The sequence below is a fragment of the Oncorhynchus gorbuscha genome, unplaced genomic scaffold (assembly GCF_021184085.1).
Source record: "Oncorhynchus gorbuscha isolate QuinsamMale2020 ecotype Even-year unplaced genomic scaffold, OgorEven_v1.0 Un_scaffold_764, whole genome shotgun sequence".
NCBI classification, from domain to species: domain Eukaryota; kingdom Metazoa; phylum Chordata; class Actinopteri; order Salmoniformes; family Salmonidae; genus Oncorhynchus; species Oncorhynchus gorbuscha.
The window spans coordinates 187253-331431 of NW_025745557.1; the positions used below are offsets into that span (position 1 = coordinate 187253).

The 144179-nt window shown below is 45.0% G+C and overlaps 1 pseudogene; it reads left to right on the plus strand.

Annotated features, from left to right (window-relative positions):
* Positions 1 to 40627: 40627 nt before the first annotated feature.
* On the plus strand, positions 40628 to 112168 carry LOC124019201 (annotated as a pseudogene).
* The last annotated feature ends 32011 nt before the right edge of the window (positions 112169 to 144179 follow it).

Genomic DNA, 144179 nt, shown 5'->3' on the forward strand with positions numbered 1-144179 from the left:
ACTGTGTGTGGTGCTGGATTAGTTGTAGACTGTGTGGTGCTGGGTTAGTTGTAGACTGTGTGTGGTGCTGGATTAGTTGTAGACTGTGTGGTGCTGGGTTAGTTGTAGACTGTGTGGTGCTGGGTTAGGGTTTGTTGTAGACTGTGTGGTGCTGGGTTAGTTGTAGACTGTGTGTGGTGCTGGGTTAGGGTTAGTTGTAGACTGTGGTGCTGGGTTAGGGTTAGTTGTAGACTGTGTGTGGTGCTGGGTTAGTTGTAGACTGTGTGTGGTGCTGGGTTAGTTGTAGACTGTGTGTGGTGCTGGGTTAGTTGTAGACTGTATGTGGTGCTGGGTTAGTTGTAGTTGTAGACTGTGTGGTGCTGGGTTAGGGTTAGTTGTAGACTGTATGGTGCTGGGCTGGGTTAGTTGTAGACTGTGTGGTGCTGGGTTAGGGTTAGTTGTAGACTGTGTGTGTTGCTGGGTTAGGGTTAGTTGTAGGCTGTGTGGTGCTGGGTTAGTTGTAGACTGTGTGGTACTGGGTTAGTTGTAGACTGTGTGGTGCTGGGTTAGTTGTAGACTGTGTGTGGTGCTGGGTTAGTTCTAGACTGTGTGGTGCTGGGTTAGTTGTAGACTGTGTGTGGTGCTGGTTGTAGACTGTGTGTGGTTAGTTGTAGACTGTTTGTGGTGCTGGGTTAGGGTTAGTTGTAGACTGTGGTGCTGGGTTAGGGTTAGTTGTAGACTGTGTGTGGTGCTGGGTTAGTTGTAGACTGTGTGTGGTGCTGGGTTAGTTGTAGACTGTGTGTGGTGCTGGGTTAGTTGTAGACTGTATGTGGTGCTGGGTTAGTTGTAGACTGTGTGGTGGTGGGTTAGTGGTAGACTGTGTGGTGCTGGGTTAGTTGTAGACTGTGTGTGGTGCTGGGTTAGGGTTAGTTGTAGACTGTGGTGCTGGGTTAGGGTTAGTTGTAGACTGTGTGTGGTGCTGGGTTAGTTGTAGACTGTGTGTGGTGCTGGGTTAGTTGTAGACTGTGTGTGGTGCTGGGTTAGTTGTAGTTGTAGACTGTGTGGTGCTGGGTTAGGGTTAGTTGTAGACTGTGCTGGTGCTGGTTAGGGTTAGTTGTAGACTGTGTGGTGCTGGGTTAGGGTTAGTTGTAGACTGTGTGTGTTGCTGGGTTAGGGTTAGTTGTAGACTGTGTGGTGCTGGGTTAGTTGTAGACTGTGTGGTGCTGGGTTAGTTGTAGACTGTGTGTGGTGCTGGGTTAGTTGTAGACTGTGTGGTGCTGGGTTAGTTGTTGTAGACTGTTGTGGTGCTGGTGCTGGGTTAGGGTTAGTTGTAGACTGTGTGGTGCTGGGTTAGGGTTAGTTGTAGACTGTATGGTGCTGGGTTAGGGTTAGTTGTAGACTGTGTGGTGCTGGTTTAGGGTTAGTTGTAGACTGTGTGTGGTGCTGGGTTAGTTGTAGACTGTGTGTGGTGCTGGGTTAGTTGTAGACTGTGTGTGGTGCTGGGTTAGTTGTAGACTGTGTGTGGTGCTGGGTTAGTTGTAGACTGTGTGGTGCTGGGTTAGTTGTAGACTGTGTGTGGTGCTGGGTTAGTTCTAGACTGTGTGGTGCTGTGTTAGTTGTAGACTGTGTGTGGTGCTGGGTTAGTTGTAGACTGTTTGTGGTGCTGGGTTAGGGTTAGTTGTAGACTGTGGTGCTGGGTTAGGGTTAGTTGTAGACTGTGTGTGGTGCTGGGTTAGTTGTAGACTGTGTGTGGTGCTGGGTTAGTTGTAGACTGTGTGTGGTGCTGGGTTAGTTGTAGACTGTATGTGGTGCTGGGTTAGTTGTAGACTGTGTGGTGGTGGGTTAGTGGTAGACTGTGTGGTGCTGGGTTAGTTGTAGACTGTGTGTGGTGCTGGGTTAGGGTTAGTTGTAGACTGTGGTGCTGGGTTAGGGTTAGTTGTAGACTGTGTGTGGTGCTGGGTTAGTTGTAGACTGTGTGTGGTGCTGGGTTAGTTGTAGACTGTGTGTGGTGCTGGGTTAGTTGTAGACTGTGTGGTGCTGGGTTAGTTGTAGTTGTAGACTGTGTGGTGCTGGGTTAGGGTTAGTTGTAGACTGTATGGTGCTGGGTTAGGGTTAGTTGTAGACTGTGTGGTGCTGGGTTAGGGTTAGTTGTAGACTGTGTGGTGCTGGGTTAGGGTTAGTTGTAGACTGTGTGGTGCTGGGTTAGTTGTAGACTGTGTGGTGCTGGGTTAGTTGTAGACTGTGTGTGGTGCTGGGTTAGTTGTAGACTGTGTGGTGCTGGGTTAGTTGTAGTTGTAGACTGTGTGGTGCTGGGTTAGGGTTAGTTGTAGACTGTATGGTGCTGGGTTAGGGTTAGTTGTAGACTGTATGGTGCTGGGTTAGGGTTAGTTGTAGACTGTGTGGTGCTGGTTTAGGGTTAGTTGTAGACTGTGTGTGGTGCTGGGTTAGTTGTAGACTGTGTGTGGTGCTGGGTTAGTTGTAGACTGTGTGTGGTGCTGGGTTAGTTGTAGACTGTGTGTGGTGCTGGGTTAGTGGTAGACTGTGTGGTGCTGGGTTAGTTGTAGACTGTGTGTGGTGCTGGGTTAGTTGTAGACTGTGTGTGGTGCTGGGTTAGTTGTAGACTGTGTGTGGTGCTGGGTTAGTAGTAGACTGTGTGTGGTGCTGGGTTAGTTGTAGACTGTGTGGTGCTGGTTGTTAGTTGTATACTGTGTGTGGTGCTGGGTTAGTTGTAGACTGTGTGTGGTGCTGGGTTAGTGGTAGACTGTGTGATGCTGGGTTAGTTGTAGACATTAACATTACATTTAAGTCATTTAGCAGACACTCTTATCCAGAGTGACTTACAAATTGGTGCATTCACCTTATGACATCCAGTGGAACAGTCACTTTACAATAGTGCATCTAAATCTTAAAGGGGGGGTGAGAAGGATTACTTATCCTATCCTAGGTATTCCTTAAAGAGGTGGGGTTTCGGGTGTCTCCGGAAGGTGGTGATTGACTCCGCTGTCCTGGCGTCGTGAGGGAGTTTGTTCCACCATTGGGGGGCCAGAGCAGCGAACAGTTTAAACTGGGCTGAGCGGGAACTGTACTTCCTCAGTGGTAGGGAGGCGAGCAGGCCAGAGGTGGATGAACGCAGTGCCCTTGTTTGGGTGTAGGGCCTGATCAGAGCCTGGAGGTACTGAGGTGCCGTTCCCCTCACAGCTCCGTAGGCAAGCACCATGGTCTTGTAGCGGATGCGAGCTTCAACTGGAAGCCAGTGGAGAGAGCAGAGGAGCGGGGTGACGTGAGAGAACTTGGGAAGGTTGAACACCAGACGGGCTGCGGCGTTCTGGATGTGTGGTGCTGGGTTAGTTGTAGACTGTGTGGTGCTGGGTTAGTTGTAGACTGTGTGTGGTGCTGGGTTAGTTGTAGACTGTGTGTGGTGCTGGATTAGTTGTAGACTGTGTGGTGCTGGGTTAGTTGTAGACTGTGTGTGGTGCTGGATTAGTTGTAGACTGTGTGGTGCTGGGTTAGTTGTAGACTGTGTGGTGCTGGGTTAGGGTTTGTTGTAGACTGTGTGGTGCTGGGTTAGTTGTAGACTGTGTGTGGTGCTGGGTTAGTTGTAGACTATGTGTGGTGCTGGGTTAGGGTTAGTTGTAGACTGTGTGGTGCTGGGTTAGTTGTAGACTGTGTGGTGCTGGGTTAGTTGTAGACTGTGTGTGGTGCTGGGTTAGTTGTAGACTGTGTGTGGTGCTGGGTTAGTTGTAGATTGTGTGTGGTGCTGGGTTAGTTGTAGACTGTGTGTGGTGCTGGGTTAGTTGTAGACTGTGTGTGGTGCTGGGTTAGTTGTAGACTGTGTGTGGTGCTGGGTTAGTTGTAGAAATGTGTGGTGCTGGGTTAGTTGTAGACTGTGTGTGGTGCTGGGTTAGTTGTAGACTGTGGTTGGGTTGTTAGTTGTAGACTGTGGTGCTGGGTTAGGGTTAGTTGTAGACTGTGTGTGGTGCTGGGTTAGTTGTAGACTGTGTGTGGTGCTGGGTTAGTTGTAGACTGTGTGTGGTGCTGGGTTAGTTGTAGACTGTATGTGGTGCTGGGTTAGTTGTAGTTGTAGACTGTGTGGTGCTGGGTTAGGGTTAGTTGTAGACTGTATGGTGCTGGGCTGGGTTAGTTGTAGACTGTGTGGTGCTGGGTTAGGGTTAGTTGTAGACTGTGTGTGTTGCTGGGTTAGGGTTAGTTGTAGGCTGTGTGGTGCTGGGTTAGTTGTAGACTGTGTGGTACTGGGTTAGTTGTAGACTGTGTGGTGCTGGTTGTTGTAGACTGTGTGTGGTGCTGGGTTAGTTGTAGACTGTGTGTGGTGCTGGGTTAGTTCTAGACTGTGTGGTGCTGTGTTAGTTGTAGACTGTGTGGTACTGGGTTAGTTGTAGACTGTGTGTGGTGCTGGGTTAGTTGTAGACTGTGTGTGGTGCTGGGTTAGTTGTAGACTGTATGTGGTGCTGGGTTAGTTGTAGACTGTGTGGTGGTGGGTTAGTGGTAGACTGTGTGGTGCTGGGTTAGTTGTAGACTGTGTGTGGTGCTGGGTTAGTTGTAGACTGTGTGTGGTGCTGGGTTAGGGTTAGTTGTAGACTGTGTGGTGCTGGGTTAGTTGTAGACTGTGTGGTGCTGGGTTAGTTGTAGACTGTGTGTGGTGCTGGGTTAGTTGTAGACTGTGTGTGGTGCTGGGTTAGTTGTAGATTGTGTGTGGTGCTGGGTTAGTTGTAGACTGTGTGTGGTGCTGGGTTAGTTGTAGACTGTGTGTGGTGCTGGGTTAGTTGTAGACTGTGTGTGGTGCTGGGTTAGTTGTAGACTGTATGTGGTGCTGGGTTAGTTGTAGACTGTGTGGTGGTGGGTTAGTGGTAGACTGTGTGGTGCTGGGTTAGTTGTAGACTGTGTGTGGTGCTGGGTTAGGGTTAGTTGTAGACTGTGGTGCTGGGTTAGGGTTAGTTGTAGACTGTGTGTGGTGCTGGGTTAGTTGTAGACTGTGTGTGGTGCTGGGTTAGTTGTAGACTGTGTGTGGTGCTGGGTTAGTTGTAGACTGTATGTGGTGCTGGGTTAGTTAGTTGTAGACTGTGTGGTGCTGGGTTAGGGTTAGTTGTAGACTGTGTGGTGCTGGGTTAGGGTTAGTTGTAGGTTGTGTTGGTGCTGGTTAGGGTTTGTAGACTGTGTGGTGCTGGGTTAGTTGTAGACTGTGTGTGTTGCTGGGTTAGGGTTAGTTGTAGGCTGTGTGGTGCTGGGTTAGTTGTAGACTGTGTGGTACTGGGTTAGTTGTAGACTGTGTGTGGTGCTGGGTTAGTTGTAGACTGTGTGTGGTGCTGGGTTAGTTCTAGACTGTGTGGTGCTGTGTTAGTTGTAGACTGTGTGTGGTGCTGGGTTAGTTGTAGACTGTGTGTGGTGCTGGGTTAGTTGTAGACTGTGGTGCTGGGTTAGGGTTAGTTGTAGACTGTGTGTGGTGCTGGGTTAGTTGTAGACTGTGTGTGGTGCTGGGTTAGTTGTAGACTGTGTGTGGTGCTGGGTTAGTTGTAGAAATGTGTGGTGCTGGGTTAGTTGTAGACTGTGTGTGGTGCTGGGTTAGGGTTAGTTGTAGACTGTGGTGCTGGGTTAGGGTTAGTTGTAGACTGTGTGTGGTGCTGGGTTAGTTGTAGACTATGTGTGGTGCTGGGTTAGTTGTAGACTGTGTGTGGTGCTGGGTTAGTTGTAGACTTTGTGTGGTGCTGGGTTAGTTGTAGACTGTGTGGTGGTGGGTTAGTGGTAGACTGTGTGGTGCTGGGTTAGTTGTAGACTGTGTGTGGTGCTGGGTTAGTTGTAGACTGTGTGGTGCTGGGTTAGTTGTAGTTGTAGACTGTGTGGTGCTGGGTTAGGGTTAGTTGTAGACTGTGTGGTGCTGGGTTAGTTGTAGTTGTAGACTGTGTGGTGCTGGGTTAGGGTTAGTTGTAGACTGTGTGGTGCTGGGTTAGGGTTAGTTGTAGACTGTGTGGTGCTGGGTTAGGGTTAGTTGTAGACTGTGTGTGTTGCTGGGTTAGGGTTAGTTGTAGGCTGTGTGGTGCTGGGTTAGTTGTAGACTGTGTGGTGCTGGGTTAGTTGTAGACTGTGTGTGGTGCTGGGTTAGTTGTAGACTGTGTGTGGTGCTGGGTTAGTTGTAGACTGTGTGTGGTGCTGGGTTAGTTGTAGACTGTGTGTGGTGCTGGGTTAGTTGTAGACTGTGTGTGGTGCTGGGTTAGTTGTAGACTGTGTGTGGTGCTGGGTTAGTTGTAGACTGTGTGTGGTGCTGGGTTAGTTGTAGACTGTGTGTGGTGCTGGGTTAGTTGTAGACTGTGTGTGGTGCTGGGTTAGTTGTAGACTGAGTGTGGTGCTGGGTTAGGGTTAGTTGCAGACTGTCACCTTGTTTGACCAGCCTGACGTCTCCAGGAGGACTCTTCTCCCAGAGTCCGAAGCAGTGAGATCCTTTAGAGCAGTGGATGGTGGTGTTCTCGGGGGAAACCCGTCCCTCCCCCACCGCCACGCGCTCCATCTCCTACTGCTGCTGCCGCTCAGTGAAGGCACACTGCCTCTCCTTCTGCTGGTCAGCTGGGGGGGGGAGAGGAGGAGCGGGATTCATTCGTCATTCAGCAAACAGAGATGGCTCTCAAGAGGTCTCAAGAAACACTCATGAAACACATGAGACAGTACACAATCAGACCACTACAGCCTCCACCCGACCGCCAACCCATCTCTAATCAGACCACTACAGCCTCCCCCCGACCGCCAACCCATCTCTAATCAGACCACTACAGCCTCCCCCCGACCTCCCCCGACCGCCAACCCGTCTCTAATCAGACCACTACAGCCTCCCCCTGACCTCCCCCCACCACCAACCCATCTCTAATCAGACCACTACAGCCTCCCCCCGACCTCCCCCAACCACCAACCCATCTCTAATCAGACCACTAAAGCCTCCCCCCGACCACCAACCCATCTCTTCTCTAATCAGACAACTACAGCCTCCCCCAGACCTCCCCCGACCGCCAACCCATCTCTAATCAGACCACTACAGCCTCCCCCGACCTCCCCCTACCACCAACCCATCTCTTCTCTAATCAGACCACTACAACCTCCCCCGACCTCCACCCACCACCAACACATCTCTTCTCTAATCAGACCACTACAGCTTCCCCCGACCTCCCCCTACCACCAACCCATCTCATCTCTAATCAGACCACTACAGCCTCCCCCGACCTCCTCCCACCACTATCTCTTCTCTAATCAGACCACTACAGCCTCCCCTGACCTCCCCTACCACCAACCCATCTCTAATCAGACCACTACAGCCTCCCCCGACCTCCTCCCACCACTATCTCTTCTCTAATCAGACCACTACAGCCTCCCCTGACCTCCCCACCACCAACCCATCTCTAATCAGACCACTACAGCCTCCCCCGACCTCCTCCCACCACTATCTCTTCTCTAATCAGACCACTACAGACTCCCCCTGACCTCCCCACCACCAACCCATCTCTAATCAGACCACTACAGCCTCCCCCGACCTCCCCTACCACCAACCCATCTCTTCTCTAATCAGACCACTACAACCTCCCCCGACCTCCTCCCACCACTATCTCTTCTCTAATCAGACCACTACAACCTCCTCCCGACCTCCACCCACCACCAACCCATCTCTTCTCTAATCAGACCACTACAGCCTCCCCCGACCTCCACCCACCACCAACCCATCTCTTCTCTAATCAGACCACTACAGCCTCCCCCGACCTCCCCTACCACCAACCCATCTCATCTCTAATCAGACCACTACAGCCTCCCCCGACCTCCTTCCACCACTATCTCTTCTTCTAATCAGACCACTACAACCTCCCCCAGACCTCCCCCACCACCAACCCATCTCTTCTCTAATCAGACCACTACAGCCTCCCCCTGACCTCCCCCTACCACCAACCCATCAATAATCAGACCACTACAGCCTCCCCCGACCTCCCCTACCACCAACCCATCTCTTCTCTAATCAGACCACTACAGCCTCCCCCCGACCTCCTCCCACCACTATCTCTTCTCTAATCAGACCACTACAGCCTCCCCTGACCTCCCCCACCACCAACCCATCTCTAATCAGACCACTACAGCCTCCCCCGACCTCCTCCCACCACTATCTCTTCTTGAATCAGACCACTACAGCCTCCCCCGATCTCCCCCAACCACCAACCCATCTTTAATCAGACCACTACAGCCTCCCCCGACCACCAACCCATCTCTTCTCTAATCAGACCACTACAGCCTCCCCCGACCACCAACCCCCGATCCCCCCAACCACCAACCCATCTTTAATCAGACCACTACAGCCTCCCCCGACCACCAACCCATCTCTTCTCTAATCAGACCACTACAGCCTCCCCCGACCGCCAACCCATCCTAATCAGACCACTACAGCCTCCCCCCGACCTCCCCCCGACCTCCCCACCACCAACCCAACCCATCTCTAATCAGACCACTACAGCCTCCCCCGACCTCCCCCTACCACCAACCCATCTCTTCTCTAATCAGACCACTACAACCTCCCCCGACCTCCACCCACCACCCCATCTCTTCTCTAATCAGACCACTACAGCCTCCCCCGACCTCCCCTACCACCAACCCATCTCTTCTCTAATCAGACCACTACAGCCTCCCCCGACCTCCTCCCACCACTATCTCTTCTCTAATCAGACCACTACAGCCTCCCCTGACCTCCCCTACCACCAACCCATCTCTAATCAGACCACTACAGCCCCCCGACCTCCTCCCACCACTATCTCTTCTCTAATCAGACCACTACAGCCTCCCCCTGACCTCCCCCACCACCAACCCATCTCTAATCAGACCACTACAGCCTCCCCCGACCTCCTCCCACCACTATCTCTTCTCTAATCAGACCACTACAGACCTCCCCCTGACCTCCCCCACCACCAACCCATCTCTAATCAGACCACTACAGCCTCCCCCGACCTCCCCCTACCACCAACCCATCTCTTCTCTAATCAGACCACTACAACCTCCCCCGACCTCCTCACCACCACTATCTCTTCTCTAATCAGACCACTACAACCTCCCCCGACCTCCACCCACCACCAACCCATCTCTTCTCTAATCAGACCACTACAGCCTCCCCCGACCTCCACCCACCACCAACCCATCTCTTCTCTAATCAGACCACTACAGCCTCCCCCGACCTCCCCTACCACCAACCCATCTCATCTTCTAATCAGACCACTACAGCCTCCCCCCCCGTCCTCCTTCCACCACTATCTCTTCTCTAATCAGACCACTACAACCTCCCCCAGACCTCCCCCACCACCAACCCATCTCTTCTCTAATCAGACCACTACAGCCTCCCCCTGACCTCCCCCTACCACCAACCCATCAATAATCAGACCACTACAGCCTCCCCGACCTCCCCTACCACCAACCCATCTCTTCTCTAATCAGACCACTACAGCCTCCCCCGACCTCCTCCCACCACTATCTCTTCTCTAATCAGACCACTACAGCCTCCCCCTGACCTCCCCCACCACCAACCCATCTCTAATCAGACCACTACAGCCTCCCCCGACCTCCTCCCACCACTATCTCTTCTCTAATCAGACCACTACAGCCTCCCCCGACCTCCCCCAACCACCAACCCATCTTTAATCAGACCACTACAGCCTCCCCCGACCACCAACCCATCTCTTCTCTAATCAGACCACTACAGCCTACAGCCCCCCGATCTCCCCCAACCACCAACCCATCTTTAATCAGACCACTACAGCCTCCCCCGACCACCAACCCATCTCTTCTCTAATCAGACCACTACAGCCTCCCCCCGACCGCCAACCCATCTCTAATCAGACCACTACAGCCTCCCCCGACCTCCCCCTACCACCAACCCATCTCTTCTCTAATCAGACCACTACAGCCTCCCCCGACCTCCACCCACCACCAACCCATCTCTTCTCTAATCAGACCACTACAGCCTCCCCCGACCTCCCCTACCACCAACCCATCTCATCTCTAATCAGACCACTACAGCCTCCCCCCGTCCTCCTTCCACCACTATCTCTTCTCTAATCAGACCACTACAACCTCCCCCAGACCTCCCCCCACCACCAACCCATCTCTTCTCTAATCAGACCACTACAGCCTCCCCCTGACCTCCCCTACCACCAACCCATCAATAATCAGACCACTACAGCCTCCCCCGACCTCCCCTACCACCAACCCATCTCTTCTCTAATCAGACCACTACAGCCTCCCCCGACCTCCTCCCACCACTATCTCTTCTCTAATCAGACCACTACAGCCTCCCCTGACCTCCCCCACCACCAACCCATCTCTAATCAGACCACTACAGCCTCCCCCCGACCTCCTCCCACCACTATCTCTTCTTGAATCAGACCACTACAGCCTCCCCCGACCTCCCCCAACCACCAACCCATCTTTAATCAGACCACTACAGCCTCCCCCGACCACCAACCCATCTCTTCTCTAATCAGACCACTACAGCCTCCCCCGACCGCCAACCCATCTCTAATCAGACCACTACAGCCTCCCCCGACCTCCCCCTACCACCAACCCATCTCTTCTCTAATCAGACCACTACAACCTCCCCCGACCTCCACCCACCACCAACCCATCTCTTCTCTAATCAGACCACTACAGCCTCCCCTGACCTCTCCCCTACCACAAACCCATCACCTCTCTAATCAGACCACTACAGCCTCCCCCGACCTCCTCCCACCACTATCTCTTCACTAATCAGACCACTACAGCCTCCCCCGACCTCCCCTACCACCAACCCATCTCTTCTCTAATCAGACCACTACACCCTCCCCCTGAACTCCACCCACCACCAACCCATCTCTTCTCTAATCAGACCACTACAGCCTCCCCCCGACCTCCCCCTACCACCAACCCATCTCATCTCTAATCAGACCACTACAGCCTCCCCCCGACCTCCTCCCACCACTATCTCTTCTCTAATCAGACCACTACAACCTCCCCCAGACCTCCCCCCACCACCAACCCATCTCTTCTCTAATCAGACCACTACAGCCTCCCCCTGACCTCCCCCTACCACCAACCCATCTCTAATAAGACCACTACAGCCTCCCCCGACCTCCTCCCACCACTATCTCTTCTCTAATCAGACCACTACAACCTCCCCCAGACCTCCCCCACCACCAACCCATCTCTTCTCTAATCAGACCAGTACAGCCTCCCCCCGACCTCCTCCCACCACTATCTCTTCTCTAATCAGACCACTACAGCCTCCCCTGACCTCCCCCACCACCAACCCATCTCTAATCAGACCACTACAGCCTCCCCCCGACCTCCTCCCACCACTATCTCTTCTTGAATCAGACCACTACAGCCTCCCACCGACCTCCCCCAACCACCAACCCATCTCTAATCAGACCACTACAGCCTCCCCCGACCACCAACCCATCTCTTCTCTAATCAGACCACTACAGCCTCCCCCCGACCGCCAAACCATCTCTAATCAGACCACTATAGCCTCCCCCGACCTCCCCCTACCACCAACCCATCTCTTCTCTAATCAGACCACTACAACCTCCCCCGACCTCCACCCACCACCAACCCATCTCTTCTCTAATCAGACCACTACAGCCTCCCCCCGACCTCCTCCCACCACTATCTCTTCTCTAATCAGACCACTACAGACCTCCCCTACCACCAACCCATCTCTTCTCTAATCAGACCACTACAACCTCCCCCGACCTCCACCCACCACCAACCCATCTCTTCTCTAATCAGACCACTACAGCCTCCCCCTGACCTCACCCTACCACCAACCCATCTCTAATCAGACCACTACAACCTCCCCCAGACCTCCCCCACCACCAACCCATCTCTTCTCTAATCAGACCACTTCAGCCCTCCCCGACCTCCTCCCACGACTATCTCTTCTCTAATCAGACCACTACAGCCTCCCCCCGACCTCCCCCAACCACCAACCCATCTCTAATCAGACCACTAAAGCCTCCCCCCGACCACCAACCCATCTCTTCTCTAATCAGACCACTACAGCCTCCCCCGACCTCCCCCAACCACCAACCCATCTCTAATCAGACCACTTCTGCCTCCCCCGACCTCCTCCCACGACTATCTCTTCTCTAATCAGACCACTACAACCTCCCCCAGACCTCCCCCCACCACCAACCCATCTCTTCTCTAATCAGACCACTACAGCCTCCCCTGACCTCCCCTACCACCAACCCATCAATAATCAGACCACTACAGCCTCCCCCGACCTCCCCCTACCACCAACCCATCTCTTCTCTAATCAGACCACTACAGCCTCCCCCGACCTCCTCCCACCACTATCTCTTCTCTAATCAGACCACTACAGCCTCCCCTGACCTCCCCCACCACCAACCCATCTCTAATCAGACCACTACAGCCTCCCCCGACCTCCTCCCACCACTATCTCTTCTTGAATCAGACCACTACAGCCTCCCCCGATCTCCCCCAACCACCAACCCATCTTTAATCAGACCACTACAGCCTCCCCCCCGACCACCAACCCATCTCTTCTCTAATCAGACCACTACAGCCTCCCCCGACCGCCAACCCATCTCTAATCAGACCACTACAGCCTCCCCCGACCTCCCCCTACCACCAACCCATCTCTTCTCTAATCAGACCACTACAACCTCCCCCCGACCTCCACCCACCACCAACCCATCTCTTCTCTAATCAGACCACTACAGCCTCCCCCTGACCTCCCCCTACCACAAACCCATCACCTCTCTAATCAGACCACTACAGCCTCCCCCGACCCTCCTCCCACCACTATCTCTTCACTAATCAGACCACTACAGCCTCCCCCGACCTCCCCCTACCACCAACCCATCTCTTCTCTAATCAGACCACTACACCCTCCCCCTGAACTCCACCCACCACCAACCCATCTCTTCTCTAATCAGACCACTACAGCCTCCCCCGACCTCCCCCTACCACCAACCCATCTCATCTCTAATCAGACCACTACAGCCTCCCCCGACCTCCTCCCACCACTATCTCTTCTCTAATCAGACCACTACAACCTCCCCCAGACCTCCCCCACCACCAACCCATCTCTTCTCTAATCAGACCACTACAGCCTCCCCCTGACCTCCCCCTACCACCAACCCATCTCTAATCAGACCACTACAGCCTCCCCCGACCTCCTCCCACCACTATCTCTTCTCTAATCAGACCAGTACAGCCTCCCCCGACCTCCTCCCACCACTATCTCTTCTCTAATCAGACCACTACAGCCTCCCCCTGACCTCCCCCACCACCAACCCATCTCTAATCAGACCACTACAGCCTCCCCCGACCTCCTCCCACCACTATCTCTTCTTGAATCAGACCACTACAGCCTCCCACCGACCTCCCCCAACCACCAACCCATCTCTAATCAGACCACTACAGCCTCCCCCCGACCACCAACCCATCTCTTCTCTAATCAGACCACTACAGCCTCCCCCACCGCCAAACCATCTCTAATCAGACCACTATAGCCTCCCCCCGACCTCCCCCTACCACCAACCCATCTCTTCTCTAATCAGACCACTACAACCTCCCCCGACCTCCACCCACCACCAACCCATCTCTTCTCTAATCAGACCACTACAGCCTCCCCCGACCTCCTCCCACCACTATCTCTTCTCTAATCAGACCACTACAGCCTCCCCCTGACCTCCCCTACCACCAACCCATCTCTTCTCTAATCAGACCACTACAGCCTCCCCCGACCTCCACCCACCACCAACCCATCTCTTCTCTAATCAGACCACTACAGCCTCCCCCGACCTCCTCCCACCACTATCTCTTCTCTAATCAGACCACTACAGCCTCCCCCTGACCTCCCCCCCTACCACCAACCCATCTCTTCTCTAATCAGACCACTACAACCTCCCCCCGACCTCCACCCACCACCAACCCATCTCTTCTCTAATCAGACCACTACAGCCCCCCCGACCTCCCCCTACCACAAACCCATCACCTCTCTAATCAGACCACTACAGCCTCCCCCGACCTCCTCCCACCACTATCTCTTCTCTAATCAGACCACTACAGCCTCCCCCTGACCTCCCCTTACCACCAACCCATCTCTAATCAGACCACTACAACCTCCCCCAGACCTCCCCCCCCACCACCAACCCATCTCTTCTCTAATCAGACCACTTCTGCCTCCCCCGACCTCCTCCCACGACTATCTCTTCTCTAATCAGACCACTACAGCCTCCCCCGACCTCCCCCAACCACCAACCCATCTCTAATCAGACCACTAAAGCCTCCCCCGACCACCAACCCATCTCTTCTCTAATCAGACCACTACAGCCTCCCCCGACCTCCCCCAACCACCAACCCATCTCTAATCAGACCACTTCTGCCTCCCCCGACCTCCTCCCACGACTATCTCTTCTCTAATCAGACAACTACAGCCCCCCCCGACCGCCAACCCATCTCTAATCAGACCACTACAGCCTCCCCCGACCTCCCACTACCACCAACCCATCTCTAATCAGACCACTACAGCCTCCCCCGACCTCCCCCCCACCACCAACCCATCTCTAATCAGACCACTACAGCCTCCCCCACCACCAACCCATCTCTAATCAGACCACTACAGCCTCCCCCGACCTCCCCCTACCACCAACCCATCTCTAATCAGACCACTACAGCCTCCCCCCGACCTCCCCCACCACCAAAACATATCTAATCAGACCACTACAGCCTCCCCCCCCCCGACCACCCCCTACCACCAACCCATCTCTTCTCTAATCAGACCACTACAGCCTCCCCCGACCTCCCCCACCACCAACCCATCTCTAATCAGACCACTACAGCCTCCCCCGACCTCTACCCACCACCAACCCATCTCTTCTCTAATCAGACCACTACAGCCTCCCCCCGACCTCCCTACCACCAACCCATCTCATCTCTAATCAGACCACTACAGCCTCCCCCGACCTCCTCCCACCACTATCTCTTCTCTAATCAGACCACTACAACCTCCCCCAGACCTCCCCCACCACCAACCCATCTCTTCTCTAATCAGACCACTACAGCCTCCCCCTGACCTCCCCTACCACCAACCCATCCCTAATCAGACCACTACAGCCTCCCCCCGACCTCCCCCTACCACCAACCCATCTCTTCTCTAATCAGACCACTACAGCCTCCCCCCGACCTCCTCCCACCACTATCTCTTCTCTAATCAGACCACTACAGCCTCCCCCTGACCTCCCCCACCACCAACCCATCTCTAATCAGACCACTACAGCCTCCCCCCGACCTCCTCCCACCACTATCTCTTCTTGAATCAGACCACTACAGCCTCCCCCGACCTCCCCCAACCACCAACCCATCTCTAATCAGACCACTACAGCCTCCCCCCCCGACCACCAACCCATCTCTTATCTAATCAGACCACTACAGCCTCCCCCCGACCGCCAACCCATCTCTAATCAGACCACTACAGCATCCCCCCAACCTCCCCTACCACCAACCCATCTCTTCTCTAATCAGACCACTACAACCTCCCCCCGACCTCCACCCACCACCAACCCATCTCTTCTCTAATCAGACCACTACAGCCTCCCCCCGACCTCCTCCCACCACTATCTCTTCTCTAATCAGACCACTACAGCCTCCCCCTGACCTCCCCTACCACCAACCCATCTCTTCTCTAATCAGACCACTACAACCTCCCCCCGACCTCCACCCACCACCAACCCATCTCTTCTCTAATCAGACCACTACAGCCCCCCCCCGACCTCCCCCTACCACAAACCCATCACCTCTCTAATCAGACCACTACAGCCTCCCCCCGACCTCCTCCCACCACTATCTCTTCTCTAATCAGACCACTACAGCCTCCCCTGACCTCCCCCTACCACCAACCCATCTCTTCTCTAATCAGACCACTACAACCTCCCCCGACCTCCACCCACCACCAACCCATCTCTTCTCTAATCAGACCACTACAGCCTCCCCCGACCTCCTCCCACCACTATCTCTTCTCTAATCAGACCACTACAGCCTCCCCCTGACCTCCCCTACCACCAACCCATCACCTCTCTAATCAGACCACTACAGCCTCCCCCGACCTCCTCCCACCACTATCTCTTCTCTAATCAGACCACTACAGCCCCCCCGACCTCCCCCTACCACAAACCCATCACTTCTCTAATCAGACCACTACAGCCTCCCCCGACCTCCTCCTTCCACCACTATCTCTTCTCTAATCAGACCACTACAACCTCCCCCAACCTCCACCCACCACCAACCCATCTCTTCTCTAATCAGACCACTACAGCCTCCCCCGACCTCCACCTACCACAAACCCATCACCTCTCTAATCAGACCACTACAGCCTCCCCCGACCTCCTCCCACCACTATCTCTTCTCTAATCAGACCACTACAGCCTCCCCCGACCTCCCCCTACCACCAACCCATCTCTAATCAGACCACTAAAGCCTCCCCCCGACCACCAACCCATCTCTTCTCTAATCAGACCACTACAGCCTCCCCCCGACCTCCACCTACCACAAACCCATCACCTCTCTAATCAGACCACTACAGCCTCCCCCCGACCTCCTCCCACCACTATCTCTTCTCTAATCAGACCACTACAGCCTCCCCCTGACCTCCCCCTACCACCAACCCATCTCTTCTCTAATCAGACCACTACAACCTCCCCCCGACCTCCACCCACCACCAACCCATCTCTTCTCTAATCAGACCACTACAGCCTCCCCCCCCCCGACCTCCCCCTACCACAAACCCATCACCCATCTCTAATCAGACCACTACAGCCTCCCCCCGACCTCCTCCCACCACTATCTCTTCTCTAATCAGACCACTACAGCCTCCCCTGACCTCCCCCTACCACCAACCCATCTCTTCTCTAATCAGACCACTACAACCTCCCCCGACCTCCACCCACCCACCACCAACCCATCTCTTCTCTAATCAGACCACTACAGCCTCCCCCCGACCTCCTCCCACCACTATCTCTTCTCTAATCAGACCACTACAGCCTCCCCCTGACCTCCCCCTACCACCAACCCATCACCTCTCTAATCAGACCACTACAGCCTCCCCTGACCTCCTCCCACCACTATCTCTTCTCTAATCAGACCACTACAGCCCCCCCCCGACCTCCCCCTACCACAAACCCATCACTTCTCTAATCAGACCACTACAGCCTCCCCCCGACCTCCTCCTTCCACCACTATCTCTTCTCTAATCAGACCACTACAACCTCCCCCAACCTCCACCCACCACCAACCCATCTCTTCTCTAATCAGACCACTACAGCCTCCCCCCGACCTCCACCTACCACAAACCCATCACCTCTCTAATCAGACCACTACAGCCTCCCCCCGACCTCCTCCCACCACTATCTCTTCTCTAATCAGACCACTACAGCCTCCCCCCGACCTCCCCCTACCACCAACCCATCTCTTCTCTAATCAGACCACTACAACCTCCCCCCTGAACTCCACCCACCACCAACCCATCTCTTCTCTAATCAGACCACTACAGCCTCCCCCCGACCTCCTCCCACCACTATCTCTTCTCTAATCAGACCACTACAGCCTCCCCTGACCTCCCCCCCTACCACCAACCCATCTCTTCTCTTATCAGACCACTACAGCCTCCCCCGACCTCCACCCACCACCAACCCATCTCTTCTCTAATCAGACCACTACAGCCTCCCCCCGACCTCCCCTTCCACCAACCCATCTCATCTCTAATCAGACCACTACAGCCTCCCCCGAACTCCTCCCACCACTATCTCTTCTCTAATCAGACCACTACAACCTCCCCCAGACCTCCCCCACCACCAACCCATCTCTTCTCTAATCAGACCACTACAGCCTCCCCTGACCTCCCCCTACCACCAACCCATCTCTAATAAGACCACTACAGTCTCCCCCTACCTCCTCCCACCACTATCTCTTCTCTAATCAGACCACTACAACCTCCCCCAGACCTCCCCCCACCACCAACCCATCTCTAATAAGACCACTACAGCCTCCCCCGACCTCCTCCCACCACTATCTCTTCTCTAATCAGACCACTACAACCTCCCCCAGACCTCCCCCACCACCAACCCATCTCTTCTCTAATCAGACCAGTACATCCTCCCCCGACCTCCCCCTACCACCAACCCATCTCTTCTCTAATCAGACCACTACAGCCTCCTCCCGACCTCCACCTACCACAAACCCATCACCTCTCTAATCAGACCACTACAGCCTCCCCCGACCTCCTCCCACCACTATCTCTTCTCTAATCAGACCACTACAGCCTCCCCCGACCTCCCCCTACCACCAACCCATCTCTTCTCTAATCAGACCACTACAACCTCCCCCTGAACTCCACCCACCACCAACCCATCTCTTCTCTAATCAGACCACTACAGCCTCCCCCGACCTCCTCCCACCACTATCTCTTCTCTAATCAGACCACTACAGCCTCCCCCTGACCTCCCCTACCACCAACCCATCTCTTCTCTAATCAGACCACTACAGCCTCCCCCGACCTCCACCCACCACCAACCCATCTCTTCTCTAATCAGACCACTACAGCCTCCCCCGACCTCCCCCTTCCACCAACCCATCTCATCTCTAATCAGACCACTACAGCCTCCCCCTGACCTCCTCCCACCACTATCTCTTCTCTAATCAGACCACTACAACCTCCCCCAGACCTCCCCCACCACCAACCCATCTCTTCTCTAATCAGACCACTACAGCCTCCCCCTGACCTCCCCTACCACCAACCCATCTCTAATAAGACCACTACAGTCTCCCCCTACCTCCTCCCACCACTATCTCTTCTCTAATCAGACCACTACAACCTCCCCCAGACCTCCCCCACCACCAACCCATCTCTTCTCTAATCAGACCAGTACATCCTCCCCCGACCTCCTCCCACCACTATCTCTTCTCTAATCAGACCACTACAGCCTCCCCCTGACCTCCCCCACCACCAACCCATCTCTAATCAGACCACTACAGCCTCCCCCGACCTCCTCCCACCACTATCTCTTCTTGAATCAGACCACTACAGCTTCCCCCGACCTCCCCCAACCACCAACCCATCTCTAATCAGACCACTACAGCCTCCCCCTGACCACCAACCCATCTCTTCTCTAATCAGACCACTACAGCCTCCCCCAGACCTCCCCCGACCACCAACCCATCTCTAATCAGACCACTACAACCTCCCCCGACCTCCACCCACCACCAACCCATCTCTTCTCTAATCAGACCACTACAGCCTCCCCCCCCGACCTCCTCCCACCACTATCTCTTCTCTAATCAGACCACTACAGCCTCCCCCTGACCTCCCCCTACCTCCAACCCATCTCTTCTCTAATCAGACCACTACAGCCTCCCCCGACCTCCACCCACCACCAACCCATCTCTTCTCTAATCAGACCACTACAGCCTCCCCCGACCCCCCCGACCTCCCCTTCCACCAACCCATCTCATCTCTAATCAGACCACTACAGCCTCCCCCGACCTCCTCCCACCACTATCTCTTCTCTAATCAGACCACTACAACCTCCCCCAGACCTCCCCCACCACCAACCCATCTATTCTCTAATCAGACCACTACAGCCTCCCCCTGACCTCCCCCTACCACCAACCCATCTCTAATAAGACCACTACAGCCTCCCCCGACCTCCTCCCACCACTATCTCTTCTCTAATCAGACCACTACAACCTCCCCCAGACCTCCCCCCACCACCAACCCATCTCTTCTCTAATCAGACCAGTACATCCTCCCCCCGACCTCCCCCTACCACCAACCCATCTCTTCTCTAATCAGACCACTACAGCCTCCTCCCGACCTCCACCTACCACAAACCCATCACCTCTCTAATCAGACCACTACAGCCTCCCCCCGACCTCCTCCCACCACTATCTCTTCTCTAATCAGACCACTACAGCCTCCCCCCGACCTCCCCCTACCACCAACCCATCTCTTCTCTAATCAGACCACTACAACCTCCCCCCTGAACTCCACCCACCACCAACCCATCTCTTCTCTAATCAGACCACTACAGCCTCCCCCGACCTCCTCCCACCACTATCTCTTCTCTAATCAGACCACTACAGCCTCCCCTGACCTCCCCTACCACCAACCCATCTCTTCTCTAATCAGACCACTACAGCCTCCCCCCGACCTCCACCCACCACCAACCCATCTCTTCTCTAATCAGACCACTACAGCCTCCCCCGACCTCCCCTTCCACCAACCCATCTCATCTCTAATCAGACCACTACAGCCTACAGCCCCCCGACCTCCTCCCACCACTATCTCTTCTCTAATCAGACCACTACAACCTCCCCCAGACCTCCCCCCACCACCAACCCATCTCTTCTCTAATCAGACCACTACAGCCTCCCCCTGACCTCCCCCTACCACCAACCCATCTCTAATAAGACCACTACAGCCTCCCCCCGACCTCCTCCCACCACTATCTCTTCTCTAATCAGACCACTACAACCTCCCCCAGACCTCCCCCACCACCAACCCATCTCTTCTCTAATCAGACCAGTACATCCTCCCCCCCCGACCTCCTCCCACCACTATCTCTTCTCTAATCAGACCACTACAGCCTCCCCCTGACCTCCCCCACCACCAACCCATCTCTAATCAGACCACTACAGCCTCCCCCGACCTCCTCCCACCACTATCTCTTCTTGAATCAGACCACTACAGCTTCCCCGACCTCCCCCAACCACCAACCCATCTCTAATCAGACCACTACAGCCTCCCCCTGACCACCAACCCATCTCTTCTCTAATCAGACCACTACAGCCTCCCCCAGACCTCCCCCGACCGCCAACCCATCTCTAATCAGACCACTACAACCTCCCCCGACCTCCACCCACCACCAACCCATCTCTTCTCTAATCAGACCACTACAGCCTCCCCCGACCTCCTCCCACCACTATCTCTTCTCTAATCAGACCACTACAGCCTCCCCCTGACCTCCCCTACCTCCAACCCATCTCTTCTCTAATCAGACCACTACAACCTCCCCCTGAACTCCACCCACCACCGACCCATCTCTTCTCTAATCAGACCACTACAGCCTCCCCCGACCTCCCCTACCACAAACCCATCACCTCTCTAATCAGACCACTACAGCCTCCCCCGACCTCCTCCCACCACTATCTCTTCTCTAATCAGACCACTACAGCCTCCCCCTGACCTCCCCCTACCACAAACCCATCACCTCTCTAATCAGACCACTACAGCCTCCCCCGACCTCCTCCCACCACTATCTCTTCTCGAATCAGACCACTACAGCCTCCCCCGACCACCCCCTACCACCAACCCATCTCTTCTCTAATCAGACCACTACAGCCTCCCCGACCTCCCCCCACCACCAACCCATCTCTAATCAGACCACTACAGCCTCCCCCCACCACCAACCCATCTCCAATCAGACCACTACAGCCTCCCCCGACCTCCCCTACCACCAACCCATCTCTTCTCTAATCAGACCACTATAGCCTCCCCCCGACCTCCTCCCACCACTATCTCTTCTCTAATCAGACCACTACAGCCTCCCCCTGACCACCCCCACCACCAACCCATCTCTAATCAGACCACTACAGCCTCCCGCCGACCTCCTCCCACCACTATCTCTTCTTGAATTAGACCACTACAGCCTCCCCCGACCTCCCCCAACCACCAACCCATCTCTAATCAGACCACTACAGCCTCCCCCGACCACCGACCCATCTCTTCTCTAATCAGACCACTACAGCCTCCCCCGACCGCCAACCCATCTCTAATCAGACCACTACAGCCTCCCCCCGACCTCCCCTACCACCAACCCATCTCTTCTCTAATCAGACCACTAAAACCTCCCCCCGACCTCCACCCACCACCAACCCATCTCTTCTCTAATCAGACCACTACAGCCTCCCCCGACCTCCTCCCACCACTATCTCTTCTCTAATCAGACCACTACAGCCTCCCCTGACCTCCCCTACCACCAACCCATCTCTTCTCTAATCAGACCACTACAACCTCCCCCCGACCTCCACCCACCACCAACCCATCTCTTCTCTAATCAGACCACTACAGCCTCCCCATGACCTCCCCCTACCACAAACCCATCACCTCTCTAATCAGACCACTACAGCCTCCCCCCGACCTCCTCCCACCACTATCTCTTCTCTAATCAGACCACTACAGCCTCCCCTGACCTCCCCTACCACCAACCCATCTCTAATCAGACCACTACAACCTCCCCCAGACGTCCCCCCACCACCAACCCATCTCTTCTCTAATCAGACCACTTCTGCCTCCCCCGACCTCCTCCCACGACTATCTCTTCTCTAATCAGACCACTACAGCCTCCCCCGACCTCCCCCAACCACCAACCCATCTCTAATCAGACCACTAAAGCCTCCCCCGACCACCAACCCATCTCTTCTCTAATCAGACAACTACAGCCTCCCCCAGACCTCCCCCGACCGCCAACCCATCTCTAATCAGACCACTACAGCCTCCCCCGACCTCCCCCTACCACCAACCCATCTCTAATCAGACCACTACAGCCTCCCCCCCGACCTCCCCCCACCACCAACCCATCTCTAATCAGACCACTACAGCCTCCCCCCACCACCAACCCATCTCTAATCAGACCACTACAGCCTCCCCCGACCTCCCCCTACCACCAACCCATCTCTAATCAGACCACTACAGCCTCCACCCACCACCAACCCATCTCTAATCAGACCACTACAGCCTCCCCCACCACCAACCCATCTCTAATCAGACCACTACAGCCTCCCCCCGACCTCCCCCCACCACCAAAACATATCTAATCAGACCACTACAGCCTCCCCCCGACCACCCCTACCACCAACCCATCTCTTCTCTAATCAGACCACTACAGCCTCCCCGACCTCCCCCACCACCAACCCATCTCTAATCAGACCACTACAGCCTCCCCCCCCACCACCAACCCATCTCTAATCAGACCACTACAGCCTCCCCCCGACCTCCCCCTATTTGTCTAAATTGTCTGGGGATCTATGAAAAGCTTCAAAAGGCTCCAATCTTTACGAAAATAGTCTCAAATTGTAGATCTAGATCAACAGAAACAGGGCATGTAAAGTACATCACTGTGACTATCCTAGTTATGGCTCTATGCACCCTCAAACCTGGCTAGTTTTGGCTGTACGTTCAATTCAGGACTATTTGTTGACAGCTTTGCACACTCTTTGGCATTTTATCAACCAGCTTCTTGAGGTAGTCCCCTGGACTGCATTTCAATTAAAAGTTCATTAAAAGTTCATTTGTGTAATTTCCTTCCTTCTTTAATGCATTTGAGCCAATCCGTTGTGTTGTTAAAAGATAGGGGTGCTATATAGAAGATAGCCCTATTTGGTAAAAGACCAAGTCCATATTATGGCAAGAAAAGCTTAAGTAAGCAAAGAGAAATGACAGGCCATCATTACTTTAAGACATGAAGGTCAGTCAATCCGTAAAATGTCAAGAACCTTGAAAGCTTCTTCAAGTGCAGTCGCAGAAACCATCAAGCGCTATGATGAAACTGGCTCTCATGTGGATCGCCACAGGAAAGGAAGACCCAGAGTTACCTCTGCTGCAGAGGATAAGTTCATTAGAGTTTACTGCGCCTCCGTTTGCAGCCCAAAAAATACTTCAATGAGTTCAAGTACAAGCAGCACAGTAATGAAATCATCAACATGTGTTGATCACATCTTTACTAATGCTGCAGAAATTTGCTTTAAAGCAGTATCCAAATCCATAGGATGTAGTGATCACAATATAATAGCCACATCTAGAAAAACCAAAGTACCAAAGGCTGGGCCGAATATACTGTGGTGTATAAGATATACAATAACATACAATAAGTTTTGTAGTGATTCATATGTTGATGATGTAAAGAATATTTGCTGGTCTGTGGTGTGTAATGAGGAACAACGAGGTGCTGCACTTGACAATCACCCATTAAGAAAATTACTGTGAAATCTGTTAAATCCCCTTGGATTGATGAGGAATTGAAAATTGTATGGTTGAGAGTAGAGGTTGACTGATTATGATTTTTCAATGCTGATATCAATACCGATTTATTGGAGGACCAAAACAAAACCTATGCCGATTAATTGGGTGATTTAAAAAAAAAAAAAAATATATATATATATATATATATATATATATATATATATATATATATATATATATATTTGTAATAATGACAATTATAACAATACTGAATTAACACTTTTATTTTACCTTAATATAATTCATAAATAAAATCAATTTAGTCTCAAATAAATACATACTAATGAAACATGTTCAATTTGGTTTAAATAATTCAAAAACACAGTGTTGGAGAAGAAATGAAAAGTAAAGTATGTGCTATGTAATACAGCTGGCATTTAAGTTCCTTGCTGAGAACATATGAAAGCTGGTGGTTCCTTTTAACATGAGTCTTCAATATTTCCAGTTAAGAAGTTTTAGGTTGTAGTTAATATAGTATTTATAGGACTATCTCTCTCTATACCATTTGTATTTCATATACCTTTGAGTATTGGATATTCTTATAGGCACTATAGTATTGCCAGCCTAATCTCGGGAGTTGATAGGCTTGAAGTCATATACAGCGTTGTGCTTCAAGCAACAAGCACATGCACCGCATTAATTATATGCAATGCAGGACAAGCTAGTTAAACTAGTGATATCATCAACCATGTGTAGTTAACTAGTGATTATGTTAAGATTGATTGATTATTTTTTATAAGATAAGTTTAATGCTAGCTAGAAACTTACCTTGGCTCTATGCTGCACTTGTGTAACAGGTGGTCAGCCTGCCATGCAGTCTCCTCGTGGATTGCAATGTTACCGAAAATGAAAACTTGAGACCGGCCCTAATTAATTGTCCATGCCGATTAATCGGTCAGGCAAAAGGTGTGGTAAATAAGTCTGGTAGCCCAACTGATTGGAAAACGTACTGCAAATTAAGAAATCATGTGACTAAACTAAATAAAATAAAATTAAACTATACTATGAAACAAAGATAAATGATATAAATAATGATTGTAAAACACTTTGGAGCACCTTAAATTACATTCGGGGAAAAAAAGCCAACTTGGCTCCATAATTCAGTGAATAGGATGATTCATTCATCACAAAACTCACTGATATTGCCAAATACTTAATTGACTTTTTCATTGGCTAGATAAGCAAACTAAGGGAAGACATGCCACCAACAAACACTGTCACTACAAATCCAGGAATATCTGACCAAATTTTGAAATTACAAGTATTGTATATTTTAAATTCTGTAAAGTGAGTGTGGAAGAGGTGAACAAATGATTGTTGTCTATCAACAAATGACAAGCCACCGGGGTCTGACAATCTGGATGGAAATTACTGAGGATGATAGCGGACGATATTGCCACATCTGTCACGAGTCTGACCGAGGGTGGCTTCCCTTCCCGGTCGGGTGGTGCTCGGTGGTCGTCGTCACCGGCCTATTAGCTGCCACTGATTGTCTTTCCTCCCCCTCCTTGTATGTTTATTGGTAGCACCTGTTTGTAATGATTAGTTGGGCTTCTTTAGACAGCCGGCCCGCCTGTTTGTTGTGCGGGATTCATCATTGTAACCTTCCGCTCTGTAGTAGAGGAACGTGTTTGTTCCTGGTCGTGCATCTTCAGTTGTACATTTTTCATTCCCCGTGTTTGGGGCCGTTATTATTGTGAGCACCCTGTGGTGCGTTGGTGCATTAAAGAGCACAGCATTGCACTCTCTGTCACCTGCGTTTGACTCCACACCCACGACACCCGGAGCATTACAACATCTTCAATTTAAGCCTACTAGAAGGTGTGTGCCCTCAGGCCTGGAGGGAAGTAAAAGTCATTCCGCTTCCCAAGAATAGTAAAGCCCCCTTTACTGTCTCAAATAGCTGACCAATCGGCCTGTTACGAACCCTTAGTAAACTTCTGGTAAAAATTGTGTTTGACCAGATACAATGCTATTTCACAGTAAACAAATTGATGACAGACTTAAAGCATGCTTATAGGGAAGGACACTCAACAAGCACAGCACTTAGAGAAATGACTGATGATTGGCTGAGAGAAATTGATGATACAAAAAGATTGTAAGGGCTGTCTTGCTACACTGGGGTCTTTGACAATTTTCAGGGCCTTCCTCTGACACCGCCTATTGTAGAGGTCCTGGATGGTAGTCAGATTAGCCTCAGTGATATACTGGGCCGTACGCACTACCCTCTGTAGTGCCTTGCGGTCGGAGGCTGAGCAATTGCCGTACCAGGCAGTGATTCAACCAATCAGGATGCTCTCGATGTTGCAGCTGTAGAAACGTTTGAGGATCTCAGGACCCATGCCAAATCTTTTCAGTTTCCTGAGGGGGAATAGGCTTTGTTGTGCCCTCTTCACGACTGTCTTGGTGTGTTTGGACCATTATAGTTGTGTTGGTGATGGACTGCTTTTCTCCACTACATCACCCGATTCCTGCCACAAGCTCTACCATTACACCAGATCATCGCAGCTAGTTACCGGGTGGCTATTGTGGCTAACGCCCCTGTCTAGAAGCAAGCACCAGTTAGCCTTGAGCTAGGCCCATCTCCCGGCAAGCCAACGAAGTACACCAACAACAATTCCTCTCTTGCCAACTGGCCTCGACCCTTTGTCGACACGGCGCCCCGCCGATCCTTCACGACCCCGTCTGCTGACATTCTGCTGAGGTGCTCTCAACCGGAATCTCTGTGTCATGGATGTCAGTGAAGACCCATCTGCTTGCTCCAGCCCGCTAGCTTTCTGAATGCTGTGTCTCCCGCTTGCCTAGTGTAGTAACGACTACTGAACAGCTCCCTGTTTCATCTATTGCTGCTCATTGGACCCTATGATCACTTGGCTACACAGCTGATGCCTGCTGGACTGTTCATTAACACGGTACTTCATTTTATTTATCTGTCGGCCCCAGCCTCGAACTCAGGCCCTGTGTGTAGCTAACTGACCCTCTCTGCCCATTCATCACATTGCTGTTGTCTTAGCTGTTTATCCTTTGTTGTCTTAGCACTTTCTGTCTTAGCTCTCCCTGTCTTAGCTCTCCCTATCAACACCTGTGATTGCTTTATGCCTCTCTCTAATGTCTGCTAAATGACTTAAATGTAAATGTAATGTCAATATGCCTTGTATACTGTTGTTTCGGGTAGCTCTCATTGTTTTATTTTACTGCGGAGCCCATAGTCCCGCTCAACATGCCTTAGATAGCTCTTTTGTCCCACCCCCCACACACGTGGAGACCTCACCTAGCTTAACTGGTGCTTCCAGAAATGCAACCTCTCTCATCTTCACTCAATGCCTAGGTTTACCTCCACTGTATTCACACCCTACCATACACTTGTCTTTACATTATGCCCTGAATCTATCCTACCACTCCCAGAAATCTGCACCTTTTATTCTCTGTTCCCAACACACTAGACGACCAGTTCTTATAGCCTTTAACCGTACCCTCATCCTACTCCTCCTCTGTTCCTCTGGTAATGTAGAGTTTAACCCAGGCCCTGTGTGTCCCCAGGCACTCTCATTTGTTGACTTCTCTAACTGTAAAATCCTTGGGTTACTGCATGTTAACATAGGAAGCCTCTTCCCCAAGTTTGCTTTATTCACTACTTTAGCACATTCCGCCAACCCTGATGTCCTAGCCGTGTCTGAATCCTGTCTTAGGAAGGCCACCAAAAATGTAGAGATTTCCATCCCCAACTACAACATTTTCCGTCAACATAGAACTGCTGAAGGGGGCGGAGTTGCAATTTACTGCAGAGATAGCCTGCAGAGTTCTGTCCTACTATCCAGGTCTATGCCCAAACAGTTTGAGCTTCTACTTTTAAAAATCCATCTCTCCAGAAATAAGTCTCTCACTGTTGTCGCTTGTTATATACCCCCCTCAACTCCCAGCTGTGCCCTGTACACCATATGGAAATTGATTGCCCCCCATCTATCTTCAGAGTTCGTGCTATTATGTGACCTAAACTGTGATATATTTAACACCCCGGCAGTCCTACAATCTAATCTAGATGCCCTCAATCTCACAGAAATGATCAAGGAAGCTACCAGGTACAACCCTAAATCTGTAAACATGGGCACTCTCACAGATATCATCCTGACCAACTTGCCGTCTAAATACACCTCTGCTGATTTCAACCAGGATCTCAGCGATCACTGCCTCATTCCCTGCGTCCGGTATGGGTCCATGGTCAAACGACCACCCCTCATCACTGTCAAACACTCCCTAAAACTCCTCTTGAGCAGGCCTTTCTAATCGACCTGGCCTGGGTATCCTGGAAGGATATTGACCTCATCCCATCAGTAGAGGATGCCTGGCTGTTCTTTAAAAGTGCTTTCCTCACCATCTTAAATAAGCATGCCCTTTTTAAAAAATGTAGAACTAAGAACAGATATAGCCCTTGGTTCATCCCAGACTTGACTGCCCTTGACCAGCACAAAAACATCCTGTGGCATATTGCACCAGCATCGAATAGTCCCCGTGATATGCAACTTTTCAGGGAAGTCAGGAACCAATATACACAGTCAGTTAAGAAAGCAAAGGCTAGCCTTTTCAAACAGAGATTTGCACCCTGCAGCACTAATTCCAAAAGGTTTTGTGACACTGTAAAGTCCATGGAGAATAAGAGCATTTCCTCCCAGCTGCCGACTGCACTGAGGCTAGGAAACACTATCACCACCGATTAATCCACGATAATCGAGAATTTCAATAAGCATTTCTCTACAGCTGGCCATGCTTTCCACCTGCCTACCCAAACTCGGCCAACAGCTCTGCACCCCCCGCAGCAACTGGCGCAATCCCCACCCACTCCTCCTTCACCCAAATCCAGACAGCTGATGTTCTGAAATAGCTGCAAAATTTGGATTACCAAATAGCCTCCATCACTCTACTCAGCAAATTGGATGCAGTCTATCACAGTGCCATCCGTTTTTTTAGCATAGCCCCATATACTACCCATCACTGCGACCTGTATGCTCTCGTTGGCTGGTCCTCGCTACATTTTCGTCGCCAAACCCACTGGCTCCAGGTCATCTATAAGTCTTTGCTAGGTAATGCTCTACCTTATCTCAGCTCACTGGTCTTCATAGCAACACCCACCCGTAGCATGCGCTCCAGCAGGTATATTTCACTGGTCATCCCCAAAGCCAAAATCTGCTTTGGCTGCATTTCCTTCCAGTTCTCTGCTGCCACTGACTGGAACAAATTGCAAAAATCACTGAAGTTGGAGACTTATATCTCCCTCACTAACTTTAAGCATCAGCTGTCAGAGCAGTTTACTGATCCCTGCAAGTACACAGCCCATCTGTAAACAGCCCATCCCACCAAATACTTACCTCATCCCCATATTTGGGTTTGTTTTTCTGCTCTTTTGCACACCTGTATTTCTACTTGCACATCCTCATCTGCACATCTATCACTCTAGTGTTCATTGCTAAATTGTAATTACTTCGCCACTTTTGTCTATTTATTGCCTTACATCCTTACTTCATTTGCACACACTGTATACAAATTCCTCTATTGTGATATTGACTGTACTTTTGTCTATCCCATGTGTAACTCTGTGTTGTTGGTTTTGTCGCACTGCCTTGCTTTATCTTGGCCAGGTCGCAGTTGTAAACGAGAACTTGTTCTCAACTAGCCTACCTGGTTAAATAAAGGTGAAAAAATACCTGATCTGGTCGAGCCTCACTAGCCAGTTGAAGCTAGCTAGCTGCTTATAAAATTAGCTTTGGGCAACAGGGTAGCTGGCTAGCTATATATTTTCATGAATAGGAGAATAACAAGTGGCTACCTAGTTAATACTTAGTCACATGGATTCCTAAATCATTGTTGAGAATATTGAAAATAACTGCAGTTTCTACTGGTCTTTGTTTTCAGGCTGGTTGCATTTGTGCTAGCTAGGATGGCTACCAAGCTCAAGCTAACTAGCTACCCCAGACATTTCTAATAACATCTGTATCAAATATATTTGCAAACATATTTGATACTGCTCGTTTGATCTTGCTCTTATTTCAATTGCTCACTCATACGTTTTCCCATTCGGGTCATGTGAAAGAAATGCTATAACCCCCAACCAAATCTTGCCAAGTGGATGGGTCTCTACAGAAGGTGTAAACAGAACAGCCAAATGGTTACTTGCATAGTAGCAATATCAGAAATAAATAGTGTCAATAAAATAAAATAATATTCATTATTTATAAGAACAATAACAATATCAGTGATAGATCAGGTAGTTATATGCATACAATCAGGGGTAAAGTGGCTGAGCAGCAGGATAAAAATATTATGCAGAAACGTATGGCGTGTGTGTTAGGAGAGAGTCATTTGAATAGAGGCACTGCAGATAGTGCTGATGACTGGTCCGTCCGAACCACACAGGGAATCTTTATTTGGAGAGCTTGTTTCTGTCCTGTTTAGGCGCAGGGCATGTGTTGTCCATAGGCTCTTCGTCAGCAAAACTCTCTGATCTTCTCAAAAATATAAGTTTGTCTAGTTGTGTCCAGTCCAGGTGGTGCTTTTACAGGCAGACCATCTTTGGGAGGAAGGATGTCAGTGTTGCACAGCAACTGAAACCTGGTCCCGACTGAGTCCGAACGCTCCTTGGCGACAACAACACCAGGCTCCAGAGCATCAAAGCTCTAAAACAGGAAATAATAAAACAAATGTAGAAGACATTACATCCTTGCACAACATCAAATCAATCACATCAATTCACCTCCTAAGTTTAGATAAGAAGAATAACCTCATACAATGCAATGAAAATGATATTCACCTGAAGTGCTGGTACTGCTTGATCTGTGGCCACGGCCTGAAGTACGGTGTCAGGTGTTGTTGCTAGCAGATAGCTTTCCACCAACACCGTACCATCCTCCAGTCCAACCAGCTGTGGGATGTTGACCCCTGTCACAGTGCTGTCCTTCACAACACCAGCAATCTCAGACAAAGTGTTCACTCTGGTCTTTCTGAAGCGCTACTTGATGTGGCCTGTGATCAGGAAGTAAAGGTCCAGACTGTGATGTAGCATTTGCATGGTCCACCAGGCACAATACCAGAGCACAGACTTGTTCTTGTTTGGCCACTTTAGTTGTGAGGAGTTAAAAAGTAGATGGGACCTGGCTGCATCGGGTCAGAAGGATAGTGCACCTGCAAACAACAAAAGAACATTAAGATAAGTTAATGAACAGAAAAAATAATGTAAATCGTATCAATATCATTTTTTGAATCATCATTGTCAGGTAAGTTTTACTTATCTACAAATGTGTGGAGCAGCAGCACTGCACACAGAAACATAATCTTGGAAACTGGAAGTTAAAATGATAACACACAGCCTGACTACACGTAACTCTGTAAAATACTCTGTAAAATACAGAAATAATGTGAGATGAATAAAAGTAGTGCCAATCATGTTGGAGGTCAATTAAATAATCAAAACGTGTTGTTTATGTTTTACATCGATTCTTTGTAGAGATGCCACACTGCTGCTTTTGTCACATGGGATGGCATCAGTTTTCCACCAAAGTGTTTGTGTCCTATTTTGGCATTATTATACAATAGATAGCCATAATCACCTTCAGACATACCTGGCTAACTTAATGGGTCATGTAATCATCTGGCGAAGTGAAGTGTTTTGTTTAGACATGCTAGCTAAACAATTAACCATAATCCTAATCCATGGAGTACTGGCAATACAAACCGATTGTCATAGCTAGCTAAAGTTAACCAAATAGGTTCAATGTTAGCTCATTAGCTAGCTAACATTAGGCTAAAACTAGCAATGCAAATGGATTTCTGAGATAATATTACGACACACAGATCATAAATGTAATGTTAGCTAGCAAGCCAGCCATCTAACGTCAGCTAGCTAGCTAACAGTAAGCTTTAATTTAGGGTCTTTTGTTTATACATGGAGCTAGCTAGCTAGTTAAACAAGGAATCATAATCCCAATTCATAGAGTACTAGCAATACAAACCGATTGTCATAGCTAGCTAAAGTTAACAAAAAATAGGTTCAATGTTAGCTAGCTAACATTATGCTATAACTATCAATGCGAAATGGTATTCTGAGATAGTATTACTACACACAGATCATAAACGTAATGTTTGTTAGCGAGCCAACAGTCTAACGTCAGCTAGCTAGCTAACAGTAAGCTTTAACTTGCAATGAAATAACTTTCTGGTTTGAAACTTCTATCTTAAACTGTAGCCAGACTCTTTTCCGTATACATGGATGAATGCTTCACGTCCGAATACAACCCCTTTCATTAAAAGTTTTGCATGTACAGCTTGCTTGGCCTGTTGTTGTGTCAAGACACTCTGGTTCACACTGACCGTGTGCAATGCCATAAGAATCATCTTAAACTTCAGCCCACACCCAAACTCTGACCATTTTACTCGCCGTACCAGAGCTGGTTAGGCTGTTTTCATGTTATCCTGAGCGTTGGTGACTGTAACTGTGCTCCTGGCAACAACTGAATTATGCTTTTTTTGCTGACGTTTACTGACACCAGCCATATTCAACCAGTGTTGAGCGTTTGTAAATTCATCAGTTATTCTCTGCTACACTCAGACGAGAGTGTTCTGAAAAAGGTGTTGCAGCGATGTTCTATTGAAATGGATACTTGCATATGGGAGTATTTTGTTAAGTTTTAATACTCAATTTAAAAAAATGAAGCCGCATTAGACAGGATTACCCTACGCATACTGACCAGCTCAAATAGACAGAAGCAGGCTATATGGCAGACCAATCCAAACTCCTCTCTCGCCGTGTCCAGGCGACTCATTATCTCAGCCAATCATGGCTAGCGGAAGGTTGCTGACTTTTTCTGTGGCTTAATCAACTAGGCTCGTAATTTAACAATTGTATTCGTATTTACATATGGCATACAAGTGTGTTATTATGAAAGTTCACATGTTCGAGAAGGCAAATCTGCCCAAAACCTTTTTTTTTAAAGTTTACATTCAAACGGCTCTCCTGTGTAGTGACTCGCGACATACGCCTAGTTTCCTGAAACGGGTCACAAATGTTAGTAGATGAAGAAGATTGCATTCTTCATTTCACCTGTCACATAATTTGTCATTATGAAGCTCACTGGCAGTCCCCAGTCACGTGGTGTATGTTTACAAGCACTCAACGACCAGAGACCGGAGCCTTGTGAGTCACTCACTGTTGTGTTGCACGTGCCAGATTATCTAGTTACAGTACTAAATTCACAAATAAATGTTTACCAGCTAGATATCTTATAACTATTACGTTAGCTGTCTAAAATGTGCTAAATGCTCTCCAGTTGTGCATTTAATAGCTAGTTAGCTATCTAGTTAAGTGGTTAGCTTCTTCCTTGCTGTATGTTTGTTTTGTGCATGCAGAAAACTGTGAGTAGCATTTTTCAGGTACTTGTACACTTGTATAGTTTAGGCCAGAGACTGTATAAAATAGTTTGCAATATGCTCGTTATCATTTAGTTAGCATTCTCTATGGGATTTTACATGTACTTGTTAGCATTGCTAACCTTCGGATCACATGTGTTTTGAAAACAGCGGCCCTTGTTTTCAAATCCAGTATTGCCGAATATCCTGGTATGGCACAAGGTCGGTATGAAAATCTGGATACCGCCCAAGCCTAAATTTAATGGCAATCTTTAACTACGTTTTTATCTGATAACCTTTCCAAAGGTCATGCGTTGTTGAAAGAGCGAAGCCTGGTAGTCGGCCTGTTTCTGTAGCTCAACGCTAAGAGCTGGAGGCCGCCAACAAAAGGCCTGGATATTTCCATCCCCATTAGGCGTGTTGGCAGGCCTAGGGTCGCCCCTCCCAGATTCTGTTTAGTTAGCAGCAGGACGAGGCAAGCTGGAGAGTACATGTAAAAAGTAAGCACATGGGTTCCTGCCTAAACAGGGTCAGATTACCAGTTAAAACAACGGGTCTCTTGCAGGCCCTCAGTAGACGCATTCAACGCAGCCCACATACACACAGATGTGTATACACACACACACACACACTTTCACGTGACGACATGTTCTGAAAATAGGCCTCCTAAAATCATATGGCACTGACACTACACACTCCTTCAAATCTGAAGCAGCAAGTAAGGAAATAAGAACAAAGCGTATGAAATATTATGTGAGTGTTCTGGAGGCTTGTGGAGGTGAGAGAGGCTAGAGTCATTTGCTGAATATACAGTGCCTTTGGAAAGTATTCAGACCCCTTGACTTTTTCCACATTTTGTTACGTTACAGGCGTATTATAAAATGGATTACATTTTTTAAAATCCTCAACAATCTACACACAATACCCCATTACGCCAAAAACAAGTTTTTAGAATTTGTTGCAGGTGCATCCTGTTTCCATTGTTCATCCTTGAGATGTTTCTACAACTTGGAGTCCACCTGTGGTAAATTGTGAGAGAGAAAAAAACAAGTTGTGCCAACTCTGTTCTATCCAAAGGAGTTGAGTGGCTTAACTAGCTGGCCATTTATGGGGACCTTGCTTTGAATTGTCTGAAATAAAATATACACTGCTCAAAAAATAAAGGGAACACTAAAATAACACATCCTAGATCTGAATTAATGAAATATTTGTATTAAATACTTTTTTCTTTACATAGTTGAATGTGCTGACAACAAAATCAAACAAAAATTATCAATGGAAATTAAATTTATCAACCCATGGAGGTCTGGATTTGGAGTCACACTCAAAATTAAAGTGGAAAACCACACTACTGGCTGATCCAACTTGGCCTCCACGTGCCTGTATGACCTCCCTACAATGCCTGGGCATGCTCTTGATGAGGTGGCGGATGGTCTCCTGAGGGATCTCCTCCCAGACCTGGACTAAAGCATCCGCCAACTCCTGGACTGTCTGTGGTGCAACGTGGCATTGGTGGATGGAGTGACATGATGTCCCAGATGTGCTCAACTGGATTCAGGTCTGGGGAATGGGCGGGCCAGTCCATAGCATCAATGCCTTCCTCTTGCAGGAACTGCTGACACACTCCAGTCACATGAGGTCTAGCATTGTCTTGCATTATGAGGAACCCAGGGCCAACCGCACCAACATATGGTGCTCTGGCAGTGCTCCTCCTTGCACAAAGGTGGAGGTAGTGGTCCTGCTGCTGGGTTGTTGCCCTCCTACGGCCTCCTCCACGTTTCTTGATGTACTGGCCTATCTCCTGGTAGCACCTCCATGCTCTGGATACTACGTTGACAGACACAGCAAACCTTCTTGCCACAGCTCGCATTGATGTGCCATCCTGGATGAGCTGCACTACCTGAGCCACTTGTGTGGGTTGTAGACTCCGTCTCGTGCTACCACTAGAGTGAAAGCACCACCAGCATTCAAAAGTGACCAAAACATCAGCCAGGAAGCATAGGAACTGAGAAGTGGTCAGTGGTCCCCACCTGCAGAACCACTCCTTTATTGGGGGTGTCTTGCTAATTGCCTATAATTTCCACCTGTTGTCTATTCCATTTGCACAACAGAATGTGACATTTATTGTCAATCAGTGTTGCTTCCTAAGTGGACAGTTTGATTTCACAGAAGTGTGATTGACTTGGAGTTACATTGTGTTGTATAAGTGTTCCCTTTATGTTTTTCAGCAGTGTACATGACTATATGATGTATTCATACCAAGTAACACATCTATTACCTTAATAAGGGATTAATTAGGGCCTAAAAGTAGCTCTATTAAGAATCATTCACTTATTGAACACGATGAGGCTGTAAGGAGGGTGACGGAGTAGGAATTGTGAACCCCAAGTCAAAAACAGCGTCAGGGCAGTCAGGGGCAGCAGGTAGCCTAGTGGTTAGAGCGTTGGACTAGTAATCAAAAGGTTGCAAGATCAAATCCCTTAGCTGACAAGGTAAAAAATCTGTCATTTTGAACAAGACAGGTAACCTACTGTTCCTAGGCCATCATTGAAAATAGGAATTTGTTCTTTAACTGACTTGCCTGGTTAAATAAAGGTAAAAATAAAATAAAATTCAAATGACTGTCGTGTGAGATCCAAAAAGTGATCAGTGGAGGCATACATAATTGGGAGAAATTTAAGGGCTCAAAGCTACTGTAACCTCAGTGGGAAATCGTGTAATATCAGAAAAATTGGATAAATAGCTCTTGTGTTTCATCGCAGAGGCTGTTCTGGCCCAGATTGACAAGTATAATTTTACAACCACATTACGAGTTGATAAACTGAAAGTTGTAATAGTAGCTTGGGTGATAGATTGTTATTTTCACTCCCAATCCCCTCTGGGTTTTGCCATGGGCGATCAGCTTGTAAACAAGACGGTGTCAGAACCAATTAATTGGTCCTCTCCCAGACACATGCTCCATGTATGTCCATAGGGGGGTAGCTGGCAGATCAACAATGGACAAAGGCATACATTGTGGGGCCCTCTCTTCTGATTCCAAGCCCCTCTTGTCACGTAACGAGGAGGGTCCCTTGACTCTACTTTACCCCTCATTAGTTACAGCCTAAGCTGTTTATAGAAGGGCTTGGAAATGCTTTCTTAGCCACGCCTTTCTTCCACATTGTGTTCATCTGGGCAGCTACCTTGGCCTCCTCACACTCCCCCAGATCAAGTTGTTTTGTTTCAAGCCACGTTTCCTCAAGCAGATTGCTGAAAACGCTGGCTTGTGCCTGGCTGAATGCTGCTGCGTTATTCATCTTTTCACCCTCATTTGAGTGTCCCTGCCTTTGACGACAGCGAGGGAAGCACTTTTTTCAGCTATCCACGAGCCAGTTTGAGTCTTGGAAGAGATTACACATGTTGTTAGAGGCTCTGAGTTTCTTAGCGAGATACTATCTTGTCTTACGATAGAGCTGTTACCTGGTAGCCTAGTCAAAAACAACTTCTGATAGCCGCTGACCATCAGCCTCACTTATCTACCGCTCCACAGAGAAGAGAACTTTGCAGTTCTACTGCAGTGCCAACCTTGCATATTGCTCTCCCTCCAGCACTCTCTCTTTCTCTCCTTCTCTCCCTTCTCTCTTCCTCCCTGTCAGTAGTGCTAGAGGAGAGGCCATGCATGTAATTCTCTGGGTAGATTTGGCCCAGATTCTCCCATGAATCGAGTCGCTCTCACATGTGACTGGGGAGGGCCTGCTGAAATCCTGTGAAATGTGCTGCTGCTGTTGCCTCTGCTCACTGTGAGGACGGGTGAGTGGAGCGAGCGAGGGAGAATGAAAGAAAGATGGATAGTTAGAGGATAGGGGGGTGTCAACCACTGCCCCATGTAGTATCTACCCTTGCCCTGAGGGGCTCCCATGGGGTTCTGGGTGTTTGTGTTTGGACATTTGTTAAAGTGTTTTGTGCTTTGCGTTTAATGCATGTACCCCTATGGGCCCTGTGCGAGCTCCATTGTTTTCCCCCTGTTAGCTTTCCTCTCCCGTGAGGATCCTGATGTGCACAAGGACAGCAGCTCCAAACATGATCTCAGAGAGATAATGACTGCAGCAGCCAGTATCTCATCCAATATAAATGAGGAAAGGTCATGGGCAGTTCATGAACTATATCTACAGACTCCCATACTAGCTTCTCTGCTATATGCACAGTTATCCAGCTTCAGAATAAAGGTTACTACAGGCTCCATTCCGCTGATCTATGTGTGCATGCAGGCACGTGGGTGGAGTGGGATTTTGGAGTAGCGGGGACACCTTTTGGTAACATGATATCCTTGACGGTCCCACTCCCATTCACCAGGGGGCAATGGCAACGTATTTTATTTTTGTCTTGATTTTGTGAAAACAAGAAAGGGTCGCCTTTCCTTGCTTGTAGTAGCTACAGTGGTTCCTCCTTTAAAAGTTGCGAGCTTACACCGTGGGACTTAGAGGTACCCAGCGTCACGGCTTCATTGCTCCAGACCACCACAAGGGGGAGGTAGAGCACTCATTAGGCATTTGGGTCCCACGGTTTTTATATGACCAATCATATCGAGTGGTTCCAATGATGAATTTGATGCGAGCCACCCCTCCCTGGTGACTTTCTTCAGCAAAGATGGCTGACAAAACATTATGGGGGAAGCAGATGTAAGTAGTTATCATAACGAGTCAAGCTAAAAACGTACAATTGAGAGGAATATGTTAGTTCATGTAGAGACAAACGATTGTGCATATTTTTTTGTCATAATGTTAATTTACGAAAATTGCGTCTTTGCAAGTTAACTGACTAGCTAACATTAGCCAGCTAGCTAGCTGGTGTAATGACATGAGTACAGTATGACTTGTAATTCCTGTTGTTTAATGTTTTAGGGAGAAAACTAGCAAACCAGGCTGCCATCTTGGGAAACAGTGGATGTAAAGAATCGAGCTAGCTAACGTAAACTCACCCCATTCCATATAAATGTGCGCAACCGCAACATTCAAACAAGGCTACAAAGAAAACTAAATGGGACTGTAGCGACTGGGTTGACTTCAAAATCTGGGTTGTGAACTACGCTTCCATTCAAGCGTTGATCAACATGGTAATGGCTCTATAGTATTGGAGAAAAGTTTAAAAAACTGACCCTCTGTTACATCTAGACGTGTCAAGTCGTAACGTACAGCACGCAAAAAGCAACTATTTCTGTCTTTCAATCTCTCACCACCAGATGTAGCACTTCTCTCATCCTTTAAAAACAAGAAATGGACAGTGATGGGGGTAAGGGGGGATACCTAGTCATTTTTTTGCATCATCATTGCATACGATTATCATTCTCAAAGCCGCTGTTTACTTCTAAGATCACTTTAACACCACCCTAAAAACCAGATTCAAATTTGACACAAACCTTCAAATAGGTATGTAATGACACATTATATAAACTCTTTATAGTGTTTTATTTATATTTTAGAGGCTATATGGTGATAAGTTGGACAGTTTTCCCACACAACATCTCTCCTTCTCACTATCACGCATTAGGTTCGCTTCCCCACCCGCCATTTTTAAAAAGACCCGACAGGGCTCTTTGCCTACTTGAATCATGCAGAAACGGGCAGCGTGGGGGTCATGTAATTGATTCTGTTGGAAAGGGGAGAAAATGTGCTTTACGATGGTATTGACATTACAGTTGATCTGGAAGTATTACGTTTTTGTGGTGCTAAAATAAGGTCAATTGTACGGCCCAAGGCGATGTACAAAAGTGAGTAAGTTTACATTAAAGCATTTACTGCAAATTGAATGTACAATTGTGAAAGCTTGCCTTGCCGTGTAATGCAGCTTAAGTAACATAGCTAACGTTAGCTAACTATTTACTTGCTTAATGTGTAGTGGAGAATAAAAACAACTGTATGCTTATGGATGTATAGCTAGCTACAGTATGTAGCCAATCTGTTTGCCTATGGATCTGTAGCTAGCTACAGTATATAGCCAATCTGTTTGCCTATGGATGTGTAGCTAGCTACACTATGTAGCCGATCTGTGTATGGACAAACAATAGAAGATAATGTCATTATTAGACATAAATACCAATTGAAGCTTGATGATGACTTGATCATTTGAATCAGCTGTGTAGTGCCAAGGCAAAAACAAGAATGTGCACAGGTGTTTGGAGCATTCCGATATGCCACAGCTGGTGAGGCGTCAGGTTTGCCTCTGTACTTAAAGGGGGATTATTCCAACTCCCTGTGAAATGCTGCAGATCTGCCCGCAGACGAGGTAGGAACACATATCCCACACAGAAGAGGTGGATAGAATTCGACAGGTCAAGGTATTCTTCTTCTTCCAAACTGTGCATGTGAGACCGGATCCATGTACAACATTTTCCTTGAAAATCCATGTATACCGCTAAAGATGACAATGTTGTATCTTGAAAATAAGTATTGGAATTAAAAGTGACTGTTTAACCTATTAACCTGTATCATTATTTATGTATTACCAGTTGATGAAGAACAACTCCCATTTCATACATCATTGAAAATATGTCTACTGTCACGCCCTGACCTGAGTATTCTTTGTTTTCTTTATATGTTTTGGTTAGGTCAGGGTGTGACATGGGTGATGTTTTTGTACTGTCTAGGTTTTTTTTGTAGGTTTATGGGGTTGTTTACCATCTAGGTGTTTATCTATGTCTATGGTTGCCTAGATTGGTTCTCAATTAGAGGCAGCTGTTTATAGTTGTTTCTGATTGGGAACCATATTTAGGCAGCCATCCTCTTTGGGTATTTGGTGGGTTATTGTCTATGTGATGTTGCATGTTAGCACTCAGTTTCTTTAGCGGTCACGGTCGTCTTGTTAGTTTGTTTTAGTGTACTTCGTGTTTTTTCGTCCAATCATTAAAATCATGCATTCACACCACGCTGCTCTTTGGTCTACTCAATACGACGATCGTGACATCTACAAATAAGTAAGAATAAAAAAGTTAAAATAACTTCTTAGATTTGATGCAGACATTATACATCTTAGTACCTTATCAATTTATGATTTGTATCAATGTGGACGAGACACAGGGGAGCAGGATCAGAGTATTTTTGCCGAGCAATGCAATGGATCATTCTGGCAATGATACCTGCGCCATCTACACGCTGCAAAGCCTCTTCGCCATTGTACACGATGGCCCACTGCTCTGAGACTTCCTTTGACCATTCTAAAGCCACCATCTACACGCTGCAGACACTCCCTAACTCTTCTCCATTGTACACGATGGCCCACTGCTCTGAGACTTCCTTTGACCATTCTAATGCCCTCATGGGACATCTTTGCCTTAATGGTCCTGGCTTTCTGGTCTAACTATTCATCTGACCTATCAGAATAGCATTCCCCGACAGACATATTGTGTTCTTTCATCCCTCTGTAAAAACATCTAACCGTTACACTGTCATGAAATATGATTATATATCAACTATGAAACAAATAGGACATGGCCTGCTTATGAGTTGCCATGAAATACAGTTAGATTAATTCAACTGAAAACGGCGAGAACAGGCGTTCGTAGCTGAATGCTTTGGCTAGCTTGAGAATAATAATTGCATGATTTATCATTCTACGGTATGCATGCATGTATGTAATATAGTAGAATGTTATGAACCGACACTGAATCGTAGGAGCTAACTTCTAGCTATGAAAAAGTTAGACGGAAGAACGCCCAGCGCTGCTTACCTGAGATGCCATCACCACACAGTCCTTCGTAGGTGTCCGCTATGACTTCCTTTGTGTCGGAAAGAAAGGCTGAACAGTATTGGTTGTAGTCAAATTGACACTCAGAAAATGGCCAAAATGGAGGGTGGTTGATAGCGAAATGACATTGGAGTTTTGTTTTCAAGTACATTTTTGGTTTTGAAAATATTTTGGGGAATAAAATGCATAAAGTTTTGCACTCTATTACGAAATATTTGATTGAAAACATGTTTGTTTTTTACTTTTTATTTTTGACTTGAAAATAAAAAAAGCTTTGCTCTCAACAAAAAGACATCCATTTGTTGCAAGTTTGGGAGGGTGCTAATAGCTGAACAATAGACTATTCAACCTTTACTAAAGAATAGTCTAATAGCCGAGCTAGGCGTGAAAAGACAGGGGTTTATCACAGACCAGATTTTCCTTAACGACCAAGGGGGAGTTCGAGCACTGATTGTGCTTTTGGGTCCCAATCCACTACCGTCTCTAACTGACAATGAATGGGCAATATAAACCAAATAATATAGACTAGAGCGAAACTGTCTGAATTTATCCAGTGTGTTTTTCTTTTTTCATGGAATAGAAAAACCATAATATTAATCAAATTAATTAAGCAAGTACCAGTCAAAAGTTTGGATACACCTACTCATTCCAGGATTTTTCTTTATTTTTACTATTTTCTACATTGTAGAATAATATTGAAGACACAACTATGAAATAAACACATATGGAATCAGTTAAGAACAAGGACAACCTACTCCTTCCTCCCCGTTGGGGGATTGAACCCCGGTCTCCCGCGTCTCTGCAATAAGGAAGACTACCAAATACTTGTCAAAGATGCCCTCTGGTGGTCAAACTAGCAATAACTTTCAGTAACATAAAAAATGACTGAGAATTAAATGACGTGCCACAGAATGATGAGGCAGCACACAGTCTCCGCAGTATGACACAAATTTTAGAGGAACCACTGTATCTGGCTTTAGCTAGGCTAAAAACATAGCAAGCTAGATAGCCTTTTAGCTCCCCACAGCTCTGTGGGAAATAATCACATTCATAATTAAATAATATGCCCTGGCAAATATTTGTATTCTTGCCAGTGTAACCTGTAACATTATCCCAGTTTAAAATGCTGCTTGAGTGTATTCACTCCCATATTAACTAAAAATAGAATGCTGTCATGTTTTGGTCGTGGAGAAAAAGCACATTTTTCGCAGCTGTATTTACTAGTAGCCTGAACTCTCTAGTTATTACTTTTAAACAAAATACATTTTTTGGATGGATTCTAACAAATCTACAATGTTATTTGGTTTATTGTTTGAACAGTCGCTGAGATTATATTTGTTTATCAATGCAAAATTGGCTACTTTGATGCATAGCCTATAGATTAGATCAAGGAACCAAGAAATCTTCATTGTCTACACAAGACTTCCCCAACGGCTACAGAAGGGATGACACAGCGTGATAATATTTTCATGTGGCACAGGAGTACGTCAAATGTTGGAGCGCACTACAAGGAGCCACCCCTTTTCGTGGCGAAAAACGACATTGCAACACTGCGCTACGCTCCGTTTGCTTATTCTGTGTAGACAGACCCCTTAAGAGTGCTTTAACACACAGACCCCTTAAGAGTGCTTTAACACACAGACCCCTTAAGAGTGCTTTAACACACAGACCCCTTAAGAGTGCTTTAACACACAGACTCCTTAAGAGTGCTTTAACACACAGACCCCTTAAGAGTGCTTTAACACACAGACCCCTTAAAAGTGCTTTAACACACAGACCCCTTAAGAGTGCTTTAACACACAGACCCCTTAAGAGTGCTTTAACACACAGACCCCTTAAGAGTGCTTTAACACACAGACCCCTTAAGAGTGCTTTAACACACAGACCCCTTAAGAGTGCTTTAACACACAGACCCCTTAAGAGTGCTTTAACACACAGACCCCTTAAGAGTGCTTTAACACACAGACCCCTTAAGAGTGCTTTAACACACAGACCCCTTAAGAATGCTTTAACACACAGACCCCTTAAGAGTGCTTTAACACACAGACCCCTTAAGAGTGCTTTAACACACAGACCCCTTAAGAGTGCTTTAACACACAGACCCCTTAAGAGTGCTTTAACACACAGACCCCTTAAGAGTGCTTTAACACACAGACCCCTTAAAAGTGCTTTAACACACAGACCCCTTAAGAGTGCTTTAACACACAGACCCCTTTAAGAATGCTTTAACACACAGACCCCTTAAGAGTGCTTTAACACACAGACCCCTTAAGAGTGCTTTAACACACAGACCCCTTAAGAGTGCTTTAACACACAGACCCCTTAAGAGTGCTTTAACACACAGACCCCTTAAGAGTGCTTTAACACACAGACCCCTTAAGAGTGCTTTAACACACAGACCCCTTAAGAGTGCTTTAACACACAGACCCCTTAAGAGTGCTTTAACACACAGACCCCTTAAGAATGCTTTAACACACAGACCCCTTAAGAGTGCTTTAACACACAGACCCCTTAAGAGTGCTTTAACACACAGACCCCTTAAGAGTGCTTTAACACACAGACCCCTTAAGAGTGCTTTAACACACAGACCCCTTAAAAGTGCTTTAACACACAGACCCCTTAAGAGTGCTTTAACACACTTGGGACACACTTGGATGTTAAGATTGTAAATGGTGGATGTGTGGGCTGTCTTGCGGTATGAACAACGTATAATGAGTTATATCGGGATTACACAGTTTGCTGAAGACAATTTCCATTCTGTCTGTCCAATAGCTTTCCAGTCGGTTGAAGAATTACGGTCAAGGCCGGCCCATTAATTGTGACAGTCTAATAAGCAAACGTCAATTAACTGAAACGCCTTTGAAATCCACAGAACACGTGGTTTTAGGAACTTTGTACTATTTATGTATCCACTGAAAGTATTTATTCACTTGGGGAAATGACCTATGCCTGCTAGGTTTGCACTTTTGTGGCCACTGTACTTCTGAGGCAGCAAAGTGACACTTACCAGGTTTGCAGGTCAGATAGATAAGATACGCGCTCTCACCACTGGTGTCCCCCAGGGCTCTGTCTAGGCCCTCTCCTATTCTCGCTATACACCAAGTCACTTGGCTCTGTCATAACCTCACATGGTCTCTCCTATCATTGCTATGCAGACGACACACAATTAATCTTCTCCTTTCCCCCTTCTGATGACCAGGTGGCGAATCGCATCTCTGCATGTCTGGCAGACATATCAGTGTGGATGACGGATCACCACCTCAAGCTGAACCTCGGCAAGACGGAACTGCTCTTCCTCCCGGGGAAGGACTGCCCGTTCCATGATCTCGCCATCACGGTTGACAACTCCATTGTGTCCTCCTCCCAGAGCGCTAAGAACCTTGGCGTGATCCTGGACAACACCCTGTCGTTCTCAACTAACATCAAGGCGGTGGCCCGTTCCTGTAGGTTCATGCTCTACAACATCCGCAGAGTACGACCCTGCCTCACACAGGAAGCGGCGCAGGTCCTAATCCAGGCACTTGTCATCTCCCGTCTGGATTACTGCAACTCGCTGTTGGCTGGGCTCCCTGCCTGTGCCATTAAACCCCTACAACTCATCCAGAACGCCGCAGCCCGTCTAGTGTTCAACCTTCCCAAGTTCTCTCACGTCATCCCGCTCCTCCGCTCTCTCCACTGGCTTCCAGTTGAAGCTCGCATCCGCTACAAGACCATGGTGCTTGCCTACGGAGCTGTGAGGGGAACGGCACCTCAGTACCTCCAGGCTCTGATCAGGCCCTACACCCAAATAAGCGCACTGCGTTCATCCACCTCTGGCCTGCTCGCCTCCCTACCACTGAGGAAGTACAGTTCCCGCTCAGCCCAGTCAAAACTGTTCGCTGCTCTGACTCCCCAATGGTGGAACAAACTCCCTCACGACGCCAGGACAGCGGAGTCAATCACCACCTTCCGGAGACACCTGAAACCCCACCTCTTTAAGGAATACCTAGGATAGGATAAAGTAATCCTTCTCCCCCCCCCCCTTAAAATATTTAGATGCACTATTGTAAAGTGGTTGTTCCACTGGATGTCATAAGGTGAATGCACCAATTTGTAAGTCGCTCTGGATAAGAGCGTCTGCTAAATGACTTAAATGTAAATGTAAATACCGGCAGCTGTCTACTTTAGCTCCGGTATGACTAGAATGCACGGCAGAGGAAGTCATGGAAGTCATGTTTTGTTTGTGAAATTAACATGCAAGTGGGACTACACTGTGTAACATTGAACAAAGAAACCATGGAGTCTCATTAGAGAGACATTATGGCTTTTGTGAACTTTAGACCAATGCTGGCCCTCAAAAGGGCATCGAGCACAAGTTTGTTTGGTGGTTGTGTGTGTCTTTGTCTAGAATGTTCCAGAGACCTTGAGATTTGAGTCTTTTAGCATTGTTTGGAGAACTGATGTTCTCATAGTTCTCTGTGGCTTGGGTTTATGTGTTCTACGCCACCAGGAGCCATATTGACTGCATTTCCAGCTAGGAAATAGCTACTTTGCATAGTTATTCTCTTTGCAGTTGTCATTGGAATTCCTTCTATAGTGTCCTCTACCTGCCTTTGACACTTGTATTGGGATTGTCCAAGCCTTGTTTGAAAAGGGAGGGAGAGAATGAGATTGAGCCAGCCAATCCCCCCTTCCTAAAAACCAGTGTTCATCCTGCCTCATGAGCACCCTCCCCTTTGGAAGCCATGCTCCACTTTCAGCGCACTGACTAGTGGGCCATTAATGTGTGCTCGTCAGGGCACTGCGCACAATCACACTGATACGTTGGGGGGAAGAGAGCACTAAATGTATTCGGTTGTGAGAATTGGAGCCCCCAGCAGGCACAATGGCCTGGTTTGTGTGTTGATGAGAATGCTGAGGGCTCCCAGGTGAGGTTATTGGGGATTCCCCCGCTGTGAGAGGTAAGGTGTGGAGTGACCCCCCCCCCTCCCCCCATACACCCCACCACAGTGTGGGCCGAGCGGTCTGAAAGACTCTGGGTGGGAGGAATTTCTCTGCATTCCCATCTACATTTCAGAGCAAAGCAATGGGCACACAAAGCTCCCACTTGCCACCTGTGTCAGCTGTAGTGGAATGACTCAGATAAACTGATTGTGTTGCTACTTTTGTGACTTTAAATTGTATATTGGAAGTTTATCAGACACATTTAGCAGGCGAGACCTTACTAGCACTACATTCAGACGTTAGCAACACTTAAATGAAAGCTTCAGATTATTTCCAAATATAAGATCTAGAGAAAGTGAATACCCGGTGAGTTAATTCTGTCAGCAGCCTAAATCATATGTGATTATGGAATAGAGAGATCTTTCAAAGGCAGGGTCACAGCTTTAGTCCAACATTTGGTAGATTTCTACTCTTGTATTTGTTTCAAATCAAAACTAGAGAACTCGGCTAGAAAAATATTGGGAAACAAACTAAATTGCTATTAAATGGGTAGACCTGCCATTACTCAAGCATAGTTGGGCATTACCTCTCAACTGTGAATTGTTGTCAGATATTGAGAGGCTAAATTCATTAATTTCTTTAAACTAAGGATTTGTGTGGTTTCATGAGCTGAGACATTGGGAAATATATTATAACTTCCATGATGTGCATCTTTAAGTGCTCTGCACCAAGTATGCTGATTCATACTGTATGTCAATAGCAATTCGGATTATATTTTGTTTTCAGAGCTTTAAAAGAGCACTGGAGGGCAATCTATTGTAGTCAAGATATTCATGTTGTGGTAATTTCAGCAGAAAGTCCATGTTTCTAGACGTTCGTTGGTTCTTCAAGTCTCCAAAGGGGGGCCCTGAAAGGTACACTCTGGACTCTGTCCAGTTTCCTGTTTTGCATAACATTTGACATGAACTCCGCTTTTACCTCTTGCATGGTGACCCAGTTCCATTCTCAACCAGGGATTTGGACCCAAACCTCTTCAGGCGAGCAAACAAAACCACAGTTTATGTCAGAGAGGAACAAAATGAGTCTGTGGATATGTCTCTGCTCAAACCTTTTCATGATTTTGGCCCTAATAAGTCGTGGTTGTGTTTGTTGTATCATCTTTAGGAAACCACTTTTTTTTCACGTACAATTGAAGTCGAAAGTTTACATACACTTAGGTTGGAGTCATTAAAACTCATTTTTCAACCACTCCACACATTTCTTGTTAACAAACTAGTTTTGGCAAGTTGGTTAGGACATCTACTTTGTGCATGACTCAAGTCATTTTTTCCAATAATTGTTTACTGACACATAATTTCACTTATAATTCACTGTATCACAATTCCAGCGGGTCAGAAGTTTACACACACTAAGTTGACTGTGCCTTTAAACAGCTTGGAAAATTCCAGAAAATTATGTCATGGATTTAGAAGCTTCTGACATAGAAGCTAATTGACATAATTAATTGACATAATTTGAGTCAATTGGGTGTGTGCCTGTGGATGTATTTCAAGGCCTACCTTCAAACTCAGTGCCTCTTTGCTTTACATCATGGGAAAATTAAAAGAAATCAGCCAAGACCTGGGGACAAAGATCATACCTTTTGGAGAAATGTCCTCTGGTCTGATGAAACAAAATATAACTGTTTGGCCATAATGACCATCGTTATGTTTGGAGGAAAAAGGGGGATGCTTGCAAGCTGAAGAACACCATCCCAACCGTGAGCATGGGGGTGGCAGCATCATGTTGTGGGGGTGCTTTACTGCAGGAGGGACTTGTGCACTTCACAAAATAGATGGCATCATGAGGGAAATTATGTGGATATATTGAAGCAACATCTCAAGACATCAGTCAGGAAGTTAAAGCTTGGGCGCAAATGGGTCTTCCAAATGGACAATGACCCCAAGCATACTTCCAAAGTTGTGGAAAAAATGGCTTAAGGACAGCAACGTCAAGGTATTGGAGTGGCCATCACAAAGCCCAGGCCTCAATCCTATAGAAAAGTTGAGGGCAGAACTGACAAAGCGTGTGCGAGCAAGGAGGCCTACAAACAATGTCTCAGTTACACCAGTTCTGTCAGGAGGAAAGGGCCAACATTCACCCAACTTATTGTGAGAAGTTTGTGGAAGACTACCCGAAACGTTTGACCCAAGTTAAACAATTTGAAGGCAATGCTACCAATACTAATTGAGTGTATGTAAACTTCTGACCCACTGGGAATATGATGAAATAAATAAAAGCTGAAATAAATAATTCTCTCTACTATTATTCTGACATTTCACATTCTTAAAATAAAGTGGTGATCCTAACAGACCTAAGACAGGGAATGTTTTACTAGGATTAAATGTCAGGAATTGTGAAACTGAGTTTAAATGCATTTGGCTAAGGTGTATGTAAACTTCCGACTTCAACTGTACCCAACGGATAACATCACCTCTGTCTGTAGTAAATCCATTAAAAAAGTCTCAGAGGCAGGGAATCCTGTTTTTTCTCTCTTTGCATCAGATTGCTATTGAGGCCCTCAATCATTTTTGCTCTACCTACCTTACCAACCCTTTATCTGAATTGACACGGGTGGCAGTGTATGGTTTCAAACCGGCAGCTTGTGGAATGCATCTTTCAAAATCTTGTGAAATATCTCAGGTCATGCTGTTGTTTTTTCCCTCGCCTGTCCACGTGATCTGAAGCGGAAGTAGGCAATCGCTCCTCTTGATATTGGTTGACCAGTTTCAGTCTGTCAGGCATGTATATTGCAGGATATCTGCTTGGATTTATTTCCCCTCTCTGACCTAAACTGCTGTTTTGTTTGCTTGCCTGCGAGGAAACTAATGCCGAAGATAGAGCTTCAACACGACATCTGAAATGTCCCCTTAGCTGAGGTTATTACAAATTACGATAGATTTTCATGTTTGTCTAGTTCAGACGGGCCATTTGAATGTGTTGGAATGATATGTCAATGGGTTTATACCCCGGACCTGTTGTTTCTCTAGAGAAAGAGTGACTTGTGATAGATGCTAAAATGTTCATACTCACGTGCACTCCCATCCTCTAGATAGAGCGGAATATGTGTGGGCAGGCTACCTGATGATGAAGATAACATTCAGTGAGGCAGAATTCCACTGTGTTTCAGTGGGTGTTGTCTTGTGTGCTGTCTTCTATTGGGAACACTGACGCACTTTGTCACAATAGTTATTCCATGGCTGATTCTCTCACCATGGAAACGATGGACAGAATCCTGCTCTGAAATGTTTTCTGGCTGTTTACATTGCTGATGTTCTTTGAATCAGCATTAATAAGACTAATGGGTCTAAAAGCAACCAGATTCATCAGCAAAGTGGCTTAAATCACATTGATTGATTTGGAAGCACTCATTTAAAACGTCATCCCAATTTACGATCCACTTAAAACTACCTCCACCAGGCTGTTTAGTCTCATGACTTGACAAGTTGTTGTGGGGATTGCATTGCCTTTTTCAGTTCCGTTTCAGCTGTCTAACTGGTTCACTACCGTTGGTTCCCAAATTATAATAGAAACATTGCCTCAGATCTCAGGTCAACTTTTATTGGTCTGTCGAGGACATCTCCCAGGATCCATTACTTCACCATTGGTTGCTCGCTTAGGTGGTCTGTGGAGTTAGATCACCCACTGCATGGTGATGATGCCAGCCAGCTGTAATACGGCTGAAGTTAAGTTACCTCCTTCCCCCCACACTAAGGTCATTGTTAATGTTGTAAATGACGATTGTATCTGGAAATGGCAGATTTTTTATGGAATATCTACATAGGTATACAGAGACCCATTATCAGCAACCATCACTCCTGTGTTCCAATGGCACGTTGTGTTAGCTAATCCAAGTGTATCATTTAAAAGGCTAATTGATCATCAGAAAACCCTTTTGCAATTCTGTTACCACAGCTGAAAAATGTTGTCCTGATGAAAGAGGCAATAACACTGGCCGTCTAACATTGGAACACAGGAGTGATGGTTGCTGATAATGGGCCTCTGTACGCCAATGTAGCTACAATAGTCATTTACAACATTAACAATGTCTACACTGTATTTCTGATCAATTTGATGTTATTTTAATGGACATAAAATTAGCCTTTCAAAAACAAGGACATTTCTAAGTAAGCCTAAACCTCTGAACGGTAGTGTACATTAGTCAGAACAGTTGACCTTTTCGTTGCATCAGTTAGTCATGTGCATATGTTTCTTTCCCTTTTAAATGTATGTTTTTTGTTTAGGCCAAATTCAATTGCTGCTTTTTGTTTTGTCTGAAAGGTTAGCTATGCCGTGTCCGTTTTGAAGTGGTGTTTAAAGTTGTTGTTGAGTCTCCTCAGCCTTGTTTTGACCAGAAACACCAGGCGCCGTCTGCCATTATCCTCCATTAAGCAGCAGTGACTCCGCTGTCCCCTCCAGCAGTGAACAAGTAACCAGAGTTTTGGGAGTGAAGAGACTCCTGAGAAAGTGTGTGTGCCCAGCGAGCCTGGCGCTGTGTGCGTGTGTGTATGTGAGTGAAATAGACTCCCAGCCTGCCGGCCCTTTCACGTCCCACCTGCACAGCCCCACAATGCCCCTTTGTTCCTAGACCACAGCACTGTGGGATAGCTGTTATTTGAGAGGCGAGGCGATGGCCACACCACCAACCCTTTATTCAGAGGAAAGATGGTAAATTCCTGCTATCTGGTTTCATTGTCCCCACTCACTCACTGCCACTCATGAAATACACACAAGGCTTCCCACTAGTCAATAGGCTACAACTTTCAAGGCAGCACACTTGAGCCCCCCTCTGTTTGCGACCAACATGTCATCCACAGAGTAAAAACCCAATACATGGTAGCTAAAGGCCTTCCCACACTAAGTCGGATTCACTCTTTTAAAATTATTACATGTCACACTGTGCGATGTTACCAAATAAAAAATCTTCATATCAACCTGTCCATATTGTACAATTTGCTTTAGTTCTGTCGTCACATTCTGCGATTGGCTGTTGAGGCTACGTCAGCCGACAGTCTACGTCAGCAGGAGTGGAGTATTTGATCTGTGCCAGCAGCGCAAGCCTCCCTCAGTGTTCATGTGTGAGTGAAGTGGAAAAACATAAATCAAATCAAATGTTATTGGTCACATACACATGGTTAGCAGATGTTAATGCGAGTGTAGCGAAATGCTTGTGCTTCTAGTTCCGACCGTGCAGTAATATCTAACAAGTAATCAAAAAATTCCTAACAATTTCACAACAACTACCTTATACACACAAGTGTAAAGGAATGAATAAGAATATGTACATGTAGATATATGGATGAGCGATGGCCAAACAGCATAAGCAAGATGCAGTAGATGGTATAGAGTGCAGTATATACATATGAGATGAGTAATATAGGGTATGTAAACATTATATAAAGTGGCATTGTTTAAAGTGATACATTTATTACATCCACTTTTTAATTATTAAAGTGGCTAGAGTTGAGTCAGTATGTTGGCAGCAGCCACTCAATGTTAGTATATATGCCATTTAGCGGACGCTTTTATCCAAAGCGACTTACAGTCATGTGTGCATACATTCTACGTATGGGTGGTCCCGGGAATCGAACCCACTACCCTGGCGTTACAAGCGCCATGCTCTACCAACTGAGCTACAGAATGATGAATGATGAAACAGTGATGGCTGTTTTAACAGTCTGATGGCCTTGAGATAGAAGCTGTCTGATAGAAGCAGTCTCTCGGTCCCTGCTGTGATGCACCTGTACTGACCTCGCCTTCTGGATGATAGCGGGGTGAACAGGCAGTGGCTCGGGTGGTTGTTGTCCTTGATGGCCTTCCTGTAACATCGGGTGGTGTGGGTGTCCTGGAAGGCATGTAGTTTGCCCCCGGTGATGCGTTGTGCAGACCTTACTACCCTCTGTAGAGCCTTACGGTTGTGGGCGGAGCAGTTTCCGTACCAGGCGGTGATACAGCCCGACAGGATGCTCTCGATTGTGCATATGTAATAGTTTGTGAGTGTTTTTGGTGACAAGCCAAATTTCTTCAGCCTCCTGAGGTTAAAGAGGCGTCGTTGCGCCTTCTTCACCACGCTGTCTGTGTGGGTGGACCATTTCAGCTTGTCCGTGATGTGTACGAAAAGTAACTTACAACTTTCCATCTTCTCCACTACTGTCCTGTCGATGTGGATAGGGGGGTGCTCCCTCTGCTGTTTCCTGAAGTCAACCATCATCTCCTTTGTTTTGCTGACGTTGAGTGTAAGGTTATTTTCCTGACACCACACTCCGAGGGCCCCCACTTGGGGGCAGCCCGTCAAAGTACAGGACCCAGTTGCACAGGGTGGGGTCAAGTCACAGGATCTTGAGCTAAATGACCAGATTGGAGGGTACTATTGTGTTAAATGCTGAGCTGTAGTCAATGAACAGCATTCTTACATAGGTATTCCTCTTGTCCAGATGGGTTAGGGCAGTGTGCAGTGTGATTGCGTCGTCTGTTAACCTATTGGGGCGGTAAGCAAATTGGAGTGGGTCTAGGGTGTCAGGTAGGGTGGAGGTGATATGGTCCTTGACTAGTCTCTCAAAGCACTTCATGATGACGGAAGTGAGTGCTACGGGGCGGTAGTCATTTAGCTCAGTTACCTTAGCTTTCTTGGGAACAGGGACAATGGTGGCCCTCTTGAAGCATGTGGGAACTGCAGACTGGGATAAGGTTTGATTGAATATGTCCGTAAACACACCAGCCAGCTGGTCTGTGCATGCTTTGAGGACGCGGCTGGGGATGCCATCTGGGCCTGCAGCCTTGCGAGGGTTAACACGTTCAAATGTTTTACTCACGTTGGCTGCAATGAAGGAGAGTCCGCAGGTTTTGGTTGCGGGCCGTGTCAGTGGCACTGTATTGTCCTCAAAGCGGGCAAAAAAGTGATTTAGTCTGTCTGGGAGCAAGACATCCTGGTCCGCGACGGGGCTGGTTTTCTTTTTGTAATGTGATTGACTGTAGACCCTGCCACATTCCTCTTGTGTTTAAGCTGTTGAATTGTGACTCTACTTTGTCTCTATACTGACGCTTAGCTTGTTTGATTGCCTTGCGGAGGGAATAGCTACACTGTTTGTATTCGGTCATGTTTCCAATCACCTTGCCCTGATTAAAAGCAGTGGTTCACGCTTTCAGTTTCACGTGAATGCTGCCATCAATCCAGGGTTTCTGGTTTGGGAACGTTTTAATCGTTGCTATGGGAACGACATCGTCAATGCACTTTCTAATGAACTCGCTCACCGAATCAGCGTATTCGTCAATGTTGTTGTTGGACGCAATGCGGAATGTATCCCAATCCACTCGATCGAAGCAGTCTTGAAGTGTGAAATCAGATTGGTCGGACCAGCGTTGAACAGACTTGAGCGCGGGAGCTTCTTGTTTTAGTTTCTGTCTGTAGGCAGGGAGCAACAAAATGGAGTCTTGGTCAGCTTTTCCGAAAGGAGGGCGGGGGAGGGCCTTATATGCGTCGCGGAAGTTAGAATAGCAATGATCCAGGGTTTTACCAGCCCTGGTTGTGCAATCGATATGCTGATACAATTTAGGGAGTCTTGTTTTGAGATTAGCCTTGTTAAAATTCCTAGCTACAATGATTGCAGCCTCAGGATATGTGGTTTCCAGTTTGCAAAGAGTCAAATAAAGTTAGTTCAGGCCATCGATGTGTCTGCGTGGGGTGGAATATATACGGCTGTGATTATAATCAAAGAGAATTCCCTTGGTAGATAATGCGGTCAATATATTTTATACTAAAATTTAAATTGTCCTCCATCCCCTTGTATATACGATTTCTTCAACTTCCTAAAGGCTCAATTGCGACATCATTACTTCCAACATTCCATTCACTGTAATATACAACAATATAACTTTTGACACAAATCAGATACTTTGACCACTTTTTGTAATAACTCAGACAAAAAGTTAGAGGGTATGTATCACATGTTGGTTTACAGTACCAGTCACTAGTTTGGACACACCTACTCATTCACGGATTTTATTTTATTTGACTATTTTCTACATTGTAGAATAATAGTGAAGACATCAAAACGATGAAATAACACATATGGAATCATGTAGTAACCAAAAACGTGTTCAACAAATATATTTTCAATTTGAGGTTCTTCAAAGTTGCTACCCTTTGCCTTGATGACAGCTTTGCACACGCTTGGCATTCTCTCAACCACTGTTAAATCAAATCAAATGTTATTTGTCACATGTGCCGAATACAACAGTTGAAATGTTTACTTTACAAGCCCTTAACCAAGAATGCAGTTTTAAGAAAATACAACAAAAAAAGTAAGAGATAAGAATAGCAAATAATTAAAGAGAAGCAGTAAATAACAATAGTGGGGCTATATTACAGGGGGTACCAGTACAGAGGCAATGTGTTAATGTGCGGGGGCACCAGTGTCGAGGTAATTGAGGTAATTATGTACATGTAGGTAGAGTTATTAAAGTGGCTATGCATAGATGATAACAGAGAGTAGCAGCAGCGTGGGGGGCAATGCAAAAGTCTGGGTAGACATTTGATTAGATGTTCAGGAGTCTTCTGGTTTGGGGATAGAAGCTGTTTAGAAGCCTCTTGGACCTAGACTTGGCGCTCTGGTACCGCTTGTTGTGCGGTAGCAGGGAAAACAGTCTATGACTAGGGTGGCTGGAGTCTGACAGTTTTCAGGCCTTCCTGACACCGCCTGGTATAGAGGTATTGGATGGTAGGAAGCTTGGCCCCAGTGATGCACTGGGCCGTATGCACTACCCTCTGTAGTGCCTTGCGGTCGGAGGCCGACCAGTTGCCATACCAGGCAGTGATGCAACCAGTCAGGATGCTCTTGATGGTGCAGATGTAAAACCTTTTGAGGATCTAAGGACCCATGTCAAATATTTTCAGTCTTTTGAGGTGGAATAGGCGTTGTCGTTTTTGGTGACGTGGATGCCAAGGAACTTGAAGCTCTCAACCTGCTCCGCTACAGCCCCGTCGAAGAGAATGGGGGCGTGGCTCGGGCCTCCTTTTCCTCTAGTCCACAATCATCTCCTTTGTCTTGATCACGTTGAGGGAGAGGTTGTTGTCCTGGCACCACACAGTCAGGTCTCTGACCTCTTCCTCCTGATCTCATTGTTGTCGGTGATCAGGCCTATCACTGTTGTGTCATCAGCTACAGTGCCTTGCGAAAGTATTCGGCCCCCTTGAACTTTGCGACCTTTTGCCACATTTCAGGCTTCAAACATAAAGATATAAAACTGTATTTTTTTGTGAAGAATCAACAACAAGTGGGACACAATCATGAAGTGGAACGACATTTATTGGATATTTCAAACTTTTTTAACAAATCAAAAACTGAAAAATTGGGCGTGCAAAATTGTGCAGTATTTATTTATTTAGTTTAAAGAAAAACGTTTGTTGTTAGCATGTTTTTCACACTAGCTTTATCCATAAGGGAGCAGTGTTGCCAAGGCTACTGTTGCCTAGCAGCGCTTGACTCGTAGGGAGAGAATGTCTTCATAGCTGAACACTTAACTACTGACCACAAGTGCTGATCACAACTACTAACCACAACCACACAACTACTGACCACACAACCACACACATATTTACCACACAACTACTGACCACACAACTACAACTACTGATTACACAACTGCTGACCAAATCTCATGACCACAACCACGCAACTATTGTCCACAACCACACAACTACTGACCACACATCTAATCACCATAACTACTGATCACCTACTGACTACAACTACTCACCACAATTACTGACCAATATTACTGCCCACAACCACACAACTACTGATCACAACCACACAACTACTGATCACAACCACTGAACACAACTTCTGACCATGACTACTGACCACCACTACTGACCACACAACTACAGAACCACTCAATTACTGACCACAGCCACGTATTTACTGACCCCACAACTACTGACCACACCTACTGAACTAACCTACTGACCACAACCACACAACTACTGACCACACAATTACTGACCACAGCCACACAACTACTGACCACCCCTACTGACCACACAACTACAGAACCACTCAATTACTGACCACAGCCACGTATTTACTGACCCCACAACTACTGACCACACCTACTGACCTAACCTACTGAACACAACCACACAACTACTGACCACACAACCACCTGTCAACTACTGACCACAACCACCTGGCCACAACTGCTGACCACAATTACTGACCACAGCCACACAACTACTGACCACACCTACTGACCACAACCAAACAACTACTGACCACAAAACTACTGACCAGAACCACACAACTACTTATTCACACTACTGACCACTAGTGACCACTAACTTCTGGCCAAAAAGATAAAACTCCTGACCACACAACTACTGAGTAAAACTACTGAACCACACAACTACTGACCACAACTACTGACCAAAACAACTGACTATCGATGGGCATTCGAAAAGATTCCACTATTCAAATAATATAACAACTACTTAACATTTTTCCACTACCACAAAAATAATTTGAGGTTTAGCAAGCCCCACAACTTTACTAGTAAAGTTATAATCTCATTGACTCAAAACATTTCAGCTTTTTGTTTCTTATTTATTTGTAAATGTTTCTGAAAAGATAATTCCACTCTAACATTATGGGGTATAGTGTGTAGAATGTGACACTTTTTTTAAAGATGAATTTATAGAAATCGTAATATCAACTTGTAATATTATATCATGGAACACAATCTTCAAAAAGTCAGTAACCTCTATTGCCATGCAAGGGCATGGCCTTGCTTTGTTAATTTAGCAGGCAAGACCCTCTTATTTCCCGAGCCCGTATCACAGTCAAGACACCTATTTTATAGTAAAAAAAAAACATGATGTAAGATAACAGAATAAAATTGAACAGAATATTTTTCTAAATGAAATAAAGTTGTCACTGTGAAGTGATGCGCATATCGCGTCTGGAACAGTTCTTCTCAAAAGAATCATCATTTGAAACTGGGCTCAATTTGGCGAGTTGAAAGACAGTCTTCTTTTCAATATGCAGATGTTGGATTTAGTTTATTCTGCCTGTTCTTTTTGAATTTTTAAAATGGATGAAGAATTCCACATTGAACACTGCATGGTGATGAATTATGGCCACAACATCTGGTTTGGTGAGTAGGCCTAGGCTTAATGATCCTGATTTAAAATGAGCTTTTTGTCTTTATCAAACTAATGTTTTTGTGTGTTTTCAGTGTGGAACCTGTCTATGTTTAGGGGTGTTATAGCCTAGGCTAACCAATTCTAAATGCAAAGGCTCCCGAGTGGTGCAGCAGTCTAAGGCATTGCATCTCAGTGCTAGAGGCGTCACTACAGACCCTGGTTCTGTTTCAGGCTGTATCACAACCGGCCGTGATTGGGAGTCCCATAGGGCAGCGCACGATTGCCCAGTGTCGTCTGGGTTAGGGTTTGGCCGGGGTAGGCCGTCATTGTAAATAAGAATTTGTTCTTAACTGACTTACCTAGTTAAATAAATAAAATATATGTATAATAATAGCAGTTCACAAAGTGGCCTAAGCGGAAAATAGACAGGACACAATTATTCCAAAACCGCAGCTCGTTGTTGATAAAACTGTCGTCATTGGGCAAGGAATTTAGCTCGCGTATCCCATCAGCTACAGTGGTTGCTCAACTAAAAGTTTTGAGATTATGCTGCGGCATTTAGAGGTAATTTGTGGTTTAGTATGGCACCCTGCATCACTGCTTCATTGCTCTAAATCACCACAAGGTGGAGATTTAGAGCAATCACCACCACCTCTTCAGTATTACTTAAAACTGTTGTTACAATAAGGTTTTTTATTCTAAGAGAAACAAAAACGTTGAATTATATTCCATGATATTCTTAAGATGTATGTATGTGTTGACTAAATATAAACAAGTGATGTCAGCTAAATAATCAAGTTGATGGCGCATTCATATAGCTTCGGCACCTACATAAAGCTGAGTGACTCAGTCATTCATGGCTTTGATCAAAATAAATAAGTACCAACATTCTTTCTGATAGTCTTTAATAAAGAAATGTTTTGGTTATCCTGACCTGGACACCATTTATTATAATAGCCATTAAAGACAATTTCATATGATTATTTACACTAAACATCAATATAAACACGAAACAATGTAAAAGATTTCACTGAGTTAGTTCATATAAGGAATATCATAGAAGTCAACATCATCAGTACTAACTTACCAATCATGTATGTAGTAAATAAGAAGTGAAGCATGTGTTAGAGAGTAGAACTTGTAAGATAGTGATGAATAGTTTTTTTGTGGAGATATATTGCCATCTGGTGGTGACTAGAAACAATTGCATAATAGGAATGATTACAAATTGATGGTCCTTAAGTTATTGAATTTCACTTGCCACTGTCTATACGAACCCCATGAATGAGACTTGGACGTGTAGCATGGCAGACCACGTATTATCTTACTCTACTCCCTCTCCCTTTGGTAGCCTTTTGAGCTAAAGCCTAGGCATTAGCTCAGGGAGCTAATGCAAATCTTCATGTCTTAGACAAGGTTAGTCATACTCTGTAGAGTTCTCTTCCTCTGCTCTCTCTGTGGGCTCTTTAGTCACAACATGTGTTAGCTTCCCAAAATCCAAGTTTTCAGGTCTTAGACAAGGTTACTCATCATGCAAGCATGGTTCACCATACCACATCCCTACACTAGCACATTATGCCCACCCTGTAGAGTGTATTGTTTAACTATGCTTTCTCTGTGGTTTTTGTGTAGTTGCGACATCGAGAGTAAAGACACCCTGCGAGGCCTGCAGAAGATTGAGGACCGCCCTGAGGAGAGGATGATCCGGGAGAAACTCAAAGCTACCTGCATGCCCAACTGGAAGCATGAATGGCTGGAGAGACGCAGTAGGAGGGGCCCCGTGGTGAGCTGCTGTAACCTGACACACAAACACATGTGCGATCATGCAGACACACTCACACACACACACACACACACACACACACACACACACACACACACACACACACACACACACACACACACACACACACACACACACACACACACACACACACACACACACACACACACACACACACACACACACACACACACACACACACACACACACACACACACACACACACACACACACACACACACACACACACACACACACACACACACACACACACACACACACACACACACACACACACACACACACACACACACACACACACACACACACACACACACACACACACACACACACACACACACACACACACACACACACGCGCACACACACACACACACACACACACACACACACACACACACACACACACACACACACACACACACACACACACACACACACACACACACACACACACACACACACACACACACACACACACACACACACACACACACACACACACACACACACACACACACACACACACACACACACACACACACACACACACACACACACACACACACACACACACACACACACACACACACACACACAGGGCCATGATCTGCCCAACGATGCCTCTTTTTCAGACCAACTCAATGCATTTTATGTACGCTTCAACAATAACAACACCGTACCGTGCATGAGGGCCCCCGCCGACCTAGAGGACTGGGTGATCTCAACACTCGCAAGGCCGCAGTGCTGGATGGTATTCCAGGGAGCATGCACAGAAATGCTGGCAGGCATATTCACTGTAATTTACAAACTCTCCTTGTCCCAGTTTGTAATCCCCACGTCTTAAGATGACCACCATCGTTCCTGTTCCCAAAAACTCTTAAGGCTTCATTCCACAATAACTACTGCCCTGTAGCACTCACATCTGTAATCATGAAGTGCTTTGAAATGCTGGTTATGGCACATATCTACTCCATCATCCCAGACACCCTAGACCCACCCATCAAGTTTGCTGACGACACATGGTTGGTAGGCCTGATCAGTTGGTTTTGGGTGGTGCGGACAGCCCAGTACATCACTGGTGCCGAGCTCCCTGCCATCCAGGACCTCTATCAGACGGTGGGAAAGGAAGGCATGTAAAATATTTAAAGACTTCATCCACTCACGACATAGACTGTTCTCTCTGCTTTCACACAGCAAGCGGTACCGTGCATCAAGTCTGACACCAACAGGCTCCTGAACAGCTTCAATTCCTAAGCCATAGACTGTTCTCTCTGCTTTCACACAGCAAGCGGTACCGTGCATCAAACCTGACACCAACAGGCTCCTGAACATATTTTTTTCTTAACTGACTTGCCTAGTTAAATAAAAAAATAGACAGGTGCCTTTCCAAATCATGTCCAATCAATTGAATTTACTACAGGTGGACTCCAATCAAATTATAGAAACATCTCAAGGATGATCAATGGAAACAGGATGCACCTGAGCTCAATTCCGAGTCTCATAGCAAAGGTTCTGAATACTTATGTAAGTAAGGTATTTATGTTTCTTGTTTTTTTTTACATTTGCAAAAAAATCTAAACTGTCGCTTTGCCATTATGGTGTACTGTTTGTAGATTGCACATTGTAAATATGGTATTGGAAATGACCTTGTATCTAGGTTTCTTTGTTCTACCTTATGTTATTGTTAATGCTACATTGATATTGATTACTGCAGTGTTGGGTTTGGTACAATAAAGGCATTTGTGCACGTGACAATGAGAACTTAAAATGACTGCGTGTCTGTCTCCGTACTAACCGTTCGAATAGCAATACGTTTTTTGGGGGACGCACATTTTTCTCCTCTTTCACTCCTGACTGTGTTCAAATCAATGATGCCATAAAGGGTGGACTGGCAGCCATTGTGAGTGTACCCAAAGGAGCAATGCAGGAAGTGACAGTACGTCTAGCCATTAATGTAGGGTGTCCATCCTCTGCCCAGAGTGGGTGAAAACACGTTTTGGTAATGACATTTCACTTATGTTATAAAATACATTTTACCAAGACAAATATGATTCTTCATGTTTTGAATTGTTGAATGGGATCTTTCTCTAACATATCATTCACATTATATCCAAGAAGTTGGATTTTCTAACCTAATACAGCCGATAATAAGCCACGAGCTATGTTGACAGATGCGGTGCAGTTTTAATCGCCAAAACTTTTGAGGATTTTACATTTTGTGGTCGTTGTTGCCACGGGTCGCAAATAGCAAGATTAGTATGGCAATTGCTGAATTCAATGTAAAAGGCTTTGGAAATAAAAACCTTTGGGATACACTCAGTGCTCACAGATTTCACAGACATGCATGTGTTTTTGAAAAAGAACAGGAACTTTAAATGAATATGAACAGAGTATACTACACTGAACAAAGATAGATTTAGATGAATATGAACAGAGTATACTACACTGAACAAAGATAGAAACACAATATGCAGCAATCTGAAAGATTTTACTGATTTACAGTTTGTATAAGGAAATCAGTCAATTGAAATAAATTCACTGGGCCCTACTCTATGGATTTCACATGACTGGGAATACAGATATGCATCTGTTGGTCACAGATACCGTACAAAAAAGGTAGGAGCGTGGATCAGAAAACCAGTCAGCATCTGGAGTGACCACCGTTTGCTTCATGCAGTGCAACACATCTTTTTCACACAGAGTTGATCAGGCTGTTGATTGTGGCCTGTGGAATGTTGCTTAATCGCTTCCGGGTTGGAGCGAGTGGTCGCATCGGCACTTCGCTCCCGCGGGTAGTATAACTTTTTCATTACATTTCATTACATTTCATTATATTTCATTATAGAACAACGGTTTGATTTGTCTAATCTTAGCAATTTCTTCTCAGCTAGCTACATAGCCGTCTTTGTATCAAAGATAATTGCGTAATTATCGTATTTCGCCGTCCTAACGTAGTCTTCACTAGCCAGCTAGCTAACGCCCACTGATTAGCTGCACTGGAAAACTATTACACTCAACTGAACGACTTGATTAGTGTAGTGTTAGCTAGCTACATAGCTGTCTTTGCTGTCTTCGTATCTTCGTATCCAAGATAATTGTGTTGTTTAGGTTTAGAGTGTGTAGTCTTAGAGTGATTATCTTAATTTACCGAGGTTAGCTAGCCAGCTATTTGTCGTCCTTAACGTAGGAGACTCTGCTAGCTAGCCAACGCTAGCCAACGTCTTCTGAATAGAACTCAACAACCCGGTCGCATTCACAGGTAGTATCACATTTTCACTTCATTTCATTACAGTACAACGGTTTGATTTGTTTGATCGTAGCTAGCTACATAGCTAGCTACATAGCCGTCTTTGTATCAAAGATAATTGTGTAATCTAGAGCGATTTTCTAGGTTCGCTAGCCAGCTATTGTCGTTCTTTTAACGCAACGTAACGTAAACAACACTGCTAGCTAGCCAGCTTGCCCCCGAATAGCAACACTGCAGAAACTATTACACTCAACGGAACGACTTGATTAGTGTAGTGTCAACAACGCACCCACTGCCAGCTAGCCTACTTCAGCAGTACTGTATCATTTTAATCATTTTAGTCAATAAGATTCTTGCTACGTAGCTTAACTTTCTGAACATTCGAGACGTGTAGTCCACTTGTCATTCCAATCTCCTTTGCATTAGCGTAGCCTCTTCTGTAGCCTGTCAACTATGTGTCTGTTTATCCCTGTTCTCTCCTCTCTGCACAGACCATACAAACGCTCCACACCGCGTGGCCGCGGCCACCCTACTCTGGTGGTCACAGTGCGCACGACCCACGTGGAGTTCCAGGTCTCCGGTAGCCTCTGGGACTGCCAATCTGCGGTCAACAAGGCAGAGTTCATCTCAGCCTATGCCTCCCTCCAGTCCCTCGACTTCTTGGCACTGACGGAAACATGGATCACCACAGACAACACTGCTACTCCTACTGCTCTCTCTTCGTCCGCCCACGTGTTCTCGCACACCCCGAGAGCTTCTGGTCAGCGGGGTGGTGGCACCGGGATCCTCATCTCTCCCAAGTGGTCATTCTCTCTTTCTCCCCTTACCCATCTGTCTATCGCCTCCTTTTGAATTCCATGCTGTCACAGTTACCAGCCCTTTCAAGCTTAACATCCTTATCATCTATCGCCCTCCAGGTTCCCTCGGAGAGTTCATCAATGAGCTTGATGCCTTGATAAGCTCCTTTCCTGAGGACGGCTCACCTCTCACAGTTCTGGGCGACTTTAACCTCCCCACGTCTACCTTTGACTCTTTCCTCTCTGCCTCCTTCTTTCCACTCCTCTCCTCTTTTGACCTCACCCTCTCACCTTCCCCCCCTACTCACAAGGCAGGCAATACGCTCGACCTCATCTTTACTAGATGCTGTTCTTCCACTAACCTCATTGCAACTCCCCTCCAAGTCTCCGACCACTACCTTGTATCCTTTTCCCTCTCGCTCTCATCCAACACCTCCCACACTGCCCCTACTCGGATGGTATCGCGCCGTCCCAACCTTCGCTCTCTCTCCCCCGCTACTCTCTCCTCTTCCATCCTATCATCTCTTCCCTCCGCTCAAACCTTCTCCAACCTATCTCCTGATTCTGCCTCCTCAACCCTCCTCTCCTCCCTCTCTGCATCCTTTGACTCTCTATGTCCCCTATCCTCCAGGCCGGCTCGGTCCTCCCCTCCCGCTCCGTGGCTCGATGACTCATTGCGAGCTCACAGAACAGGGCTCCGGGCAGCCGAGCGGAAATGGAGGAAAACTCGCCTCCCTGCGGACCTGGCATCCTTTCACTCCCTCCTCTCTACATTTTCCTCCTCTGTCTCTGCTGCTAAAGCCACTTTCTACCACGCTAAATTCCAAGCATCTGCCTCTAACCCTAGGAAGCTCTTTGCCACCTTCTCCTCCCTCCTGAATCCTCCTCCCCCCCCTCCTCCCTCTCTGCAGATGACTTCGTCAACCATTTTGAAAAGAAGGTCGACGACATCCGATCCTCGTTTGCTAAGTCAAACGATACCGCTGGTTCTGCTCACACTGCCCTACCCTGTGCTCTGACCTCTTTCTCCCCTCTCTCTCCAGATGAAATCTCGCGTCTTGTGACGGCCGGCCGCCCAACAACCTGCCCGCTTGACCCTATCCCCTCCTCTCTTCTCCAGACCATTTCCGGAGACCTTCTCCCTTACCTCACCTCGCTCATCAACTCATCCCTGACCGCTGGCTACGTCCCTTCCGTCTTCAAGAGAGCGAGAGTTGCACCCCTTCTGAAAAAACCTACACTCGATCCCTCCGATGTCAACAATTACAGACCAGTATCCCTTCTTTCTTTTCTCTCCAAAACTCTTGAACGTGCCGTCCTTGGCCAGCTCTCCCGCTATCTCTCTCTGAATGACCTTCTTGATCCAAATCAGTCAGGTTTCAAGACTAGTCATTCAACTGAGACTGCTCTCCTCTGTATCACGGAGGCGCTCCGCACTGCTAAAGCTAACTCTCTCTCCTCTGCTCTCATCCTTCTAGATCTATCGGCTGCCTTCGATACTGTGAACCATCAGATCCTCCTCTCCACCCTCTCCGAGTTGGGCATCTCCGGCGCGGCCCACGCTTGGATTGCGTCCTACCTGACAGGTCGCTCCTACCAGGTGGCGTGGCGAGAATCTGTCTCCTCACCACGCGCTCTCACCACTGGTGTCCCCCAGGGCTCTGTTCTTGGCCCTCTCCTATTCTCGCTATACACCAAGTCACTTGGCTCTGTCATAACCTCACATGGTCTCTCCTATCATTGCTATGCAGACGACACACAATTAATCTTCTCCTTTCCCCCTTCTGAAGACCAGTTGGCGAATCGCATCTCTGCATGTCTGGCAGACATATCAGTGTGGATGACGGATCACCACCTCAAGCTGAACCTCGGCAAGACGGAGCTGCTCTTCCTCCCGGTGAAGGACTGCCCGTTCCATGATCTCGCCATCACGGTTGACAACTCCATTGTGTCCTCCTTCCAGAGCGCCAAGAACGTTGGCGTGATCCTGGACAACACCCTGTCGTTCTCAACCAACATCAAGGCGGTGGCCCGTTCCTGTAGGTTCATGCTCTACAACATCCGCAGAGTACGACCCTGCCTCACACAGGAAGCGGCGCAGGTCCTAATCCAGGCACTTGTCATCTCCCGTCTGGATTACTGCAACTCGCTGTTGGCTGGGCTCCCTGCCTGTGCTATTAAACCCCTTCAACTCATCCAGAACGCCGCAGCCCGTCTGGTGTTCAACCTTCCCAAGTTCTCTCACGTCACCCCGCTCCTCCGTTCTCTCCACTGGCTTCCAGTTGAAGCTCGCATCCGCTACAAGACCATGGTGCTTGCCTACAGAGCTGTGAGGGGAACGGCACCTCAGTACCTCCAGGCTCTGATCAGGCCCTACACCCAAACAAGGGCACTGCGTTCATCCACCTCTGGCCTGCTCGCCTCCCTACCACTGAGGAAGTACAGCTCCCGCTCAGCCCAGTCAAAACTGTTCGCTGCTCTGGCCCCCCCAATGGTGGAACAAACTCCCTCACGACGCCAGGACAGCGGAGTCAATCACCACCTTCCGGAGACACCTGAAACCCCACCTCTTTAAGGAATACCTAGGATAGGATAAGTAATCCCTCTCACCCCCCCCCCTTAAGATTTAGATGCACTATTGTAAAGTGACTGTTCCACTGGATGTCATAAGGTGAATGCACCAATTTGTAAGTCGCTCTGGATAAGAGCGTCTGCTAAATTACTTAAATGTAAATGTAAATATGTTGTTTGCTTAACTAGCTAGCTAGCTAGCTACAGATAAATTGGAAGATAACATACACTTAGGTTGGAGTCAATAAAATTCATTTTTCAATCACTCCACAATTTTCTGGTTAACAAACTATAGTTTTGGCAAGTCGGTTAGGACATCTACTTTGTGCATGACAAGTACTTTTTCCAACAATTGTTTACAGACATTATTTCACTTATAATTCACTGTATCACAATTCCACTGGTCAGAAGTTTACATACACTAAGTTGACTGTGCCTCAAAAAATGATGTCATGGCTTCAGAAGCTTCTGATAGGCTAATTGACATCATTTGAGTCAATTGGAGGTGTACCCGTGGATGTATTTGCAGGCCTTCCTTCAAATTCAGTGCCTCTTTGCTTGACATCATGGGAAAATCTAAAGAAATCAGCCAAGACCTCAGGAAACAAATTGTAGACCTCCACAAGTCTGGATCATCCTTGGGAGCAATTTCCAAATGCCTGAAGGTACCACGTTCATCTGTACAAACAATAGTACGCAAGTATAAACACCATGGGACCACTCAGCTGTCATACAAGAGCAAAGGATGCTGGAGGAAACAGGAAACAAAAGTATCTATATCCACAGTAAAACGAGTCCTATATCAACATAAGATGAAAGGCCGCTCAGCAAGGAAGAAGCCACTGCTCCAAAACCACCGTAAAAATTCCAGACTACGGTTTGCAACTGCACATGGGGACAAAGCTTGTACTTTTTGGAGAAATGTCCTCTGGCCAGATGAAACAAAAATAGAACTGTTTGGCCGTAATGACCATCATTATGTTTGGAGGAAAAAGGGGGAGGCTTGCAAGCCGAAGAACACCATCCCAACCGTGAAGCACAGGGGTGGCAGCATAACGCATAACGCAGCAGGACGCAAAGTTTTTTTGTTTGTCAGAAAAATCATTGACTAACTCACACGTTGAAAAGGGTGAGGAACATCAGAGGCTTCAGTGCAGGACAGGCTCATCATGGACGGATGGTGTTGGAGAAGAGCTCTACTCTTCCACTGAGGGCAGGACAGGATTTGACTGAGAAGGCAAAAACGTCAACACAGTTAGACAAAAGAACTAAGAATGAGCTAGTCCAAGCAGGGACTAAAATCACATTGATTTTTAATAATGTGATTGTGTTTGTGTATGTGATTGACTACATACAGTAATGAGAGAAAATTGACAGGGCTACTCACAATGCTTGAAAAGTAAACATTAAATGTGCCAATGGATGAGAGGGCACATGAGACACATGGCTTCAGTTCATATCAGAGAGTTTACACTGAAATTTCAGTGGAGTGGTCATCTCCTCTTAACCGTTTGATACGTACCAACAAAAGGGTGTGATCATTCTATAGTGGTCCCTCCCTCTCAAACCAGTGTGATTAGAACGCTTATTTAGAACATCCAGTTTCGATTGACACAACAGTCAGTGTTTGATCTGGCCACACTGCTTTTTCACAGAAACATTTAGCACAAACACAGTCCTAACAACATTACATCCTGAATGTGACCAGTTTATTTTTTGATGCAATGTTGAGACAAATCAAATCAAATTTTATTTGTCACATACACATGGTTAGCAGATGTTAATGCGAGTGTAGCGAAATGCTTGTGCTTCTAGTTCCGACAATGCAGTGATAACCAACAAGTAATCTAACTAACAATTCCAAAACTACTGTCTTATACACAGTGTAAGGGGATAAGGAACATGTACATAAGGATATATGAATGAGTGATGGTACAGAGCAGCATACAGTAGATGGTATCGAGTACAGTATATACATATGAGATGAGTGTGTAGACAAAGTAAACAAAGTGGCATAGTTAAAGTGGCTAGTGATACATGTGTTACATAAGGATGCAGTCGATGATGTAGAGTACAGTATATACATATGCATATGAGATTAATAATGTAGGGTAAGTAACATTATTAAGGTAGCATTGTTTAAAGTGGCTAGTGATATATTTACATCATTTCCCATCAATTCCCATTATTAAAATGGCTGGAGTTGGGTCAGTGTCAATGACAGTGTGTTGGCAGCAGCCACTCAGTGTTAGTGGTGGCTGTTTAACAGTCTGATGGCCTTGAGATAGAAGCTGTTTTTCAGTCTCTCGGTCCCAGCTTTGATGCACCTGTACTGACCTCGCCTTCTGGATGATAGCGGGGTGAACAGGCAGTGGTTCGGGTGGTTGATGTCCTTGATGATCTTTATGGCCTTCCTGTAACAACGGGTGGTGTAGGTGTCCTGGAGGGCAGGTAGTTTGCCCCGGTGATGCGTTGTGCAGTCCTCACTACCCTCTGGAGAGCCTTACGGTTGAGGGCGGAGCAGTTGCCGTACCAGGCGGTGATACAGCCCGCCAGGATGCTCTCGATTGTGCATCTGTAGAAGTTTGTGAGTGCTTTTGGTGACAAGCCGAATTTCTTCAGCCTCCTGAGGTTGAATAGGCGCTGCTGCGCCTTCTTCACGACGCTGTCAGTGTGAGTGGACCAATTCAGTTTGTCTGTGATGTGTATGCCGAGGAACTTAAAACTAGCTACCCTCTCCACTACTGTTCCATCGATGTGGATAGGGGGGTGTTCCCTCTGCTGTTTCCTGAAGTCCACAATCATCTCCTTAGTTTTGTTGACGTTGAGTGTGAGGTTATTTTCCTGACACCACACTCCGAGGGCCCTCACCTCCTCCCTGTAGGCCGTCTCGTCGTTGTTGGTAATCAAGCCTACCACTGTTGTGTCGTCCGCAAACTTGATGATTGAGTTGGAGGCGTGCGTGGCCACGCAGTCGTGGGTGAACAGGGAGTACAGGAGAGGGCTCAGAACGCACCCTTGTGGAGCCCCCGTGTTGAGGATCAGCGGGGAGGAGATGTTGTTGCCTACCCTCACCACCTGGGGGCGGCCCGTCAGGAAGTCCAGTACCCAGTTGCACAGGGTGGGGTCGCGACCCAGGGTCTCGAGCTTGATGACGAGCTTGGAGGGTACTATGGTGTTGAATGCCAAGCTGTAGTCGATGAACAGCATTCTCACATAGGTATTCCTCTTGTCCAGGTGGGTTAGGGCAGTGTGCAGTGTGGTTGAGATTGCATCGTCTGTGGACCTATTTGGGCGGTAAGCAAATTGGAGTGGGTCTAGGGTGTCAGGTAGGGTGGAGGTGATATGGTCCTTGACTAGTCTCTCAAAGCACTTCATGATGACGGAAGTGAGTGCTACGGGGCGGTAGTCGTTTAGCTCAGTTACCTTAGCTTTCTTGGGAACAGGAACAATGGTGGCCCTCTTGAAGCATGTGGGAACAGCAGACTGGTATAGGGATTGATTGAATATGTCCGTAAACACACCGACCAGCTGGTCTGCGCATGCTCTGAGGGTGCGGCTGGGGATGCCATCTGGGCCTGCAGCCTTGCGAGGGTTAACACGTTTAAATGTCTTACTCACCTCGGCTGCAGTGAAGGAGAGACTGCATGTTTCCGTTGCAGGCCGTGTCAGTGGCACTGTATTGTCCTCAAAGCGGGCAAAAAACATTGACAGAAGTGGTGACAGCATAACACAATCATCCAAACCGTCAAATGTAGGCTACATTAGTCCTAGCACTAACTGAGGAAAGACATAACACAATCATCCAAACCGTCAAATGTAGGCTACATTAGTCCTAGAGCTAACTGAGGAAAGACATAACACAATTATCCAAACCAGAAAATGTAGGCTACATTAGTCCTAGCACTAACTGAGGAAAGACATAACACAATTATCCAAACTGGAAAATGTAGGCTACATTAGTCCTAGCACTAACTGAGGAAAGACATAACACAATTATCCAAACTGGAAAATGTAGGCTACATTAGTCCTAGCACTAACTGAGGAAAGACATAACACAATTATCCAAACTGGAAAATGTAGGCTACATTAGTCCTAGCGCTAACTGAGGAAAGACATAACACAATTATCCAAACTGGAAAATGTAGGCTACATTAGTCCTAGCGCTAACTGAGGAAAGACATAACACAATTATCCAAACTGGAAAATGTAGGCTACATTAGTCCTAGCACTAACTGAGGAAAGACATAACACAATCATCCAAACCAGAAAATGTAGGCTACATTAGTCCTAGCACTAACTGAGGAAAGACATAACACAATCATCCAAACCAGAAAATGTAGGCTACATTAGTCCTAGCACTAACTGAGGAAAGACACAACACAATTATCCAAACCAGAAAATGTAGGCTACATTAGTCCTAGCACTAACTGAGGAAAGACATAACACAATTATCCAAACTGGAAAATGTAGGCTACATTAGTCCTAGCACTAACTGAGGAAAGACATAACACAACTGGTCATATTTAGAGAACTCCTGGCTGACATAAACCACAATATGAATTAGCTCATTGTAATTACTATTTATAATTATGAAGAGATCATCGGTTCACCTAATCTATGTCTCATAAAGACACGGCGGTTGGAACCAAACATCTCAAAAGGACAGAGTTCCACTGGTCTAATGTCCATTGCTCGTGTTTCTTGGCCCAAGCAAGTCTCTTCTGACAGGTGTCCTTTAGTCGTGGTTTCTTTGCAGCAATTCAACCATGAAGGCCTGATTCACGCCGTCTCCTCTGAACAGTTGATCTTGAGATGTGTCTCTTACTTGAACTCTGCGAAGCATTTATTTTGGCATTTATCTGAGGCTGCTAACTCTAATGACCTTATCCTCTGCAGCAGAGGTAACTCTGGGTCTTCCTTTCCTGTGGCGGTCCTCATGAGAGCCAGTTTCATCATAGCGCTTGATGCTTCTTGCAACTGCGCTTCAAGAAACTTTCAAAGTTCTTGAAATTCTCTAGATTGACTGACCTTCATGTCTTAAAGTAATGATATACTGTAGATTCACTTGGCTTATTTGAGCTGTTCTTGGCATAATATGGACTTGGTATTTCACCAAAAAGGGCTATCTTTTGAAAACCACCCCTACCTTGTCACAACACAACTGATTGGCTCAAACGCATTAAGAAGGAAAGAAATTCCACACATTAACTTTTAACAAGGTACACCTGTTCATTGAAATACATTCCATGTGACTACCTCATACAACTACTGTTCGCTGAAGGAGGCAAATGAGGTACAACACCTGTTCGGCCCCACGCCGTCCCAGTTCTGGGTTTGGTGAAGAATTAAAGGAATGAATACTTGCCTCGGGTTTATCATCTGTGTAAGGCAGAGCTTCCGGTGAGACAAGGTGTTCATTGGCCTTGCAGGCATGATTCTATTGTCCTTCAGTAGAGGGCACTAGTGTGCAAACTCCCCATAGCTGTGTTGTACCTCGTTTCCCTCCTTCAGGTTAAACAGTGCATAGGGCATTCACCTTACACACACACACATGCAATGCACCCCTCCAGGTACTCCTGTTCCATTTCCCCCTGCACACACACACACACACACTTCCAGCACTATACATCCCCCTCGATAGAAATCTGATATGTTCATCCCGAGGCCCTGGCCCTTCTCTTCTCTCTAAAAACTACAGTCTATTTTTGCTCCATTTTATCGGAGCCTTGACTTCCTTGACAGCCAGTCGGTGCATTGTCCCCTATCTAAACTGGGTGTAGAGCTCATTTTGTCTGTCTCCCTCTCCGTCTCTCTGTCTGTGTCTCGCAGGGGCTGAGGAATGCCGGCAGAACCACGAGACGCTCATTTGCCCCCTCTGTAGAACCAAGTGGAAGTCCCATGATTTTTACAGGTAATTTTAAGATGTACGCGGTCTCGGATCTAGGAACTCCTGGTCAAGACTCCTGGAGTGGGGGTTGAATTCAGCAGCCTACCAGCTGGTTGTGTGAAAGGCGGGGGAAGTGGCTTCATATTTGTTTCTGGGAGGAAAGGAAACATCTGCCTCAGTCTGAGATGTCAGAACAGCTTTTCCGTTTTGCAAATCTCATGCGAGCTGAATGCGAGTTATGGTTAACTTAAAGTTAGCTAACTATTAAATGGTTTATAAGCTATTTATACTGTATGCTCACAAAGTGTTAATGATTTAAACTAGAGCATTTAGTGTGGAAGTGCACTCAAACCTGTGATGGATTTATTGTAGGCTACGTCAATGGCGCACAGTAGCCTGGAGACAGGAAAGAGCCTTGAGTGTTTAGCGGTGAGATAAGCTATATTAGACTATGCCTCACATAGACATTTACATTTACATTTAAGTCATTTAGCAGATGCTCTTATCCAGAGCGACTTACAAATTGGTGCATTCACCTTATGACATCCAGTGGAACAGTCACTTTACAATAGTGCATCTTAAACTTAAGGGGGGGGGGGTGAGAGGGATTACTTATCCTATCCTAGGTATTCCTTAAAGAGGTGGGGTTTCAGGTGTCTCCGGAAGGTGGTGATTGACTCCGCTGTCCTGGCGTCGTGAGGGAGTTTGTTCCACCATTGGGGGGCCAGGGCAGCGAACAGTTTTGACTGGGCTGAGCGGGAGCTGTACTTCCTCAGTGGTAGGGAGGCGAGCAGGCCAGAGGTGGATGAACGCAGTGCCCTTGTTTGGGTGTAGGGCCTGATCAGAGCCTGGAGGTACTGAGGTGCCGTTCCCCTCACAGCTCCGTAGGCAAGCACCATGGTCTTGTAGCGGATGCGAGCTTCAACTGGAAGCCAGTGGAGAGAACGGAGGAGCGGGGTGACGTGAGAGAACTTGGGAAGGTTGAACACCAGACGGGCTGCGGCGTTCTGGATGAGTTGAAGGGGTTTAATGGCACAGGCAGGGAGCCCAGCCAACAGCGAGTTGCAGTAGTCCAGACGGGAGATGACAAGTGCCTGGATTAGGACCTGCGCCGCTTCCTGTGTGAGGCAGGGTCGTACTCTGCGGATGTTGTAGAGCATGAACCTACAGGAACGGGCCACCGCCTTGATGTTGGTTGAGAACGACAGGGTGTTGTCCAGGATCACGCCAAGGTTCTTGGCGCTCTGGGAGGAGGACACAATGGAGTTGTCAACCGTGATGGCGAGATCATGGAACGGGCAGTCCTTCCCCGGGAGGAAGAGCAGCTCCGTCTTGCCGAGGTTCAGCTTGAGGTGGTGATCCGTCATCCACACTGATATGTCTGCCAGACATGCAGAGATGCGGTTCGCCACCTGGTCATCAGAAGGGGGAAAGGAGAAGATTAATTGTGTGTCGTCTGCATAGCAATGATAAGAGAGACCATGTGAGGTTATGACAGAGCCAAGTGACTTGGTGTATAGCGAGAATAGGAGAGGGCCAAGAACAGAGCCCTGGGGGACACCAGTGGTGAGAGCGCGTGGTGAGGAGACAGATTCTCGCCACGCCACCTGGTAGGAGCGACCTGTCAGGTAGGACGCAATCCAAGCGTGGGCCGCGCCAGAGATGCCCAACTCGGAGAGGGTGGAGAGGAGGATCTGATGGTTCACAGTATCGAAGGCAGCCGATAGATCTAGAAGGATGAGAGCAGAGGAGAGAGAGTTAGCTTTAGCAGTGCGGAGCGCCTCCGTGATACAGAGGAGAGCAGTCTCAGTTGAATGACTAGTCTTGAAACCTGACTGATTTGGATCAAGAAGGTCATTCAGAGAGAGATAGCGGGAGAGCTGGCCAAGGACGGCACGTTCAAGAGTTTTGGAGAGAAAAGAAAGAAGGGATACTGGTCTGTAATTGTTGACATCGGAGGGATCGAGTGTAGGTTTTTTCAGAAGGGGTGCAACTCTCGCTCTCTTGAAGACGGAAGGGACGTAGCCAGCGGTCGGGGATGAGTTGATGAGCGAGGTGAGGTAAGGGAGAAGGTCTCCGAAAATGGTCTGGAGAAGAGAGGAGGGGATAGGGTCAAGCGGGCAGGTTGTTGGGCGGCCGGCCGTCACAAGACGCGAGATTTCATCTGGAGAGAGAGGGGAGAAAGAGGTCAGAGCACAGGGTAGGGCAGTGTGAGCAGAACCAGCGGTGTCGTTTGACTTAGCAAACGAGGATCGGATGTCGTCGACCTTCTTTTCAAAATGGTTGACGAAGTCATCTGCAGAGAGGGGGGGGGGAGGATTCAGGAGGGAGGAGAAGTTGGCAAAGAGCTTCCTAGGGTTAGAGGCAGATGCTTGGAATTTAGCGTGGTAGAAAGTGGCTTTAGCAGCAGAGACAGAGGAGGAAAATGTAGAGAGGAGGGAGTGAAAGGATGCCAGGTCCGCAGGGAGGCGAGTTTTCTCTCCATTTCCGCTCGGCTGCCCGGAGCCCTGTTCTGTGAGCTCGCAATGAGTCATCGAGCCACGGAGCGGGAGGGGAGGACCGAGCCGGCCTGGAGGATAGGGCACATAGAGAGTCAAAGGATGCAGAGAGGGAGGAGAGGAGGGTTGAGGAGGCAGAATCAGGAGATAGGTTGGAGAAGGTTTGAGCGGAGGGAAGAGATGATAGGATGGAAGAGGAGAGAGTAGCGGGGGAGAGAGAGCGAAGGTTGGGACGGCGCGATACCATCCGAGTAGGGGCAGTGTGGGAGGTGTTGGATGAGAGCGAGAGGGAAAAGGATACAAGGTAGTGGTCGGAGACTTGGAGGGGAGTTGCAATGAGGTTAGTGGAAGAACAGCATCTAGTAAAGATGAGGTCGAGCGTATTGCCTGCCTTGTGAGTAGGGGGAAGGTGAGAGGGTGAGGTCAAAAGAGGAGAGGAGTGGAAAGAAGGAGGCAGAGAGGAAAGAGTCAAAGGTAGACGTGGGGAGGTTAAAGTCGCCCAGAACTGTGAGAGGTGAGCCGTCCTCAGGAAAGGAGCTTATCAAGGCATCAAGCTCATTGATGAACTCTCCGAGGGAACCTGGAGGGCGATAAATGATAAGGATGTTAAGCTTGAAAGGGCTAGTAACTGTGACAGCATGGAATTCAAAGGAGGCGATAGACAGATGGGTAAGGGGAGAAAGAGAGAATGACCACTTGGGAGAGATGAGGATCCCGGTGCCACCACCCCGCTGACCAGACGCTCTTGGGGTGTGCGAGAACACGTGGGCGGACGAAGAGAGAGCAGTAGGAGTAGCAGTGTTGTCTGTGGTGATCCATGTTTCCGTCAGTGCCAAGAAGTCGAGGGACTGGAGGGAGGCATAGGCTGAGATGAACTCTGCCTTGTTGACCTCAGATTGGCAGTTCCAGAGGCTACCGGAGACCTGGAACTCCACGTGGGTCGTGCGCGCTGGGACCACCAGAGTAGGGTGGCCGCGGCCACGCGGTGTGGAGCGTTTGTATGGTCTGTGCAGAGAGGAGAGAACAGGGATGAACAGACACATAGTTGACAGGCTACAGAAGAGGCTACGCTAATGCAAAGGAGATTGGAATGACAAGTGGACTACACGTCTCGAATGTTCAGAAAGTTAAGCTACGTAGCAAGAATCTTATTGACTAAAATGATTAAAATGATACAGTACTGCTGAAGTAGGCCAGCTGGCAGTTGTTGACACTACACTAATCAAGTCGTTCCGTTGAGTGAAATAGTTTCTGCAGTGTTGCTATTCGGGGGCTAGCTGGCTAGCTAGCTAGCAGTGTTGTTTACGTTACGTTGCGTTAAAAGAACGACAATAGCTGGCTAGCGAACCTAGAAAATCGCTCTAGACTACACAATTATCTTTGATACAAAGACTGCTATGTAGCTAGCTATGTAGCTAGCTACGATCAAACAAATCAAACCGTTGTACTGTAATGAAATGAAGTGAAAATGTGATACTACCTGTGAATGCGACCGGGTTGTGAGTCTATTCGTAGACGTCGGCTAGCTGTTGGCTAGCTAGCAGAGTCACCTACATTAAGGACGACAAATAGCTGGCTAGCTAACCTCGGTAAATTAAGATAATCACTCTAAGACTACACACTCTAAACCTAAACAACACAATTATCTTGGATACGATGATACGAAGACAGCAAAGACAGCTATGTAGCTAGCTAACACTACACTAATCAAGTCGTTCAGTTGAGTGTAATAGTTTCTCCAGTGCAGCTAATCAGTGGACGTTAGCTAGCTGGCTAGTGAAGACTACGTTAGGACGGCGAAATACGATAATTACGCAATTATCTTTGATACAAAGACGGCTATGTAGCTAGCTGAGAAGAAATTGCTAGGATTAGACAAATCAAACCGTTGTGCTATAATGAAATATAATGAAATATAATGAAAAAGTTATACTACCCGCGGGAGCGAAGTGCAGATGCGACCACTCGCTCCAACCGGAACCGGAACCATAGCTAACAGTGTGTCAATACATTAGCATTTTAGCATGGCACTAGGCTATATTAGACTATGCCTCACATAGCTAACAGTGTGTCATTACATAAGCATTTTAGCATTGCACTAGGCTATATTAGACTATGCCTCACATAGCTAACAGTGTGTCATTACATTAGCATTTTAGCATGACACTAGGCTATATTAGACTATGCCTCACATAGCTAACAGTGTGTCATTACAGTCAACTCAGTCTGTGTAGCCATTTGTTAGCAATTTAGTTAGCTATTTAGTGGTCTTATGGCTTGGGGATAGAAGCTGTTCAGGAGCCTGTTGGTGTCAGGCTTGATGCACTGGTACAGCTTGTTGAGCGGAAGCAGAGAGAACAGTCTATGGCCTGGATGGCTGGAGTCTTTTTAACAATTTTCCAGGCTTTCCTTTCACACTGCCTGATTTAGAGGTCCTGAATAGCAGGGAGCTCTGCCCCATTGATGTACTGGGCTGACACAACACCCTCTGTAGAGCCATGCGATCGAGGGTGGTGCTATTGCCATATCAAGTGGTGATGCAGCCAGTCAAGATGCTCTCAATGGTACAGCTGTACCATGTTTTGAGGATTTGAGGGTGCCAAACATTTTCAACCACCTGAAGGGGAAGAGGTGCTGTCGTGCCTTCTTAACGACTGAGCTTTCAACCCACTGGGCGGCAGTGGAGGGGTTGCAGTGCAGCGGTCAGTGGACTGGCAGTCCTTGGTCTTACTGACGTTGAGGGAAAGGTTGTTGTTCCTGCACCATACTGCCAGTCCACTGACCTCCTCCCTGTAGGCTGTCTCATCGTTGCCGGTGATCAGGCTACCACCGTCGTGTCGTGAGCAAACTTGATGATGGTGTTGGAGTCATGCGTGGCCATGCAGTCGTGGGTGAACAGGGAGTACAGAAGGGGACTAAAGGGGTCTACAGACAAACGCAAACAGTGCTGACGGAGCGTAGTGCAGTGTTGCAATGTCGTTTTCCATCACAAAAGGGGTGGCTCCTTGTTATACGCTTCGTCATTTGACACAGTTTTTTTCTACCTGGAAATTGAGACCCGACACATCACTCCTTGCGATGACTGAGGGGCAGTACTAAGTGAAGTCCTGCCCCTGTGTCTACATCACATATTTCCCAGTATCATTTCTAGTATAAACTCAGAACCAATGAACATTCTTATACTTTGCTTCTACTCTATTCTTCTCAAGCTTCCTTTTTTGTGCTTTTTTCAAAGATTTTCTAAGCGTAATTATGTCTGTCCAGTTTTGAGGAGCGTCTGTGCAAGCTGGTGAGACAATAAGAGAACCTTTACTACCCTTCGATGGGGTTGTATTTGGACAAGCATGCAAAAGACGACAGTTGGAGGGAGATTTCACGAAATTTGAACACCAATACTGACGTCAAAGAAGCATTGAAAAATATTTGGAGCCAGTATGTTCTGAAAAGGGTGAAGGAGATGAGGAGTGGGGTTGCCACTGGTGTGTGTGTCCCACCGTTTGTCAGACAACAGGATTGGCTCGGTGTTCACGTGAAATATCGTCAGACAGACACCAATATGCCGATACGGTATGTACTCGTCATACATCCAAGTGTATTTGTACAGTGTGTGTCTTTGGGATCTTATGTTTAGCAGACCTAGTTAGAACATGTAAAATGAGCTCTTTTCTGGATGGGAGAAATTGTGAAAATATTCAGTGCCTGTGTTGTTATCATAATGATTAGCAGGGCAAGTTCAAACATCTGACACAGGCACTGTGGTGTGCGCTAATTAGATTGAGAAGTTTATGAAATCATCTATTTTGGGTAAACATTTTAACTCAAAGGAGCCAATGGAGATGTTTTAAGATTTCTTGCACTGTATTCTAATGTATTCACCATCTGCTTGTAGGTGTTGGAGGGTGGTGGTGTGTTGGACAGTCCAGAGACAGAGCTGAGCCCTGAGGGCCAATCTACCGGATTGTTCATCGCCCCTTTATTCATCATCTCCCCAACCTGGTTCATCACCTCTCAGGCCCCTCTACCCTACACCCAGGCCCTTCTCACCAACACCCATCCCACCGTCCAGGCGCACCCTTGCTCTCTGCCCTGCAACTCCATCAACCTCCGCCCCATCTCCCGACCCAGCTCTAGTGGTAGGAAGAGGAAGACAGCTGAGGGTCTTTCAGACACTGACATGATGCAGCAGGTGGATGACTTGAAGAAACATCAACAGGAGTTCCAGAAACAGCAGCAGTGTCCAGTAAAGTCTGTCTACGACACCATGGACGGTGTCTAGTCCTGCTGATCAACATCTCCCGTTTTTTCATCCTCATTCACATGTTGCTGGTATTTACTTTTGTGTTTTTTTCTCTTATTTCCCCTTTTATCACATTTTTTTGTACATTTCCTCTTGTGATGGTAAATAAATATCTAAAAGGTCTGCAAATGTATTTGTCTAGTTATTTTTACTTGTGGCAGAAAATATTACTGTTTTGAATCAGTCACTCAGAAAACTTGTACTGCTTTGTACATGAGCTGTCTAGATGAGGTTAATGTTTTAGGGGTCTGCTCTTAATGTCTACAGCTGGACACTCACCCATGCACTAAGGTCTCCATTGAAAGGACACTACACATGACCATGTACAACCTTGTTATGTAGATGAGGTTAATGTCTCGAAGGTCTAGCCTTGTTGTCTACAGCTGGACAGCCATTCTCACCCATGTACCATAGCAGAAAAGTCCCCATTTTAAGGCCACTACACATAACACAAGGTTAGGTCAATGTCTTGACGGTCTAGCCTCCCAAAAAGTGACTGTCATTGTAGATTATTGTCATCTTTATTGTGATTTGTAAAGTGTAAAAAGAAAAACCGCAAAACCAAGTGTGTAAGTCACAACATGAAATAATCAACCAGAAGAATAGAACATACAGTATCAGTCAAGTTTGGACACACTTACTCATTCAAGGGCATGTTTTATTTTGTGGCTATAGAGTAGTGTCGTAAAGCATAAAAAAATAAAAAGCTTAAATATCACATTTACATAAGTATTCAGACCCTTTACTCTGTACTTTGTTGAAGCACCTTTGGCAGCGATTGCTGCCTCCAGTCTTCTTGGGTATGATGCTACAAGCTTGGCACACTTATTTTTGGGGAGTTTCTCCCACTCTTCTCTGCAAATCCTCTCAAGCTCTGTCAGGTTGGATGGGGACCGTCGCTGCACAGCTATTTTCAGGTCTCTCCAGAGATGTTTGATTGGGTCTAGGCTCTGACTGGGCCACTCAAGGACATGCAGAGACTTGTCCCAAAGCCACTCCTGCGTTGTCTTGGCTGTGTGCTTAGTGTCGTTGTCCTGTTGGAAGGTGAACATTCACACCCAATCTGAGGTCCTGAACACTTTGGAGCAGGTTTTCCTCAAGGATCACTCTGGACTTTGCTCCGTTCCTCTTTCCCTCGATCCTGACTAGTCGACAAGTCCCCGCCGCTGAAAAACATCCCCACAGCATGACGCATCACTATGCTTCACCATAGGGATGGTGCCAGGTTCCTCCAGACGTGACACTTAGCATTCAAGCCAAAGTGTTCAATCTTGGTTTCATCAGACCAGAGAATCTTGTTTCACATGGTCTCAGAGTCTTTAGGTGCCTTTCGGCAAATTCCAATCGGGCCGTCATGCACCTTTTACTGAGGAGTGGTTTCCGTCTGGTCACTCTACCATAAAGGCCTGATTGTTGGAGTGCTGCAGAGATGGTTGTCCTTCTAGAAGATTCTCCCATCTCCACAGAGGAACTCTGGAGCTCTGTCAAAGTGACCATCGGGTTCTTGGTCACCTCCCTGACCAAGGCCCTTCTCAAAAGAATGCTCAGTTTTGCTTTAGGAAGAGTCTTAGTGGTTCTAAACTTCTTCCAATTAAGAATGATGGAGGCCACTGTGTTCTTGGGGACCTTCAATGTCGCAGAAAAGTTCTGGTGTCCTTCCCCAGATCTGTGGCTCGACACAATCCTGTCTCAAAGCTCTACAGACAATTCCTTCGAACTCAAATCAAATCAAATCCAATCAAATTTATTTATATAGCCCTTCGTACATCAGCTGATAACTCATAGCTTGGTTTTTGCTTTGACATGCACTGTCAACTATGGGACCTTATATAGAAACTTGTGTGCCTTTCCAAATCATGTCTCATCAATTGAATTTACCACAGGTGGACACCAATCAAGTTGTAGAAACATCTCAAGGATGATCAATGGAGACAGAATGCACTTGAGCTCAATTTCGAGTCTCATAGCAAAGGGTCTGAATACTTATGTAAAATATTATTTCCGTTTTGGTGTTTAACAAATTTGCAAACATTTTCAAAAACCTTTTTTCACTTTGTCATTATAGGGTATTGTGTGTAGATTGAGGAGGAAAAATATTGATTTAATCCATTTTAGAATACACCTGTAACGTAACAAAATGTTGAAAAAGTCAAGGGGCCTGAATACTTTCCGTGTCAAGAAGAGCCTCAGCCCTTCTTGTTTGGTGAGCTACTCTGGCTCCCCAAGCCCACTAGTGGATATACTGTACACTACACAAGGCTGACTTCCTCTCTGGATGGAACGAAACGAAAAGAGTCCGCTGAAACAAATAGTGATTCCACCCACGTGAACGCACACACGTACAATACGTCAACGGAGTGGAGCCTTACGCACACAACCCTCTGTGCCCCCATGTTGAGGTTCTGCCTACCCTCACCACCGGGGGCTGGCCCGTCAGGAAGTCCAGGATCCAGTTGCAGAGGGAGGTGTTCAGACCCAGAGTCCTAAGCTTTAACTTTATTGCCCCTAGTGGCGAAGGAGACGTGTTTATGGAAGTTGGGCATAACAGAAAGCAGCCTCCGAATGTACAGCACCAGTCAAAAGTTTGGACACTCCTACTCATTCAAGGGTTTTTCTTTATTTTGACTATTTTCTACAATGTATAATAATAGTGAAGACGTCAAAACTATGAAATAACACATTGAATCATGTACTAACTGAAAAAGTGTTAAACAAATCGAAATATATTTTATATTCTTCAAAGTAGCTAACCCTTTTGCCTCGATGACAGCTTTGCACACTCTTGGTATTCTCTCAACCAGCTTCACCTGGAATGCTTTTCCAACAGTCTTGAAAGAGTTACCACATATACTGAGCACTTGTTGGCTGATTTTCCTTCACTCTGCGGTCCAAATCATCCCAAACCATCTCAATTGGGTTGAGGATCGGGTGATTGTGGAGGCCAGGTCATCTGACGCAGCACTCCATCACTCTCATTTTTGATCAAATAGCCCTTACACAGCCTGGAGGTGTGTTAGGTCATTGTCCTGTTGAAAAACAGATGATAGTCCCACTAAAAGCAAACCAGATGGGATGACGTATCGCTGCAGAATGCTGTGGTAGCCAATCTGGTTAAGTGTTCCTTAAATTATAATTAAACCACAGACAGTATCACCAGAAAAGCACCATCATACCTCCTCCTCCATGTTTCACTGTGGGAACTACACATGCAGAGATCAACCGTTCACCTACTCTGCTTCTCACAAAGACACAAATCTCAAATTTGGACTCATCAGGCGAAAGGACAAATTTCCACTGGTCTAATGTCCATTGCTCGTGTTTCGTGGCCCAAGCAGGTCTCATCTTCTCATTGGTGTCCCTTAGTAGTGGCTTCTCTGCGGAAATTTGACCATAAATTTGCTTGCTGCCGACACGGAGCCCCGTCGATCCATCATGACTGGTCTGCCTACGTAACCGTCCGAGGGGGTTACAACAGGCTCTCCCGTTGCTTCGTCCCCCTAAGGCCCATCTGCTAGCCTACTATCCCCGACCTGCTAGCTGTCTGAATTGCTGTGTCCCGGATGTCCTTGCAGTGTCTGAATCCTGGCTGGCCACCAAAATCCAGAAATTTCCATCACTAACTATAACATTTTCCGACAAGATAGAACTGCTAAAGGGGGCGGAGTTGCAATCTACTGCAGAGATAGCTGCAGAGTTCTGTCATATTATCCAGGTCTGTGCCCAACAATTCGAGCTTCTACTTTTAAAAACCAGAAACAAGTCTCTCACCATTGCCGCATGTTATAGACCCCCTTCATCCCCCAGCTGTGCCCTGGACACCATATGTGAATTGATCTCCCCCCATCTATCTTCAGAGTTCGTACTGTTAGGTGACCTAAACTGGGACATGCATAACACCCTGCTGTCTTACAATCTAAGATAGATGCTCTCAATCTCACACAACCTACCAGGTACAACCCTAAATCCGTAAACATGGGCACCCTCTCAGATATCATCCTGACCATCTTGCCCTCCAAATACACCTCTGCTGTCTTCAACCAGGATCTCAGCGATCACTGCCTCATTGCCTGCATGCGTAATGGATCCGCGGTCAAACGACCACCCCTTATCACTGTCAAACGCTCCCTAAAACACTTCAGGGAGCAGGCCTTTCTAATCGACCTGGCCCGGGTATCCTGGAAGGATATTGACCTCATCCCGTCAGTAGAGGATGCCTGGCTGCTCTTTAAAAGTGCTTTCCTCTCCATCTTAAATAAGAATGCCCCTTCCGAAAAATGTAGAACTAAGAACGGATATAGCCCTTGGTTCAGCCCAGACTTGACTGCCATTGACCAGCACAAAAACATCCTGTGGCGTTCTGCATTAGCCTCGAATAGCCCCCACAATATGCAACTTTTCAGGGAAGTCAGGAACCAATATACTCAGTCAGTTAGGAAAACTATGGCTAGCTTTTTCAAACAGAAATTCGATTCCTGTAGCGCTAATTCCAAAAGGTTTTGTGACACTCGAGAATAAGAGCACCTCCTCCCAGCTGCCCACTTCACTGAGGCTAGGAAATACTGTCACAACCAATAAATCATAATAATAATGATAATCGATTATTTCAAGAATAATTTTTCCACGGCTGGCCATGCATTCCACCTGGCTACCCCTACATCTCAGGATCCCCTGCAGCAACAATGTCGCTCTTGCTGCTGGTGATTATCTGATCCACCTCTACGCAGACGACACCATTCTGTATACATCTGGCCCTTCTCTGGACACTGTGTTAACATACCACCAAACGAGCTTCAACGCCATACAACACTCGTTCCGTAGCCTCCAACTGCTTTTAAATGCTATTCGACAACAAAGCCTCCCTCACTCATGCCGCCAAACATACCCTTGTGAAATTGACTATCCTACCAATCCTTGATTTCGGCAATGTCATTTACAAAATAGACTACATCCAGTTTGCTGAGTAGAGTGTTGGAGGCTATCACAGAGCCATCCGTTTTGTCACCAAAGTCCCATATATTACCCACCACTGTGACCTGTATGCTCTCATTGGCTGGCCCTCACTACTTATCCGTTGCCAAACCCACTGGCTGGGTTATCTATACGTTTTTGCAAGGTAAAGCCCCGCTTTATCTCAGCTCACTGGTCACCATAGCAACACCCACCCGTAGCATGCGCTCCAGCAGGCATATTGCACTGGTCATCCCCAACGCCAACTCCTTCCTTTGGCCGCCTTTCCTTACAGTTCTCTGCTGCTAATCACTAGAACAAATAGCAAACATCTCTGAAGCTGGAGTCTTATATCCCCCTCTCTAACTTTAAGCATCAGCTGTCAGAGCAGCTTACCGATCACTGTACCTGTACACACCCTATATGTAAATAGCACAACAAACTACCTCATCCCCATATTATTACTAACCCTCTTGCTATTTTGCGCCCCAGTATCTCTACTTGCACATCATCATCTGCACATATATCACTCCAGTATTAATGCTAAATTGTAATTATTTTGCCTCTAGGGCCTATTTATTGCCTACCTCCCTACTCTTCTACATTTTCACACACTGTACATTGGTTTTTCTATTTTTCTTTTCTTTTGTGTTATTGACTGTACGTTTGTTTATGTGTAACTCTGTTGTTGTTTTTGTCGCACTGCTTTGCTTTATCTTGGCCAGGTCGCAGTTGTCAATGAGAATTTGTTCTCAACTGGCCTACCTGGTTAAATAAAAGTGAAATAAAAAAAGTCCTGATTCACGCAGTCTCCTCTGAACTGTTGATGTTGAGATGTGTCTGTTACTTGAACTCTGTGAAGCATTTTTTAAGGGTGCTCTTTCTACGTCTGGTAACTCTAATGAACTTCTCCTCTGCAGGAGATGTAACTCTGGGTCTTCCATTCCTGTGGCGGTCCTCATGAGAGCCCGTTTCATCATACTCTTCATTGTTTTTATAACTGCTCTTGAAGAAACGTTAAAAGTTCCTGAAATTTTCCAGATTGACTGACCTTCATGTCTTGATGAACTGTTGTTTCTCTTATTTTATTTTTGCATTTTTTTATTTAACCATTATTTCACCAGTGGGCCCATCGGGAAGTCCAGGCCCCAGTTGCACAAGGTGGGGTTCAGACCCAGGGCCCCCCTTATCTTAATGATAAGCTTGGAGGGTACTATGGTGTTCAACAGTACTTGTCAGTTGGAAAAAAATAATAGCGGATACATTTCACAAAATAGCAAAGTTGTATCGGAGCTTGCAAAACGGCGGCCATCCAGTAACATCTAATAAAAGCCAACAACTGAGCCCAGGGTAGGGATTCAGGAATCAGGCCGCAAATTAGACCCCCCACACCACAATTAGAGACATCTTAATTCTCAATCATTATAGCCAAGTGAAGAAAGACACAAATCAAATCAAAGTTTATTTGTCACGTGTGCCGAATACAACAGGTGTAGGTAGACCTTACAGTGAAATGCTGAATAAAACAGGTGTAGGTAGACCTTACAGTGAAATGCTGAATACAACAGGTGTAGGTAGACCTTACAGTGAAATGCTGAATACAACAGGTGTAGGTAGACCTTACAGTGAAATGCTGAATACAACAGGTGTAGGTAGACCTTACAGTGAAATGCTGAATACAACAGGTGTAGGTAGACCTTACAGTGAAATGTTGAATACAACAGGTGTAGGTAGACCTTACAGTGAAATGCTGAATACAACAGGTGTAGGTAGACCTTACAGTGAAATGCTGAATACAACAGGTGTAGGTAGACCTTACAGTGAAATGCTGAATACAACAGGTGTAGGTAGACCTTACAGTGAAATGCTGAATACAACAGGTGTAGGTAGACCTTACAGTGAAATGCTGAATACAACAGGGTGTGAAATGTTGAATAGACCTTACAGTGAAATGCTGAATACAACAGGTGTAGGTAGACCTTACAGTGAAATGCTGAATACAACAGGTGTAGGTAGACCTTACAGTGAAATTCTGAATACAACAGGTGTAGGTAGACCTTACAGTGAAATTCTGAATACAACAGGTGTAGGTAGACCTTACAGTGAAATGCTGAATACAACAGGTGTAGTAGACCTTACAGTGAAATGCTTACTTACAGGCTCTAACCAATAGTGCAAAAAAAGGTATTAGGTGAAAAATAGGTAGGTAAAGAAATAAAACAACAGTAAAAAGGCAGGCTATATACAGTAGAGAGGCTATAACAGTAGCAAGGCTACATACAGACACCGGTTAGTCAGGCTGATTGAGGTAGTATGTACATGTACGTAGATATGGTTAAAGTGACTATGCATATATGATGAACAGAGTAGCAGTATTTTAAAAGGGGTAGGCGGGTGGTGGGACACAATGCAACAATGCAGATAGCCCAGTGAGCCAATGTGCGGGAGCAGTGGTTGGTCGGCCCAATTTAGGAAGTATGTACATGAGTGTATAGTTATAGTGATGATGCGTATACGATAAACAGAGAGTAGCAGCAGTGTAAAAAGAGGGTTTGCGGGGGGGGGCGGACGTCCTTGATGGCAGGCAAATAGTCCAGGTAGCCATTTGATTACCTGTTCAGGAGTCTTATGGCTTGGGTGTAAAAACTGTTGAGAAGCCTTTTTGTCCTATGACTGTTAAATTTGATTTGATTTGATTTATGACTGTGGTGGCTGGGGTCTTTGACCATTTGTAGGGCACCGCCTGGTGTAGACGTCCTGGATGGCAGGCAGCTTAGCCCCTGTGATGTACTGGGCCATACGCACTATCATCTGTAGTGCCTTGTGGTTAGAGGCCGAGCAATTGCCACCTAAACCACCACTCCTGGGACATGTAGCCAGCCACTGTAAAACATTATATACAGTTACATTATATACAGTTGAAGTCTGAAGTTTACATACACCTTAGTAAAACATATTTAAAGTTAAATTTAAAGTTTTTCACAATTCCTGACATTTAATCCTAGTAAAAATGCCCTGTCTTAGGTCAGTTAGGATCACCACTTTATTTTAAGAATGTGAAATGTCAGAATAATAGTAGAGAGAATGATTTATTTCAGCTTTTATTTCTTTCAGAAGTTTACATACACTCAAATCGTATTTGGTAGCGTTGCTTTTAAATTGTTTAACTCGGGTCAAATTTTTTGGTAGCCTTCCACAACCTTCCCACAATAAGTTGGGTGAATTTTGGCCCATTCCTCCTGACAGAAATGGTGTAACTGAGTCAGGTTTGTAGGCCTCCTTGCTCGCACACGCTTTTTCAGATCTGCCACACAAATTTTCTATAGGATTGAGGTCAGAGCTTTGTGATGACAACTCCAATACCTTGACTTTGTTGTCCTTAAGCCATTTTGCCACAACTTTGGAAGTATGCTTGGTGTCATTGTCTATTTGGAAGATCCATTTGCGACCAAGCTTTAACTTCCTGACTGATGTCTTGAGATGTTGCTTCAATATATCCCCATAATTTTCCTACCTCATGATGCCATCTATTTTGTGAAGTACACCAGTCCCTCCTGCAGCAAAGCACCCCCACAACGTGATCCTGCCACCCCCATGCTTTAAGGATGGGATGGTGTTCTTTGGCTTGCAAGCCTCCCCCTTTTTCCTCCAAACATTATGATGGCATTATGGCCAAACAGTTCTATTTTTGTTTCATCAGACCAGAGGACATTTCTCCAAAAATTACAATCTTTGTCCCCATGTGCAGTTGCAAACCGCAGTCTGGCTTTTTTATGGCGGTTTTGGAGCAGTGTTGAGTGGCCTTTTAGGTTATGTCGATATAGGACTTGTTTTACTGTGGCTATAGATACTTTTGTACCCTTCTTCTTCAGCATCTTCACAAGGTCCTTTGTTGTTGTTCTGGGATTGATTTGTGCTTTTCACACCAAAGTACGTTCATCTCTAGTAGACAGAACGCGTTCCTTCCTGAGCGGTATGATGGCTGCGTGGTCCCATGGTGTTTATACTTGCGTACTATTGTTTGTACAGTTGAACATGGTACCTTCAGCCGTTTGGAAATTGCTCCCAAGGATGAACCAGACTTGTGGAGGTCTACAATTATTTTTCTGAGTTCTTGGCTGTTTTATTTTGATTTTCCAATGATGTTAAGCAAAGAGGCACTGAGTTTGAAGGTAGGCCTTGAAATACATCCACAGGTACACCTCCAATTGACTCAAATTTTATCAATTTGCCTATCAGACAGAAGCTTCTAAAGCCATGACATAATTTTCTGGACTTTTCCAAGCTGTTTAAAGGCACAGTCAATTTAGTGTATGTAAACTTCTGACCACTGGAATTGTGATACAGTGAATTATAAGTGAAGTAATTGTTGGAAAAATTACTTGTGTCATGCACGAAGTAGATGTCCTAATGGACTGGCCAAAACTATAGTTTGTTAACAAGAAATATATAATATTGCATACCACTGAATGGGCTCAGGCTGTACCATAAGTACATGCATGTATGCTAAATACACTATCCTCAATCATATCTTTGACCTTTAAGTACCACAGAATGCTCAGCAGGGCTTACCTAGGGCCTATGCTGGTGCCCGGGCTCTCTGTGTGTGAGTGTGTGTGTGTTTATACGCGAGTGTGCGCGTCTGCGTTTGTGTGTGCACTCGTAGGTTTGTCGTGAGCTGAATCCTCTCTGCGGCTCGGTTAGATGAGCTAGACAGCCAGACACCAGCCCTTGTTTTGAGCGTCTGCCTGGGAATGAAATGATAGAAGCCCAGTTCTTGTTGTTTTTCCCCCTCAAGCCATGAATACAATCAGAAAGGGTCTGTGTTACCCCCTCCGCTTCCTCCCTGCACTGAAACCCTAACCAGTTGTTTTTCGCTGAAAAATGTCCAACCGCCATTATGATAATGATCCGCAATGTTACATTACCCTTGTGACAATCCAACAGGTAGGACAGAGTTTCGAAAGAAGGGATTCAGATTTTTTCACTAGTTTGGTGCCAGTTTGGTGCCAGTTTGGTGCCTGCTGAAAGGGGAATTTTACCCGTCCTCTCCTTTGACTAAATTCCCCCCATTTCATCCGGTTTGTATAACTATATTCCTAACCGTGCCTGTATCAGCATATTCTTGACCATGGCTATTTGTAATATCAGTTGCTCAAAACATGAAAATGCTAATACTCAAATACCAATTCAAACCTTGACTCTACTGCCACCATGTTTAAAAGTCCCCCAAAAGTTGCTAAAACCTGGCTGACTTTGGCATCTTTCTCGGCAGCCATGACCCCTCCTCTGTCTCTATTGAGAACGCTGCAGCGGTGGGTCATCCCCAGGCGTCATCATCGTGCCAGAGCGAGGGGGACTCCAGAGGCTGTTCATCGTCCCAGGATGGGGACTTCACCCTGCCCCAATTCGGGGTCCAGCAGGTCCCCCAGACCTACAAAGAACTGGCCGAGCCCTGGATCAAGGTGAGAGGGGTGGAAAGATAGATGTGGGTTCTAATAATGTCGACCAGACCTGGATCAAACACATATGTACAATACTTTCAAATACTTTATTTACCATTTGAGCTTGCATTTTGTGACTATTCCATTCCATTTTGGAATTGTTCCATTACACTAGGCAAACAAAACCAAATGTCTTCATCCCTTTGCATACCAAGAGGGTTTACATGTAGTTGATGTCTCTATCAGATTAGTGCCATATTCCGTTCGTAGTTATAATTTTGTGTGTCAAATCAAATCAAATCAAATCAAATTGTATTTGTCACATACACATGGTTAGCAGATGTTAATGCGAGTGTAGCGAAATGCTTGTGCTTCTAGTTCCGACACTGCAGTGATAACCAACAAGTAATCTAACTAACAATTCCAAAACTACTGTCTTATACACAGTGTAAGGGGATAAAGAATATGTACATAAGGATATATGAATGAGTATGAATGAATGAGTCCTCCTCTCCAGGTGTTTGGCATGGAGTTGGTGGGCTGCCTGTTCTCCAGGAACTGGAACATCCGGGAGATGGCCCTGCGGCGGCTGTTGCACGACGTCAGTGGCGCGCTCCTCCTGGCCAATGGCGAGCACGCCTGCCCGGGGGCCGGGGCGGGCCGTACAGAGGTGTCAGGTGATGTGGTGTTGGAGTCATGCTGCAGCGTCCTCTCCATGGTGTGTGCTGACCCTGTCTACAAGGTCTACGTGGCCGCACTGGTGAGACTCTTTAATATTACTGTACCCCCACAGATCCTGTGAAACTAAGAATCAAGTTTTACTGTGTAATTCTATAACTGTACTATACTCCAGCTGTCAGGGAAAGCATTGTGAACCCTTTAAAGTCTTAGGCCCCATCCAGAAACAACTCCGAGCCCAGTGATTCCCAAAAGTTTATCTTTATTAGGATGCCACGATGACAGCTAATCTTGGGATTGAGACCCCATGTATTAAACGATAGAAAATCAAACTAACTTCTGTAATTTGATCAAAGGAAAGAATTGGATATGTCTAAGAAATATGGTTGTAGATCCATCTAGTGGTTGTTTCTGGACTGGGCCTTTTGATATTCATACGTGTTCCTGATAAGTGAGAGGACCATATATCAAATATATCTTCACTTGATTAGCTGATTTGCACTACCTGATCTCTGTGTTCAAACTTTGGCCCTTCTCCCTCCCACGCAATATTGATGAAAGTTATCTCTTGAATTGTGCTGAAGTTCACTTCAACAACAAGGTAGTCTGGTTAGCTCTAAAGTCCACTGAACATCCAGGAAGTGTGAACAGAGTCAAACCAGCAGGGATTCTCCAGGGACAGACTGAGCGAGAAAAAAAGGTCTTTCTCGCTATTTATTTACTTGGTCTCTTTCAACAATAGTTTTTTTTAAAGTATTTGTCATTTAGCAGACTACTGTAGTGAGTGCATACATTTTTCATACTTTTTAAAACTTATCCCTTGTGGGAATTGAGCCCACAACCTGGCGTTGCAAGCGCTATGCTCTACCAACCTAGACCCACGGGATCCTAGTTCTTGGTGCGTGTTTTAAAAAATGCAGGCCCTCTGGACAATCAACATTTCCCCAAAGCACTTTGCTTCAGCAGAGCAGCAGTTATGGAAAACAAAAAAGTTCTGTCCTCTTGGGGGTTTTCCATGGTGTTTAGTAGCAGACAGACTTTGGTGTTTACTGTATTCTTCTTTCAAGACAAAGAAGGGGATGGTGGTGATGGCGGGTGGACAAAGAATACCACGGGCACCACCAGATTTGGAGTGGGCCAGATCGACTTAAATTGTTGCTTTGAAAAGGCTCTATTTTGTTTGAGGTTGAAGAGAGCCTTGCGCATCGCGGGGCAAAGTCGTTAGCTGCGTGTGCACTACCTGGGACCTTGTAGCAAGTGAAAACAGCAGAGCCACCATTTCAATAACTTATTTTCTTACCTTTTCGTACCATGTGATGTGGCCCTCACTATTGGAAGTAAACACTTGTTTATTGATATTATCTGTCTCCTAAGAGTGGAGTCGACTCGGGAGCATGGAGTAATGGGGGTTGAGAGGGAGTGGAGTAGACTGGGAAGCTTGGAGCAAATGGGGTTGACAGGGAGAGATAGTGTGCATTGTGTGTGTGAGCATGAAAGAGTGAGTGGGACAAAGTAGTTAGAGGGAGGGAAGCATGAGGGGGAGGAAGGAGTAACCTTGCCTGCCTGGCAGAGGGAGAGTGAGAAAGAACTTTGAATCTGTCTCTGGGCAGCGTTCCAGTGCAACTCCAATTTGTAAGTCGCTCTGGATAAGAGCGTCTGCTAAATGACTTAAATGTAAATGTAACTCTCTATCAGTCACCAGTTCCCACGCCTCTTCTCTCTCTCTGGGAGTCAGGCTGGGGCGGAGCACCACCAAGTCTCCACCTCCTGCCAAGGCCACAGAGGCCTCTCTAATGGCCTTGAGGTCATGCCCAGGCAGCCATATTGTCACAGGAATAGACAGGGTCGTAACTCGGCGTGGTCAAAAGTACAATTCCTCCCACCACCGAACCACAGTGTTATGTTAGGGCGCTCCAAGAGGTCTTCTGTTTCTCAATGACTCTCAATGACTCTACTAAATTCGCTTGATAGTAAGTTCTCAGCCATTAGTTTGATCAGCCCATCTAATATTTTGTGATGAAGCTTTTCACTACACATCACCATATCTCCTTTTTAACTTTCCACACACTGGACACACAGTAACAATATTGGTACTTTATGTTTGAGTTGTAAATGTGAACCCTGGTCTCTTGTCCTCTTTCTGTAGAAAACCTTGCGGGCCATGCTGATGTACACGCCCTGCCACTCGGCGTCTGAGCGCTCACGGCTGCAGCAGCTGCTCCGGCCCGTGGTGGAGACTATCCTTGTCAAATGTGCCGACGCCAACAGGTAATGTCCGTCTCAAACTAACGAGTGGGATAGATATGCGAGCCTGTCAGGGGTTCACTGCAACTGCTAGTAGCTAGTGCCCTCTGTTGGGGAATACAAAATATGACATGCACTTGTTAGATCTCCCCACTGATCATACTGTATGATGTACTGTATATCAGGAGTATTCAAATAGGAGCCAGGAGGTCCAGAGCTTCTTTTCTGTTCTACCTTATAATTCATTGCACCCACCGGGTGTCCCAGCTCTAAATCAATCATTGATTAGAGGGGACGAATGAAAATCAGCAGTGGAACTGGCTTTGAGGTCCAGATTAGAATTTGTCTGATATACATCTTCAAGAACTGACTCAAACATGACCACCTTTTCTTGTGATATAATACTGTATTCATTAGGTTGATAGTACATGAATTAACAGATTACATTCCCCATGTCTCATTTCAATGTCTCAATTGCACAATTTGTAGTCTATGTTAACCCAGAACTACAATCTCGCTGGTCAGATATGTTTACGTCGTCTGTTCAAACTGTAAAAAAAAAAATCACAATTAATGAAAAGCATTAGCAGTCTAGCATGGACATAAATACATTTTGAGTGTTGTTTCTCTGTGTCATGTCCAGTCGTACCAGCCAGCTGTCAGTGTCATCACTACTGGAGCTGTGTAAAGCCCAGGTCGGAGAGCTGGCCGTGGGCCGAGAGATCCTCAAAGCAGGTAAGAACTACAAATCCCATTTATCCTCGCTGAGTGTTCAGCGGAAATAGCACCATCTCTCCCCATATTACTCAAATTGATGTACAGTGGTTTGCGAAAGTATTCAACCACCTTGGCATTTTTCCTATTTTGTTGCCTTACATCCTGGAATTAAAATAGATTTTGAGGGGTTTGTATCATTTGATTTACACAACATGCCTACCACTTTGAAGATGTAAAATATTTTTTACAGTGAAACAAACAAGAAATAAGACCCCAAAAAATCCAACTTGAGCATAACTATTCACCCCCCCAAAGTCAATACTTTGTGGGGGTGAAATTGCAGCAATTACAGCTGAAAGTCTCTTGGGGTATGTTTCTCCAAGCTTGACACATCTAGCCACTGGGATTTTTGCCCATTCTTCAAGGTAAAACTGCTCCAGCTCCTTCAAGTTGGATGGGTTCCGCTGGTGTACAGCAATCTTTAAGTCATACCACAGATTCTCAATTGGATTGAGGTATGGGCTTTGACTAGGCCATTCCAAGACATTTAAATGTATCCCCTTAAACCATTTGAGTGTGGCTTCAGCAGTATGCTTAGGGTCATTATCCTGCTGAAAGGTGAACCTCTGTCCCAGTCTCAAATCTCTGGAAGACTGAAGCAGGTTTCAGAATTTCCCTGTATTTAGTGCCATCCATCATTCCTCAAATTCTGACCAGTTTCCCAGACCCTGCCAATTAAAAACATCCTCACAGTATGATGCTGCCACCACCATGCTTCACTGTGGGGATGGTATTCTCGGGGTGGTGAGTGGTGTTGGGTTTGTGCCAGAAATAACGTTTTCCTTGATGGCCAAAAAGCTACAATTGAGTCTCATCTGACCAGAGGACCTTCTTCCATATGTTTGGGGAATCGCCCACATGCCTTTTGGTGTGTTTGCTGATTATTTTCTTAAAAGCAATGGCTTTTTTCTGGCCACTCTTCCGTAAAGCCCAACAGTGTGGAGTGTATGGCTTAAAGTGGTCCTATGGACAGATACTCAAATCTCTTTTCAGCTCCTTCAGGGTTATCTTTGGTCTCTTTGTTGCCTCCCTGATTAATGCCCTCCTTGCCTGGTCTGTAAGTTTTGGTCAGTCTCCAAGTTTATATGACATATACTTTCCATTTTTTAATAATGGATTTAATGGTGCTCTGTGGGATATTCAAAGTTTCGGATAATTTTTTATAACCCAACCCTGATCTGTACTTCTCCACAACTTTGTCCCTGACCTGTTTGGAGAGCTCCTTGGTCTTCTTGCCGCTTGCTTGGTGGTGCCCCTTGCTTAGTGGTGTTGCAGACTGAGGCCTTTCAGAACAGGTGTATACATACTGAGATCATGTGACAGATCATGTGACACTTAGATTGCACACAGGTGAACTTTATTTTTGTCACGGTCGTCCTCCTCTTCATCTGAAGAGGAGAGGCGAGAAGGATCGGAGGACCAATATGCAGCGTGATATGTGTTCATGTTGAATGTTTCATTAAAGAAAGAACTGAACACTGAAACACTATACAAAAACAGTAAACAAAATAACAACCGTGAAGCTGCGCTGAAACAAGCCATCAACATAGACAATCACCCACAAACAAACAGTGCAACCCAGGCTACCTAAGTATGATTCTCAATCAGAGACAACTAATGACACCTGCCTCTGATTGAGAACCATACTAGGCCGAAACATAGAAATACCCCAAAACATAGAAAAACAAACATAGACTGCCCACCCACCTCACGCCCTGACAATACTAAATAAATACAAAACAAAGGAAATAAAGGTCAGAACGTGACAATTTAACTAATTATGTGACTTCTTAGGGGTCTTTAGGGGCTTCATAGCAAAGGGGGGTGAATACATATGCACGCACCACTTTTCAGTTGTTGTTTGTTTTTTTGTTTTTTTAATAAGTAGTTTTTCTATTTCACATTAAATCCAAATAAAAATATATTTAAATTACAGGTTGTAATGCAACAAAATAGGAAAAACACCAAGGAAATGAATACTTTTGCAAGGCACTGTACGTGACTGTAACTCATGTCTTAACAACAGTTTACAAATTTAAAAAAGACCCAACTGACTACTCATTGTAAACGTCTCTACCTTTCTCCCAGGGTCCATCGGTATTGGCGGGGTGGACTTTGTCCTGAACTGCATCCTGGGGCCCCAGACGGAGGCCAATAACTGGCAGGCCCTGATGGGCCGCCTTTGTCTGATTGACAGGCTCCTGCTAGAGTTCCCCGCCGAATTCTACCCCCACATAGTTTCCGGAGGGGACTGCCACCAGTCTCAGACCCTGGGGGAGAGGTCCGTGATTTTATAGTCATATCATATAGCCTTGAGCGCACAGCCATGAGTTGGTGCCCTTGTCCTTGTATAGCTTTGTTGGTCACCAACAGTAGCTGATGACTCAAGTCTCAGGGGGAAAGGTGGAGGTGCGCCACAGGGATGAGCATTGTGCCCAGTGATATTTTGTTTTGATCATGTCGTCATGTAGCCTTGAGCTCACAGCCTTGAGTTGGTGACCTTGCAAAAATAATTTGGTGGGTGCTTATATTTGTTCTATTTCACACATGCACAAGTGTGTATTATACATGTGTGAATTTGAGATACATTTTTTTGCGTATCCCGACTCCCCCTGAGACACCCTCGGAGAGTGGGGTCATGACCAGTCTGTCATTACCAACAGCGACCTTGGAGCAATTAGGAAAAAAGGAGGAAAATTGAAAAAGGTTCTTCTTCATAATATAACTGTTTATTAATAAATATGTTTTATGATAGCTGAAAAACAAGAAAATTGATGTTTCACTGTGTTTGAGGAAGGGGAAGAGTGGACCCAAAGGTGCACAGTTCGAATCCCGCCTCAGCCAGAATTGACATTTCTAAACAACCACTTTAGTGTTCTTTTTCACATTGGTGATTTTAAGATCACCTAAGTCAGTAATGGAACGATTATGGTAATAATCATAAGATATAGAAGTGTTATTCTTTATTGCTGTACTATTATCCTGTTACCTTGTTTATGCAATTAGTATCTTAAATGATCAATTATCTCCTGCGGTTTCTTGTGGACTGCATATTACCTGATATAATTGTAAATATACTGAACAATAACATAAACGCAACATGCAGCAATTTCAAACATTTTACTAAGTTACAGTTAATAAAAGGAAATCAGTCCATTTAAATAAATTAATTAGGTATGAATCTATGGATTTCACATGACTGGGAATACAGATATGTATCTGTTGGCCACAGATAACTTAAATAAAAAGGTAGGGGTGTTGATCAGAAAACCAGTCAGTATCTGGTGTGACCACCATTTGCCTCATGCAGCGTGACACATCTCCTTTGCATAGAGTTGATCAGGCTGTTGATTTTGGCCTGTGAAATGTTGTCCCACTCTTCTTCAATGGTTGTGTGAAGTTTCTGGATATTGGCGGGAACTGGGTCACACTGTTATACACGTCGATCCAGAGCATCCCACACATGCTCAATGGGTGACCTGTCTGGTGAGTATACAGACCATGGAAGGATTGGGACATTTTTAGCTTCCAGGAATTGTGTACAAATCCTTGCAACATGGGGCCGTGCACAGGGCTGTGGCAGTCATTCATTTTTGTCAGATGGTTATTGCCATGCAAAAGACTGCTGGTCTCACAGTAATGAACTTAAACAGGCTTACCATCTTCAGGCCTCTAGCCATACAAGCCGCTGTTGCGTGCCTTTGCAACATCTACATTTTAAAAAGGGATAATAAATCAATTTAATATACACCATCACAACAAATCCATGATTTATTTTAGTCAGATCTAAAGAAACATTATGATATGAAAAGAATGTATTTCCAAAGAAGAGAATATGTGTTGGCCTACTGTAGACCTACATTATCTGGCTCCATGCCATAGGCTGTAGGCTTGTTCATTTAGCTGACAAGATATGCTTCCCATGCCATTCTTTTATTTGATCTGATTTTATAGTAAGATGAATATAGTTGAACTTAGCTGAATAAAATAGAAAGGATATTTTTCCCATTACAGATTGACTGCGTGCATATGAAGTTGCTATATATTGCTATAAGTGATCATTTGAAACAAGTCCTACATGCTAGATTTAGAGTTATTTGTCAACTTTAGTTGTGAATGATACAAACCTTATAATGTCTTGGAAATCAAAACATATATGGGCTGCATGGTGTGACTACAGGCTATTGATGATTGAGAAAGTAGCAAAAATGGCTTACTTTCTCATCAACTGATCATATTTTCATAAAAATGGCTTACTTTCTCATCAACTGATCATATTTTCAAAAAAATGGCTTACTTTCTCATCAACTGATCATATTTTCACGCATCAGACTATTCTCAATTCGATCTAGTCTTTACTAATTATTTTGGATTCACAATGGCCCATTATCAAATGGGCCATTGCACTCAAATAGCCTAGTGAGGAGGCTGCACGCTTTCCCACCAGTCTGTTTTGCTACTTGGGTTTTATAGTGGAGCATATGCTTAATATATAATATGAGCAGCTGAGAAATAAATATAAGAACACTTACTTCACTCCATGCATCAACCACTGTTTGACGAGCATGCTCTCGCTGCTCGATATAGGTGAGATTCTCCCAAACGCTATGCCATGGTCTCTCTCCAACCTTGTTCCTGCAGCTACCCTGTGCTTAGTTTGGGAAACCAAGTGTTATCTGTTCGGGAACATCAATGTTTTCGCTACGAAATACGATAATACAGTCCACACTCAACAGCGATTACTCAAATTTTGGAGTATAGGCTAGACCAATTATGTACCAAAACATCTTAAATCAGTTTTATGTTTTTCTATCATACATACAGTTGAAGTCGGAATTTTACATACATTTAGGTTGTTTTTCAACCAACTCCACAAATTTCTTGTTATTTTTTAGACCAGAGGAAAGAGTGCCACCTACTGGCCCTCCAACACCACTTCCAGCAGCAACTATAGTTTTGGATAGTCGCTTAGGACATCTAATTTGTGCATGACACAAGTAATTGTTCCAACAATTGTTTACCGACAGATTATTTTACTTATAATTTAAGCAGCATACCATCCTGCATACCACTGCTGGCTTGATTCTGAAAAACAAAAAACTTTGTTTTTTGATGGTTTAAGATGGTTTGAGATGGTTTGAATTCATTATCACCTTAAATAGCACTGTCCATTTCTTTGTATTGGGCTTTTAAATTTTAATTAATTTTAATTAATTTAACCTTTATTTTACTAGGCAAGTCAGTTAAGACCAAATTCTTATTTTCAATGACGGCCTAGGAACAGTGGGTTAACTGCCTGTTCAGGGGCAGAACGACAGATTTTGTACCTTGTCAGCTCGGGGATTTGAACTTGCAACCTTTCGGTTACAACATCCACAACAACCATCTTTTACACTGTTTCAATCTGCCATTCAAGTTCTTTCTTCAAATGTATCATCACAGTGAGGTGAGTTTTAAAAGAATGATAGGCCTACTGTTTTGATGCTAATTGTTTGTTGTGATTTTCAATGGATTTTGCATTAGAGGGACAATAGAGCCCCGAGGACCATTAGAACCTGATGGTGGTAGTTAGCAAGTTGGGTATTACAAAGGCATGTCCAGAGTGCATAAAAGGAGATTACCATGACTCAATGGTCACGTGGAATTTTACTGCAGTCATCGGTAGTACAGCCCTAGCCGTGCATTATCATGCTGAAACATGAGTTGATGGCGGCAGATGAATGGCACGACAATGGGCCTCAGGATCTTGTCACGGTTTCGCTGTGCATTCAAATTGCCATCAATAAAATGCAATTGTGTTCCTTGTCTGTCGCTTATGCCTGCACATACCCCACTGCCACCATAGGGCACTCTGTTGACATCAGAAAACTGCTCACCCACACAACGCCATACACGTGGTCTGCGGTTGTGAGACCGGTTGGACATACTAACAAACTCTTTAAAACAACGTTGGAGGCAGCTTAGGTTCGAGAAATTAACATTACATTCTCTGGCAACAGCTCTAGTGGGCATTCCTACAGTCAGCATGCCAATTGCACGCTCCCTAAACCCTGAGACATCTGTGGCATTGTGTTGTGTGACAAATATGCACATCTTATTGTCCCCAGCACAATGTGCACCTGTGTAATGATCATGCTGTTTAATTAGCTTCTTGATATGCCACACCTGTCAGGTTCCTGTCAGGTGGATGAAATGCTCACTAACAGGAATGTGAACAAATTTGTGCACAGAATTTGCGAGAAATAAGCTTTTTGTGCGTACAGAACATCTCTGGGATCTTAATTTCAGCTCATGAAACAAGGCACCAACACTTTACATGTTGCGTTTATATTTTTGCTCAGTGTATATCACATCCCATTGGGTACAGATGTCACGCCCTGGTCGAAGTATTTTGTGTTTTTCTTCATGTATTTGGTCAGGCCAGGGTGTGACATGGGTTTTTGTATGTGGTGTGTAGCTTAGTGGGATTGTAGCTTAGTGGGGTGTTCTAGGAAAGTCTATGGCTGTCTGGAGTGGTTCTCAATCAGAGACAGGTGTTTATTGTTGTCTCTGATTGGGAACCATATTTAGGCAGCCATATTCTTTGGTTGTATTGTGGGTGATTGTCCTTAGTGTCCTTGTTCCTGTCTGTGTTAGTTTTCACTAGTATAGGCTGTTTCGGTTTTCGTTACGTTCTTTGTTTTGTAGTGTTTGTATTTTAGATTCGTGTTACGTTTTTGTTCATTAAACATGGATCGCAATCTACACGTTGCATTTTGGTCCGACTCTCCTTCACCACACCTAGAAAACCGTTACAGAATCACCAACCACCAACGGACCAAGCAGCGTGTCAACAGGCAGGAGCCACAGGAGAGATGGACATGGGAGGACGAACTGGACGGTAAAGGACCCTGGGCTCAGCCTGGAGAATATCGCCGCCCCAAGTAAGAACTGGAGGCGAAGAAAACGGAGAGGCGCTGGTATGAGGAGGCAGCACGGCGACGTGGATGAAAGCCTGAGAGTCAGCCCCAAAAATGTCTTGGGTGGGGGCTCAGGGAGAGTGTGGCAGAGTCGGGAGCCAGACCTGAGCCAACTCTCCCTGTTTATCGTGAGGAGCCAAGGAGGAGACCAGAACCAGAGCCGGTGTTGGAGGTGAGCGAAGCAGAGACTGTGAAGGAGGTAATGGGGAAATTGGAGGAGAGAGAAATGAGGGAGTTGCTGTGATGGTGCTTTAAGCATAGAATTCACCCGACGGAATGTGTCTGGGATTTGATGGCACCTGGGTCAGCGCTCCATACTCGTCCTGAGGTGCGTGTTAGTCGGCTGTTGAAGTTGGTGCCAGCCTCACGCATCAGGCCTCCTGTGCACATCCCTTGCCTTGCACGTCCTGTGCCAGCACTGCTCTCAAGATCTCCAGTACGCCTTCACGGTCTAGCCCATCCTGTGCCACCTCCACACACCAGCCCTCCGGTAGCAACTCCCCGCACCAGGCGTCCTGTGCATGTCCTCGGTTCAGTTCCACCAGTGCCAGCACCACGCATCATGCCTACAGTGCGCCTCGCCTCTCCAGCGCTGTTGGAGCCTTTCTTCTCTCCTGCGCTGTCGGAGTCTCCCGCCTGTTCAGCGCTGTCGGAGCCTTTCTCCTCTCCTGCGCTGCCGGAGTCTCCCGCCTGTTCAGTGCAGCCAGAGCCTTCCTCCTCTACAGCGCTGCTGGAGTATCCCGCCTGTTCAGCGCAGCCAGAGCTGTCGGTCTGCATGGAGCAGCCAGAGTTGTCAGTCTGCATAGAGCAGCCAGAGCTGTCAGTCTGCATGAAGCAGCCAGAGCTGTCAGTCTGCATGAAGCAGCCAGAGCTGTCAGTCTGCAAGGAGCTGTCAGTCTGCAAGGTGCTGCCAGCCTGCATGGAGCAGCCAGAGCTGCCAGCCTGCATGGAGCAGTCAGAGCTGTCAGTCTGCATGGAGCAGTCAGAGCTGTCAGTCTGCATGAAGCAGCTAGAGCTGTCAGTCTGCATGAAGCAGCCAGAGCTGCCAGTCTGCAAGGAGCTGCCAGTCTGCAAGGAGCTGCCAGTCTGCAAGGTGCTGCCAGCCTGCATGGAGCAGCCAGAGCTACCAGCCTGCATGGAGCAGTCAGAGCTGTCAGTTTGCATGGAGCAGTCAGAGCTGTGAGTCTGCATGAAGCAGCCAGAGCTGTCAGTCTGCATGAAGCAGCCAGAGCTGCCAGTCTGCAAGGAGCTGCCAGTCTGCAAGGAGCTGCCAGTCTGCAAGGAGCTGTCACTCTGTAAGGAGCTGTCAGTCTGCAAAGAGCTGCCAGTCTGCACAGAGCCGCCAGAGCTGCTAGTCTGTAAGAGGCCGCCAGAGCTGTCAGCCTACAGGGAGCAGCCAGAGCCGCCAGTCAGCGTGGAGCAGTCAGAGCCGCCAGTCAGCATGGAGCAGCCAGATCTTTCAGTCTACCAGGATCCGCCAGTCAACCAGACTCTTCCAGATCCGCCAGTCAGCCGGGAACTGCCAGTCGGCCAGGATCTGCCAGTCAGCCAGGATCTGCCTGTCCGCCAGGATCTGCCAGTCAGCCAGGATCTGCTGAGACCACCAGCCAGCCAGGATCTGGTAGATCTATCTACCTGCCTGTGCTTCCTCTCACTCCTGAGCTTTCTCTCACTCCTGAGCTTTCTCTCACTCCCAAGCTTTCTCTCACTCCCGAGCTTTCTCTCAATCCCGAGCTTTCTCTCACTCCCGAGCTTTCCCTCAGTCCCGAGCTGCCTCAGTCCCGATCAGCTGCTCTTCAGTCCAGTGGGTTTCTGGGTGAGGACTAGGCCATGGTCAGCGGCGAGGGTGGACTCTCCGGGGATGCGAGGAGAGGGGACTAAGACATTGACTGAGTGGGGTCCACGTCCCGCGCCGGAGCCGCCACCATGGACAGACGCCCACCCGGAACCTCTCTATTGTTTTGAGGTGCGTTCGGGAGTCCGCACCTTAGGGGGGGGGGGTTCTGTCACGCCCTGGTCGAAGTATTTTGTATTTATCTTCATGTATTGGGTCAGGCCAGGGTGTGGCATGGGGTTTTTGTATTGTGATGTGTTTGGGTTTTGATGGTGGTATTGGGATTGTAGCTTAGTGGGTTATCGAGCAAAGTCTATGGCTGTCTGGAGTGGTTCTCAATCAGAGGCAGGTGTTTATCGTTGTCTCTGATTGGGAACCATATTTAGGCAGCCATATTCTTTGAGTTTGTCGTGGGTGATTGTCCTTAGTGTCCTTGTTCCTGTCTGTGTTAGTTTTCACTAGTATAGGCTGTTTCGGTTTTCGTTACGTTCTTTGTTTTGTAGTGTTTGTATTTTAGATTCGTGTTACGTTTTTTGTTCATTAAACATGGATCGCAATCTACACGCTGCATTTTGGTCCGACTCTCCCTTCACCACACCTAGAAAACCGTTACATTAAGTTGCTGTTTACATTAGTAGTAAAGGCCTACATTTAATGACAGGTATTTCTAGTAACACAGCATGTTTTCTAGATGAACATGTAACAGTATGACTTTAGACCGTCCCCTCGCCCATACCCGGGCACGAACCAGGGACCCTCTGCACACATCAACAACAGTCACCCACGAAGCATCATTACCCATCGCTCCACAAAAGCCGCGGCCCTTGCAGAGCAAGGGGAACTACTAGTTCAAGGTCTCAGAGCAAGTGACGTCACCGATTGAAACGCTATTTAGCTCGCACCAATGCTAACTAAGCTAGCTGTTTCACATCCGTTACAAACACACAGTTCAAATGTTATAGGCCAATGCATGTTTTGCCATTTACCATATACCTTCTGAAATAGGTCATACCTGCCTCGGAGCTGGCCTGTTGCCCGCATCAGCAAGACAATCCCCTGTGGTGGCAAACGTCCGCAAGTGAGACATCCACTCACTTGTGGGGCTTTTTGGACATCTGAAATTAGCAGGATGAATGACTACCACAAGAACAACTAGCAATACATGTCAACCTAAATGTAAACTGGGCTAAAATAGTAAGCCTATAAGAATGCATGGTATCATTGGAATATTTTCGGTATTCAACCAAGTAGGCTAATCAATCACCATGGCAAATTAGTCAACAGGCTATATCAACTAGGCTATATCATTAGACTGACTGATTTTAATTAATAAACAAGTACGTAAGTATAATTCTAAAATTGATTAAATGAAATGTTCTCATCAATCTACACACAATACCCCATGATGACAAAGAGAAAATACGTTTTTAGAAATTTTTGCAAAAATAGAAAACAATACAGAAATACCACAAATAGCTCAGGTGCATCCTGTTTCCATTGATCTTCCTTGAAATGTTTCTTCAACTGGATTGGAGTCCACCTGTGGTAAATTCTATTGATTGGACATGATTTGGAAAGGCATACACCTGTTTATATAAGATCCCACAATTGACAAGCCAAGGTCCCACAATTGAAAAACCAATGCCAAACATCACGTCTGGAGGAAACCTGGCACCATCCCTATGGTGAAGCATGTTGGAGACAGCATCATGTTGGGGGGATGTTTTTCAGCGGCAGGTATTGGGAGACTAGTCAGGATCGAGGGAAAGATGAACGGAGCAAAGTCCAGAGAGATCCTTGATGAAAACCTGCTCCCGAGCGCTTTAGAATCACAGACTGGGACAAAGGTTCACCTTCCAACCGGACACAGACCCAAAGCACATAGCCAGGACAACTCAGGAGTGGCTTCGGGACAAGTCTCTGAATGTCCAGCCAGAGCCCGGACTTGAGCCCGATCGAACATCTCTGGAGATACCTGAAAACATCTGTGCAGCGATGCTCCCCAAACAGCCTGACAGAGCTTGAGAGGATTTGCAGAGAAGAATGTGAGAAACTACCCAAATACATGTGTGCCAAGCTTGTAGCGTCATACCCAAGAAGAATCAAGGCTGTAATCGCTGCCAAAGGTGCTTCAACAAAGTACTGAGTAAAGGGTCTGAATACTTACATAAATGGGGTATTGTGTGTACCTTGATGAGGTTAAAAAACAAAACAATCAATTTTAGAATAAGGCTGTAATGTAACAAAATGTGAAAAATGTCAAGGAGTCTGAATACTTTCTGAGTGCTCTTCAGGGCATTTTACAGAAGCTATGGCTTGACAAGTTTACAACCTGGATATCAAAACATTATTTACATTTATGTAATTCAGCAGAGCGACTTACAGTTGTGAGTACATACATTTTCATACTTTTTTCATGCTGGCATTGTAAGCGCCATGCTCTACCTACTGAGCAGCACAGGATTTGTAACGGTTTTCTTCCATTGAAGGAGAGGAGGACCAAAATGCAGTGTGGTTAGTGTTCAACGTGTTTAATATAGACGATAACCGAGAACACTACAAAATACAAAACAACAAATGTGAAAACCGAAACAGTCCTATCTGGTGCAATGACACAAAGACAGAAGACAACCACCCACAAAATACCCAAAGAACATGGCTGCCTAAATATGGTTCCCAATTAGAGACAACGATAAACACCTGCATCTAATTGAGAACCAATCTAGGCAACCATAGACTTACATAAACACCTAGACTAGAAAACACCCCATAAACATACAAAATCCCTAGACCAGATAAAAACACATAAATCCCCCATGTCACACCCTGACCTAACCAAAATAATATAGAAAACAAAGATAACTAAGGCCAGGGAGCGACAGGGTTATCTAATTTAGCAGGCATAATCAAATAATAACTAGTCAAAACAAACGTTGATAGCTCCCCCCATTGAAAGTCAATGCTATTGTAACGTTACCGAATTATATGTGTGACCTGTTTACATAGATAGCAAAGCTGTTTACATAGATAGCAAACATTAGCTAGATAGCTAATGAACTTAGCTTGCTGAATAGCATTTACTAAAATGGACAATAACTTAACCATGGTAATGTTAGCAGATAGCATTATATTTTTCGTGGACAGTTCTCTTACCTATGAAAAATAGAGTTACTGTAAATGTACTATACTGTTACCATGCTAGCTAGCTAGCTAGCTTGCCAGGTAGCTAAGCTATGTAGCAGCTATTGATAGCCACAATTTAGAGGTTACAATTTAAATTATATTGTTGGAAAACAAGTTGGCTGTGGTTAATATCAGCATTGCAGCACAATCATGTTTTTAATCTGATAGTCCAAGAGAAAGTTGGAGAAGGTGTCATGTATTGTCATGTCTTGTCCCTGTGCTTTCTCTTCTCTGCGTTTCTCCCTGCTGGTCGTATTAGGTTACTTTCTGTCTCTCTATCTCTCTTTCTCTCTATCGTTCCGTTCCTGCCCCCAGCTGTTCCTCATTCTCCTAACGACCTTGTTTACTCTCTCACACCTGTTCCCTCTTTTGCCCTCTGATTAAGTCTCTATTTCTCTCTCTGTTTCTGCTTCTGTCCTTGTCGGATTCTTGTTTGCTTTGCCCTTGTTCCGTCCTGTTGTAATCTGCCTCTTCATCAGATACTGCGTGTGAGCAGGTGTCTCTATCCTCTACGGCCCGTGCCTACCCGAAGGGACCTGCAGTCTGTTGCCGCTAGCCCTGCAAATTCTCCTCAACTTCTAGAAGGGGGACTCTCCTGTTAAGCTAGAGGATTTATGTTTTCCCTGTTTGGACATCTGCTGTAAAGATTGAGGATTTATGTTTTCCCTGTTTGGACATTAAAAGACTCTGTTTCTGTTATATCGCTTTTGGGTCCTCACTCACCTGCATAACAGAAGCATCCGACCAAGAATGGACCCAGCGACTTCGGATCCTCGCTACTCAGCCGTTGAGATCCAGGGAGCGATGCTAGGCAGACACGAGCAGGAATTGTCTGCTGCTCGGCATGCCGTTGAGACCCTGGCCGCTCAAGTCTCCGACCTCTCTAAACATTTTCACAATCTCCGTCTCGATCCACCAGCTACTTCCAGGGCTTCCGAGTCTCCGGAGCCCAGAATTAATAACCCACCGTGTTACTCTGGGCAGCCCACTGAATGCCGCTCGTTCCTCACCCAGTGTGATATTGTGTTCTCTCTCCAGCCCAACACATACTCCAGGGGTAAAGCTCGTATCGCCTACGTCATATCTCTCCTTACTGGACGGGCTCGTGAGTGGGGCACGGCAATCTGGGAGGCAAGGGCTGAGTGTACTAACGAGTATCAGAACTTTAAAGAGGAGATGATACGGGTTTTTGATCGTTCAGTTTTTGGGAAAGAAGCTTCCAGGGCCCTGTCTTCCCTATGTCAAGGTAATCGATCCATAACGGATTACTCTATAGAGTTTCGCACTCTTGCTGCCTCCAGTGACTGGAACGAGCCGGCGTTGCTCGCTCGTTTTCTGGAGGGTCTCCATGCGGAGGTAAAGGATGAGATTCTCTCCCGGGAGGTTCCTTCCAGCGTGGATTCTTTGATTGAACTCGCTATTCGCATAGAATGACGGGTAGATCTTCGTCACCGAGCTCGTGGAAGAGAGCTCGCGTTAACAGTATCCCCCCTCTCCGCATCACTACCATCTTCCTCCACTGGCTCAGGTGTTGAGCCCATGCAGCTGGGGGGTATTCGCATCTCGACTAAGGAGAGGGAACGGAGAATCACCAACCGCCTCTGTCTCTATTGCGGTTCCGCTGGTCATTTTGTCATTTCATGTCCAGTAAAAGCCAGAGCTCATCAGTAAGCGGAGGGCTACTGGTGAGCGCTACTACTCAGGTCTCTCCGTCAAGATCCTGTACTACCTTGTCGGTCCATCTACGCTGGACCGGTTCGGCAGCTTCCTGCAGTGCCTTGATAGACTCTGGGGCGGAGGGCTGTTTTATGGACGAAGCCTGGGCTCGGGAACATGACATTCCTCTCAGACAGTTAGGGGAGCCCACGGCCATGTTCGCCTTGGATGGCAGTCCTCTCCCCAGGATTCAGTGTGAAACGCTACCTTTAACCCTCACTGTCTCTGGTAATCATAGCGAAACCATTTCTTTTTTGATTTTTCATTCACCTTTTACACCTGTTGTTTTGGGTCATCCCTGGCTAGTGTGTCATAATCCTTCTATTAATTGGTCTAGTAATTCTATCCTCTCCTGGAACGTTTCTTGTCATGTGAAATGTTTAATGTCTGCTATCCCTCCTGTTTCTTCTGCCCCCTCTTCACAGGAGGAGCCTGGTGATTTGACAGGGGTGCCGGAGGAATATCATGATCTGCGCACGGTCTTCAGTCGGTCCAGGTCCACCTCCCTTCCTCCTCACTGGTCGTATGATTGTAGTATTGATCTCCTTCCGGGTACCACTCCCCCCCGGGGTAGACTATACTCTCTGTCGGCTCCCGAACGTAAGGCTCTCGAAGATTATCTGTCTGTTGCTCTCGACGCCGGTACCGTAGTCCCTTCTTCCTCTCCCGCCGGAGCAGGGGTTTTTTTTGTTAAGAAAAAGGACGGTACCCTGCGCCCCTGCGTGGATTATAGAGGGCTGAATGACATAACGGTTAAGAATCGTTATCCGCTTCCCCTTATGTCTTCAGCCTTCGAGATCCTGCAGGGAGCCAGGTTTTTTACTAAGTTGGACCTTCGTAACGCTTACCATCTCGTGCACATCAGGGAGGGAGACGAGTGGAAAACGTCATTTAACACTCCGTTAGGACACTTTTAATACCGGGTTCTGCCGTTCGGTCTCGCTAACGCTCCAGCTGTCTTTCAGGCATTAGTGAATGATGTATTGAGAGACATGCTGAACATCTTTGTTTTCGTTTACCTTGACGATATCCTGATTTTTTCACCGTCACTCCAGATTCATGTTCAGCACGTTCGACGTGTTCTCCAGCGCCTTTTAGAGAATTGTCTTTATGTGAAGGCTGAGAAGTGCACTTTTCATGTCTCCTCCGTCACATTTCTCGGTTCTGTTATTTCCGCTGAAGGCATTCAGATGGATCCCGCTAAGGTCCATGCTGTCAGCGATTGGCCCGTCCCTAAGTCACGTGTCGAGCTGCAGCGCTTTCTCGGTTTCGCGAATTTCTATCGTCGTTTCATTCGTAATTTCGGTCAGGTGGCAGCTCCTCTCACAGCCCTTACTTCTGTCAAGACGTGCTTTAAGTGGTCCATTTCCGCCCAGGGAGCTTTTGATCTCCTCAAGAAGCGTTTTACATCCGCTCCTATCCTTGTTACACCTGACGTCTCTAGACAGTTCATTGTCGAGGTTGACGCGTCAGAGGTGGGCGTGGGAGCCATTCTGTCCCAGCGCTCCCATTCGGACGATAAGGTCCACCCTTGCGCGTATTTTCCTCATCGCCTGTCGCCGTCGGAACGTAACTATGATGTGGGAAACCGCGAACTGCTCGCCATCCGCTTAGCCCTAGGCGAATGGCGACAGTGGTTGGAGGGGGCGACCGTTCCTTTTGTCGTTTGGACTGACCATAAGAACCTTGAGTACATCCGTTCTGCCAAATGACTCAATGCGCGTCAGGCTCGTTGGGCGTTGTTTTTAGCTCGTTTCGAGTTCGTTATTTCTTATCGTCCGGGCTCTAAGAACACCAAGCCTGATGCTTTATCCCGCCTCTTCAGTTCTTCAGTAGCCTCCACCGACCCCGAGGGGATTCTCCCTGAGGGGCTTGTTGTCGGGTTGACTGTCTGGGGAATTGAGAGGCAGGTAAAGCAAGTACTCACTCACACTCCGTCGCCGCGCGCTTGTCCTAGGAACCTTCTTTTCGTTCCCATTTCTACTCGTCTGGCCGTTCTTCAGTGGGCTCACTCTGCCAAGTTAGCCGGCCACCCCGGCATTCGGGGTACGCTTGCTTCTATTCGCCAGCGTTTTTGGTGGCCCACTCAGGAGCGTGACACACGTCGTTTCGTGGCTGCTTGTTCGGACTGTGCGCAGACTAAGTCCGGTAACTCTCCTCCTGCCGGTCGTCTCAGACCGCTTTCCATTCCCTCTCGACCGTGGTCTCACATCACCTTAGACTTTATTACTGGTCTGCCTTCGTCAGCGGGGAAGACTGTTATTCTAACGGTTGTCGATAGGTTCTCTAAGGCGGCTCATTTTATTCCCCTCGCTAAGCTTCCTTCTGCTAAAGAGACGGCACAAATCATCATTGAGAATGTGTTCAGAATTCATGGCCTTCCGTCAGACGCCGTTTCGGACAGGGGTCCGCAATTCACGTCTCAATTTTGGAGGGAGTTTTGTCGTTTGATTGGGGCTTCCGTCAGTCTCTCTTCCGGTTTTCATTCCCAGTCTAACGGTCAAGCAGAACGGGCCAATCAGACAATTGGTCGCATCTTACGCAGTCTTTCTTTTCGAAACCCTGCGTCTTGGGCAGAACAGCTCCCCTGGGCAGAATACGCTCACAACTCGCTTCCTTCATCTGCGACCGGGCTATCTCCTTTTCAGAGTAGCCTCGGGTACCAGCCTCCTCTGTTCTCGTTCCAGCTCACCGAGTCCAGCGTCCCCTCCGCTCAGGCTTTTGTTCAACGTTGTGAGCGCACCTGGAAGAGGGTCAGGTCTGCACTTTGCCGTTATAGGGCGCAGACTGTGAGAGCCGCTAATAAGCGTAGGACTAAGAGTCCTAGGTATTGTCGCGGTCAGAGAGTATGGCTCTCCACTCGTAACCTTCCCCTTATGACAGCTTCTCGCAAATTGACCCCGCGGTTCATTGGTCCATTCCGTATGTCTCAGGTCATTAATCCTGTCGCAGTGCGACTTCTTCTTCCGCGACATCTTCGTCGCGTCCACCCGGTCTTCCATGTCTCCTGTGTCAAGCCTTTTCTTCGCGCCCCCGTTCGTCCCCCCCCCCCCCCCCGTCCTTGTCGAGGGCGCACCTATCTACAGGGTCCGGAAGATTATGGACATGCGTCCTCGGGGCCGTGGTCATTAGTACCTAGTGGATTGGGAGGGGTACGGTCCTGAGGAAAGGAGTTGGGTTCCATCTCGGGACGTGCTGGACCGTTCGCTGATCGATGATTTCCTCCGTTGCCGCCAGGTTTCCTCCTCGAGTGCGCCAGGAGGCGCTCGGTGAGTGGGGGGGGTACTGTCATGTATTGTCATGTCTTGTCCCTGTGCTTTCTCTTCTCTTCGTTTCTCCCTGCTGGTCGTATTAGGTTACTTTCTGTCTCTCTATCTCTCTCTCTCTCTATCGTTCCGTTCCTGCCCCCAGCTGTTCCTCATTCTCCTAACGACCTCGTTTACTCTCTCACACCTGTTCCCTCTTTTGCCCTCTGATTAAGTCTCTATTTCTCTCTCTGTTTCTGCTTCTGTCCTTGTCGGATTCTTGTTTGCTTTGCCCTTGTTCCGTCCGGTTGTAATCTGCCTCTTCATCAGATACTGCGTGTGAGCAGGTGTCTCTATCCTCTACGGCCCGCGCCTACCCGAAGGGACCTGCAGTCTGTTGCCGCTAGCCCTGCAAATTCTCCTCAACTTCTAGAAGGGGGACTCTCCTGTTAAAGGATTTATGTTTTCCCTGTTTGGACATCTCCTGTAAAGATTGAGGATTTATGTTTTCCCTGCTTGGACATTAAAAGACTCTGTTTCTGTTATATCGCTTTTGGGTCCTCACTCACCTGCATAACAGAAGGTTGGCTAGCTAGCTAGCTACAGTTCTGTCTCGATCGTGCACTGTCTGGACGTCGCTCTTTTTTCCCCAAGTGGTTGAAAGAGTCATCCAATAGCGTTGCACCCCTCCATTGTTCGAAATATGGAGTGGTGTGAGGCTGTGTCCTTCCAAAGAATGAGAAGCTATACATGATTGGCTTTTGAAACACGGACATGGAGATGGTGATTGGAAATGGTTAACAGCCTAATGTGAGTTAAAATAGCGTCACCTGTCGCCCCGGGTCCCATTTTTACAGTTTTTGGTATGACTCGGCTGGGAATTAAACTCCCAGTCTCAGGGCGGACACTCTAACCACAAGGCCACTGAGTAGGTATAGCCTGGTATATCCTCGACCACCGAAACAAGGTCAAGACCTTTTAGACTGGAGTGCATAGCCTTTGACACATAGCCTTGACCTGGTCCATTTATCTAAATGTGCAATGCCAAACTCCTAAGGTTCTATTATATGTTATCTGGGCCTTTTAGTAAACACCTCAAACTTTATTAGAAATGGTGTCCTGATTTGTAGTTTGTTATTCAGTAGTTTGGGCTATTTGTAATGTTGGTAGCATTATGGAAATGCTAAACCTTTTTTTCAAGTAATAATATGTAGGCTCATAACCACTCTCCATTCTGGATAACACTATCTTGAATCATACATTTGTATCTCACACAGTGCATTTATTGCAAAAAATGGTACACTTTCTAGGGAATAGGGAGTCATTTGAGACACAGACTTTTAAGTTGCCCTTCTCCTCTCTCCAGGTATCAGAAGCTGCTTCCCTTGCTGAGCTTCGCGCTGCAGTCCACCGACAACTCCCACTCCATGATGGGTAAGTTGTCTCGCCGCATTTTCCTGAGTGCCGCGCGCATGGTGGCCCGAGTGCCGCATGTCTTCATCAAACTCCTGGACATGCTTAGCATCATCAGCTCCACACACTACGCCCGCATGCGCCGCCACTTGCTCGCTATCGCAGAGGAGATGGACATCCTGGACGCCCTCAATCTGAGCCTGGAGATCATGGAGTACAGCGCCAGTGAGGCACATGAACTGGTCAGCGCCGCCTTCCTGAAGCCCTCCGCACCTCAGAACTCACCCAACATGACCGAGAGCAACACACCAACGCATACGATTCAGCTAGCCAGTGGAAAGGGAGGGAGAGGTTGCTTTGGCAAGGTAGAGGCAAGTCCTGAGGATATAACTGAGAGGTTAGCGGCCATTTCGACTAGCACCTGGCATCCCGATATGGCAGCTTCCGCGTGCAGTGGGGCCCATGCCAGGCACCCAAAGCTCCCTGTTCGGGCACGTAACTGCCTCCTCAGCCAGTTTCTGAACTCCTCCTCTTCCAGCCAAGCCCCTAGCCTCCCCTCGCCCTCCACCTCCTTCCAGGGCCCTGACAGCAATCCCAAACCCCGACCCCAGAGTTTCGGCCCCAGCAAGCTGACATCTTCTGCCTCCTCCTGCTCCCCTGGCGCCCAGCGCATATTCCACCAGCAGAAGCCCTGTAGCAGCAAGGACCCTGAGAAGCAGCTCCCCTCCCCCTGCTTCACCTAGGATAGACACGTCCCCTCCAGCCAGATCCACAGACCAAAGCCCTCCCGATCCACCACCCCCGAGGGGCCCAAGGTCCTCTGCACCCCACCCACCCCAAGAGTCTCTAAGCTGGACCTCCAGTGGGAGTCGACCAGCCTTTCTACTAGCACCTCCGGAGGCGAAGGCCTCTCCACAGGGGGCCACACGGGGGGAGCCAGCACCCTTATAACCAGCGAGGACAGCTGCTTCACCCCCATGGAGGAGAAGTTATGCGCCTTGAACGCCTCAGGCGAGCTCAATTCCTCCATGGAAGACCTCCTAGAAACCTCAATATCGGCAGCCGGCGATGCCACCACAGTCACCTTCCAGTCAGAGGTGGCCGTGCTATCGCCAGAGCAAGTCGAGGACATGCCAGGGGGAGGGGGGCTTGTGGGGATGTACAGTGAGGACGTGACGCAGCACCAGAAGTGCAAGGAGAAGATGGAGGCGGAGGAGGAAGAGGCGCTGGCCGTGGTCATGGCCATGTCAGAGTCACAGGATGCGCTGCCCGTCATCCCGCAGCTACAGGTGGACAAGGACCAGGACTGCATCATCGTCCAGGCAGATGTGAGTTAATTAAAACACCCTCAGTTACTTACGTACCTATAAACCAATTTCCCAGACACAGATTTAGTGTAAAACTGGACAAAAAAATAATTTGAACTGAGAATCTTCATTAAGCTTGCTTCTTAGTCCAGGTCCGGCAAATTAACCAATAAGGGTTTAGACTTAACAATATAAGGTCGAGTAGACATAATAACTGGCAGATGAGTAGGGAACATTGTTACACCAAAGCTCGTAGACTTCATCTGAATCATATCATACATATCAACCTGTTGACTGCTAAACCGTATTATAAACTGGTTAGTTTGGGTCCTGGATGCTGATTGGTTGAAACAGAATATCCGCCTTGTGTATATCAGACAATATACCATGGGTATGACACAAAAATACTTGCTTACTGTTTTATTTAGGTTGGTAACCAGTTTATAATAGCAATAAGGCAACTCGGGTTGTGGTTTATGGCCAATATACCACGGCTAAGAACAGCCCTTAGCTGTGGTATATTGGCCAATATACAACATGCCTTATTGCTTAAATAAACCATGATTTACAAATAGTATCCCCCACCAGCTCTCCAGAAAAGCCCAAAAAGTCTAACATGTAGCATGTACAGGTAACTTCTAAAATAATGGAAACGCTTGAGTAAATGAGGGATACAAAAGTATATTGAAAGCAGATACATCAATAACCTGCTCCCTAACATTATAAACCTGCATCAGGACATCAATAATCTGCTCCCTAACATTATAACCCTGCATCAGGACATCAATAACCAGCATCAGGACATCAATAATCTGCATCAGGACATCAATAACCTGCTCCCTAACATTATAAACCTGCATCAGGACATCAATAAACTGCTCCCTAACATTATAAATCTGCATCAGGACATCAATAAACTGCTCCCTAACATTATAAACCTGCACCAGGACATCAATAATCTGCTCCCTAACATTATAAACCTGCATCAGGACATCAATAATCTGCTCCCAGACATTATAAACCTGTATCAGGACATCAATAAGATGCATCAGGACATCAATAGTCTGCTCCCTAACATTATAAACCTGCATCAAGACATCAATAACCTGCATCAGGACATGAATAATCTGTATCAGGACATCAATAAACTGCATCAGGACATCAATAATCTGCTCCCTAACATTATAAACCTGCATCAGGACATCAATAATCTGCTCCCTAACATTATATACCTGCATCAGGACATCAATAACCTGCATCAGGACATCAATAACCTGCTCCCTAACATTATAAACCTGCATCAGTACATCAATAATCTGTTCCCTAACATTATAAACCTGCATCAGGACATCAATAATCTGCTCCCTAACATTATAAACCTGCATCAGCACATCAATAATCTGCTCTCTAACATTATAAACCTGCATCAGGACATCAATAATCTGCTCCCTAACATTATAAACCTGCATCAGGACACCATAATCTGCTCCCTAACATTATATACCTGCATCAGGACATCAATAAGATGCTCCCAGACATTATAAACCTGCATCAGGACATCAATAAGGTGCATCAGGACATCAATAATCTGCTCCCAGACAATATATACCTGCATCAGAACATCAATAATCTGCTCCCTAACATTATAACCTGCATCAGGACATCAATAACCTGCATCAGGACATCAATACTCTGCATCAGGACATCAATAATCTGCATCAGGACATCAATAATCTACATCAGGACATCAATGACCAACATCAGGACATCAATAACCAGCATCAGGACATCAATAACCTGCATCAGGACATCAATAACCAGCATCAGGACATCAATAACCTGCATCAGGACATCAATAAAATGCATCAGGACATCAATAATCTGCTCCCTAACATTATAAACCTGCATCAGGACATCAATAATCTGCTCCCAGACATTATAAACCTGCATCAGGACATCAATATTCTGCTCCCTAACATTATACACCTGCATCGGAACATCAATAAGATGCTCCCAAACATTATAAACCTGCATCAGGACATCAATAACCTGCTCCCTAACATTATAAACCTGCATCAGGACATCAATAACCTGCATCAGGACATCAATAACCAGCATCAGGACATCAATAACCTGCATCAGGACATCAATAACCAGCTCCCTAACATTATAAACCTGCATCAGGACATCAATAAACTGCTCCCTAACATTATAAATCTGCATCAGGACATCAATAAACTGCTCCCTAACATTATAAACCTGCATCAGGACATCAATAATCTGCTCCCAGACATTATAAACCTGCATCAGGACATCAATAAGTTGCTCCCTAACATTATAAATCTGCATCAGGACATCAATAAGATGCTCCCTAACATTATAAATCTGCATCAGGACATCAATAAACTGCTCCCTAACATTATAAACCTGCATCAGGACATCAATAATCTGCTCCCTAACATTATAAACCTGCATCATGACATCAATAACCTGCTCCCTAACATTATAAACCTGCATCAGGACATCAATAATCTGCATCAGGACATCAATAATCTGCATCAGGACATCAATAAACTGCTCCCTAACATTATAAACCTGCATCAGAACATCAATAATCTGCTCCCTAACATTATAAACCTGCATCAGGACATCAATAACCTGCATCAGGACATCAATAATCTGCTCCCTAACATTATATACCTGCATCAGGACATCAATAATCTGCTCCATAACATTATAAACCTGCATCAGGACATCAATAATCTGCTCCCAGACATTATAAACCTGCATCAGGACATCAATAACCTGCTCCCTAACATTATAAACCTGCATCAGGACATCAATAAACTGCATCAGGACATCAATAAGCTGCTCCCTAACATTATAAACCTGCATCAGGACATCAATAATCTGCTCCCAGACATTATAAACCTGTATCAGGACATCAATAAGCTGCATCAGGACAAAAATAGTCTGCTCCCTAACATTATAAACCTGCATCAGGACATCAATAACCTGCATCAGGACATCAATAATCTGTATCAGGACATCAATAATCTGCTCCCTAACATTATAAACCTGCATCAGCACATCAATAATCTGCTCCCTAACATTATAAACCTGCATCAGGACATCAATAATCTGCTCCCTAACATTATAAATCTGCATCAGGACATCAATAATCTGCTCCCTAACATTATATACCTGCATCAGGACATCAATAAGCTGCTCCCAGACATTATAAATCTGCATCAGGACATCAATAAACTGCTCCCTAACATTATAAACCTGCATCAGGACATCAATAATCTGCTCCCAGACATTATAAACCTGCATCAGGACATCAATAAATTGCTCCCTAACATTATAAATCTGCATCAGGACATCAATAAGATGCTCCCTAACATTATAAATCTGCATCAGGACATCAATAAGCTGCTCCCTAACATTATAAACCTGCATCAGGACATCAATAATCTGCTCCCTAACATTATAAACCTGCATCAAGACATCAATAACCTGCATCAGGACATGAATAATCTGTATCAGGACATCAATAAACTGCATCAGGACATCAATAATCTGCTCCCTAACATTATAAACCTGCATCAGGACATCAATAATCTGCTCCCTAACATTATATACCTGCATCAGGACATCAATAACCTGCATCAGGACATCAATAACCTGCTCCCTAACATTATAAACCTGCATCAGGACATCAATAATCTGTTCCCTAACATTATAAACCTGCATCAGGACATCAATAATCTGCTCCCTAACATTATAAACCTGCATCAGCACATCAATAATCTGCTCTCTAACATTATAAACCTGCATCAGGACATCAATAATCTGCTCCCTAACATTATAAACCTGCATCAGGACACCATAATCTGCTCCCTAACATTATATACCTGCATCAGGACATCAATAAGATGCTCCCAGACATTATAAACCTGCATCAGGACATCAATAAGGTGCATCAGGACATCAATAATCTGCTCCCAGACAATATATACCTGCATCAGAACATCAATAATCTGCTCCCTAACATTATAACCTGCATCAGGACATCAATAACCTGCATCAGGACATCAATACTCTGCATCAGGACATCAATAATCTGCATCAGGACATCAATAATCTACATCAGGACATCAATGACCAACATCAGGACATCAATAACCAGCATCAGGACATCAATAACCTGCATCAGGACATCAATAACCAGCATCAGGACATCAATAACCTGCATCAGGACATCAATAAAATGCATCAGGACATCAATAATCTGCTCCCTAACATTATAAACCTGCATCAGGACATCAATAATCTGCTCCCAGACATTATAAACCTGCATCAGGACATCAATATTCTGCTCCCTAACATTATACACCTGCATCGGAACATCAATAAGATGCTCCCAAACATTATAAACCTGCATCAGGACATCAATAACCTGCTCCCTAACATTATAAACCTGCATCAGGACATCAATAACCTGCATCAGGACATCAATAACCAGCATCAGGACATCAATAACCTGCATCAGGACATCAATAACCAGCTCCCTAACATTATAAACCTGCATCAGGACATCAATAAACTGCTCCCTAACATTATAAATCTGCATCAGGACATCAATAAACTGCTCCCTAACATTATAAACCTGCATCAGGACATCAATAATCTGCTCCCAGACATTATAAACCTGCATCAGGACATCAATAAGTTGCTCCCTAACATTATAAATCTGCATCAGGACATCAATAAGATGCTCCCTAACATTATAAATCTGCATCAGGACATCAATAAACTGCTCCCTAACATTATAAACCTGCATCAGGACATCAATAATCTGCTCCCTAACATTATAAACCTGCATCATGACATCAATAACCTGCTCCCTAACATTATAAACCTGCATCAGGACATCAATAATCTGCATCAGGACATCAATAATCTGCATCAGGACATCAATAAACTGCTCCCTAACATTATAAACCTGCATCAGAACATCAATAATCTGCTCCCTAACATTATAAACCTGCATCAGGACATCAATAACCTGCATCAGGACATCAATAATCTGCTCCCTAACATTATATACCTGCATCAGGACATCAATAATCTGCTCCATAACATTATAAACCTGCATCAGGACATCAATAATCTGCTCCCAGACATTATAAACCTGCATCAGGACATCAATAACCTGCTCCCTAACATTATAAACCTGCATCAGGACATCAATAAACTGCATCAGGACATCAATAAGCTGCTCCCTAACATTATAAACCTGCATCAGGACATCAATAATCTGCTCCCAGACATTATAAACCTGTATCAGGACATCAATAAGCTGCATCAGGACAAAAATAGTCTGCTCCCTAACATTATAAACCTGCATCAGGACATCAATAACCTGCATCAGGACATCAATAATCTGTATCAGGACATCAATAATCTGCTCCCTAACATTATAAACCTGCATCAGCACATCAATAATCTGCTCCCTAACATTATAAACCTGCATCAGGACATCAATAATCTGCTCCCTAACATTATAAATCTGCATCAGGACATCAATAATCTGCTCCCTAACATTATATACCTGCATCAGGACATCAATAAGCTGCTCCCAGACATTATAAATCTGCATCAGGACATCAATAAACTGCTCCCTAACATTATAAACCTGCATCAGGACATCAATAATCTGCTCCCAGACATTATAAACCTGCATCAGGACATCAATAAATTGCTCCCTAACATTATAAATCTGCATCAGGACATCAATAAGATGCTCCCTAACATTATAAATCTGCATCAGGACATCAATAAGCTGCTCCCTAACATTATAAACCTGCATCAGGACATCAATAATCTGCTCCCTAACATTATAAACCTGCATCAGGACATCAATAACCTGCTCCCTAACATTATAAACCTGCATCAGGACATCAATAATCTGCATCAGGACATCAATAATCTGCATCAGGACATCAATAAACTGCTCCCTAACATTATAAACCTGCATCAGGACATCAATAATCTGCTCCCTAACATTATAAACCTGCATCATGACATCAATAACCTGCTCCCTAACATTATAAACCTGCATCAGGACATCAATAATCTGCATCAGGACATCAATAATCTGCATCAGGACATCAATAAACTGCTCCCTAACATTATAAACCTGCATCAGAACATCAATAATCTGCTCCCTAACATTATAAACCTGCATCAGGACATCAATAACCTGCATCAGGACATCAATAATCTGCTCCCTAACATTATATACCTGCATCAGGACATCAATAATCTGCTCCATAACATTATAAACCTGCATCAGGACATCAATAATCTGCTCCCAGACATTATAAACCTGCATCAGGACATCAATAACCTGCTCCCTAACATTATAAACCTGCATCAGGACATCAATAAACTGCATCAGGACATCAATAAGCTGCTCCCTAACATTATAAACCTGCATCAGGACATCAATAATCTGCTCCCAGACATTATAAACCTGTATCAGGACATCAATAAGCTGCATCAGGACAAAAATAGTCTGCTCCCTAACATTATAAACCTGCATCAGGACATCAATAACCTGCATCAGGACATCAATAATCTGTATCAGGACATCAATAATCTGCTCCCTAACATTATAAACCTGCATCAGCACATCAATAATCTGCTCCCTAACATTATAAACCTGCATCAGGACATCAATAATCTGCTCCCTAACATTATAAATCTGCATCAGGACATCAATAATCTGCTCCCTAACATTATATACCTGCATCAGGACATCAATAAGCTGCTCCCAGACATTATAAATCTGCATCAGGACATCAATAAACTGCTCCCTAACATTATAAACCTGCATCAGGACATCAATAATCTGCTCCCAGACATTATAAACCTGCATCAGGACATCAATAAATTGCTCCCTAACATTATAAATCTGCATCAGGACATCAATAAGATGCTCCCTAACATTATAAATCTGCATCAGGACATCAATAAGCTGCTCCCTAACATTATAAACCTGCATCAGGACATCAATAATCTGCTCCCTAACATTATAAACCTGCATCAGGACATCAATAACCTGCTCCCTAACATTATAAACCTGCATCAGGACATCAATAATCTGCATCAGGACATCAATAATCTGCATCAGGACATCAATAAACTGCTCCCTAACATTATAAACCTGCATCAGAACATCAATAATCTGCTCCCTAACATTATAAACCTGCATCAGGACATCAATAACCTGCATCAGGACATCAATAATCTGCTCCCTAACATTATAAACCTGCATCAGGACATCAATAATCTGCTCCCTAACATTATAAACCTGCATCAGGACATCAATAATCTGCTCCCTAACATATACCTGCATCAGGACATCAATAAACTGCTCCCAGACATTATAAACCTGCATCAGGACATCAATAAGCTTCATCAGGACATCAATAATCTGCTCCCAGACATTATAAACCTGCATCAGAACATCAATAATCTGCTCCCTAACATTATAACCTGCATCAGGACATCAATAACCTGCATCAGGACATCAATAACCAGCTCCCTAACATTATAAACCTGCATCAGGACATCAATAAACTGCTCCCTAACATTATAAATCTGCATCAGGACATCAATAAACTGCTCCCTAACATTATAAACCTGCATCAGGACATCAATAATCTGCTCCCAGACATTATAAACCTGCATCAGGACATCAATAAGTTGCTCCCAGACATTATAAACCTGCATCAGGACATCAATAAGCTGCTCCCTAACATTATAAATCTGCATCAGGACATCAATAAGATGCTCCCTAACATTATAAATCTGCATCAGGACATCAATAAACTGCTCCCTAACATTATAAACCTGCATCAGGACATCAATAATCTGCTCCCTAACATTATAAACCTGCATCAGGACATCAATAACCTGCTCCCTAACATTATAAACCTGCATCAGGACATCAATAATCTGCATCAGGACATCAATAATCTGCATCAGGACATCAATAAACTGCTCCCTAACATTATAAACCTGCATCAGAACATCAATAATCTGCTCCCTAACATTATAAACCTTCATCAGGACATCAATAACCTGCAACAGGACATCAATAATCTGCTCCCTAACATTATATACCTGCATCAGGACATCAATAATCTGCTCCCTAACATTATAAACCTGCATCAGGACATCAATAACCTGCATCAGGACATCAATAACCTGCTCCCTAACATTATAAACCTGAATCAGGACATCAATAACCTGCATCAGGACATCAATAATCTGCATCAAGACATCAATAATCTGTATCAGGACATCAATAGTCTGCTCCCTAACATTATATACCTGCATCAGGACATCAATAATCTGCTCCCTAACATTATAAACCTGCATCAGGACATCAATAAGCTGCATCAGGACATCAATAACCTACTCCCTAACATTATAAACCTGCATCAGGACATCAATAAACTGCTCCCTAACATTATAAACCTGCATCAGGACATCAATAATCTGCTCCCAGACATTATAAACCTGCATCAGGACATCAATAACCTGCTCCCTAACATTATAAACCTGCATCAGGACATCAATAAGATGCATCAGGACATCAATAAGCTGCTCCCTAACATTATAAACCTGCATCAGGACATCAATAACCAGCATCAGGACATCAATAACCTGCATCAGGACATCAATAAAATGCATCAGGACATCAATAATCTGCTCCCTAACATTATAAACCTGCATCAGGACATCAATAATCTGCTCCCAGACATTATAAACCTGCATCAGGACATCAATATTCTGCTCCCTAACATTATAAACCTGCATCAGGACATCAATAAACTGCTCCCTAACATTATAAATCTGCATCAGGACATCAATAAACTGCTCCCTAACATTATAAACCTGCATCAGGACATCAATAATCTGCTCCCAGACATTATAAACCTGCATCAGGACATCAATAAGTTGCTCCCTAACATTATAAACCTGCATCAGGACATCAATAATCTGCTCCCAGACATTATAAACCTGCATCAGGACATCAATAAGTTGCTCCCTAACATTATAAACCTGCATCATGACATCAATAACCTGCTCCCTAACATTATAAACCTGCATCAGGACATCAATAATCTGCATCAGGACATCAATAATCTGCATCAGGACATCAATAAACTGCTCCCTAACATTATAAACCTGCATCAGAACATCAATAATCTGCTCCCTAACATTATAAACCTGCATCAGGACATCAATAACCTGCATCAGGACATCAATAATCTGCTCCCTAACATTATATACCTGCATCAGGACATCAATAATCTGCTCCATAACATTATAAACCTGCATCAGGACATCAATAATCTGCTCCCAGACATTATAAACCTGCATCAGGACATCAATAACCTGCTCCCTAACATTATAAACCTGCATCAGGACATCAATAAACTGCATCAGGACATCAATAAGCTGCTCCCTAACATTATAAACCTGCATCAGGACATCAATAATCTGCTCCCAGACATTATAAACCTGTATCAGGACATCAATAAGCTGCATCAGGACAAAAATAGTCTGCTCCCTAACATTATAAACCTGCATCAGGACATCAATAACCTGCATCAGGACATCAATAATCTGTATCAGGACATCAATAATCTGCTCCCTAACATTATAAACCTGCATCAGGACATCAATAAGCTGCATCAGGACATCAATAACCTACTCCCTAACATTATAAACCTGCATCAGGACATCAATAAACTGCTCCCTAACATTATAAACCTGCATCAGGACATCAATAATCTGCTCCCAGACATTATAAACCTGCATCAGGACATCAATAACCTGCTCCCTAACATTATAAACCTGCATCAGGACATCAATAAGATGCATCAGGACATCAATAAGCTGCTCCCTAACATTATAAACCTGCATCAGGACATCAATAACCAGCATCAGGACATCAATAACCTGCATCAGGACATCAATAAAATGCATCAGGACATCAATAATCTGCTCCCTAACATTATAAACCTGCATCAGGACATCAATAATCTGCTCCCAGACATTATAAACCTGCATCAGGACATCAATATTCTGCTCCCTAACATTATAAACCTGCATCAGGACATCAATAACCTGCATCAGGACATCAATAACCAGCATCAGGACATCAATAACCTGCATCAGGACATCAATAACCAGCTCCCTAACATTATAAACCTGCATCAGGACATCAATAAACTGCTCCCTAACATTATAAATCTGCATCAGGACATCAATAAACTGCTCCCTAACATTATAAACCTGCATCAGGACATCAATAATCTGCTCCCAGACATTATAAACCTGCATCAGGACATCAATAAGTTGCTCCCTAACATTATAAATCTGCATCAGGACATCAATAAGATGCTCCCTAACATTATAAATCTGCATCAGGACATCAATAAACTGCTCCCTAACATTATAAACCTGCATCAGGACATCAATAATCTGCTCCCTAACATTATAAACCTGCATCATGACATCAATAACCTGCTCCCTAACATTATAAACCTGCATCAGGACATCAATAATCTGCATCAGGACATCAATAATCTGCATCAGGACATCAATAAACTGCTCCCTAACATTATAAACCTGCATCAGAACATCAATAATCTGCTCCCTAACATTATAAACCTGCATCAGGACATCAATAACCTGCATCAGGACATCAATAATCTGCTCCCTAACATTATATACCTGCATCAGGACATCAATAATCTGCTCCATAACATTATAAACCTGCATCAGGACATCAATAATCTGCTCCCAGACATTATAAACCTGCATCAGGACATCAATAACCTGCTCCCTAACATTATAAACCTGCATCAGGACATCAATAAACTGCATCAGGACATCAATAAGCTGCTCCCTAACATTATAAACCTGCATCAGGACATCAATAATCTGCTCCCAGACATTATAAACCTGTATCAGGACATCAATAAGCTGCATCAGGACAAAAATAGTCTGCTCCCTAACATTATAAACCTGCATCAGGACATCAATAACCTGCATCAGGACATCAATAATCTGTATCAGGACATCAATAATCTGCTCCCTAACATTATAAACCTGCATCAGCACATCAATAATCTGCTCCCTAACATTATAAACCTGCATCAGGACATCAATAATCTGCTCCCTAACATTATAAATCTGCATCAGGACATCAATAATCTGCTCCCTAACATTATATACCTGCATCAGGACATCAATAAGCTGCTCCCAGACATTATAAATCTGCATCAGGACATCAATAAACTGCTCCCTAACATTATAAACCTGCATCAGGACATCAATAATCTGCTCCCAGACATTATAAACCTGCATCAGGACATCAATAAATTGCTCCCTAACATTATAAATCTGCATCAGGACATCAATAAGATGCTCCCTAACATTATAAATCTGCATCAGGACATCAATAATCTGCTCCCTAACATTATAAACCTGCATCAGGACATCAATAATCTGCTCCCTAACATTATAAACCTGCATCAGGACATCAATAACCTGCTCCCTAACATTATAAACCTGCATCAGGACATCAATAATCTGCATCAGGACATCAATAATCTGCATCAGGACATCAATAAACTGCTCCCTAACATTATAAACCTGCATCAGAACATCAATAATCTGCTCCCTAACATTATAAACCTGCATCAGGACATCAATAACCTGCATCAGGACATCAATAATCTGCTCCCTAACATTATAAACCTGCATCAGGACATCAATAATCTGCTCCCTAACATTATAAACCTGCATCAGGACATCAATAATCTGCTCCCTAACATTATATACCTGCATCAGGACATCAATAAACTGCTCCCAGACATTATAAACCTGCATCAGGACATCAATAAGCTTCATCAGGACATCAATAATCTGCTCCCAGACATTATAAACCTGCATCAGAACATCAATAATCTGCTCCCTAACATTATAACCTGCATCAGGACATCAATAACCTGCATCAGGACATCAATAACCAGCTCCCTAACATTATAAACCTGCATCAGGACATCAATAATCTGCTCCCTAACATTATAAACCTGCATCAGGACATCAATAACCTGCTCCCTAACATTATAAACCTGCATCAGGACATCAATAATCTGCATCAGGACATCAATAATCTTCATCAGGACATCAATAAACTGCTCCCTAACATTATAAACCTGCATCAGAACATCAATAATCTGCTCCCTAACATTATAAACCTGCATCAGGACATCAATAACCTGCATCAGGACATCAATAATCTGCTCCCTAACATTATATACCTGCATCAGGACATCAATAATCTGCTCCCTAACATTATAAACCTGCATCAGGACATCAATAACCTGCATCAGGACATCAATAACCTGCTCCCTAACATTATAAACCTGAATCAGGACATCAATAACCTGCATCAGGACATCAATAATCTGCATCAAGACATCAATAATCTGTATCAGGACATCAATAGTCTGCTCCCTAACATTATATACCTGCATCAGGACATCAATAATCTGCTCCCTAACATTATAAACCTGCATCAGGACATCAATAAACTGCATCAGGACATCAATAACTACTCCCTAACATTATAAACCTGCATCAGGACATCAATAAACTGCTCCCTAACATTATAAACCTGCATCAGGACATCAATAATCTGCTCCCAGACATTATAAACCTGCATCAGGACATCAATAACCTGCTCCCTAACATTATAAACCTGCATCAGGACATCAATAAGATGCATCAGGACATCAATAAGCTGCTCCCTAACATTATAAACCTGCATCAGGACATCAATAATCTGCTCCCAGACATTATAAACCTGTATCAGGACATCAATAAGCTGCATCAGGACATCAATAGTCTGCTCCCTAACATTATAAACCTGCATCAAGACATCAATAACCTGCATCAGGACATGAATAATCTGTATCAGGACATCAATAAACTGCATCAGGACATCAATAATCTGCTCCCTAACATTATAAACCTGCATCAGGACATCAATAATCTGCTCCCTAACATTATATACCTGCATCAGGACATCAATAACCTGCATCAGGACATCAATAACCTGCTCCCTAACATTATAAACCTGCATCAGGACATCAATAATCTGTTCCCTAACATAAACCTGCATCAGGACATCAATAATCTGCTCCCTAACATTATAAACCTGCATCAGCACATCAATAATCTGCTCCCTAACATTATAAACCTGCATCAGGACATCAATAATCTGCTCCCTAACATTATAAACCTGCATCAGGACATCAATAATCTGCTCCCTAACATTATATACCTGCATCAGGACATCAATAAGATGCTCCCAGACATTATAAACCTGCATCAGGACATCAATAAGGTGCATCAGGACATCAATAATCTGCTCCCAGACATTATAAACCTGCATCAGAACATCAATCATCTGCTCCCTAACATTATAACCTGCATCAGGACATCAATAACCTGCATCAGGACATCAATACTCTGCATCAGGACATCAATAATCTGCATCAGGACATCAATAATCTGCATCAGGACATCAATGACCAACATCAGGACATCAATAACCAGCATCAGGACATCAATAACCTGCATCAGGACATCAATAACCAGCATCAGGACATCAATAACCTGCATCAGGACATCAATAAAATGCATCAGGACATCAATAATCTGCTCCCTAACATTATAAACCTGCATCAGGACATCAATAATCTGCTCCCAGACATTATAAACCTGCATCAGGACATCAATATTCTGCTCCCTAACATTATACACCTGCATCAGAACATCAATAAGATGCTCCCAAACATTATAAACCTGCATCAGGACATCAATAACCTGCTCCCTAACATTATAAACCTGCATCAGGACATCAATAACCTGCATCAGGACATCAATAACCAGCATCAGGACATCAATAACCTGCATCAGGACATCAATAAAATGCATCAGGACATCAATAATCTGCTCCCTAACATTATAAACCTGCATCAGGACATCAATAATCTGCTCCCAGACATTATAAACCTGCATCAGGACATCAATATTCTGCTCCCTAACATTATAAACCTGCATCAGCACATCAATAATCTGCTCCCTAACATTATAAACCTGCATCATGACATCAATAACCTGCTCCCTAACATTATAAACCTGCATCAGGACATCAATAATCTGCATCAGGACATCAATAATCTGCATCAGGACATCAATAAACTGCTCCCTAACATTATAAACCTGCATCAGAACATCAATAATCTGCTCCCTAACATTATAAACCTGCATCAGGACATCAATAACCTGCATCAGGACATCAATAATCTGCTCCCTAACATTATATACCTGCATCAGGACATCAATAATCTGCTCCATAACATTATAAACCTGCATCAGGACATCAATAATCTGCTCCCAGACATTATAAACCTGCATCAGGACATCAATAACCTGCTCCCTAACATTATAAACCTGCATCAGGACATCAATAAGCTGCATCAGGACATCAATAAGCTGCTCCCTAACATTATAAACCTGCATCAGGACATCAATAATCTGCTCCCAGACATTATAAACCTGTATCAGGACATCAATAAGCTGCATCAAGACAAAAATAGTCTGCTCCCTAACATTATAAACCTGCATCAGGACATCAATAACCTGCATCAGGACATCAATAATCTGTATCAGGACATCAATAATCTGCTCCCTAACATTATAAACCTGCATCAGCACATCAATAATCTGCTCCCTAACATTATAAACCTGCATCAGGACATCAATAATCTGCTCCCTAACATTATAAACCTGCATCAGGACATCAATAATCTGCTCCCTAACATTATATACCTGCATCAGGACATCAATAAGCTGCTCCCAGACATTATAAACCTGCATCAGGACATCAATAAGATGCATCAGGACATCAATAATCTGCTCCCAGACATTATAAACCTGCATCAGAACATCAATAATCTGCTCCCTAACATTATAACCTGCATCAGGACATCAATAATCTGCATCAGGACATCAATAACCAGCATCAGGACATCAATAATCTGCATCAGGACATCAATAATCTGCATCAGGACATCAATAATCTGCATCAGGACATCAATAATCTGCATCAGGACATCAATAATCTGCATCAGGACATCAATGACCAACATCAGGACATCAATAACCAGCATCAGGACATCAATAACCTGCATCAGGACATCAATAACCAGCATCAGGACATCAATAACCTGCATCAGGACATCAATAAAATGCATCAGGACATCAATATTCTGCTCCCTAACATTATACACCTGCATCAGAACATCAATAAGATGCTCCCAAACATTATAAACCTGCATCAGGACATCAATAACCTGCTCCCTAACATTATAAACCTGCATCAGGACATCAATATCCTGCATCAGGACATCAATAACCAGCATCAGGACATCAATAAACTGCTCCCTAACATTATAAACCTGCATCAGGACATCAATAATCTGCTCCCAGACATTATAAACCTGCATCAGGACATCAATAAATTGCTCCCTAACATTATAAATCTGCATCAGGACATCAATAAGATGCTCCCTAACATTATAAATCTGCATCAGGACATCAATAAGCTGCTCCCTAACATTATAAACCTGCATCAGGACATCAATAATCTGCTCCCTAACATTATAAACCTGCATCATGACATCAATAACCTGCTCCCTAACATTATAAACCTGCATCAGGACATCAATAATCTGCATCAGGACATCAATAATCTGCATCAGGACATCAATAAACTGCTCCCTAACATTATAAACCTGCATCAGAACATCAATAATCTGCTCCCTAACATTATAAACCTGCATCAGGACATCAATAACCTGCATCAGGACATCAATAATCTGCTCCCTAACATTATATACCTGCATCAGGACATCAATAATCTGCTCCATAACATTATAAACCTGCATCAGGACATCAATAATCTGCTCCCAGACATTATAAACCTGCATCAGGACATCAATAACCTGCTCCCTAACATTATAAACCTGCATCAGGACATCAATAAGCTGCATCAGGACATCAATAAGCTGCTCCCTAACATTATAAACCTGCATCAGGACATCAATAATCTGCTCCCAGACATTATAAACCTGTATCAGGACATCAATAAGCTGCATCAGGACAAAAATAGTCTGCTCCCTAACATTATAAACCTGCATCAGGACATCAATAACCTGCATCAGGACATCAATAATCTGTATTAGGACATCAATAATCTGCTCCCTAACATTATAAACCTGCATCAGCACATCAATAATCTGCTCCCTAACATTATAAACCTGCATCAGGACATCAATAATCTGCTCCCTAACATTATAAACCTGCATCAGGACATCAATAATCTGCTCCCTAACATTATATACCTGCATCAGGACATCAATAAGCTGCTCCCAGACATTATAAACCTGCATCAGGACATCAATAAGATGCATCAGGACATCAATAATCTGCTCCCAGACATTATAAACCTGCATCAGAACATCAATAATCTGCTCCCTAACATTATAACCTGCATCAGGACATCAATAATCTGCATCAAGACATCAATAACCAGCATCAGGACATCAATAATCTGCATCAGGACATCAATAATCTGCATCAGGACATCAATAATCTGCATCAGGACATCAATGACCAACATCAGGACATCAATAACCAGCATCAGGACATCAATAACCTGCATCAGGACATCAATAACCAGCATCAGGACATCAATAACCTGCATCAGGACATCAATAAAATGCATCAGGACATCAATAATCTGCTCCCTAACATTATACACCTGCATCAGAACATCAATAAGATGCTCCCAAACATTATAAACCTGCATCAGGACATCAATAACCTGCTCCCTAACATTATAAACCTGCATCAGGACATCAATATCCTGCATCAGGACATCAATAACCAGCATCAGGACATCAATAACCTGCATCAGGACATCAATAACCAGCTCCCTAACATTATAAACCTGCATCAGGACATCAATAAACTGCTCCCTAACATTATAAATCTGCATCAGGACATCAATAAACTGCTCCCTAACATTATAAACCTGCATCAGGACATCAATAATCTGCTCCCAGACATTATAAACCTGCATCAGGACATCAATAAATTGCTCCCTAACATTATAAATCTGCATCAGGACATCAATAAGATGCTCCCTAACATTATAAATCTGCATCAGGACATCAATAAGCTGCTCCCTAACATTATAAACCTGCATCAGGACATCAATAATCTGCTCCCTAACATTATAAACCTGCATCAGGACATCAATAACCTGCTCCCTAACATTATAAACCTGCATCAGGACATCAATAATCTGCATCAGGACATCAATAATCTGCTCCCTAACATTATAAACCTGCATCAGAACATCAATAATCTGCTCCCTAACATTATAAACCTGCATCAGGACATCAATAACCTGCATCAGGACATCAATAATCTGCTCCCTAACATTATATACCTGCATCAGGACATCAATAATCTGCTCCCTAACATTATAAACCTGCATCAGGACATCAATAACCTGCATCAGGACATCAATAACCTGCTCCCTAACATTATAAAACTGAATCAGGACATCAATAACCTGCATCAGGACATCAATAATCTGCATCAAGACATCAATAATCTGTATCAGGACATCAATAATCTGCTCCCTAACATTATATACCTGCATCAGGACATCAATAACCTGCTCCCTAACATTATAAACCTGCATCAGGACATCAATAATCTGCATCAGGACATCAATAATCTGCATCAGGACATCAATAAACTGCTCCCTAACATTATAAACCTGCATCAGAACATCAATAATCTGCTCCCTAACATTATAAACCTGCATCAGGACATCAATAACCTGCATCAGGACATCAATAATCTGCTCCCTAACATTATATACCTGCATCAGGACATCAATAATCTGCTCCATAACATTATAAACCTGCATCAGGACATCAATAATCTGCTCCCAGACATTATAAACCTGCATCAGGACATCAATAACCTGCTCCCTAACATTATAAACCTGCATCAGGACATCAATAAACTGCATCAGGACATCAATAAGCTGCTCCCTAACATTATAAACCTGCATCAGGACATCAATAATCTGCTCCCAGACATTATAAACCTGTATCAGGACATCAATAAGCTGCATCAGGACAAAAATAGTCTGCTCCCTAACATTATAAACCTGCATCAGGACATCAATAACCTGCATCAGGACATCAATAATCTGTATCAGGACATCAATAATCTGCTCCCTAACATTATAAACCTGCATCAGCACATCAATAATCTGCTCCCTAACATTATAAACCTGCATCAGGACATCAATAATCTGCTCCCTAACATTATAAATCTGCATCAGGACATCAATAATCTGCTCCCTAACATTATATACCTGCATCAGGACATCAATAAGCTGCTCCCAGACATTATAAATCTGCATCAGGACATCAATAAACTGCTCCCTAACATTATAAACCTGCATCAGGACATCAATAATCTGCTCCCAGACATTATAAACCTGCATCAGGACATCAATAAATTGCTCCCTAACATTATAAATCTGCATCAGGACATCAATAAGATGCTCCCTAACATTATAAATCTGCATCAGGACATCAATAAGCTGCTCCCTAACATTATAAACCTGCATCAGGACATCAATAATCTGCTCCCTAACATTATAAACCTGCATCAGGACATCAATAACCTGCTCCCTAACATTATAAACCTGCATCAGGACATCAATAATCTGCATCAGGACATCAATAATCTGCATCAGGACATCAATAAACTGCTCCCTAACATTATAAACCTGCATCAGAACATCAATAATCTGCTCCCTAACATTATAAACCTGCATCAGGACATCAATAACCTGCATCAGGACATCAATAATCTGCTCCCTAACATTATAAACCTGCATCAGGACATCAATAATCTGCTCCCTAACATTATAAACCTGCATCAGGACATCAATAATCTGCTCCCTAACATATACCTGCATCAGGACATCAATAAACTGCTCCCAGACATTATAAACCTGCATCAGGACATCAATAAGCTTCATCAGGACATCAATAATCTGCTCCCAGACATTATAAACCTGCATCAGAACATCAATAATCTGCTCCCTAACATTATAACCTGCATCAGGACATCAATAACCTGCATCAGGACATCAATAACCAGCTCCCTAACATTATAAACCTGCATCAGGACATCAATAAACTGCTCCCTAACATTATAAATCTGCATCAGGACATCAATAAACTGCTCCCTAACATTATAAACCTGCATCAGGACATCAATAATCTGCTCCCAGACATTATAAACCTGCATCAGGACATCAATAAGTTGCTCCCAGACATTATAAACCTGCATCAGGACATCAATAAGCTGCTCCCTAACATTATAAATCTGCATCAGGACATCAATAAGATGCTCCCTAACATTATAAATCTGCATCAGGACATCAATAAACTGCTCCCTAACATTATAAACCTGCATCAGGACATCAATAATCTGCTCCCTAACATTATAAACCTGCATCAGGACATCAATAACCTGCTCCCTAACATTATAAACCTGCATCAGGACATCAATAATCTGCATCAGGACATCAATAATCTGCATCAGGACATCAATAAACTGCTCCCTAACATTATAAACCTGCATCAGAACATCAATAATCTGCTCCCTAACATTATAAACCTTCATCAGGACATCAATAACCTGCAACAGGACATCAATAATCTGCTCCCTAACATTATATACCTGCATCAGGACATCAATAATCTGCTCCCTAACATTATAAACCTGCATCAGGACATCAATAACCTGCATCAGGACATCAATAACCTGCTCCCTAACATTATAAACCTGAATCAGGACATCAATAACCTGCATCAGGACATCAATAATCTGCATCAAGACATCAATAATCTGTATCAGGACATCAATAGTCTGCTCCCTAACATTATATACCTGCATCAGGACATCAATAATCTGCTCCCTAACATTATAAACCTGCATCAGGACATCAATAAGCTGCATCAGGACATCAATAACCTACTCCCTAACATTATAAACCTGCATCAGGACATCAATAAACTGCTCCCTAACATTATAAACCTGCATCAGGACATCAATAATCTGCTCCCAGACATTATAAACCTGCATCAGGACATCAATAACCTGCTCCCTAACATTATAAACCTGCATCAGGACATCAATAAGATGCATCAGGACATCAATAAGCTGCTCCCTAACATTATAAACCTGCATCAGGACATCAATAACCAGCATCAGGACATCAATAACCTGCATCAGGACATCAATAAAATGCATCAGGACATCAATAATCTGCTCCCTAACATTATAAACCTGCATCAGGACATCAATAATCTGCTCCCAGACATTATAAACCTGCATCAGGACATCAATATTCTGCTCCCTAACATTATAAACCTGCATCAGGACATCAATAACCTGCATCAGGACATCAATAACCAGCATCAGGACATCAATAACCTGCATCAGGACATCAATAACCAGCTCCCTAACATTATAAACCTGCATCAGGACATCAATAACCAGCTCCCTAACATTATAAACCTGCATCAGGACATCAATAAACTGCTCCCTAACATTATAAATCTGCATCAGGACATCAATAAACTGCTCCCTAACATTATAAACCTGCATCAGGACATCAATAATCTGCTCCCAGACATTATAAACCTGCATCAGGACATCAATAAGTTGCTCCCTAACATTATAAATCTGCATCAGGACATCAATAAGATGCTCCCTAACATTATAAATCTGCATCAGGACATCAATAAACTGCTCCCTAACATTATAAACCTGCATCAGGACATCAATAATCTGCTCCCTAACATTATAAACCTGCATCATGACATCAATAACCTGCTCCCTAACATTATAAACCTGCATCAGGACATCAATAATCTGCATCAGGACATCAATAATCTGCATCAGGACATCAATAAACTGCTCCCTAACATTATAAACCTGCATCAGAACATCAATAATCTGCTCCCTAACATTATAAACCTGCATCAGGACATCAATAACCTGCATCAGGACATCAATAATCTGCTCCCTAACATTATATACCTGCATCAGGACATCAATAATCTGCTCCATAACATTATAAACCTGCATCAGGACATCAATAATCTGCTCCCAGACATTATAAACCTGCATCAGGACATCAATAACCTGCTCCCTAACATTATAAACCTGCATCAGGACATCAATAAACTGCATCAGGACATCAATAAGCTGCTCCCTAACATTATAAACCTGCATCAGGACATCAATAATCTGCTCCCAGACATTATAAACCTGTATCAGGACATCAATAAGCTGCATCAGGACAAAAATAGTCTGCTCCCTAACATTATAAACCTGCATCAGGACATCAATAACCTGCATCAGGACATCAATAATCTGTATCAGGACATCAATAATCTGCTCCCTAACATTATAAACCTGCATCAGGACATCAATAAGCTGCATCAGGACATCAATAACCTACTCCCTAACATTATAAACCTGCATCAGGACATCAATAAACTGCTCCCTAACATTATAAACCTGCATCAGGACATCAATAATCTGCTCCCAGACATTATAAACCTGCATCAGGACATCAATAACCTGCTCCCTAACATTATAAACCTGCATCAGGACATCAATAAGATGCATCAGGACATCAATAAGCTGCTCCCTAACATTATAAACCTGCATCAGGACATCAATAACCAGCATCAGGACATCAATAACCTGCATCAGGACATCAATAAAATGCATCAGGACATCAATAATCTGCTCCCTAACATTATAAACCTGCATCAGGACATCAATAATCTGCTCCCAGACATTATAAACCTGCATCAGGACATCAATATTCTGCTCCCTAACATTATAAACCTGCATCAGGACATCAATAACCTGCATCAGGACATCAATAACCAGCATCAGGACATCAATAACCTGCATCAGGACATCAATAACCAGCTCCCTAACATTATAAACCTGCATCAGGACATCAATAAACTGCTCCCTAACATTATAAATCTGCATCAGGACATCAATAAACTGCTCCCTAACATTATAAACCTGCATCAGGACATCAATAATCTGCTCCCAGACATTATAAACCTGCATCAGGACATCAATAAGTTGCTCCCTAACATTATAAATCTGCATCAGGACATCAATAAGATGCTCCCTAACATTATAAATCTGCATCAGGACATCAATAAACTGCTCCCTAACATTATAAACCTGCATCAGGACATCAATAATCTGCTCCCTAACATTATAAACCTGCATCATGACATCAATAACCTGCTCCCTAACATTATAAACCTGCATCAGGACATCAATAATCTGCATCAGGACATCAATAATCTGCATCAGGACATCAATAAACTGCTCCCTAACATTATAAACCTGCATCAGAACATCAATAATCTGCTCCCTAACATTATAAACCTGCATCAGGACATCAATAACCTGCATCAGGACATCAATAATCTGCTCCCTAACATTATATACCTGCATCAGGACATCAATAATCTGCTCCATAACATTATAAACCTGCATCAGGACATCAATAATCTGCTCCCAGACATTATAAACCTGCATCAGGACATCAATAACCTGCTCCCTAACATTATAAACCTGCATCAGGACATCAATAAACTGCATCAGGACATCAATAAGCTGCTCCCTAACATTATAAACCTGCATCAGGACATCAATAATCTGCTCCCAGACATTATAAACCTGTATCAGGACATCAATAAGCTGCATCAGGACAAAAATAGTCTGCTCCCTAACATTATAAACCTGCATCAGGACATCAATAACCTGCATCAGGACATCAATAATCTGTATCAGGACATCAATAATCTGCTCCCTAACATTATAAACCTGCATCAGCACATCAATAATCTGCTCCCTAACATTATAAACCTGCATCAGGACATCAATAATCTGCTCCCTAACATTATAAATCTGCATCAGGACATCAATAATCTGCTCCCTAACATTATATACCTGCATCAGGACATCAATAAGCTGCTCCCAGACATTATAAATCTGCATCAGGACATCAATAAACTGCTCCCTAACATTATAAACCTGCATCAGGACATCAATAATCTGCTCCCAGACATTATAAACCTGCATCAGGACATCAATAAATTGCTCCCTAACATTATAAATCTGCATCAGGACATCAATAAGATGCTCCCTAACATTATAAATCTGCATCAGGACATCAATAATCTGCTCCCTAACATTATAAACCTGCATCAGGACATCAATAATCTGCTCCCTAACATTATAAACCTGCATCAGGACATCAATAACCTGCTCCCTAACATTATAAACCTGCATCAGGACATCAATAATCTGCATCAGGACATCAATAATCTGCATCAGGACATCAATAAACTGCTCCCTAACATTATAAACCTGCATCAGAACATCAATAATCTGCTCCCTAACATTATAAACCTGCATCAGGACATCAATAACCTGCATCAGGACATCAATAATCTGCTCCCTAACATTATAAACCTGCATCAGGACATCAATAATCTGCTCCCTAACATTATAAACCTGCATCAGGACATCAATAATCTGCTCCCTAACATTATATACCTGCATCAGGACATCAATAAACTGCTCCCAGACATTATAAACCTGCATCAGGACATCAATAAGCTTCATCAGGACATCAATAATCTGCTCCCAGACATTATAAACCTGCATCAGAACATCAATAATCTGCTCCCTAACATTATAACCTGCATCAGGACATCAATAACCTGCATCAGGACATCAATAACCAGCTCCCTAACATTATAAACCTGCATCAGGACATCAATAATCTGCTCCCTAACATTATAAACCTGCATCAGGACATCAATAACCTGCTCCCTAACATTATAAACCTGCATCAGGACATCAATAATCTGCATCAGGACATCAATAATCTTCATCAGGACATCAATAAACTGCTCCCTAACATTATAAACCTGCATCAGAACATCAATAATCTGCTCCCTAACATTATAAACCTGCATCAGGACATCAATAACCTGCATCAGGACATCAATAATCTGCTCCCTAACATTATATACCTGCATCAGGACATCAATAATCTGCTCCCTAACATTATAAACCTGCATCAGGACATCAATAACCTGCATCAGGACATCAATAACCTGCTCCCTAACATTATAAACCTGAATCAGGACATCAATAACCTGCATCAGGACATCAATAATCTGCATCAAGACATCAATAATCTGTATCAGGACATCAATAGTCTGCTCCCTAACATTATATACCTGCATCAGGACATCAATAATCTGCTCCCTAACATTATAAACCTGCATCAGGACATCAATAAGCTGCTCTCTAACATTATAAACCTGCATCAGGACATCAATAAACTGCTCCCAGACATTATAAACCTGCATCAGGACATCAATAATCTGCTCCCTAACATTATAAACCTGCATCAGGACATCAATAACCAGCATCAGGACATCAATAATCTGCTCCCTAACATTATAAACCTGCATCAGGACATCAATAATCTGCTCCCTAACATTATAAACCAGCATCAGGACGTCAATAATCTGCTCCCTAACATTATATACCTGCATCAGGGCATCAATAATCTGCTCCCAAACATTATATACCTGCATCAGGACATCAATAAACTGCTCCCAGACATTATAAACCTGCATCAGGACATCAATAATCTGCTCCCTAACATTATAAACCTGCATCAGGACATCAATAAGCTGCATCAGGACATCAATAACCTACTCCCTAACATTATAAACCTGCATCAGGACGTCAATAAGATGCTCCCTAACATTATAAACCTGCATCAGGACATCAATAATCTGCATCAGGACATCAATAACCTACTCCCTAACATTATAAACCTGCATAAGGACATCAATAAACTGCTCCCTAACATTATAAACCTGCATCAGGACATCAATAATCTGCATCAGGACATCAATAAGATGCTCCCTAACATTATAAACCTGCATCAGGACATCAATAACCTGCAACAGGACATCAATAAACTGCTCCCAGACATTATAAACCTGCATCAGGACATCAATAACCTGCTCCCTAACATTATAAACCTGCATTAAGAACATCAATAATCTGCTCCCAGACATTATAAACCTGCATCAGAACATCAATAATCTGCTCCCTAACATTATAAACCTGCATCAGGACATCAATAATCTGCATCAGGACATCAATAATCTGCTCCCTAACATTATAAACCTGCATCAGAACATCAATATTCTGCTCCATAACATTATAAATCTGCATCAGGACATCAATAACCTGCATCAGGACATCAATAACCTGCATCAGGACATCAATAATCTGCATCAGGACATCAATAAGCTGCATCAGGACATCAATAAACTGCTCCCTAACATTATAAACCTGCATCAGGACATCAATAACCTGCATCGGGACATCAATAATCTGCTCCCTAACATTATAAACCTGCATCAGGACATCAATAATCTGCTCCCAGACATTATAAAACTGCATCAGGACATCAATAATCTGCTCCCAGACATTATAAACCTGCATCAGGACATCAATAATCTGCTCCCTAACATTATAAACCTGCATCAGAACATCAATATTCTGCTCCATAACATTATAAATCTGCATCAGGACATCAATAACCTGCATCAGGACATCAATAACCTGCATCAGGACATTAATAATCTGCTCCCTAACATTATATACCTGCATCAGGACATCAATAAGCTGCTCCGTAACATTATAAACCTGCATCAGGACATCAATAACCTGCTCCCTAACATTATATACCTGCATCAGGACATCAATAAGCTGCTCCGTAACATTACAAACCTGCATCAGGACATCAATAACCTGCATCAGGACATCAATAATCTGCATCAGGACATCAATAAGCTGCATCAGGACATCAATAAACTGCTCCCTAACATTATAAACCTGCATCAGGACATCAATAACCTGCATCGGGACATCAATAATCTGCTCCCTAACATTATAAACCTGCATCAGGACATCAATAATCTGCTCCCAGACATTATAAAACTGCATCAGGACATCAATAATCTGCTGCCAGACATTATAAACCTGCATCAGGACATCAATAATCTGCTCCCTAACATTATAAACCTGCATCAGGACATCAATAAGATGCTCCCTAACACTATAAACCTGCATCAGGACATCAATAAGCTGCTCCCAGACATTATAAACCTGCATCAGGACATCAATAACCAGCATCAGGACATCAATAATCTGCTCCCAGACATTATAAACCTGCATCAGGACATCAATAATCTGCTCCCTAACATTATAAACCAGCATCAGGACATCAATAATCTGCTCCCTAACATTATATACCTGCATCAGGACATCAATAATCTGCTCCCAAACATTATATACATGCATCAGGACATCAATAAGCTGCTCCGTAACATTATAAACCTGCATCAGGACATCAATAACCTGCATCAGGACATCAATAATCTGCATCAGGACATCAATAAACTGCATCAGCACATCAATAAACTGCTCCCTAACATTATAAACCTGCATCAGGACATCAATAACCTGCATCAGGACATCAATAATCTGCTCCCTAACATTATAAACCTGCATCAGGACATCAATAATCTGCTCCCAGACATTATAAACCTGCATCAGGACATCAATAATCTGCTCCCTAACATTATAAACCTGCATCAGGACATCAATAAGCTGCTCTCTAACATTATAAACCTGCATCAGGACATCAATAAACTGCTCCCAGACATTATAAACCTGCATCAGGACATCAATAATCTGCTCCCTAACATTATAAACCTGCATCAGGACATCAATAACCAGCATCAGGACATCAATAATCTGCTCCCTAACATTATAAACCTGCATCAGGACATCAATAATCTGCTCCCTAACATTATAAACCAGCATCAGGACGTCAATAATCTGCTCCCTAACATTATATACCTGCATCAGGGCATCAATAATCTGCTCCCAAACATTATATACCTGCATCAGGACATCAATAAACTGCTCCCAGACATTATAAACCTGCATCAGGACATCAATAATCTGCTCCCTAACATTATAAACCTGCATCAGGACATCAATAAGCTGCATCAGGACATCAATAACCTACTCCCTAACATTATAAACCTGCATCAGGACGTCAATAAGATGCTCCCTAACATTATAAACCTGCATCAGGACATCAATAATCTGCATCAGGACATCAATAAGCTGCTCCCTAACATTATAAACCTGCATCAGGACATCAATAACCTGCATCAGGACATCAATAAGCTGCTCCCAGACATTATAAACCTGCATCAGGACATCAATAAGCTGCTCCCAGACATTATAAACCTGCATCAGGACATCAATAATCTGCTCCCTAACATTATAAACCTGCATCAGGACATCAATAACCTGGATCAGGACATCAATAACCTGCTCCCTAACATTATAAACCTGCATCAGGACATCAATAATGTGCTCCCAGACATTATAAACCTGCATCAGGACATCAATAATCTGCTCCCTAACATTATAACCCTGCATCAGGACATCAATAACCTGCTCCCTAACATTATAAACCTGCATCAGGACATCAATAACCTGCATCAGGACATCAATAATCTGCATCAGGACATCAATAACCTGCATCAGGACATCAATAAACTGCACCCTAACATTATAAATCTGCATCAGGACATCAATAAGCTGCACCGTAACATTATAAATCTGCATCAGGACATCAATAACCTGCATCAGGACATCAATAATCTGCATCAGGACATCAATAATCTGCTCCCAAACATTAAGAACCTGCATCAGGACATCAATAACCTGCTTCAGGACATCAATAACCTGCTCCCTAACATTATAAACCTGCATCAGGACATCAAAAATCTGCATCAGGACATCAATAAGCTGCACCCTAACATTATAAACCTGCATCAGGACATCAATAATCTGCATCAGGACATCAATAAGCTGCTCCCTAACATTATAAACCTGCTTCAGGACATCAATAACCTGCATCAGGACATCAATAATCTGCTCCCTAACATTATAAACCTGCATCAGAACATCAATATTCTGCTCCATAACATTATAAATCTGCATCAGGACATCAATAACCTGCATCAGGACATCAATAACCTGCATCAGGACATTAATAATCTGCTCCCTAACATTATATACCTGCATCAGGACATCAATAAGCTGCTCCGTAACATTATAAACCTGCATCAGGACATCAATAACCTGCTCCCTAACATTATATACCTGCATCAGGACATCAATAAGCTGCTCCGTAACATTACAAACCTGCATCAGGACATCAATAACCTGCATCAGGACATCAATAATCTGCATCAGGACATCAATAAGCTGCATCAGGACATCAATAAACTGCTCCCTAACATTATAAACCTGCATCAGGACATCAATAACCTGCATCGGGACATCAATAATCTGCTCCCTAACATTATAAACCTGCATCAGGACATCAATAATCTGCTCCCAGACATTATAAAACTGCATCAGGACATCAATAATCTGCTCCCAGACATTATAAACCTGCATCAGGACATCAATAATCTGCTCCCTAACATTATAAACCTGCATCAGAACATCAATATTCTGCTCCATAACATTATAAATCTGCATCAGGACATCAATAACCTGCATCAGGACATCAATAACCTGCATCAGGACATTAATAATCTGCTCCCTAACATTATATACCTGCATCAGGACATCAATAAGCTGCTCCGTAACATTATAAACCTGCATCAGGACATCAATAAGCTGCTCCGTAACATTACAAACCTGCATCAGGACATCAATAACCTGCATCAGGACATCAATAATCTGCATCAGGACATCAATAAGCTGCATCAGGACATCAATAAACTGCTCCCTAACATTATAAACCTGCATCAGGACATCAATAACCTGCATCGGGACATCAATAATCTGCTCCCTAACATTATAAACCTGCATCAGGACATCAATAATCTGCTCCCAGACATTATAAAACTGCATCAGGACATCAATAATCTGCTCCCAGACATTATAAACCTGCATCAGGACATCAATAATCTGCTCCCTAACATTATAAACCTGCATCAGGACATCAATAAGATGCTCCCTAACACTATAAACCTGCATCAGGACATCAATAAGCTGCTCCCAGACATTATAAACCTGCATCAGGACATCAATAACCAGCATCAGGACATCAATAATCTGCTCCCAGACATTATAAACCTGCATCAGGACATCAATAATCTGCTCCCTAACATTATAAACCAGCATCAGGACATCAATAATCTGCTCCCTAACATTATATACCTGCATCAGGACATCAATAATCTGCTCCCAAACATTATATACATGCATCAGGACATCAATAAGCTGCTCCGTAACATTATAAACCTGCATCAGGACATCAATAACCTGCATCAGGACATCAATAATCTGCATCAGGACATCAATAAACTGCATCAGCACATCAATAAACTGCTCCCTAACATTATAAACCTGCATCAGGACATCAATAACCTGCATCAGGACATCAATAATCTGCTCCCTAACATTATAAACCTGCATCAGGACATCAATAATCTGCTCCCAGACATTATAAACCTGCATCAGGACATCAATAATCTGCTCCCTAACATTATAAACCTGCATCAGGACATCAATAAGCTGCTCTCTAACATTATAAACCTGCATCAGGACATCAATAAACTGCTCCCAGACATTATAAACCTGCATCAGGACATCAATAATCTGCTCCCTAACATTATAAACCTGCATCAGGACATCAATAACCAGCATCAGGACATCAATAATCTGCTCCCTAACATTATAAACCTGCATCAGGACATCAATAATCTGCTCCCTAACATTATAAACCAGCATCAGGACGTCAATAATCTGCTCCCTAACATTATATACCTGCATCAGGGCATCAATAATCTGCTCCCAAACATTATATACCTGCATCAGGACATCAATAAACTGCTCCCAGACATTATAAACCTGCATCAGGACATCAATAATCTGCTCCCTAACATTATAAACCTGCATCAGGACATCAATAAGCTGCATCAGGACATCAATAACCTACTCCCTAACATTATAAACCTGCATCAGGACGTCAATAAGATGCTCCCTAACATTATAAACCTGCATCAGGACATCAATAATCTGCATCAGGACATCAATAAGCTGCTCCCTAACATTATAAACCTGCATCAGGACATCAATAACCTGCATCAGGACATCAATAAGCTGCTCCCAGACATTATAAACCTGCATCAGGACATCAATAAGCTGCTCCCAGACATTATAAACCTGCATCAGGACATCAATAATCTGCTCCCTAACATTATAAACCTGCATCAGGACATCAATAACCTGGATCAGGACATCAATAACCTGCTCCCTAACATTATAAACCTGCATCAGGACATCAATAATGTGCTCCCAGACATTATAAACCTGCATCAGGACATCAATAATCTGCTCCCTAACATTATAACCCTGCATCAGGACATCAATAACCTGCTCCCTAACATTATAAACCTGCATCAGGACATCAATAACCTGCATCAGGACATCAATAATCTGCATCAGGACATCAATAACCTGCATCAGGACATCAATAAGCTGCACCCTAACATTATAAATCTGCATCAGGACATCAATAAGCTGCACCGTAACATTATAAATCTGCATCAGGACATCAATAACCTGCATCAGGACATCAATAATCTGCATCAGGACATCAATAATCTGCTCCCTAACATTATGAACCTGCATCAGGACATCAATAACCTGCATCAGGACATCAATAACCTGCTCCCTAACATTATAAACCTGCATCAGGACATCAAAAATCTGCATCAGGACATCAATAAGCTGCACCCTAACATTATAAACCTGCATCAGGACATCAATAATCTGCATCAGGACATCAATAAGCTGCTCCCTAACATTATAAACCTGCATCAGGACATCAATAACCTGCATCAGGACATCAATAATCTGCTCCCTAACATTATAAACCTGCATCAGAACATCAATATTCTGCTCCATAACATTATAAATCTGCATCAGGACATCAATAACCTGCATCAGGACATCAATAACCTGCATCAGGACATTAATAATCTGCTCCCTAACATTATATACCTGCATCAGGACATCAATAAGCTGCTCCGTAACATTATAAACCTGCATCAGGACATCAATAATCTGCTCCCTAACATTATAAACCTGCATCAGGACATCAATAAGCTGCATCAGGACATCAATAACCTACTCCCTAACATTATAAACCTGCATCAGGACGTCAATAAGATGCTCCCTAACATTATAAACCTGCATCAGGACATCAATAATCTGCATCAGGACATCAATAAGCTGCTCCCTAACATTATAAACCTGCATCAGGACATCAATAACCTGCATCAGGACATCAATAAGCTGCTCCCAGACATTATAAACCTGCATCAGGACATCAATAAGCTGCTCCCAGACATTATAAACCTGCATCAGGACATCAATAATCTGCTCCCTAACATTATAAACCTGCATCAGGACATCAATAACCTGGATCAGGACATCAATAACCTGCTCCCTAACA